General features: G+C 43.5%; 3 protein-coding genes and 1 pseudogene across 7 annotated transcripts; 2 read left to right on the forward strand and 2 right to left on the reverse strand.

The window, feature by feature from the left end:
* Nucleotides 1-1872: 1872 nt before the first annotated feature.
* Nucleotides 1873-7639, reverse strand: ACBD7 (acyl-CoA binding domain containing 7). Its single transcript, XM_044226746.1, has 4 exons — nucleotides 7566-7639; nucleotides 2920-3037; nucleotides 2698-2760; nucleotides 1873-2611 (listed from the first exon to the last, which is right to left on the reverse strand). The coding sequence occupies exons 1-4, from the start codon at nucleotides 7575-7577 to the stop codon at nucleotides 2538-2540; spliced, it is 267 nt and encodes an 88-aa protein (XP_044082681.1). The 5' UTR covers nucleotides 7578-7639; the 3' UTR covers nucleotides 1873-2537.
* Nucleotides 4155-5605, forward strand: LOC122892284 (annotated as a pseudogene).
* A 13929-nt stretch (nucleotides 7640-21568) lies between the features above and the next one.
* RPP38 (ribonuclease P/MRP subunit p38) lies at nucleotides 21569-26271 on the forward strand. Of its 3 annotated transcripts, none has more exons than XM_044228835.1 (3): nucleotides 21569-21660; nucleotides 23899-24023; nucleotides 25325-26271. In XM_044228835.1, the coding sequence occupies exon 3, from the start codon at nucleotides 25339-25341 to the stop codon at nucleotides 26179-26181; it is 843 nt and encodes a 280-aa protein (XP_044084770.1). In that variant the 5' UTR covers nucleotides 21569-21660; nucleotides 23899-24023; nucleotides 25325-25338; the 3' UTR covers nucleotides 26182-26271. The 3 variants fall into 3 exon arrangements, with proteins under 3 accessions (XP_044084770.1, XP_044084771.1, XP_044084772.1); XM_044228836.1 differs by lacking the exon at nucleotides 21569-21660 and adding an exon at nucleotides 21767-22058; XM_044228837.1 differs by lacking the exon at nucleotides 21569-21660 and adding an exon at nucleotides 22207-22225.
* Nucleotides 26272-26711: 440 nt separating this feature from the next.
* Nucleotides 26712-97679, reverse strand: NMT2 (N-myristoyltransferase 2). Of its 3 annotated transcripts, XM_044228833.1 has the most exons (13): nucleotides 97521-97666; nucleotides 60968-61103; nucleotides 60551-60593; nucleotides 56949-57093; nucleotides 53338-53456; nucleotides 53146-53237; nucleotides 52906-53022; nucleotides 51732-51902; nucleotides 50422-50530; nucleotides 41751-41921; nucleotides 31483-31650; nucleotides 29534-29671; nucleotides 28917-29350 (listed from the first exon to the last, which is right to left on the reverse strand). In XM_044228833.1, exons 1-13 carry the CDS (start codon nucleotides 97546-97548, stop codon nucleotides 29330-29332), a joined length of 1458 nt encoding a protein of 485 aa, XP_044084768.1. In that variant the 5' UTR covers nucleotides 97549-97666; the 3' UTR covers nucleotides 28917-29329. The 3 variants fall into 3 exon arrangements, with proteins under 3 accessions (XP_044084767.1, XP_044084768.1, XP_044084769.1); XM_044228832.1 differs by lacking the exon at nucleotides 60551-60593 and having other exon boundaries at nucleotides 26712-29350; nucleotides 97521-97678; XM_044228834.1 differs by lacking the exons at nucleotides 41751-41921; nucleotides 60551-60593 and having other exon boundaries at nucleotides 97521-97679.
* Between the last annotated feature and the right edge of the window lie 24217 nt (nucleotides 97680-121896).

The raw sequence follows: 121896 nt of genomic DNA on the forward strand, positions 1-121896 counted from the left end.
AATTGGGAAAATTTGCCGAGTCCATATAAGGCAAAACATATTTGCCATATAAGGCGAAACACTACAAATGGGATTCACAGTCACTAGTGGATAGGAATGAAGGGGCACTGCCCCCTTGGAGCTGCCTGGCTCCTGCAGTCTCTGGTGAGTTCCAGACTCATCCTGGCTGTTCATTCAGATACGCGGATTTCCTATGTCTCATGGATCTTCACAGTAAATTCCACTACTTGGTATCACTGACGTCTCTTCCTCAAGGCTTAAAGTACTTAACACAGCAATATATATTGTTAAATTTTAAAGCATCCATTTGTTTATGGTCACATAATACGGATTCATGTTTGTGTTAAGATTTTAAAATCATATTCATAGAATCTTAATAAATAAGATTGAGCAAAATGCGTAAGGGAGATGTTTTGCAGAATTTATCATTCCTTTCTAACAAAGGGCAAGTCATAAGAAGAATTCAGTGTGGAAGGGGTTAGGATTCATGCAATTGACTTGGGATATAAATAGGCTGAAGTAAATTATGATACATGTTTAGTACCTGCTATGGCTTACCCTTTGGTGTGACACCATTTCCAGCGCTCCCTTATGGAAAGATTGGCACAAAAATAATTTGATTTTGATTATTCAATTGAAAAGTTTTTAGTTAATATGGTCCACAATGGGAATCACATGATGTAGCCAATGTCAGGCTTTTGGCCTGGGCCTCCTCACCTGCCTCTCTACCTGGTAGAGGTGAGGTCCATGTGGGAAGGGTTCTGAGAGTTTCCAAGCCCTCCATTGGAAGGAGCAGCCCTGTCATTGCTGATGTCTCCTTTTTCTTGCATTTGGATGTTGACTTCATCATGGCAGACTCCGGAAAATCTTCAGGTAAGACTTCATAGATATGAGAACCATCTTTACTTTCTAAAATTTTCCAGAATAGGAATCAAGCTAGATTTGTTTTTCATGAAACTTTTTATTTGGAGATAACTGTAGATTCACATTTTGTTATGAGAAATAATACAGAACTACCCAGTTTCCCCCAATGGTAATTTGTGCAAAAGCCCAGTGTAATGTTACAGCCAGATGTTCCCAGTGACACAGTCAAGCGACAGAACATCCCATCCACACAGGATCCCTCCTGCTACTCTTTCAAGTCACTCCTACCTCCCTATTCTGTCCTCTGTGGTAATCACTATTCTGTTCTCTATGTCTGTAACTTTGCCATTTCAAGAAAGTTACATAAATTACCCTGCACAACGTTTTGGGACTGGCTTTTTTCACACAGAATAATTCCCTGGAAATTCATCTAGATAATTTTTTTAAGTCACATGAAATCAATCTATCCCTCATTGGTCATAGCATACCAAACCCCAACCCTTATCCAGGGAGTAGAAGTACACTGTTTTTTAGGATATTTACCCTATGCGATCTCAAACAGATTTTAGACATGCTAAAACAAGACTATGTTCTTTCAGGGAACCTGTGTGCAGCAAGAAAGACTGAGGACTAGGCCACTATAATATTCCAGACTTGCATTTTCACTCTGATAAAACTGAATGTAAGAGGCACAGTAGTTGAACGTTTTATTGTCATTAGATACTACATTTGATTTTTGTCTTAAATGTAAAAATTTAAAGAAAAATAATGGGTGGATGGCTTTTTTCTTTCTTTGAATAGTCATGGACTCATAAGTTTATTTTTTAAAAATTTTAGTTTATTTGTTGTTAGGTTTTATATAATGTATGCTTTTATTTTATTTTATTTTATTTATTTATTTATTTGACAGAGAGAAATCACAAGTAGATGGAGAGGCAGGCAGAGAGACAGAGAGGGAAGCAGGCTCCCTGCTGAGCAGAGAGCCCGATGCGGGACTCGATCCCAGGACCCTGAGATTATGACCTGAGCCGAAGGCAGCGGCTTAACCCACTGAGCCACCCAGGTGCCCCTATAATGTATGCTTTAAATTGAAGGTAGGATCATTAAAGTTACCTCAATTATCAATTCTCAGTTACCTCAAGAATCATTCAATTCTTACAACCCTGTGAGACTGATTTTTCCCTCTACTCTATAGATGAGGTTTAGCAAGCTTAAGTAATTTGTTTATGGTCACCTAGTAAAGAATTACAGAGTATGGAATGAAACCAGGTATGTTTATGAATTCCAAGTCCCCAATTCAGTGAGAATCCCAGAGCTACATGTACAACAAAGGAAGAAACTTGTTATTGGTTCTTAGTAAACTGTTTTGATCACATACCAGTGATCAAATAATACCTCAGTGTAGGAAAACAGATATGCCAAAAAATATTGTTAATGTTTGTGTGACATACAACCAGAGCAATACTTTTTTTTTAAAGAACTTTTAAAATCATCTGGTTTTAGCAAGTAAAACTTCATTAAGTAGTTTCATCATACCTCTAATAAAGGATTACAATTCATGTTAATAGCAAACATTTTCGTGACATGTAGAGTTAACAGTGCATTTCTTCCCTAGATATAGGATATGATAGCATTATGAAGACCTCAAAAGAACAACTTCTCATAGCTGAATTTTAAATTCCATATTTTTCTATCAGCTCTTTTGCTTTAGATATATAGGCACTCATGGCATCTTCCTTCGACTGCCCTAGAAAGACACAAAACAGATTATCTTATGGACTGATGTACTGGGAAATTAAGAAAGCTTACTTCACTTATTTAAGAATTAACAACCTTTTTGGAGGTTCCACGCTTCCCATTTAGCCTTGCCTTTTAAATCTAACATTCCTGGACACTCTGCCAAAAGAAGAATAGATATATTTTCAAGTTTACTTTTTACTCACTGCTTCTATAAACATTGCTCAAATGAAATGTATTATTTTTTAAAATATGATATATACACACACACATATATACATATATACCCACACATACACACACACACATATACAATACCAATATTAATGTCTCCAACTATAGATTGTTTGTAGAGTCCATAGAGTTCTTTCAGTTCTTCATCATCTGGCCTTGTTTTCAGCTTCCTCACATCTTTTGTGATCCTATCAAAATCAGCCTAGAACACAAAAGGAAGAAAAGGCCAATAGTGCCTTCACTAACTTTCAGCAGGCTTATCTATTTTGCAGGTATTTTACCACCAGACAGTAGGAACTTAAAAAGAAAGAGGAAGGTTTCAAACAGAGCTATTACTGGTCCAGTTCTTCCAGTATTATCCTAATTTATTTTAATTTATGGATCCCTCTCCTGGTACTTACCTGATATTCAGACAAGATATGGAGAGCCAAATAAAACCATTTCTAGTGAAAAATTCCTTTTTTTTTTTTTTTTTAAAGTAGGTTCCATGCTGAGCATGGAGCCCAGTGCAGGGCTTGAACCCACAACCCTGAGATCAAGAACTGGGCTGAGATCAAGAGCTGGATGCTTAACTGACTGAGCCACCCAGGTGCCCTAATATTGAAAATTCTTAATTTTTAAAAAAAATTTTAAATTTTATTTAATAATTTAAATTAAATTAAATTTTAATACAATTTAAATTTTTAAAATTTTTCAGAAAAATTTAAAAACTAAAAAAGACATAAATAAATGAAAAATACTCTATGCTCGTGGACTGGAAGAAATATCATTGTTTAAATGTCAATACTACCAAAAGCAATATACAGAGTCATGGCAATGAATCCTTATCAACATTCCAATGGCATATTTTACAGAAGTCAAGAAAACAACCTTAAAGTTCATACAGAACCACAAAAGACCCTGAACAAACAAAACAGTCTTTTTTTTTTTAAGATTTTATTTATTTATTTGACACAGAGAGAGATCACAAGTACGCAGAGAGGAAGGCAGAGAGAGAAGGGGAAGCAGGCTCCCCACTGAGCAGAGAGCCCAAAGCAGGCCTTGATCCCAGGACCCTGAGATCATGACCTGAGCCGAAGGCAGAAGCTTAACCCACTAAGCTACCCAGGCACCCCCAAACAGAACAATCTTGAGAAAAGATAACAAAGCTGGAGTCATGACATGTCCTGATTTCCAGCTATATTACAAAGCTATAGTAATCAAATGGGTATGGTATTGGCCTAAAAACAAATGGATGAATGAAACAGAATAGAGAGCCCAGAAATAAAAGCATGCATATATGGTGGATTAATTTATGACAAAGGAGCCAAGAACATAGAATGTGGAAAGGTGAGTGTCTTCAACAAATGGTATGTGACAACCTGACAGTCACATACAAAAGACTGAAACTGGACCACTGTCTGACACTGCGCACAAAAACCAACTCAAATGATTTAATGTCAGGTCAAGTAAGACCTTTTGTTTAGATCTTACTTGAATGTAAGACGTAAGTCCACAAAACTCTTCAATATAAAACAGAGGGGGTTGAAAGAAAGAAAGAAAGAAAGAAAGAAAGAAAGAAAGAAAGAAAACAGAGTGGGTAAACTCCTGGACACTGGTCTGAGCAACGATTGTTTGGATCTGACACCAAGAGCAAAGGCAACAAAACAAAAACAAAAATAAAGACGTGAGACTCCATTAAACTAGAAAGCTTCTGTACAGTAAAGAAAACCATCAACAAAATGAAAAGGCAACCTATGGAATGGGAGAAAATATTTGCAAATCATTTATCTTTAAAAAGAAGTGGTTAATATCCTAAATATATAAAGAGCTTACACTACTCAATAGCAAAAAGAAAAATTCAATTAAAAATGGGCAAAGGAACGAAATAGACATTTTCCCAAAGACATACAAATGGAGGTGATCTGATGCTGCATGTGTCATGGTGCAGCTCCAGCCTTGTACATCCCACACCCCTGCATCAATGATGGTGGAGGAGGGCCAGCATGCCTGGGGTGGGGGAGGAAGGCAGAGAACCATAGGGAGGGGAGGGAGGAGGTAGGGGGAGAAGGCAAGGGGAACACCACCTGGGGGAGGTGGAGGGGGCGCAGTGACACCTGTGGGGAGGAGAAGGTGGAAAACTTGCCTGGGTGGGCCTTGCCTGGGCAGGGTGGGGAGGTAAAGGGAGGAGAAGGCAGAGCACCACCTATTGGTCCAGCAGCCTAGTAAAGCCTGTTGGGGAGGAGCTGACTGATCAGCACCCAGGAAGAAGCATAAAGGGGAGGAACAGGTTGGAGATAAAGCACTCCTGAAGAAGATGAGCTGTTTATCCAACAAAAAAACTTCCAGATTAAACTCTTGAGACGTTAACTACAGCTGGACAGACTAACATAAGGCCATCATCAGAAAAGTTGAAAGAAATTCATTTGCAGAAGAAAAACAAAGGATGTGAAAAGGAAGTGATTCCAAGAAAGCTGGAAAAGTACAAAAAGTACAGTCTATGGGCCAGATTAAAAGCCACTTGGCTCTAAGGCTAGAAGATCAAGATTTGAGAGATTCAAGGCAATAAGCAGCAAAAGGCTTTAGAGAGAATTTTTTACATGGTCCCAGAACCAACAAAACTACTATAAATAAGATCCTGTGCCTTGAAAATCTTGAAAATAAGAGGTTACCAGGGAAAAGGGCCACCACCCAGTTTCTGAGTAATCTGTGGGGAGCCAGAAAAAAACAAAACGCCAAGAGGTTTAAAAACAGTGGCTGGTCAGAAACATGAAAACTTCTAAGAAGTAAATCCAAGCTAAATGAAAAATGAAAACATGTATGTTTTCAAACGTGTATGAGCTTATTCAGTATAAAGAATTAGTTTTTCTGAAAAAAATCCAATAAATCATTTATAAATTTAAATTAAATAAATAAATAAATAAAGACATACAAATGCCATGTGATTCAGTAATCCCACCTCTGGGTATATACCCAAAAGAAGCAAAATCCCTATGTCACAGTGATGCTGACCCCCACCCCCCACAACCCCGTGTTCACTGCATCATTGTTTACAACAGTTAAGACATGGACATTACAACCTAAGTGGATGGATGGACGGACGGACACACACACACACACACACACACATAATGGAATATTGTTCAGTCATAAAAATGAAGGTGATCCTGCCATTTGCAGCAACGTGGATGGACCTTGGGAGCACTATGTGAGATGCGTGAGTCACAGAGACAAATACTGTAGGACCTCACTTACATGTGGAATCTTAAATAACTAAACTTAAAAAACAGAGGACAGATTGGCAGTTGCAAGGAGGAGGTGAAGGGTGAGGGAGGTGGGCGAATGTGGTCAAAAGGTGGAGAAAACAAATCTATCAAGAGAAATTTCAATATTTTTTTTTTTAAGATTTATTGACTTATTTGGGAGAGAATACCAAGCAGACACCCCGTGGAGCGTGGAGCCCAACGAGGGGCTGGATCGCACAACCTGGAGATCCCACAACCTGAGCAGAAATCAAGTCAGATGCTCAACTGACTGAGCCACCCAGGCAACCACATCACAGTCTAAAAAGGGGGAAGGTTTGGATTTGAACCTGGCAGACTCTGGAGTATGTGCCTTTAGTCACCATAACATACTTCTTGAAGAATCCTTAAAGGTGGGGGGGGGGGGTTGTCCCTGGGTGACTGAGTGGGTAAAGACTCCAACTTTTGATTTTGGCTCAGGTAGTGATCTCAGGGTCCTGGGACCCAGCCCCATCTGGGGCTTGTGCTGGGTGTAGAGCCTACTTGAAGATTCTCTCTCTCTGTCCCTCCCCCTTCAACTTCTAAAATAAACTTGAATCTTTAAAAAAAAAAAAAAAAAAAGGAAGCCTTATTCCGTGAAATTGTATCCAGATATTTTTTTCAAATTTTATTTTAGAAGATTTAATGATGAAAAAATGTTCCTAATATAGTCACAGGTACAGGAATAAAACTGTATATACATGAGTATAATTTAATCAGTGTGTGTGTACATATACACACATATGCACATGTGTGTACATACGCATGCACATGCAAGTACATACAAGCACACACACACACACACACATTTTTCACAGTACAAGAAAGTAATCCCTCATGTTAGCAGTGGTTATCACCTGCATGAAGGAATTCCTAATAGTTTTCACTTATTTTATATTTGCTCTTTCCCCAAATTTCCCACCCTGAACACGTAATTTTTCGCATATCGGCAGAACTACTAGTTTGTAGTTTTACAGATCTCTGGTGTTCAGAAAAACACTTGGTCTCACCAAGGAGCGAGGGGGCGCGGGTGGGGCCCCAGCCGCCCTCGCTTCCCTTTCGCAGACGGAAGGGGCAGGCGGAGCAGGGCCGCCTGGTCCCCCGGGAGCAAGCCGGCCTCCGCCCTCCCCGGGGCAGCTCTTACTTCGCGAGTAACGGATCCCCGGGGTTAGCAAGTGTTGCCATGGGGAGCCCCAGGTCGCCGTCAACAGATGGCACAGGTGTGGTCCCCACTGCAATGAGCGGGCGCTCGCGATGGGGGTGGGAGTGTCCCCGGGGTCACTCCGTACAACTCCCGGCGGTGGCGGGGGCGGAGGGGACTCGGGGAGCGAGGACCGCGGGCGACAGCTGTCCCAGGCTCCAGTTCTGACTCGCCCGCCACCCATGGGCGTCACGCCTGCCCCATGCCCACTCAGCTCTTCCCTCTGAGGACGAAGCCCGCTCGTGGGGCTTCCGCACCCTTCGACTCACCTGCAAAGACATGGTGACACCCACTCAGCTACTGCCGCACTCCTGAGGCGCGGGTCCCAGAGCTCCTGCAGCGGGCGTCCTTAAATGGAAGCCCGCCTCCGCCCGCCGTCTCCCACTGGCTGCGCTGTGGGCCCAGCTGGCTCCCATTGGCCACCAGTTTTGGGGGGCGGGGATAAGCGGTGAGTGGCACCTGCCCTGCCCCAGCGCCCGCCTGCGTGTCCCAAGCCGCACAGAGGGTTGTCTGCAGCCAGCCCCGCTGCAAGGGGAAAAGCTAGGAGCAGGGAATTTAAATGAGTTCCTCTCTGCTCTTGGCTCGTTCCCCAGTTCTTTCTCAAGAGGTCATTTGCAGGAAATCCACAGAAATCTCCCTAGGGCATGGATCTCAGTGGGGATTCCTTTTCGTATTTATATCCCTCTGCCCTATCCTTGATTCCTAAAAACATGGATGGCAGGTTTTTGAGACCTCTCAAGTCTTCTCTCGTACTTCTAGGCACACTTCATCAGGAGTGAAAAAGGCATCTTCTCTTTAAAAAGCAAAAACACACCCTGGACACGCGCTGCAACCACTCTGACGGGTTCTCGGTTATTGTAAAGACACAGAAGTGCGCACTATTCAATCTGACCCCATTCTCCGGGGCAACAAATCCAGTGTCCCTGAAAGTCTGCTGAAACACAGAAGGGGGTTGTGGTGCACAGTTGATTAAGTTCTCAAAGAACTGGAACAGCATTTTCTGATCAAAGGAGTTCATTTCCGACTCTTTCAAGAAAACTTCTTGGAGCGAAATGACTGGAAGACCTGACAAATTCAGGGTTTAGAGAGTTACTGATCAGAAACGTCTAACATATAACAACGCAAGTGGTGGAGAAGAAAGGCTCCCAAACATTTTAGCTTGTTTTTGCATAGAACTACATTTTAAAAATATTTGCTTGGGGTGCCTGTGTGGCTCAGTTGGCTAAGAATCTGCCTTCAGTTCAGGTCATGATCCCAGAGTCCTGGGATGGAGTCCCACATAGAGGGTCCCTGCTCGGTGGGGAGTCTGCGTCTCCCGGTCCCCCTTGCTTGTGTTCTCTCTTTCTTTCTCTCAGATAAATATATATGAGAGATATATCTTTAAAAAATATATTTAAAAATCTTTAAATCTTTAAAAAATATATTTGCTTTACCTTTTCACGCAAATCCTTTGGTTTTTTTAACTTTCTCCTCCAAAATACTTTCATGGGGTAATCAACGAATTTCCAAGTAAAAGACAGAAAGCAAATGTTAGCAAAACGTACTGGCCAGGATTTTTTGGTTTTTCATTTTTAAATTTGCAGGTGATGGGACAGAAACTGTGGGGGTAGAAAGGCAAACGGTAACTTCAGAACAGGGAGTGCTTTCTCTGCTGAGGAAGCCCTAGCAGTGTTTCAGTAGGGAAATACTGGGAGTGAACTCCAGTATCCTTGTGTGTCTAGAGCTGAGACATCTGGGCCTCATAGTCATTATAAGAAATCAGGAAAAGGGAAAAGGGAAGTCACACTGTGCTCTGTTTTATATTTTTTTTAAGTCTAGAATGTTCTTCTCAGAACTCTTTCAAAGCATGTTCTTCTCTTGAGATGCCCTCCTATGAACAGAAGCTAGACCCATGATGTCTTGTTCTGCAGAACAAAAAGAAAGAAAAGACAATGGAAATATTGATGTCTTCTGCCCAGTGATAGTTTACTAGGTACAGTTCCTTAGGGAGTGAGTCAATGTGGACAATCAAGTTCCTTTTTTTTTCCTTTTTACTATTTATTTAATATTGATTATAATCCAATATACATACATCCATATATATGTAAAATTATAATACTAAAGGGCATGTTTATGAACCTACCACCAGTTTAAGACATAGAACATTACCTTTACCTTTGTGACTCTCCTGGTTTCATCCCATCCTATCTTCCTTATTCATTCTTTCATTCACTGAAATAGTTATTGAGTGCCTAATATGAGCAAGGCACTGCTCATTCTTGAAAAACATTAGGGAACAGAACAAACAAGATCTTTCTCCTCGCATTACATTCTGGTTGGGGATTACAGACAATAACACATATAATAAGCAAATTACATCATCTATTAAAAGATATGCTGTAATAAGTGCTATTTTTAAAAAGAGCAGAGCAAAAGAGGACGTCTTGGATCTGTGGGATGGAAGAGGTGACATGCAATGGTAAATAGGGTAGTCAGGTAGGTGTCTTTGAGATGATGACATTTGATTAAAAGCTTGAAGGAGGGTAAAAGAGCTGACCCTAAGAACTTCCCTTTGAAAGGCAGCCTCTTCTACGAAGGCCCTAAGAATGAGCTTCCACAGCAGATGTGAGGAACAGTAAGGGGCCAGAGTGGCCAGAGCAGAATAGAAGAGGTCAGAGAACAGAAGATGGAGACCAGATTGTATATGGCCTCACACAAAGGCATTTGGTGTTAAGTGGGAGTAAAACAGAACCGTTGAAGAATTTTGAGTAAGATCTGACACGATATGACTTAGTTTTTAAAAGGATCATTCTGGAGAATGCCTGGGTGGCACAGTGGGTTAAGTGACCAACTCTTGGTTTCAGCTCAGGTCATGATCTCCTGCAGTAGGACTGAGCCCCATATCAGGCTCAGTGCCAAGCCTGCTTGAGACTCTCTGCCCCTCTCGCTCTGCCCTCCACCCCTCACTGCACTCTCTCTCTCTCTCAAATAAATAAATAAATAAATAAATCTTTTAAAAAAAATCACTCTTGTTGCTGTGTTGAAAAGAGACTATAGGGGAACAAAGCTGGCAGCAAAATCCTTACTATAATTAGAATCCAGAGAACTTATGGGTGTCTCACACTCAGGGGGTAGTGGGGGAGCGTAGCTAGCGAGAAGTATTTCAGATCCTGGATATATTTTGAAGTTAGAGTCAACGATAGTCTCCAGTAGATTCTACATGGGTGTGAGGGAAAGAGATGAGTCAGGATAATTCCAAGATTGTGGGCCTGAGTAACTGGAAGGCCCACTGGTGGAGGAGGTTTGGTGAGGAGCAAAGATCTGAAGTTTTGTTTTGGACATGTTACTGTTGAGACATCAGACATCTCAGTGCAGATGTCAAATAGGCAGATGGATATCAAGTCTAATCTGGGCTGGGCATCTAGAGGTGGGACTCATGAACACAGAGATAGTATTTAGATCCTTCAGACAGGATGACCCCAGAAACTGAATGGATAAAAAGGAAGAAAGAGAAGAGGACTGAAGACTGATCCATGGGAGTTTGCAACATTGCAACACTTCAAAGAGCTTGTAAAGAAAAGGAAGAACGAGCATATGAGACAGAGAAGAAGTGGTCTTTGGGTGAGAGAAAAACCAAAAGAATATAGTATGCAGAAGTATATCAAATGAGAAAGCATGACAGGTTAGACATGGACAGAATTATCGATTGGATTTTCGTCTTTGTCAAGATCATGGATGACACTGACAGGAGTTCAGTACAATGGTGGGGGGGTCGAAGGCTGATTAGAGTGGGTTTCAGAAAACACGAAGGGCGTCTACGGCCATACCACCCTGAACGCGCCCGATCTCGTCTGATCTCGGAAGCTAAGCAGGGTTGGGCCTGGTTAGTACTTGGATGGGAGAAAACACGAAGGGCAATTTTTGTTTGTTTGTTAAAGATTTTATTTATTTATTTGTCAGAGAGAGCGACAGAGAGAGAGAGAGAGAGAACACAAGCAGGGGGAGCAGCAGAGGGAGAGAGAGAAGCCGACTCCCCACTGAGCAGAGAGCCTGATGCGGGACTCGAACCCAGGACCCTGGATCATGACCTGAGCCTAAGGCAGATACTTAACAACTGAGCCATCCTGGTGTCCCCATGAGCGGCAATTTATAATCATTTTGGGGGGACTCTCCCTTTGTTTACCCCTCCACCTATGTCAAACTGTCTTTATTAATAAATCCTATCTATTTTGTTCATCTTCATGAAGGGTTATTTTGGCACTTTGCTCTTCCCTATAAATTTTAACATTCATGAGTCAAGTTCCACAAAAGAGAATTCTTGAATTTTTCTTGGCATTGCGTTGCAAAGCTATATCAGTTGTGTGTGGGTGGAGAGGCTGATATCTTTGTGACACAGAGATTCACTATTCATGATTCATGTATATTTTTCAATCAATTTCCTTATTTAATGTTTTCAGACAGTTTTCTAATTTTCTCCCTTGAAGATCTTGTACATCTTATGTGGACTAATTTTTTTCATTTTTTAAAAAGACTTACTTATTTAGTTTAGATAGGGGGAGGGGCAGAGGGAGCGCATCTCAAGCAGACTCCCCGTTGAGCATAGAGCCCAATGTGGGGCTTGATCTCATGACCCTGAGATCATGACCTGAGCCAAAATCAAGAGTTGGACACTTAACTGACTGAGCCACCAGGCACTCCATGTGAATTTCTTTTTAAATAACTTTATAAATTTTTATTATGTTAGATGGAGTGTTTTTAAAAATTTCATTGTCCTTTTGTAACTAGTACAGAGAAAGGGAATTCATTCCAACAACTTTGGTAAATCTTTGAAGTTTTAATGATTTTTCAGTAAATTATTTTAGGCTTCCTACTTAGCAAACAATAGTCTATGAATAATGACAGTTTCATTTTGTTCTTTCCAATCCTCAGATCTTTCTTTTCCTTGCCTTTTTGCACTATCCAGGACCTATGTATAATAATGAGTGGAGTAGTAGTATATGGTTTCTTAAAGGTAATGCTTTCGGAGTTTCACCATCAAATGTGGTATGCTCACTGCAGCTGGCTTATTTCAGTGGATATATATATATTTTAGTATGTTAAGGAGGTTTCTTCCTATTTTTAGTTTGGCAAAATTTGTTCCCGTGAATGGATGTAGAATTTTGTCAAAAGCTTTTTTATCCTCTACTGGGATGATCATATTGTTTCTCCTTTAATCTTTTTTGTTTTTTAGATTTTATTTGTTTATTTGAGAGAGGGAGCAACTCAGGCTCTATCCCAGGACATTAGGATCATGACCTGAGCCAAAGGCACTTAACCAACTGAGCCACCCAGGCACCCTTCTCCTTTGATCTTTTAAAGAAATGGCTTACATTAATTCATTTTTCAATTGCTAAACCAACCTTGCATTCCTTATTAATCTCAAGCTTACCTTGAGGAAATGTTTCTCTCTTTTTAAATTACTAGATTGTGGGCTATATTTTGAGAGTGTTTTTCATCCATGTTCACTTTGTAACTTCCCTTCCTTAGACTTTTATATATTTATTTTCTCTGTATCAGCATGATGCCAGTGCAGAAAACAAGTCGGGAGAGCATCCTCCCTTGACTGTATTCTGGAATGGATTGTGTTGAATGGAGAGGATCACAAAAGACAGAAGGTCACACCAGGGCCAGTGACACTTCAGCTGATTTTCCTCTTGCTGCCTCCTCCACTTCCAACCCCTGTGGTTAAGGCCACAGCCAAGCACAGGCGAAGACCAACTACTTTATCGCACCCACTCTCCACTTGGAGTCAGAGTGTCATAGCATTGAGTGTGCGAGCACATGTCGGTAACACCCCACTTTCTTACCATAAACTCCGAACTGTTTTTGGCACTAGATGTAGCTCCAGTGAAGCTCTCAGTGAAAGTCACCCAGGAGATTTTTCCCGAAATTACCTGTTCAGGGCTCCCCTACTTTGCCAAGCTGACTTCTGGAAACACCAACTCCCCTCCCCCACAAGCACCGCAGAACCTTGGGGTCCCCGCGCAAACGCAAAGGAGGCGGTAGGGCTTCTGCAGTCTTGCCAGGGGAGGGGGCGCGGTGGCCTCTTCTCCTTTTGTCTCCCAGGAGGCTCCTGGCCACCAAGTCAAGGTTAAGGGGCCGTGATTTGGGAGGCAGTGGTTTTCAAGGCCACAGGGGCGCAGCTGGCTCTCCACTTAAATGGAACTCCGTTGAGAGTTTGGACCCCCTCTGTCCACTGCGCAAAATCCCCTTGGCCGGCAGACCCAGCACACCCAGCAGCAACACAAATTTCTTGCTCAGCCCATACAGGCTACGGTTTGCTGGCAGCACATGGAGGGCCTCCTGTATCTTCTAACAGGGCTCCATGAAGTTCATGTTTTTAATCCTTCCTGTCAAGTGTAAAGAGCACGACTTGGCCTCCCCACATGTTTCCTTTATCACAGTTTCTGCTCCCATTCTGGGAGGTTTGAGTGTCTCCTGTGTCTGCTCTCAGGTTCCTCTGGCAAACCTGACACACAGATGTCTCAGTACAAACTTTAACCTGAACCTGCTGAAGTTCCCAGGGGCTCCCTGCAGACCCTGACTGTTGTCAGAAGAAGTAGGGGGTGGCTCACCTGTAGGAAGTTGCCGGGTGGAAGGAATTTCCTTTGGACACAGCATGGGGGGGGGGGACTGGTTCCTTCTGTGCCATGGCTTCTGATGTGTGGGTGGAAGAAGGGGCCAGAGGGACATAAGTCTGTGGGAGTCTGTGCTGGGCCGGGGCCCCTTACTGGTCCCCTCTGGGGGCATAGCTCTGAGGCCTGGTTGGGCTGTGGCACGTGGATCCCTGGTGCAGATGGGGTCTTGTTGGGAGATTGGGGTGCAGTGGTGGGGAGTGGAGGAGAGCAGAGGCCGTGGAGGCCCTAGGCTCCAGCAGGGTTAGGCCCTCCAGCTCGGCTCTCTTGTAACTTGGGAGCAAATAGATGGCCATCACTTTGTTGCCCTTACGGCCCATCAGTGAGTCTTGGATCTCTCCCCTGTGTGACACAAAGACACCATCAACCCAGCCCAGCTTCCCTGTAGTCAAGGAGTGGCTCCACATAAGGCTTTAGTCCTTCCCCGTGACACGTATTCACCAATGGATCCTGAGCTCCAAAGTGCTCTCTTGCTGGGACTGGGAAGGAGAAATTTCTTGAGCAGTTTTTCGCCTTCCCTGGAATGTAAAGAGGGATACGGTGTATTCCATAAAGGGGTGCGCTGACTCGTGTCTACACCATGGCCCTCAGATTCCACACCCCCATGCAGGTCCATCTTATTTGGCCCTGGAAGAGTTCCAGGGCAGCATAAGGGGCAGGGGTGGAGGTCTTAGAGACCTCCACGAGCCACTAGGAACTCAAGCACCTCTCTTTCACTGGAGTACTCCACGACAAGGCAGAGGGCTTACTCAGTCCAGATCACTTTAAAATTATTGTTTTGGGATGGTTCAAGGCCTTCTTCATTCTTGTTTCACAGGACAGTCTGTAGTTTGGAAGAGTTCTACTAAGCCTTGTCACTGATCTTTTTTTTTTTTTTTAAGATTTTATTTATTTATTTGACACACACAGAGAGATCACTAGCAGGCAGAGAGGCAGGCAGAGAGAGGGAGGGAAGCTGGCTCCCCACTGAGTAGAGAGCCCAGTGTGGGGCTCAATCCCAGGACCCTGAGATCATGACCCGAGCCGAAGGCAGAGGCTTAACCCACTGAGCCACCCAGGTGCCCCACCTTGTCACTGATCTTAATGACTACTTCTTTCCTAAGGCAGGATGTGCCAAGCCAACTTCAGCTTGGTCAAGTTACACTTGGTGATGACCTTGAGGGCCAGTGACTGCCCACACGATCTCCTCCTCAGCAGAGACAGCTGAGATGCACAACAGCATGGTGGACTTTACTAATGACCTCAGAGTCAAGGCATCCCAAGGTCAACTTAAAATTGGGAGAAGCTGGTGAGAAGCTTGGCCCACAACACCTCAAGAGAAAATAAATTCGAGTCCACCTGATGAACTGATCTTTATAATGGAATCAAAACACAATGCCAGACAAGCATACAAATAAACAAAACCAAATACTAACAAACTAAATAAAAAGGGTGAAAAAATTTTTAAAAGGAAAATGAGGAAAAACAGTAAAGAAGAAATGAAAAGGAGAAGAAAAAAAGAAATTAAAGGAAAAATTGAGTGGCATTAAATACATTTGTAATGCTGTGTAGCCATCACCACCATTTCCAAAATATTTTCATCCTCCTAAATGGAAACTCTGTACTCATTAAAGAATTTCTCATTCCTTTCTCTCCTCAGTCTTAGTAACCTCTATTCTACCTGCTAGCTCTATGAATTTGTGTAGTCTAGGTATTTGTGTAATGTACAATATCTGTCCTTTTGCAACTGGCTTATTTCATTTAGCATAATGTTTTTCAAGTTCATGCATGTTGTAGCAGATGTCGGTCACACTGGCACTCCTGCTGTTTTATTTCTTTTAAAGATTTTACAAATTTGTTTAGAGAAAGAGAACACGTGCATGTGCATGCATGAGTGTGGGGGAAGGGCAGAGGGAGAGGAAGAGGAAGAGAAGCAGACTCCCCACTGAGCACAGAGCCTGACATGGGGTTATCACCACCCAAGCCAAAATCAAGAGTGCTCAAAGGAGCAAACCATCTGTTGTTTTAATAACAGCCATCCTCATGGATGTAAAGTAGTATCGCATCATGGTTTTGATTTGCAATTCCATAATGATTAAGGATGTTGAGCATCTTTTCATGTGCTTATTGGACATTTGCATCTCTTCTTTGGAGAAATGTCTTTTAAAGTCCTTTGCCCATTTTTAAAATTTTTTAAAAAATATTTTATTTATTTGAGGGAGATTGAGTGAGAGAGAGTGAGCCTGAGGGGTGTGGGGGTTGTGAAGAGGGAGAAGCAGAGCAGGGAGCTTGACATGGGCTCTACCCCAGGACCCTGGGACGACAACCTGAGCTGAAGGCAGACGCCCAACTGATGAGCCACCCAGGCACCCCTGAACTGGTTTATTTGGGGGGCTCAAACTCACAACCCCAAGATCAAGAGTTGTATGCTCTACAGACTGATCCATCCAGGTGCCCCATGGGGGTTTTTGTTTGTTTTGCTTTTTCTTGTTGAGTTGTAGTTTTTATATATTCTGAATATTAATCCCTTATCAGGTGTGATTTGCAAATATCTTCTCCCATTCTGCGGGTTTTCTTTCCACTCTCTTGATAGGGTCCTTTGTGATGCACACAAAATTTTATAATTTTTTTTAATTTGGCTCCAAGCCCAGCATTGAGCCCAACATGGGGCTTGAACTGACCACTGTGAGATCAAGGCCTAAGTTGAGATCCAGAGCTGGGCACTCAACCAACTGAACTATCCAGTCACCCCCAAAAGTTTTTAATTTTGATGAGGATCTACTTTATCTATTTTTTCTTTTGCTAGCTGTGCCTTTATGATCATATCCAAGATATCATTACCAAGTGAAATGTCATGAAGATTTTCCCCTATGTTTTAAGAGTTTCATAGTTTTAGCCCTTAAGTTTAGATCTTTTGAGTTAATTTTTTAAAGATTTATTTATTTATTTTGGAGACAGAGAGAGAGAGAGTAATCGAACAAGTGGGAAGGGCAGAGGGAGAGAATCTTAAGCAGATTCCATGCTGAGCGCAGAGCCCAAGGCAGGGCTTGATCTCACAACCCTGAGATCATGAACCTGAGATCACAATTTGAGCAGAAACAGAGTTGGATGCTTCACTGACTGCCACCCCGGTGCCCCACTCTGAGTTAATTTTTGAATGGGATATAATTAACGGTCCAACTTCATTCATATGCATGTGAATATCCAGTTCTCCCAGCACCATTTGTTGAAAAAAAGTTCCTTTCCCATGAAATTGGCTCGACCTGCTTGTCAAGGATTAATTGACCGTATATGTGAGAGTTTATTTCTGGGCTCCCTATTCCACTGTCGGTCTTTATGCCAATACCACCCTGTTTTGATTACTATAGATTTGTAGTAACTGTTTAACATCAGAAAGTGTGAGTCCTCCAATGTTGTTCTACATTTCCAAGATTGTTTTGGCTATTCAGGGGTTCCTTGAGATCCAGTATGAATTTCAGGATGAGTTTTTCTAATTTAACAAAAATAGGATAGGAATTGCATTGAATCTTTTTTCCCACGGTGCTTTTCATCACCTATATACTATATATTTTACTTTCTCTGTTCTATTGTCTGTCTTCTCCATTAGAACTTCGTTTCACTGCTTTATCCTCAACACTTAGAATTCAATAAATCCTGTTATCTGTCGAAAAAAGGAAGGAAGGAAACATTCTTATGTATGTAGCATCTGGCCCATTTCTTGACATATAAAAGATGCTCAGTTAAAACCAGTGAGTAAGATAAAATGCTATTTATATTTTTCACCTAATACATGCTTACAGACATATGTACATTTCTACATTAAAAGTGCTTCTCGGGTGCCTGGGTGGCTCAGTGGGTTGGGCCGCTGCCTTCGGCTCGGGTCATGATCTCGGGGTCCTGGGATCGAGTCCCGCATGGGGCTCTCTGCTCAGCGGGGAGCCTGCTTCCTCCTCTCTCTCTCTCTGCCTGCCTTTCTGCCTACTTGTGATCTCTCTCTGTCAAATAAATAAATAAAATCTTTAAAAAAATAAAATAAAATAAAATAAAAGTGCTTCTCAACTGCTTGTTCTCATATTGCTTCAGAAAGAATTCTGAGATAAATTCATATAAATTTGTATACTTTAAATAATTCTAAAATTATATTTATGTACATGTATGGCATATTTTGAAGTTACCTGCAGCTGATTTTGTATCATATAGACAATTTATTTCCAAAAGTACTGTTGCTGGCTCCTTAGAGCCTATGTAAAATATAAAGCCTAGCATCATATCACATTAGATTTTTTTTTAAGATTTTATTTATTTATTTGACAGAGTGAGAGAGAGCACACAAGTAGAGGGAGCAGCAGGCAGAGGGAGAGGAAGAAGTAGGCTCCCCACTGATCAGGGAGCCCAGTGTGGGACTCAGTCCCAGGACTCTGGAATCATGTCTGAGTTGAAGGCAGCCGCTTAACCAGCTGAGCCACCCAGATGCTTGTCACATTAGGCTTTTGTCTGTAAAAATAAAATAAAACTCTAATAAATAGTCTACTTAAAAAAAGAAAAAAAAAAAAAAAGAACATCCCAAACAACTTTGTGACCATTTGATGTAAGGTCTTTTAAATCCCTCCTTTTTAAAAGAACAACAGTTCTTGCCAAGGCCCCTGACCACCTTGCATGTCTCTACCCAGCCATGTAGGAAAGGCTTGACTGCAGTCTGAGTCATGGCAGAACGCCTGGGAATCTTCCTGGAGCAAGGTCACAATCTTTTTTTGTTGGTTTGAGAGCAAGAGAGAGAGAGAGAGAAAGAGAGAGAGGGAGGTGGTGGGGGAGGTTAGGGAGAGAGAATCTTAAAGAGCAGGGCTCAGTTTCACAACCCTGAGATCATGACCTGAACCAAAATCAAGAGTTGGATGCTTAACTGACTGAGCCACCCAAGTGCCCCAGGTCCTTATCTCTTGGGAAACTTCCACAAAAATGTTTCTCTTCCATTTCTCTAGTTTCGGTGGAGACTAATGCTTTTCATGTTGCCCTCCCCTTTCCCTGCATCCCCTCACCACCTTAGGGTACAGCTGTGGGCTTCTTTTTTTTGACAGAGAGAGAGAGAGACATAGAGAGAGGGAACACAAGCAGGGGGAGTGGAAGAGGGAGAAGCAAGCTTCCACTGAGCTGAAGCGTAAAGTTGATTTGTTAATTCAGAGTCACACATCACTCAGGACATCCATGGTTAATTGATCTCTGGGACTAGGGATGTTGTCCATGGGCATAAGATCCTGCTGATCTTGCTTTTGCTGTCTTCTAAGTAAAATAAATGGTCTAAATCCAAATAGATGCTTTTTCTCCTTACTGACCTTATCTACAGACATGTGGCACTGCCACCAGCTGTGACTTAGCTGCTTGAAACACTTCACATTTACACATTTACATCGTCTCTCATGACATGATTTATCACCAGGTCCCTTAAGCCACTCTTACATCATGACAAGCCTATGAATCTAACAACAGCCCAATTCTAGAGTTAATATAAAAAGAACATTTTATTATTCAAAAACCAAATTGAGGTTTCACAGGGTAAAATAATTGTAGCAGCTGTCATTAGATATTTTATATATATAGGTATCTATATGTGTGTGTGTATATGTGTATATAGGTATATACACATATGAGTTAAAGTGATACCTTGAGGGGCACCTGGGTGGCTCAGTGGGTTAAGCCTCTGCCTTCAGCTCAGGTCATGATCTCAGGGTCCTGGGATCGAGACCCGCATCGGGCTCTCTGCTCAGTGGTGAGCCTGCTTCCTCCTCTCTCTCTGCCTGCTTCTCTGCCTACTTGTGATCTCTCTCTGTCAAATAAATAAATAAAATCTTAAAAAAAAAAAAAGTGATACCTTGAAGACGAAGTGAGACACATTCAAAAGTGATGCATGGGAAGAAAATCACAATATTTAATCTCTGTTATTATTTCACAATTTAAATGCATGTATAAATGTGAAACAAATTACGAGGGAACACAGAAAGGAAATGTGTTTTGAGGTAATCGGACCATGGGATGATTGCTTACTTTTTTCTTGTAAGGTTTGTGCGATCCAAATGAGAGAAATTACCTTTAAAACACCATCATTTTAGCAAAGTTCTTGTGGAGATCATACTGGTAGTCTCAAAACAGGACAAGCACGAAAGTCATAGAGGCTACTGTTTTTATTATCTTCTCATTCATGTTGCCACTAGATTCATCACAGAATTATCAAGCACTTTCTGCAGGCCAGGGACGGTGCTAAGCATCTTACACAGATTACACAGATAAGCACAACAGGTAATATTTTTATCACTTCATGGAGAGGGCTCATTAGCTTGCTTTAGGGGTCACATGCCTAGCCTGAGATGAAGCTAGGATTTCAAGTAGGCAAGCTGACTCCAGAGCTGTGGGATGTAATGGGAGGTAATCTTCATGGAGCGAATGTGAACTGAAATGATGCTGTAAATCTAACTCTACACTCTGGAACCTTAGGGGGACAAAAACTTGTGCACAATTCTTTCTCATAACTTTACCATTTCAATTAGATATGTGTGTCCACATTTCTCTTACAGCTTGAAAGCTAGATCTAAGACTACAGTAAGCTAGATCTGAGACTGGATGTCTGCAGTTTATCATGAGCCAATACGGTTCATTTTACAAAACAAAAGTCCATTGCTACATTCAAACTCGCTGTAACTTCATTCTACTTAATTTTTTAATTATAATTTTTTAAATCACATTTTACTTTAATTCTGTGTAACCTGCAGAAATCTTTGACCAAAAGGAAAACTTTTGGTGGTGGTTGTTGTTGTTGTTGTTGTTGCTTGTTTCCTTTTCTTTATGGTCAGTTAGGTACCATGTAGTGATAAAAACTGAAAATGGAGAAAATAGATTTAAAAATGGAAAACCAAATGAGCAGTGAAGAGATTGAGAAGGGAAAAGTTCTGAGACAAATGGAGACAGGCAAAGTAAGGGGGACTAAGTTAGGCTGGAAAAGAGGAGGACTGGGATGGCGAGGGAGGAGGCTCTTTAGGGTCAGAAGCAACCTACTTTCTTCTAAGTTCTCACCACGGATAAATCAACAGATGCAGATGCCTGACCTTGCAAATGTCCTTCAGCTGTTTACAGTTGTCCGTGATTCCCCAGCGACTCCATTCGTACCTTTAGTTTCCACTGGCCCAAGGAGCTACTGCGGACGTTTTAAGTTTTCAGAGCTGCTGTCGCAGAACACAAAGAAGCCTTCACTCTCCTCTTTCAGCGGCTCAAGATTGCCTACACTGTTGCCTGCAGGCACATTTTTATTTCAAACCACCCCTCATCCCCCAGTCTATCTTGATTTTCTGGTGTCGGAGAGTCGACGGAGATGGATACACCGGACAGGGACTAGGGTTTCGCGTCCCCTTAGGCAAGCCAAATACAGAAAAGCGAGAAGAGAGAGAGCGCTAAGACTGCCAGGCGCTGAAAGGCAGAAATTGGATTAGAATGGAACGGGCAACCTATGAGAGAACCAGCCCTCCGGCGACTACCGGCGGTAGAACAGCCCCCCAAACTAGCAGGGCGGCCTGTGAACCGCGCGTTACCACGGCAACCGTGAGGTCTCGCGAGACCGATGGTGCGCCTGCGCACTGCCGCTGTAGGGCTGGGTCCTGAGCCTCCCTGCCCCATTCCCAGACGCGGGGCTTCTGTAGTTTGGGCCTCGCGGCTCAGTGGGCTGACACTCTCCATTGTGAGTGACAAGGTGAGATGATGAGATGCGAAGCTCTCAGAGCATTTGGAAGGCGGGGCCAGGGAGGGCGAGGGCTCTGCGCACGCGCGTCGCACGTGGCGGTGGTGCGGTTGCCTTCGTGAGTGGGAGCGGGTTGCCAAGGACGTAGGGGGACCGGAGGGGCGCCCCCGGGTGGGGTCCAACCTGGGAGGCGGCGGAGGGCTGCAGGCATGCGAGGTCCGGAGGTCTTGCCCGAGACCCCTCTCTTTCCGGCCGCGCCACCCCCGCGGGAACTGGCGTACTTTCCTGCCTCCGAGCCTTGGTTTACTCTCCTGTCTGGAGTTGAGCATCTGTAGGGTACGGGAGATAGAGAAAGCCCACCCTGGTCCTTCAGTGCGCCACAGCCTAGAACCGGGGACGGACCACAAAAGGTTGGCGAATTTAAGTATTAAGAATGAGGGCTCCAGATAAGGGCGGTAACCACGGGGACTCGGACAGGAATGCAACCAAGGGGAGCTGGGACTGTCCTCCTCTTCGCTACCAGATCTGGAGACCGCAGTCCGTCCTTGCTTTACTCCGGCTGATAGCACCAACCCTGGTAGATTCTACCTCTTAAGTATTTCAGCCCCATCCCCTCTGCGGCGATTCTAGTGCAGGCCACCATCATGCCTACTCTGGGAACCTCTTTGCTCCTTTCACTCTTGGCAAAGGACGCTTCCAGGCTGGGAATCCGCAAAGACCTTGTTGCAATGCCTTTGAAATCACGGCGCGGCACTCTTCTGTTTTATACATTACAATTGCTTCCCATTATAAGCTTTGCAAGGACCTTCACCTCTCGTCCTTGCTTCCTTTCCCTACCTAATACCTCAGCATCTCTGCCCCAGCGACATTGAACTGAACTTCATTTCGTTAATGTTGTTCCCTGGGATACTCTTTCTACTTCTTACTCCCTTTGGCAGGCACTCTTCAGATGTAGGTTAAAACATCACTTTCTCCAGGACCTCTTTTCTGACCCCTTAAGCTAAGTTAGGCTTCTGCTATTTCCTTAGTATTCTGTAGTTCCTGGACTCGACTGTGCACATCTTGTTATTACTGGTGATAAGTCTTTTTCATGGATTCTAAGCACCTTGAGGCCTAGTTAACTGTTTTTACTTTAATACTTTATGGCTTGGTGCGTTGTGGATAATCCAGAAATACTTGCTGAGGAAAAGTGGTTGGAGGGCTGAAGGTGGAAGGGAATAATGTGGATATGGAGGTTAGAAACTGGAGGCCTTGTTCAACAACAGTAGGTGGTTCAGTGGTGATGTAACTACGCATGGTGGGAGAGGCCAGTGTAAGATGAGGGCCTTGTAAGTCACCTTAAAGGGTTTGCCCTTGATCCTGTAGGTAGTGAATGCCTCCAAAACCTAGCTCAAAAGGCACCTCAACAAAGCCTTCCTGTTTTTCTCCTCCAAAACCGTTACCTTCTCATCAATCAGTACTATTTTTGGATATTGTCTAAGATTCTGCTTCTCCAAACCACTTGGCTTGCAGTCCCTCCCCTCCTGATTCTGAAGACAGGAGTTCATGCCTAGCTTGCTCTCCTTCCACAACATACTTAAAAGGATTTCTGTGCTGTTTGAATGCTGAGGCCCATAAGCTGACTTGCAGTTTGGCAAGGGCTCTATTAGATTGTATTTGTCTTGCTCATTTTCCTGACCACCTTCAACCTGATGCCAGCCTTTACCGATCCCAACCAGATTTGGCTGAGCCTACTTCCTGACTCCCTGAGTTGGAGGGGAATGTGGAGATAATGGGGGATGAGGAGGGCTGTGCAGAGGGGCTGGAATGGAGGAAGCAGCATGTATAGCAGGTACCAGCACCACCTGAAGGAGGTTGACCCTGCCCTGAGTTGCTGAGTTTTGGATTTCTGTTAGAACGTGACTTAGGAAGTGCAGTGGAGACCAGTGGAGGTCAGGAGGCCATTTCTCATGGCTGTCCAGGGTCAAGAGGCATCCTGTCCTACCCCACCTGTTGTAATAACCCTGTTCTGGATCAGATTCACCTGGACGGTTTTGTTTTTGTTTTTTACAAATACAGGTGCCCTGGTCCTATTCTCAGGGATTCTAGTTCAGTATATCTGGGATAAGGACCAACCATCTGGATGTTTTAAAAGGTAGCAGGTTATTTTTGAGGTACAGCCAGGATTGAAAAAGCATAAACTTTGGGTTTGGAAAACCAGTTGTGACTTTTAACCTCTTTCCTTCACCCACACATTGGGCAATTCTGTAGGAATTTTGTTGAGAATCAAGTTAATACATGGAGAAATAGAATCAAGAAAGACATGGAGAAAATGCCTTCTAAATTCTGACACACTCCGTGAAGATGCCTGCTCTTTACCATCAGTAGCCAGCCTGGTGAGTGGAAGTTTAATTGTGCATGGGGCATTTGGGGGAAGGCAGGCCTCAGTGGGACAAATGACCACCTGGAATGAGGGACTGTCTGCAGGGAGAAAGTTTGATCACCTGAAAATAGGGACAGTTCCAGATGCCAGACTTCTCAGGGGGCTGGCTCATTTAACTTCCTTCAGTTGTGCTGCGCAGGTCACTGTAGTTCTTAGCTGAGCACCAGGATTCCGTGAGGAATAAAACTGAGGGAAGAAAAACACGCTTGTTCTGGGAAGCAGAGCCAGGATATGTTCCCTACGTCAGTTGTAACCTTTTCCCAAAAAGAATCCTTTTCTTTAACGGATTAGTGTTTTTAAGTCTCATTGCAAAATTTCCCTAGTTTTCATCAAGTTGCCAGCTATAGAAGCTGTGAGCTTCTGTTAAGAAGGGGGAATATACACCTGTGTACATAGGAGATGTTTAAGGAGGGATATACAAGAAGCTTCGAGTCCAGGGAGGGAGGGAGACTTCTAAAAGGGCATAGAACGAAAGTATCACTGGAATTTCTGATCGGGTGCACAGATTACTATTCTGGTTCTTGAACACCCACTCCTGGCTGATGAAGAGCAGAGGCTCCCGGGCCCGCACAGCTCGGGGGCTCCATGCAGGTGGACTTGTTCACTGCTGAACCCTGTAACCAGAATGCCTGCACACGGGAGGCGCTCAAGGGGTCTTTGTGGGATGGAGGCCCAAATGGAGAGCAACTCAGAAAATGGTACCAGGGGGAGCCTGGGTGGCTCAGTGGGTTAAAGCCTCTGCCTTCGGCTCGGGTCATGACCAGGGTCCTGGGATCAAGCTCCACATCGGGCTCTCTGCTCAGCGGAGAGCCTGCTTACCCCCCTCTCTCTGCCTGCCTCTCTGCCTACTTGTGATCTCTGTCAAATAAATAAAATAAAAATCCTTAAAAAAAAAAAGAAAAAGCAAAAGAAAATGGTAACAGATTTATAAGATTAATACTGCACAGTCATTAAAAAAGATAATCATGGACAGGTAGAAACACGGAACATTTTTAATAAAGGAAATCAGTAGAATTTCACTGCGATTGCAGTAATGCAAAATACTTATATATTACCAGTATATGAATAGACAAAGTCATGAATAATGGGGAGAATAAATTCCTTATTCTTAAGAGAGGTTTTTAGCGTATGGTCATGTCATTGGTTCTATAATGTCGGGCTTGCTATAGCCTATCAGGAATCCGAGTACAAATAGGATATTCTTCAACATGCATTGCTAGTGACATGAATTTACTTTGTCCTCTGCTGCTTTAGGAGAGATTTTCAGAATGGCTGCAGCTCCTCAAGCTCCAGGAAGGGGCTCTGTTCGGAAGACAAGACCTTTAACAGTAAAGACATCGTTGAACAACCCATACACTGTCTGCTGGAGCGCGCTAGACAGAGAAGACATGCACTTCATACTACAGACCCTTGAAGACAGATTTAAATCTCTTGGGCTTCAGAAGATGGAGGATAAGAAGAAAAAGAAGAAGCAGTTTTTTAAAAAAAAAAGCCCAGACAAATGTAGCACAGAGGTTGGTATGAGTGAGGATCTGAAGGAGAAACACCCAGAAGATAACGAGCAGGGGTCAGGCTGGACTCCTGTCTCTGTCAGGAAGCAGCTGGCCATTGGCGTTAATGAAGTTACCAGAGCTCTGGAAAGAAACGGGCTGCTGCTGGTGCTCGTGTGTAAGTCAGCCAAGCCTGCGCTCATCACCTCACACCTGATTCAGTTAAGTCTGAGCAGATCTGTTCCTGCTTGTCAGGTTCCCCGTCTCAGCGAGGCACTCGCACCTGTCATTGGCTTAAAATGTGTCCTGGCCCTGGGGTTCAGAAAGGACACCACTGCCTTTATTGATGAAGTCAAAGCCATAATTCCCCGAGTACCCAGTCTACACGTACCATGGCTCCAAGGCAGACCGGAAGAGTCCATGGAAAATTTAGACACTGAATCTTTGGAAAGCCAAGACAAAGAAATTTTGGAGACTTCCTTTGAAGCCCTCTCTAAACATAAAAGGAAGCCTGTTGAAGGTCAGCAGGCTATCGTGTTACAACCCCTCAAAATAAAGAAAGTGATTCCAAACCCCAATAAGATAAGGAAACCACCCAAAGGTAAAAAAACTTCAAAGTAATTTTATCTAAACTTGTCATATCACAGAGCTGTAAAATGACGCTTTGTAAAGAAGCCTTGAAGCGAATAAAATGTGTTATTTTTACATATATTCTTGGGATACTTTTAGTAACATTTCTTTCACATGTTTAAGACTATAAATAGGCTGATGCTTAAAAACAAGTGCAGAACATTTTCAAAAGCATGAATATCAAAACAAAAATTTATTGAAACTAATGTCCATGCTTGTATAAATTCACTTTTTAAAAGGCCGGTACAATGCTTGTAAGCAAGAAATTCTGTATCCTACAACACTTGACCTCTTTCTATCAAACTTGGAAAATGAGCCACAGTAAACAGGTTCTAGTTAGTAATGCAGATGAAACTGGACTGGAGATCGATCCGTTTTAAAGGAAAGATACTAACCACCAAGCAATTGTCTTCAGAAACATCAGAAAAAAAAATTTTTTTTTTTTTACTTCCTGTTGACTTGACTTCGTAGGTAGGCATATGCATGAGCTTCATGTTTGTAGGAAAAAGCCAGATAATGGTATTCTGAATGGTTGAAATTCATCCCTTAACATGGTTAACTTATTTCCTTGGAAATTTAACATGGTAAAAAGTATGCTGATAATTAGGTCAAACGTAGAATTAAAAAATAAAATGAGGAGCCTGAGGTCTCAGAGATGGGTTTGTGCAATGACTGGGGTTCTTCATGTTAGGAAATGGAGTGTCATTAAAGTGTCTGCTATTTGCAGTATGTGTTTGGAAAAGGTCCTTTTGTTATTTAGGAAGGTACTGGACTGCTAAAGTCTACTTTCAGCCTAAATTCTGGCTGACTCTTGGATTATGCCACCTCTGTTCATTTAAATTTTGCTAAATGCCATCCTGGCTGAAAAAAGGGGGAGGGAAGGGAAAGATATCTCATGGAATAGAGCATTTCCACTGTTGACAAAGATGAAGGACAACGCTTTTTTCAATCTGTAAAACACTGTATATTGCAGTGAAATTTAATCCTAATAACTATAAACACAAGCAGTTTTATCATTTTTCAATTTTGAAATGTTCACTGGTAGTCTCTCTAAATTATGACGAGGCCATATAAAGGAAAATATGCTATTAATTGCTGTATTAAAAATGAGTAAAAGCATCTGAATTCCGTAAACAAATAAAGTGCCACAGTTTTATCACAAGGAGAGCTTGTGATATACTGACTGGCAGTTCTGCAATCATCTGAAAACCTACATCATCATTAAGATTGTGCCTTAAAAATGAGTGGAACACAATTCCCCACTAGAGCCTTGACTCCAGATTAAAATCCCTTTTACTTAATTCTTGGTGTTTTGGTGGACTGGTTCAGTTTTGCTTCCGAAGCTACCTTCCTTCTTTTACGAAAGAATGGTAATGCAGTGGAGTCCGAACCGTCCGATATGAGAAGTCTTCTCTGGATCTTCAGAGAGGTATAAACGCTGCTGTCTGAATTCCGCGCTACTGTGTAGTCCCCGAATGCCCTCTAGTGGTAGTCACAACTGTGGGTTTGTCTTTAGGATGATGGTAGGAAGGTGTATAGAGTGGCTTTCAGCTCTAGTGTAAGTCAGGGTCAACAAATCCCCCCCCCACCCCGGAAAGGGCCAGAAGGTAAATGTTTTAGCCTTGTGAACCATACAGTTCCGTCAGAATGACTCAACTCTGCCTTCGCAGCATGCAGCAGCCACAGGAGACAGAAGCAAGTGAGTGTGACTGTGTTCCAATAAAATGTTATGGATGCTGAAATTTGAATGTCCTACATTTTTCACGTCACAAAATGTTATTCCTTTGATTCTCCCCTCCCCGTACCCCCCGCAAACAACCATTCAAAAATGTAAAACCATTCTTAGCTCATGGGCCATCGTTTGCTAGCTCCTACCTGATGTGAGATATGACCGGTTTCATTTGACCACTTAGAACATAAAGGAAAGGCTGTCATGTTATCTAAAATTAAATTTTTCTGGACTGAAGAGCCTAGGCACTGGTATAGTAAAGGCAGGAAGAAGTATCTATTCTGTGTAATAGGAGTTAAGGCCAGTTCTCCGTGGCCTCATTTGGCATATTCTTCCCCCTTAGACTACAGGTAATATATACACATATATGTACACTGCGAAAACCGGGTTTCCAAATTCTAGATAAAAACACCATCAGTAACAAAATTATGAATACTTATTTACATATAAGACATTTTACATTAGCATGACAGCTTTCATGATAAATTAAAGTCAGCATAAAGGAGTATGTGCAATTCTGCATTAAGTAATAAAAACATTCAAGTCCTGATAGCACTAATAAATTCCACTGAGCATTTCTTTTGACATTAGAGCTTTTATTTTCTTTGCCTGACATTGCTTGCTGCCGCTGAGAAGACCCGAGTTTATGTGGTGGCAGCGAAGTCTATGCAGTCACAGGTGTAGACTCTGAACAATGTTTGCACAAAACTCTGCTTTTGATTTGCTTTTGAACCAATCCACTGACCTGCTAGAGATCAAAGTACAGATGTGTGTGTTTATTTATTTGGCAACTCTGCTTCTGGAGAAATAAATGTACCTCCTAGTCCCCGGTACATTTTTATCTCCCTCTATACGTCAACATGCACCCACTCGTCACTGAGTTACGGACGTGCTCATTCCCTAAACGCTCCCCGTGACTCCGTGTAAGGGGACGAAGGCTCATGTTTTCCACATGGGTCCTTCATTCTGTTATACGGACAAACAAACCAACACTTAATAAATAGAAATGCTGCAGTTTATCTCCACACAACAGCCAAGATGTTCTTACACAATTCTGTGACTTCTCTTCAGTTCATAGAAAAACAGTCCCTTTTCTACAGAGTGGAAAAATACCTTCTCTTCATCAAAGAGACAGCCCAAAGTCTGAAAATTAGAGGAATGTGCTCTCTGTGCCCTTTCATCCCTCCTACAAATGGGTAAACAGTGAGAAAAAAGAATGTTAACATTCTAGCTAGAAATATGTACTATTGGTCACATATGGGGTTTTTTTCATTTTTTCTGATTGTTACCGACTACATCGATTTCATTTAAGTTGTGCTTTTATTCTTCTTTGGAATGGCAGTTCCAGGAATCATTAAATAGAATATTAACAAATGATGATGTCAGAGTTCTAGAAATAGAAATATCCAGCTATTGTAATACTAGTCCAACCTAAAAGGAGGGAAGAAACAGAATAGTAAGAACAGGTAAGCGAGAAAAAATGGAACTATAGTACAGTAGCTCTGTATTTTTTAAACGCTACTAAAAAACACCTTAACAGTCCTAAGGGCAGCAAGTATGGGATTTTCTAAGTACATTTAGTAAGTTTATAGAGGGTGTAGCCCCTGCACTTACCTTTTCAGACTCTGTTCCTGGACATCTCCAGTTGTACAGGTAATACTGCAAATTGCCATCTCCTATGCCAAATTTGAGTTTTTCCAAGAAGGTCTTATTTTCCATCAAATCTAGTGCATTGAATACATCAAATCCTTTCTGCCAATGTAAAAAGGATTTCAAATTTTACATATCAAAGGACTACAGAGTGTTTTCTCTATTATGTACATCAGTGTAACATTTTATTTCTCTACTAGCAGCTCGAATATACATTTATTTTTTTTTAAAGATATTATTTATTTATTTGACAGAGAAAGAGAGCAGAGGGAGAGGAAGAAGCAGGCTCCCTGCTGAGCAAAGAGCCTGACATGGGGCTCGACCCCAGGCCCCTGAGACTGTGATCTGAGCCGAAGGCAAAGGTTTAAGCCACTGAGCCCCCAGGGGCCCCTCAAATACACATTTAAAACAAAGTATAATATCTACACTCTATGTGTAGGTTAAGAACTCAGTTCAAACCTGTCTGAGGATATTTTTATTTTTATTTTTTTAAAGATTATTTATTTATTTGACAGAGAGAGAGAGATCACAAGTAGGCAGAGAGGCAGGCAGAGAGAGAGAGGAGGAAGCAGGCTCCCTGCTGAGTAGAGAGCCCGATGCGGGACTCGATCCCAGGACCCTAAGATCATGACCTAAGCCAAGGGCAGTGGCTTAACCCACTGAGCCACCCAGGCGCCCTGTCTGAGGATATTTTTAGAAGGAACATCTGCCCAGATGGCTCCATCTCCAGAGCTGTTAGGGGCCTTTCGAAGTTCTGACTGAGTCTTTAAAGACTTAAACATGTCCTTGCTGGGAAATAAATGTAGTAAAATTTTAGTAGTAAAAATTGTATTTCTTGAAAACGTTAGGTAAAAATACTATCTAAATTTGGTAGAAATTTCTATTTCTCAGGGGTTTTACCTTAAATAATTTATTACTGGCCATTTTTGTGGGGAAGTAGTTGAAAAAGAGCAATAGGATCAAAGAATCATAGGATAATGTTGATTTAGAGATGCAAGAGTACTATGTTAGAAAAATATTTTAGGTTATCAAAGATGACACCTTTGACGTGTTATTCCCAATTTCTCATGAATAGTATTTTCTCATGTCCAGTAATTACACTGAAATAAGTGTCAGCTAATTTCAATTCTTTTGGGGGAAAAAAAAAGTTTATTTGTATCAAGAATTTTAAAACTACCCTAACTACCACACTAAAGAAATAGAAAAATATTGCAAATATAGTACAGCACATTTTGAATTTAATTCCTTTCATTTCAAATGCCTTTCTTTTTAATACTAAACTCCTTAATTTTAAAAATAAAATTCCTTTAATTTTCAAATTCAGAGTTCAAAAAAGGTTCCTGCTGCTGATTAATGCACCACAACACGAACATGTATGTCCCTCCTAAAAAGGTACCATGTATTTTCCCTATATTCCTTGTATTACGGGGTTTTATGCATTCTTCCATAAGGGTTAAGAGTTTCTAATCTGCACAAAATATCTTTTTGGCTAAGCTGCAACAGAATCAATGATGCAAAAAGCCTCTGAAGTTTTAAAAGAAACTCTTATCAAAACTCTTCCTTTGTCAGATGGTCAACAATAACAAGTATCTCAAATTAATTGTACCGGTGCAAAAGGAACTCTAGTAAGAGGTTTTATTTATTTTATTATTATTATTTTTTTAAGTTTATTTGAGAGAGAGGGGGAGAGAGAACACAAGGTGGGGAACAGAGGGGGAAGGAGAAGCAGACTTCCCACTGCACAGGGAGCCCGATGCAGGGCTCAATCCCAAGATCTTGAGATCACAACCTGAACTGAAGACAGATGCCCAACCAACCGAGCCACCCAGGCGCCCCTCTTGTAAGAGGTGTTATATACTCTGAGACACATATTTGGAGAAACACACAAGACACCAAGGGAGGGAGCCGCTTACCAATTTGGCTATAATGAGTGCATCGCTCATGAGGTCCAGCAGGGGCGTCTCCGTGTGAATGTTGTAGAAGGAGTAGGCGGCCTTGAGGCTCTTGTGCGCAGGGTGGTGCGTGACTGTGGAGGGGAGTGTGTAGAAGCTCAGGAAGTCAGTTAGTTTACCACTGGAGTTCTGAAGGACAAAGGTGACGTCAGGTAAATACCTCCCCGAACACAATGCATCCACGCATTTAAGCTCACTTGCTGATTTTTGACACGTACCTTAACTTTGTTAGAACAAAAAGCAACAACTCCCACTACAACTCTCTCAGCAATTCTGTTTGGGGTCCCTGACGGTGGGCCAGGTAGAGCCCGAGAAGAGCAGGGAGTCGTACCTTTCTCAGCCCAGAGCTAGCTGGCTGTTTGCAGAATGTTCCTAAAAGCAGAATGGTTTGAAAGGAAAGTTTCCCCAAGCTTGACTTGTGAGTCTCCCTAGACCTAGGGAAGAGGGATGAAAGTGCATTCATTGTTTTTGCAGAAATAAAAGCTCCAGGGATCAGAAGGCTGCCTTTGCAAACTCAAAGATACTGTATTATACTAACATCTTCTTGGCACAAAGCAAGAATTGTGTCAGCATAAAGTGAAGCTGGATACTCTGGAAGCTGTTTGGGGAAACTTGTGAAAGGCATCAGTACCGCAGTCGAACACGTACCCGTGAATCTGAAGCTACCAAAAATCAAAAGGGACGCAAATGATGGTCTTGGTTTCATCATCACTGGGATACCTTTCAATACAAGAAATGAGCCAGTACTGTTGGCGCTGCTTTAATGAGCTGCGGTGGCCTAGGAGGCTGGCACACAGCTCGAACTATGCTATGCCTGAGTTACATAGCTCGAGAGCCTACACCACATGTATGGTCTTGCTGGTATTTCAGCAGGAAAGAAAATGCCGTAAGGGTGCATTATCTGGTTTTTCAATGCTTCTGATTTACGAAGCCCTTTTGCAGACACTAAGAAATTAAAGACATTTTGCTGAAGTGATTCTGTATGGCTCTATATTAGCAGCTCAGTATTCGTGATGAATTATAGACCTAAACTTCCAGCTTCAGTAAGGATTTTCAACTCAAAAAATCGAAACTGAAAAACAAAATTCTAGCAAATATTTAAGAAGTATTATCACCAAGTCACCTCTGGATGGGCTCAGAGGTGGAGTAGAGATGATGGAGGACAGAAATCATTGCCCTTGGAAGAATTCAGTAGAATTTACCCAGTCTGAACAAAAGAGAAAACAGACTGAAAAAAAAAAATGAGTTAAGTCTCAGGGACCAGTGGGACAGTTAACAAAAGATGGGGCATTTCTATCACTGTTGTCCCAGAAGAGAAAGAGAAACGTGGGACAGCAGACGAAATAATGGGTGAAAGCTTCCCAGATTTGGCAAAACACACACAACAAAATCAAGAAGCTGAGTGAACCTTGACAGGAAAAACCCAAAGAAATCCACTCCAGGAGGCATCCTAATTAGATTTCTGAGAACTACAGACAAAAGCCTTAAAAGTAATCACAGAGAAAAGGCATTACCTACAGTATAATACCAATTCAAATGACAGCGGATTTTTCATCTGAAACCATAGAGGCCAGAAGGCAGTGGAACACTTTTTTTTTTTTTTTAAAGTAGGCTGCATGCCCAGTGTGGAGCCCAGTGTGGGGCTTGAACTCAGGATCCAAACCCCAGGTGAGATCAAGAGCCGGACACTTAAACTGACTGAGGCACCCAGGTGACCCAGTGGCACATTTTAAAAAAACTTATTTATTCATTTGAGAGAGAGAACGCATGAGCGCACAGGAGTCAGGGGAGGAACAGAGGAGGAGGGAGAGAATCTCAAGCACACTCCACGCTGAGTATGGAGCCCCACAGGGGGCTCAATCTCAACCCTGAGATCATGACCTGAATGGAACTTTAACCAACTGTGCCCCCCAGGCACCCCTCAAGGGCACAACATTTTGAAGGGCTGAAAGAAAAGAACGATCAGCCATGAATTCTGCATCTGGTGAAATTATCCTTCAGGAATGAAGGAGAAATAAGGACTCTCAGACAAATGAAAACTAAAAAACTTTGTTGTTAGCAGACATGCTTTTAAGACTGGCAAAAGGAGATTCTCCAAGCAGAAATGCAGTAGTAACAGAAGGAATCTCAGAGCATCAGAAGAAAGAACAACAGAGCAGAAATCTTGGTACGTGCTGTAAACTATGCTTCTCCTCGTGAGTTTTCTAAATCTACTTGTGATTGAAACACAAGTTGTAACACCATCTGATACTCAAGACAGTATTTAAAAAGTCAAGAAGAGAAAGGGATCTGATGGAAGTAGATCACTTGACGTGGTAAAATGTTGATACCAGTCGACTGTGTAAGTCACACATTCCTATATGTAGGAATACTCAGAGCAACCATCATACAAACTACACAAACACATTCAAATGCACCATAATTGCATAAATATTCAAGTGACCTCCAGGAAGGCAAGGTGAGAGGAGCAAGAGGAATAAAAACAAATAAGACATAGGCAGACTTAAGCTCTAGCCTATCAGTAATCAAATATCAGTGGCCTAAATACACCAATCAAAGGAAAGACTGGAAGAGTGGATAAAGAAACACGGTTCAACTACATGCTGTTTATAAGAAACTTGCAGTTCATATAAATATGTAGATAAATACATAGATTTACATAAATACGTACATAAGGTAAAGTAAAACGGCTGTAAGAGACATACCATGCACTACTTTCATCTTAAAGTAGCAGGAATGACCAAGTGCCTGCTGGTTAAGCATCTCCAACTCTTGGTTTTGGCTCAGGTTGTGATCTCAGGGTTGTGAGATCAAGCCCTGTGTTGGGCCCTGTGCTCAGGGCTGAGTCTGCTTAAGTTTCTCTCTCCCTCTCCCCACTGTGCATGTTCTCTCTTTCTCTCAAAAAAATAAATCTTTAAAACAGCAGGAGTGACTGTATTTGTATCCAAAAAGTAGAGTCCACGGCAAAGAAAATTATTAGAGACAAAGAGGGGTGTTACATGCTGCTAAGGTGGATCCTCTGAGAAGACATAAAGGTCCTAAATGTATTAAGTACCAAACAGCACCCTCAAAATACAACAAAAAAACCTGATAGAGGCTGAAGGAGAAACAGGTAATAATTGGGACTTTCACACCCTCTCATCAACTGACAGGCTGCTAGAAAGAAAATCATCAAGGAGGTAGAAAATCTGAACAAAATAGGATCTAAATGACATACATGGAACACTCCACCTAAAAAGAGCAGAATATACATTTCACATGCATTCACCATCTGTGCCTAAAATAACTCTCAACACCTTAAAAGAGCTGAAATCATAGAGAGTTTCTTCTCCAATCATAATGGAATGAAACCAGAAATCAATAGGAAATCTCTGAAAAGTCAAAGTTGAACAACAGAATTCTAAATAATCCAAGGCTCAAAGAGGAAGTTTCAAAATAAATTTTAAAAAAATACAGGGGCAGCTGGGTGGCTTAGTCAGTTAAGCGTCTGCCTTCAGCTTAGGTCATGATCTCGGGGTCCTGGGATTGAGCCCCACATCTGTCTCCCTGATCAGCAGGGAGTCTGCTTCTCCCTCTCCCTCTGCCTCTCCCCCCTGCTTGTGTGCACTCTCTCTCTCTCAAATAAAATCTTTAAAAATACGTAAATACATACATAGAACCAAATGAAAATGAAAAAATGACATACCAAAACATGCAGGATGAAGCCAGAGCAGTACTGGGAGGAACATTTAGAGAACTACATGCTTAAACTGTAACAGGGAAGGGTCTCAATGATCTAAATCTTCCCTCAAGGGACAAGAAAAGGAAGATCAAAAGAAGCCCAAAGCAAGCAGAAGGAAGGAAATAATAAACATAAGATCAGAAATCAGTAACACTGAAAAGAGAGAAAAATCAATAAAACAAAAGCTTTGTTCTTCGGGGGGGGGGGAATTCAATTAAAATTTATTTGATACAACACTAGCAAGACCAATAAACATAAAAAGAGAAAAGATACAAATTGTCAATGTTAGGAATGAAATAAGCATTATCACTATACATCCTTTGGCCAGTAAAAGGACAAGAGAATAATTAAGCAACTTTACTCTTATAAATTTGACAATCTAGAAGAAATGGAGCAATTCCTCAAAAACCACAGCCTATTAAAATGTAATCAAGATAAAACAGATCGTTTGAACAGTCCTGTACCATTAAAGAACTGGAACTTTAACAAAAAAGAATTCTCTAAGGTCAGATGGTGTCAAGTGGAGAATTCTAGCAAATATTTAAGAAGTATTATCACCAAATCTATAGAATCTCTTCTAGAAAAAAGGGGAGGGAACACTTCCCAACTCACTTTTGAGGCTGGTATTATCTTGACACCAAAACCAGACGAAAGCAGTATTAAAAAAGAAGAAGAAACTGCAGACCAGTATCTCTGATGAATTCAACCAACACTCAACAAAATATCAGCAATCCAAATCCAAATCCAACAATGTATATAAAAAAAATTATACACCACAACCAAGTGGGTTTTTTTCTAGGAATGCCAAGAGTAGTCAAACATTGGAAAATCAACCAATGTAATATATCAGATCAACAGACCAAAGAAGAAAAATCACATGATTGTTATCAACTGAAGCAGAAAAAGCAATGAACAAAATCCAACACCCATTCATGATAAGAACTCACCAAGTTAGGAATAGGGGAAATTGGGGCACCTGGGTGGCTCAGTGGGTTGAGCCTCTGCCTTCAGCTCAGGTCATGATCTCATTATCTCAGGGTCCTGGAATCAAGCCCCTCCCCACTGCTCAGTGGGGAGCCTGTTTCCCTGCCTCTCTCTCTCTGCCTACTTGTGATCTCTGTCAAATAAATAAATAAATAATCTTAAAAAAAAAAAAAAGGAATAAGGGAAATTATGTCAAATTGGTAAGAAGCGGGACGCCTGGGTGGCTCAGTTGGTTAAGCAGCTGCCTTCGGCTCAGGTCATGATCCCGGCGTCCTGGGATCGAGTCCCACATCGGGCTCCTTGCTCAGCAGGGAGCCTGCTTCTCCCTCTGGCTCTGCCTGCCTCTCTGTCTGCCTGTGCTCCCTCTCTCTCCCTCTCTCTCTGACAAATAAATAAATAAAATCTTTAAAAAAAAAAATTGTTAAGAAGCATCTACAAAAATCTTCCAGCTAATATCATACCTCATGGTAGAAGACTGAATGCTTTTCCACTAATATCAATAACAAGGCTGTCGACCTTTACCACTCTTATTCAACCGAAGTATGGGAAGATTTAGCTCCTGCAATAAGGCAAGAAGAAGAAATAAAAGGCATGCTGATGGAAAGGAAGAAATAAAACTGTCCCTATTTGCAGATGACATGACTGCCTATGTAGAAATCCTAAGAAATCTACACATAAACTCCTGGACCTAACAAGTGATTTCAGCAAGGATGCAGGATACAAGATCAACACAGAAAAAGCAACTGCACTTCTATCCACTGACAGTGAACGTGCAGAAACCAAAATTAAAGACATAATACTATTTATAATTCCTCTAGTGAAAATCAAGTATGTAAGGTCTACACTTAAGAAAACATCTGTAATATCTGGATGCTGAAAGTTATTAAATGCTGATAAAATTCAAAAGATCTAAATAAATAGAGACATACCATGTTCATGGACTGGGAGACTCGTGAATTCTCCCCAAAATAAGCTACAGATTTAATGTCATTCTTATCAGAATCCCAGCAAGGTACTTCATAGGCAAAAACAAGCTTATTCTAAAATTTATATGGAAAGGTGAAAGAAAGAGATTAAAACAATCTTGACAAAAACAATGAAGGGGGAGGAATCACTCTACCTATCAAGACTTAAATAGAACTATAGTAATAAAGACAGTGTGGTATTGGTGGGGGACACCAGAGATCAATGGAACAGAAGAGAGAACCCAGAAGTAGAGCCCAATATAAATATTAGTATTCCACTAATGGAATTCCACATATTTCCACTAATATGGAAAAACCTTTAGAAACCAAGAAGATTACACTTAAAAAGAAAAAGAGGCAAAGTATATGACCAGCATGCAAATAGCTAACAAATTTATGAGATGTTCAAATTCACTAGTTGTAAGAGCAAATGAATGAAAAACAAGGTATCAGTTGACACCCATCAGACTGGCCAACATTTAAAGTCTGGTAATAACCAAATGTGAGTGAGGATCTGTGGAAACGGGACCTCTCCTATGCTACTAAGAGATACAAGGGTGAGCTGTAGGACCACGGAGCTAGACCTCTGAGTATGCACCCCAGGGCAGCACTTCTCAAAACATGGGGCACCTGGGTGGCTCAGTGGGTTAAAGCCTCTGCCTTTGGCTCAGGTCATGATCCCAGGGTTCTGGGATCGAGCCCTGCGTCGGGCTCTCTGCTCAGCAGGGAGCTTGTTTCCTCCTCTCTCTGCTTGCTCTCTCTGCCTACTTGTGATTTCTGTCAAATAAATAAATAAAATCTTTAAAAAAACAAAACAAAACAAAAAAACGTGGTCTGTGAACCCCTGGAGGGTATCCAAGACTCTTCCAGGAGTCTAAGAAATCAAAACGATTTAATTAACAGCGCCACGAAATCATCTGCCTTGTTCACTGTGTGGACATGGGCACCAAGAAGACAGGAGCGATGGCGGCACCGCCATTCAGGCCTCGGCACGGAACATGGAGCAGCACCAAACCATGCTGGGGAGCTTGTTACTCGTCACCACCACACCCTCAAGTTAAAAAAAAAAAAAAAAGTTTTCACTTAAGCTTGTCCTTGAGTAAGAATGATTAGCTGTATTAACTGTCCACCCTTAACAACTCCTCCTTTTCCCAGCCTGGGTGGTGGCCCAGGAGGGAGCACACACAAAGCACTTCTGTGGCCAACTAAAAGGGCAGTCCTTTTATTTGTCTAGGAAAAGCTCTCATTTTCCAGGAGTTTATTGTCTCAAAGAGAAGCCCAGAGGCCATGGAGCTGTGAGCTGAACTGCCACTTTTTTCATGGAATATCACTTTAAAGGAGGACTAACAAATTATGGTCATTGCGAGATGGGGATTTGGCCCAACTTCAAAAATCAATGATGTGATCCTGTCATGTCAAGGAGAATATTGGTGGGATTTGTTGCCAGCGATAAAATCTGGGCATTCAGGGTGCAACTTTAAGTCTGGAAAAACCTATATCCTCTAACATAAACTATATTATATGCTTTTCTGGTGACAATGTTATTAACAAACTATTAAAATTTGGAAGATCTTTTTTAACGCAGTGAACTGGTATTTTCCAAATGATCAGTATATGATGTTACAAATTCATACACTGGTAAAGGAATGATCAAAGGAGAAGACAGACCAAAGGATTTTAATCAGAGTATGGAAAGTTCATTAATATGCTTTCAAGTAGAGAATTTTCAAAACAATCTGAATAAGCTACTAAAATATTCATTCTTTTCCATATCTTCAATACTTCATGTGAAGGATTTTTTTTCCACATACCTCAGCCAAAATAATTTATCACAATAAATGCAGAAGTAGATACGCAAGCCCAGCTGTCTTCTAGTAAATCAGACATTAAAGAGATTTGCAAAAATATAAAACATACCACTCTTAATTCCATTGCTTTGGAAAACAGTTATTCTTCATAAAAAATACGTTATTTAGGTAACATGTTTCTTACTATTATTAAATAATACATATACTTTCAACTATCCCTTTTTAAAACTAAGATATACCTGACATATAACATATTACTTTCAACTGTACAAAATAATGATTCAATATTTGTATATATCACAAAATGATGACCACAGTAAGTTTAGTTATCATCCATTTTGTTAAAATCACCACATGTAGTTAACAATTTATTTTCTCATGATAAGAACTTTTAAGGTCTGCTCTTTCAGCAACTTTCAAATATGCGACACAGTCTTAACTGTAGTCACCATGCTATACATTACACGCCCATGACTTACTTAATTTATAACTGGAAACTTGTACCTTCTGACCCTTTTCAACCATTTCACCCACCCTTCACCTCTGGCAACCACCAATCTGTTTTCTGCATCTGTGAGTTTTGGATTTTTTTGGATTGTACATACATGTGAGATTGTACAGTAACTGGCTTTCTCTATCTGATTTATAAAATAGTAATATTAAAAATTTTTGTTTCGGTTTCAATGTAGTAAGTATCTGTAAATATCCACAAAAATAAAAGCTCTTTGGGGTTCTCAGTAATTCTTCAGGGACTGAAAGAGTCCTGAAATCAAAAACTTTGAGAACTGCTGTCCTGGAGAAACTAACCACAAGGGCATAAAGATTTATGCCTAAACTTCTGCACAACAAAGGAAACATTCGACAAATCTCCTGACGGAATGGGAGAGAATACGGGTAAATGTCTTACCAGATAAAGGGCTAGTATCCAAATTCTATAAAGAACTTCTCAAACTCAACACCCAAAGAACAAATAATCCAGTCAGGAAATGGGCAGAAGACATGAACAGACATTTCTCTAAAGACGTACAAATGGCCAACAGACACAGGAAAGTGCTCCACATCACTTGATACCAGGAAATACGAATCAGAACTATAATGACAGCACCTCCCACCAGTCAGAATCCCTAAAATTAACAGGTCAGGAAATGACAGTTGTAGTAGTTGTTGGTAAGGATGCAGAGAAAGAGAAACCCTCTTACACTCTTGGTGGGAATGTAAGCTGCTGCAGCCACTCTGGAAAACAGTATGGAGGTTCCTCAAAAAGTTGAAAATAGAGCTACCTTATGACCCAGGAATTGCACTACTGGGTATTCACCCCAAAGATACAGATGTATGATCCAAAGAGGCATGTGCACCTCAGTGTTTATAGCACCAATGTCCACAATAGCCAAACTATGGTAAGAGCCCAGATGTCCATCAGTAGATAAACAGATAAAAAAGATGTGACACATACACACACAATGGAATATTACACAGCCATCAAGAAAACATGAAATCTTGCCATTTGCAACAACATGGATGGAACTAGAGGGTATTACGCTAAGTGAAATAAGTCAATGAGAAAAAGACAATTATCATATGATCTTACTCATATGTGGAATTTAAGAAACAAAACAGGACCACAGTGGGGAGAGGGGGAAAAGTGAAACAGGACAAAACCAGAGAGGGAGACAAACCATAACAGACCCTTAATCACAGGAAACAAACCGAGGGTTGCTAGGAGGGAGTGGGATGGGGCAATGGGGTAACTAACTGGATGATGGGCATTAAGGAGGGCACGTGATGTAATGAGCACTGGGTATTATATGCAACTGATGAATCAATGACCTCTATCTCTGAAACTAGTAATATACTATATGTTAATTAACTGAATGTAAATTAAAAAAAAAAAAAGACTGTGCTTAAAGGTATGCACTCGAGCATTGTTCTAGAAATAAGAGCTTAGAAACAAAGACTGCTCAGCTGTTCTCCAGAAACGCCCTTTGAATTCACCCTGTTTCTACCATTTCTGCCCTATCTTGGCTGCCATCCTACATCTGGACCAATGCCCGACAGTGTTGAAAAAAGACACTTCCAGTCAGTGCTCACACCTCAATGGTAAATGGACTGCTGTTGGGACCTCTACGTGGACTCCACACTCTTTCTCTCCTCCAGGTACATACCAGCTTAAATCTCAACTTCTGAACCCAATCCCACTTCAACTGAAAGAGCCTCTATGGGAAACATCATTTGAACAACAAAGTTCAAGCTTTTTTTTTTTTTCCTTCTAGGAAAAGGGTTAAAAAGCACTAGGTTAAATTCATCCAGTCAAGAATCAGAAAATCTACACTACTACTTTTACTTCCTTCCCTTGAACAAGGGTTAAGTGGCTGAGTGATGCCATCTCAACCGAAAACAGTTCAGTTCAAACCAGTTTTGCAAAAACCAGGGGTATTAAACTTTAGAAAGTATCTACCTCAGAAAAGGCCATTCAAATCAACTTTTTCAAACTGAATAAAGCAATTACTCAAACAGGTACCAAGAGAAACATATCCTGATTTCCCATTAATCACTAGCAAAAATGTGCTCTTATCTAGGAATGGAAACTGTAAGAAGTAATTCTGATTCTATCAGGAGGAACAGAAATCTGGTTTGGAAGCAGTGTCATGGAGAAAGAGGAGAGAGGGGGGCACTCTTTGGTCCTTCCAGAAAACAGACTCAGCTATGTGGTGTTTCCACACTTGTCTGTATTGTCTTATCACCTTAGTTTACCTCCACTACAAACGTGTCAATAATGTGCTCCTGCGGGAGGAACCAGTGAGCTACTTCCTCTTCATCCATCACCGGGGCAAGATGAAACTGCTTCAGGTAAGTGTTGGTCAAGTCTCGCACGGCCCGGATATCTCTGGGTTCCATCGGTCTCAGGCCTGAAGTCTTGGTAGCCTTGTTGTAGTGAAAACAAAACAAAGCCGGCAGCTGAACTATAAGGAGAACGAAGGCCACGTGCATCAGCACCACCTGGGAGCTTGTCTGAACTGCCCAATCCTGGCTCCCCCTCAGACCTGCCAAGTCCGAATCTGCAGTTTGCCCAGATTCCCTGGTGGTCTGTCTACACACGGAAGCACCGAGTCAGGAGACACATTGACAACGTGTTGTACCTTCTATCTGGGCCGGGTCTGGGGTTAGTGCTGCCCAATCAAAGCCAGGGGGACCCCAATCCATGGGCCAAAGCCTAGCATGTTAACAACCACCCCACAGGTGCATGTGTTCTGGAAGGATGTGTCTTACAACTGTCCTGTCTGACGGGCAGAGAATGCAGGTGAAGAGCTCAGTAACTTATTTTAATCAATGGACTATACAGAGGCTGTAAGCTATTTTGTTCCTGTGAGCAACAAAAATGGAAAAAAAAGTAAATCATACTGGTCAGAAGGGGAAGGGCAACCATTTTAACAGCCAAGCAGCCAAGTACCCGCCCTGACTTCCCAGGTTATCTTTTGATTAAATAAGGTGATTAGAACAGGCATTCGAATTCATCATTCTGGATCATCACGATTTCTATAGTGTTCTATTAGGAACAGAATTACCCTCATGTTTAGGCCAGGTCCTCATTTGGATTTGTTCCACTGTGTCCTCAAAAGCTCCAGACATCACTTAGCTCCCTAGGAACTGCCCAGACACCAGGACACTTGAGCTAAGAAGTGAGAAAACCCACCACAAGTGCTTGTTGTACAAAATACTAAAACCTCGGGGCACCTGGGCAGCTCAGTCCGTGAAGCGTCTGCTTTCGGCTCAGGTCACAATCCCTGAGTCCTGGGATTGAGCCCCACGTCAAGCTGGCTCAATAAGGATCGATCTCTCTCTCTCTCAGAGAAATAAATAAAATCTTTAAAAAAAAATACTAAAAACTCAGCAATCCCATTTCATCTTTCCAGTTAGCTTGTTTTTTTCCTAGAAACAGTGGATACATTTTAAGTGATAAGTAGCCTGTATATAAATACTTCTACTCCACCTTTTCTAAGTTATTTTTAAATACTTTAAAATTAAATACAGCCTTTAAAAATAGATCATGACAGCTCCCGCACATCCCCAGAGGCATAGCATAGCAGAAGCCCAAGGTGGTATACAGGTTTCATCCTGTGTGCTGGCTCTGATCCACCTTAGTGGCTGTGCTGAGGTCTCTTGGGGTCCGTGACAAGGAATGCTGACCGATCACTGACCAGGGGACTGGGAGGGGTGCTGAGAGATCTGTTCTTTGTATTTACAAACCCAAATGTCCTTACAATGCGCCATTCTGTTATGGCTCATGTAATCTCTAAAGATGTAATAATGCAGCCAAAATATCGTTTACTAAGTCCACATTGAGAGAAGATAAGCCCTTAACATTTAATAGAGAACTCGTACTTTTAGCCTTTCTGTGGATCACAAAGCCAAAGCAAGAGAAATCTCCATGCCCTGGCTTCCATCCAAGGCCTAACCCTTCAAGCAAGAATGGTAATAACAGCCAAATGAATGAATGAACGAATGAATGAGTTCCTATGTTTCGAACCACATTTACACAGTAAGGTACGGTGAAGACTGCATGCATGGAAAAAAGTCACTGTCAGCTCCGCAAAGTTGACAAATCTTGGGCCTGGCACTTACGTGAGAACCAGGCAAAAATTCTTTTTTTCGTTTCCCCGGGCCAATTTTAGTGTTTGTTAGCACTTCTATACTGGAGATTCATGGCAAGATGGAACCTATGTGATTTCCAAATACTGGAAAATGTAATAAACATACATTTCTAAATGCTAATAGGAAAAACCAAACTACATATACAGAAATAATGTATTTAAAAAGTCATTTACAAAGATGATTTTCTGCCAAAAGGATGACCTCAATAAAGTCTTAAGTAGCCCTTTTCTTTTTTTTTTCTTTTTTTTAAGATTTTATTTATTTATTTGACAGAGAGAGATTACAAGTAGGCAGAGAGGCAGGCAGAGAGAGAGGAGGAAGCAGGCTCCCCGCTGAGCAGAGAGCCCGATGCGGGACTCAATCCCAGGACCCCGAGATCATGATCTGAGCCGAAGGCAGCGGCTTAACCCACTGAGCCACCCAGGCGCCCCATTAAGTAGCCCTTTTCAATAGTAAACTGCTTTTTCTTCTGTTAGCGCGTCTGTGAGGCGGACATTCAGAAAGGAAGAACAAGCTCGCCGATGTCTTTCTAGACCAAAACACTCCTCTTCAGCAATATTCTCCTGAATATTTATTCCACAAAATCACTAAAATCAACATCTTTTGCCCAGCAGACACCCTTAAAGCAGCAGTTTCCAAATATTTTTGTCTGAGACCCCTTTACTTTTTTAAGATTTTATTTATTTATTTGAGAGAAAGAGAGAGAGAGCATGAGATGGGGGAGAGTCGGAGGGAGAAGCAGACTCCCTGCCGAGCAGGGAGCCTGAGGCGGGACTCAACCCTGGGACTCCAAAGGCATTCGCTTAACCAACTGAGCCGCCCAGGCGTCCCCCCACCTGCCCCTTTACCCTCTTCAACACGGAGTAGGCCCAGCGAGTTCTGCGTGTGTGGGTTATATCCACCTGCACCTATCATGCTAGAAATTAAAACTGAGAAAACTTTAAATCCAAAAAACGCACAAGCACACATTCCGTAATGCCTCTGGTAGATGCCACAGTACATCTGTAGGGAAATTAAGTGAAAAATGCATTTTCTGTCTCACTGTTATTATAAAAATAGTGTTGTTGTCACAGGTCCCCCATCCCCTGGATTGGGCTAAACTCGTGGACTGCTCAGGGGTCCCAGGACCAACTCTGAGAACTGCTGTGTCAGGTCTCCAAAGGTCAGAATGATGGGTAGTTGGAAGTGGCAGACAGAAAACTCTGTGAAACATTATGTTTGGGCGAACAGGGAGAGAGAAAGTATATGCGCTGGGCAATTTATAAGCCCTTGAAGTGCTTTTTTACAGAAGCTTTTTTTTTTTTTTTTTTTTAAAGGAGAACATCAGACTGTATCAGCTATAGGGAAAAAAAAAGCCAAAATCCCAAAAACAGGAGAAGAATATTTACTTTTGCCAACTCACAATGGCCATGTCTCTTCAGGGCCTAAATGTGTTTCTTTTTAATATCGTGAAGTAACACACTCTCCAAAAAAAAAAAATCTACAGAAGCAGGAAATACATTTGAAAATATAAAATAAACCCTTCATTTACAGCTGTGGTCTTCAGAAAGAGGTGGGGAGAATGTGAAGCCTAAATTAAAAAAAAAAAAAAATGCTAAGTTTTGGCATAACCCAAAAAAGGAAGGTGGTTTCCAGAGAATTCCAAAAAAAACAAAAAGACATTTCAAGTGACTGGGAAAGCCTCATACTTCACACGCAAACTCTATTATCTCGGGCAGACTCACTCTCCCAGGGTCCAACTAGCAGGCATGACTTGTTGGGACTCTCCGTACATCGGAATATGTGTAAAATCTGCTTATCAGTGCATACAGGAAAAAAGGCTCAGAGGTCTATTAAAAAACAGAAGCCGCGTTGTTCTCTGTCAAACTATGTGGTGTAAATTGTCTCAGAGCCAAGATTCCAGAGCAGAGATGTAAGCAGTGATTATGGGGATTTGATTAAAAAGCAGCAGCAGGACGCTAATCACTAAAAAAAAGCATCTACTGCAACTCACTGTAGGAAGAACTCCATGTGTCTTAGCATGTCTTCACTAGCACGTCCTTCTTGCCACACCACGGAAGGACACCAAGCAATTAATGTGACTCTGGCTATTTGCCTGCTTTAAATTCCTTCAACTTTAAGACCACTGACAAAAAAAAAAATTTCCAACTTTGTTTGAGAATGCTCAGAAGTGGGGCGCCTGGGTGGTTCAGTTGGTTAAGGATCTGCTTTCAGCTCAGGTCATGAGCCCAGGGTTCTGGGATCGAGTCCCATATCAGGCTCCCTGCTAAGTGGGACAGTGGGAACCTGCTTTTTTCCCTCTGCCTCTCTCTCTCTCTGTCTCTCATAAATAAATAAATAAGATCTTTAAAAGGAAGGAAGGAAATGCTCAGAAGTGGGGCTCCTGGGGCGCTCAGTCAGTTAAGTGTCTCCCTTCAGCTCTGGTCATGATCCCAGGGTCCTGGGATAGAGCCCCATGTAGGGCTCTCTGCTCAGTGTGGAGTCTGCTTCTCCATCTGCCTTTGCCCTCCCCTCCCTGTTCATACTATCTCTCAAATAAATAAATAAAATCTCAAAAAAAAAAAGAAAAGAAAATGCTTAACAGCAAATGAAAAACAAACTGATGCTCACAAGGTAAGGAAAGGCATTACTCTTGGGAAGACCTTAGCATTGCAGATAGCAGAGGCTGGGGGCGTGGGCTCTGGGTGGTTCTCTCCTAACTAGAAGATGTCGACTCTGTACAGACCAATTTCACAGGTCTCTTCCGTGAAATGGGGAGAATGCCTTGCCCTCCTAGGACTGTCCTGAATAACAGCTGAGACTACGGATGTCCACTGTCTAGCACAATGGTGTGGCCATAATGATGTTAACTCTTTATATTCAGAAGTCCACAAACAAGACCTAAAGCAGGCACTGTAAGCACAAAGAGGATCAGAAGAGGAGACTGATCCAGAGAGAAAAAGCTGTATGCAGAAGGCTCTTCTTCCTTACTCTGAAGGGTACAAAAATGTTCTTAAATCACACAACTGGGCCCCAATGTGGGGAAGCTGTTGTCCAGTTTTGTTTTGTTTTTGTTTTTCTTTTAACGATTTTATTTTTAAGTAATCTCTACACCCATCACGGGGCTTGAACTCACAGCCCTGAGATCAAGAGTTTCAAGCTCTACTGATTGAGCCAGCCAGGCGCCCCTGCCCTGTCCAGCTTCTAACTCAAAGGGCACACTCCCAGGTGGCTCAGTGGCTGCCTTCCGATTTCCTAATATCTGCACTCTTAACTCTTCTACCCTCTCTTCTGCATTACTTCACTCTTCATTTTTCTCTCCTTCCCCAGGACTTAAAAGCAGGGAAGGAGACTGAATCATGCCAACAGCACTATTCGGACCCTGACAATCATGCTTTCTCGTGCTCACCTCCGCATGGTGAGACACCTGGTGGGACCAGGCCCCGATGCCCCCAGAGGTATTCGAGAGGTGATGGCAGGAGCAAAGGGATCTAACAGGTGAAACCTGACGTCTGGGGCATGCATCCCAAGTCCTGCACTTATTAGTGACAGGCCTGTGCCTAAGTGTCAAACTGCATAAGCCCCAATCTCTTCATCTGCAAAATGCGGACAGGACACACCAGCTTCAAAAGGCTGTTGTAAGAATAACATGAATACAGAGGTGCCTGGGTGGTTCAGTGGGTTAAAGCCTCTGCCTTCGGCTCGGGTCGTGATCTCAGGGTCCTGTGATCGAGCCCTGCATCGGGCTCTCTGCTATGCGGGGAGCCTGCTTCCTCCTCTCTCTCTGCCTGCCTCTCTGCCTGCTGTGGTCTCTGTCTGTCAAAAAAAAAAAAAAAAAAAAGAATAACATGAATACATACACACATGTGGGAGCACTTTGTAAACTTCACGTTACTGGCGCGGGGCAGGGGGTTGGGGCGGAGTGGGGACTACTCCCAATGCCAGATCCGTGATTTATTACCAACTTGTTAACGCTGTTACTTGACTGACTTTTGTGTAAAAACAAAAGATGAGGAACAAAAGTCAAGAAGACTCTCAGCAGCTCAAAGTCTGATCACCCCGAATAAACCAATGACAAGTATTAAAACTCCTCCTTCATCTCATTTTAGGCAGCCTACAAGGAAGTGGGAACTTTCCTTACACACAAGCTGGACGGCTTCAGGCTCAAGAAACTGAACTGGGGAGACCACAGGAGAACAGCGTTAGCCCCTAGTGAAAAAAGTCGGCACACCTGAAGTTTTTAATGTCCACTCCTGGATGGCAAAGTCTTTATAACCGCTGACAAAGAGGCTGCTAAGAACAGAAAGGCCTGCAGGGGGCATGTTTTCACTGTAGCCGTGTCCTGTGCCTCTATATGACCGTCCCCCTTAGGTCACTCTAGGTCTTGCCCCTGGCATCAGAATAATCCTGGCCAGTCAGTATGCAATGTCACGCTGCTAGTGTGACTGTTCTGAATGTCTTCCATGTCCACCTCTCCACACGCCTACCTTCCCTTCTGTCACTCCAGCATGAGGGGCTGGCTCTCCCTCCCCTGGTCCTGTGGACCCGCCTGTCATGTTGCCTGGATTTTTTATTTTCCTTTCTTTCTGGTCTAGGTTTCCTCTCCCTCCTTGGCCTCAGAGGCAGTGGGTTCATTAGTCTGAGCCCCACCATCTGCCAGGACAGTAAGACTGAAGGGAAGAAGAGGCCTTCTGCCAGGTTACAAAGCTCTAGAATGATGGTCCCGATTATCTCCCACATCTGGTTTCCTCACCTCCCCTTTTCTCCTCATGAAATTCTGTGCAAGATCAGAATCAGTTGTTTCCTGTCCGTCGTTAGAAAAAAATACATCAGTTCACGTAGCTATTCACATGAACTCAGTAAACACACTACTGGCCGAAAGACAAAAAGAAGAGGAGTCCACCACACAGAGAAAGGCCACTGCAGGGAAGGCGTCCCCGTGTTCGAGATGAACATGGCGACATTCCACGGGAATCCCTCAAATCAAGTTAAAGTAGTCACAAAACTACCTTCTAACCAGCCCAAGAGAAAGAACAGTTCTGGCAAAATCAAAACTTCGAACGGAAGATCCCATCTGTGGCAGACAAATTCTAAGATGGCCCCCTGGTGATGCCCCCTCCTGGTGCTTATACCCTTGTGCTCCTCCTGAGTGTGGGTGGAAGCCAGGACTTGCTTCTAACCAGTGACATATAGAGCAGCAGTGACTGGATGTCACTTGCAAGCACTGATTACATGAGGTTCTAACTTCTACCTTGCTAGCTGACTATCTCTGTAGACTCACTTCCTCACTGGGTCTGACGGAGCAAGCCGCTATGTTGTCACAGCTGCTACCCTATGGGGACTCTGCCTTGGTGAAGAACTGACGGAGGCCTCAGGCTGACAGTCAGCAAGGAATTCAAGCTCTCAGTCCAAATGCCAGCAAAAATTCAGGCCTGCTAACACCCCTGTGAGTTGGAGGTGAACCCACCCCCAGTCAAGTGTTCAGATGAGACCCAGCCCCAGGGGATACCTTGATGGCAACTTCATGAGAGACCCTGGGGCAGAGGCCCCAGGAAAGCTGGGCTTTGATTCCTGACCCACAGAACCTAGGAGATAATAAATGTGTGTTTTAAACTGCTAAATTTGTGGTAATCTATCACAACAGCGACAGATAACTAACACACCATCCAAGCCTTAAATAAAGGCAACATTGGTAAGCACATGTAACTTTTCCTCTATTAAGAGATAACTTAGCATGTTGGGAACTCGCTGGCTTAAGAAGATTTTTTTTTTTTGAGGGGGCACCTGGGTGGATCATTTGGTTAAGCATTTACCTTCAACTTCGGTCACAATCTCAAGGGCCTGGGATGGAACAGGTCAGGCTCCCTGCTCAGCAGGGAGTCTGCTTTGCACTCTCTCTGCTCTCCCCTCCACTTATGCTTTCTCTCTTAATCTCTCTAATAAATAAATATTAAAAAATATATGTATATATATTTTATACACAATATGGTTATTTATAAAACATTTTTATTATATATATTTTGTTTTTATTTATTTTTAAGATTTTATTTATTTTGTTATTTTATTTATATTATTTGTAGAATTTTATTTTATTTTTTATTTATATTTTATTTATATTATTAGTTATTTGTTGTTTTATATTACTTTATTTATATTATTTATAGAATATATATTTTATATATGTGTGTATATTTTAAAATTTTATTTATTTATTCAAGAGAGGGTGTGGTGGGGGGCAGAGGGAAAATCTTTCAAGCAGACTCCCCAATGAGCACAGAGCAAACTCCAGGCTTGATCCCACCACCCTGAGATCACAACCTGAGCCGAAACCAAGAGTCAGACGCTTAACTAACTGAGCCATCCCAGGTGCCCCTAAAAAGACGGTAATTTAGTGAGACATTATTTCCTTTCCTTGGTCTCTCCACTAAGCCTTATTTCTTAGTTCCTTTTTGTTAAAGCAGCATCAGAAGCCTCAAGTTTTCTTACTTCTTATGTAATAAATGTTATATACTCGAAATTTCAAAACTTACATGTCTTGAGTTCAATCCCATCCAACCATAAACTGAAGACTTAAAAAGCCTTAAAAAAAAAAAAAAATAAAAAAAAAGACAAAACAAAAAACTGGTGTTTTCAGCACGCCTCTTTTTCCTAGCCCAGAGTTCCAAAAAGCTACACATTCACATTTTCAAACACATGAGCTAGTTTTTTAAGACTCTTGGAAATAACTCTTTTCTATGTTAAAAGCTTCAGTTAAGGTCACAGCTTCCAAAAACTGCAGAACATTCTTACTTACATCTGGAAGTCTGTAGAGCTTCATTGTTCTCTGTAAAGTCATATTTCTACTCAAGTGAGAAAACTTCACTTCTACCAGTTTTCTGGGGTTTAGCGATCGATGCCAGTATCTGGAATACAGTAAGGGTTTCAAAATCTGATTGGTTTCTAACCCTACCAGTTGCTTCCTCTTTGTCTCAGCTCAGCTGTTGCAGAAGCATTTAACAAACACTCAAACACTCATGATGTCCCCAGCACAACGCTGGATGCCGGCCCTCCTCTTGTATAATTATTTTATCAGCTGTTTTTTAAAATCTAAAATACGTCCTTGCTTTCCTAGTTATGTTCCTTTGTAGTTTGTGACCTTTCATCTCTTTCAGTAAAGAGCAATCATAAAATTGCAAAATAAAGTTTAAAAAAAATGCCCAGTCTGCAAGTATTTAATGACCAGTGCTGATTCTACAGAAAGCAGACCAAAAAGTTTAAAAACATGAAAACATCCTCCCTAAATTAGTAGCTGTCACTTTTATATAATCCACACCAAGGCAAACAACTTTTTGAGAAACTACCTTGAATTTCTTTAGCGATTCCAGTTTAGGTACTAGATGATTTGTATTAAAACACACCTGCGAGAAGTCTTATATGTTTAGGTTATTTATGAATAATTTAATGGGAGATAGTTGTTACAGTTTTACCTTTTGTACTATGTTTAGCAAAAGTTTCATCTTATTTGAGTCAAAAATAGTCAAGAGATAAAGCCTCAAGGCTTTATGAACAGGTTAGTCCAGGGGCTAATCTGATATACCATTTTCTCCCTGGATTAACCTTTGAAAGTTTGATAAGAACAGAAGAAGTCATAAAAACAGTTGAAGCCTTTTCTTATTCTCAGCAAACAAGTTTGTTTGGGCTTCTCAGCTGGTGTTTATCAAGCATTCGCAACAGTTCCCTGACATCCAGGGCACAGCTTGATATAAACCTGAGTGCCTGGAAGGAAAGAAAATGCTAGCAGGCTGGATGTTTCAAGATCACAATGCCCCGGGTTTTCCCAAGGGAGAGGCAGCGCTGGTCTTTCCAACGGAAGGTACGAAGAAATATAGAACCAGCATCATTAGCCAGAAAATGTTAAAAAGCAGAGATCCCCCCCCCTTTTTTAAATCATGAAGTTATATGGCAAACTGGAAAGAACACTGGTCACGGTGTTTCTTGGGTCTAATTTCCCCTGTGCTACCCAACCAACTACATAATACCAGGTAAGCCCAAATCCACAAATTACACGTGAGAATAAAAACTGGTAGCAACACAGCAGGGGAGCAAGGCTTGAGGTGCTGTTACCTGCAGGTGGCCACCGGCTTAGGAAGAACCACTCCAGCTGTATAGACGGCCTGAAAAATCCCTTCCAGGTTCACTCTTCTGGTTATTTCTCGAATTAACACTGGGGCTACCCGTTTTGATCTCAATTTCTTATGTACACAAAGAAAGTTGATTTCTACCATCTTCTTCACACTAAAAAAGAGAAAGATGTCAAAGACTTGAGGGGACGTACGACAAAAACATTTTTAAAAATAAAACAACACCCATGACATTTAAAGTAAGAAACTGAAAGATCCCCCCTCAACACAATATTTAAGAAAAAGAGCCCATCATTTAGGCATTTCACAAGTTCAGATAAATAAACTAGTCCCCAGATCCCCTGCTAAAATGATTATAACTCTAGGTCATGGAGATCCAAACCCCCCTGTCCTCAATAAATTTAAGACTTTTTGTTTCTAAGTTTTCACTTTGGAAAATAGGTAAGATGTGCCTCAAAGTTTCTACATCTGGGTTTTTTTTGTTTGTTTTTGTTTTTTTTCTTTTCTGTAATGTACGCAATTAGGACACTAACTGGGTCACCCAGCTGCACAATCTGGTAAGATGTTGCTTTGGAGGATAACGAAATTCCTAGGATCCGGAGAGGTGCCCTGATCAGAAGAGAGCTGGTGTTTTTCCGAGCTCCAGTAAACCTTGCAGAGTTTCAAAGCCCATTCCCTGCTCTGGTTCTAGATATGCAGGCATTCCATGTGGCACAGAGACTCCTTGACATCAAATGCTTTTTAGCAGCAAAGAAACTAACCCGATACACAGCCCTACTATGGTAAACAGCCCTGGTATGCATTAGATCTCTGACTTTCTAGGCCAGAGACCCAGAGCAAAAATGCAACATTAGTTATCCTATGGATAAAAAGATTTCTTATAAAATCTCTCTCCTGGGGTGCCTGGGTGGCTCAGTGGGTTTAGCCTCTCTGCCTTTGGCTCAGGTCACGATCTCAGGGTCCTGGAATCAAGCCCTGCATTGGGCTCTCTGCTCAGCAGGGAGCCTGCTCCACCCGCCCACAGCCCCCCCCCCCGCTTCAAACAAACAAACAAACAAATAAATAAATAAATAAAATCTTTTTTTTTAAAAAAAAAAAGCCTATTGTAATGGCAATTCCTGGAAAAGAAACCGACACGGACAAGCTTTAGTAGGTACCTGTCATAAATCCGAATGTTTGCTGGAATGGCACTTATGAACCCTACTAGTTTTTTGTTCGAAGACACTCGGACCCCACAGTGCCACTGCAGGAGCCAGCCGGGGGGACGCAGGGCCCTGAAGTCAAAGCAGATGAGGAAAACTGGCGCCGGTTAGTGTCCAGGAAACCAGGGAGAGACCGAGGCACGCCGCCCCGACTGCCCGCGCCCGGGGCGCCCCCTGGCGGCCGGCCTGACTCACCACAGCAGGAACTCGGGCGAGTAGTCAAACCGGAACACGCTCTCCTCATCTTCCACGTAATTCTCATTTAACAGTGTGTACAGCTCCTTGAGCTACAAGAGCAAGCGAGTGTCCTGTCTATGGTGCTCGGAACCCCCGCCCCCTGAAGCAATGTGTGCGAGGGCAGCTGTTGCGCTCAAGAGCGTCACTCACCACGTCGGCATTACCCAAGTCCAGGGTGTCCCACATAAAACCCTGCGGCAGGGAGTAGGGCTCCTGACGCACGTTGTCTTTGTCTGCTTCAATCGCCCCGTGAGAGGTTATGACTTCATCTGGGGAGGTGCAGAGAAGAAAAGAGACAGACAAAAAGAGAATATTCATGACGAAGTATTCTGATGGTCCAAATGGTCCGTCCCAGAAAACGAAATCATTTCTAAGGGGACTTGGGTTTCATTTCATCAACGAAAATATGCTATTATTTCAGCTACTTCCTGAGTGAGACAGGGTAGCTAGGTAGTGGGGAAGGCTATCTCACCAATTAACAAAAGGAGCAATCGTTTCTCATGCAATGACAAGGTGTATATTATGACATGACTATGACTTCTCAGCCTCAACCCCCAGATGGCAGATCTGCCGCAGTGGGCAGCTTAGGTCCAGTGACAGCCTGAAAATGCTCTCTTTCTACTCTGCATTTCAAAACCCTAGGGTGGGTTGGCGGGAGGGCTACAGTGACCTTTGACCCTTCCCAGCAACACCTACAACTAATTTTGGGACTGCTGACAGTGCAGCTGAAGTCATCCACGTCTCCAGTGACCTCCACAAAGGTGCCCTTTTCCTCCCCCACAGCTTCCCAGTGTGACTGGCATAGCACCCAGGCCCTTGTCTGTGGCTGATCCCACCTGGCCGCCCACCTGGCCTTGCTCTCCAGCTTCATCCATGCTGAATGGGGGGCCAAGGCCAGCTCCAGCTCGTGGCGACTGGGGTTTCCCTCTGCTCTCACAGCCCTTCCCCTGCTCTCCGTGCTTGAGTGTTTGCAGATATAAGCTTATACATCACTTTTGCACAGCGTCTTTCTCTGATTAAACCTTTTCCCTACCTGGAGGCTGCCCTCCCTCCATCCCCACCTGGCCACCATTTTTATCCTACTTTGCCATCACGGTTTCCCTGGCATGTTCCCCAGTGCCTGGCACTGAACAACAGACACTCAACACTGATCTGCTAACTATTACTCAGCCATAAAAAAAGAAGGCGATCTTGCCATTCAATGTTGACCCTGAAGGCATTATGTGAAGTGAATTAGGTCAGAGAGAGAAAGACAAATACTGTATGATTTCACTTATACACAGAATCTAAAAAAAAAAAAACCCAAATTCTGAATTCCTAGACACAGAAAACAGTCTAGTGGTTGGCAAAGGTGGGGTGGGGGAGGGTGTGAAATGGGTGAAGGGGGTCAAAGGACACAAACTTCCAGTTATAAAGCAAGTTAAGTGCTGAGGACATAAAACAAGCATGGTGGTCACACTTAATACCACCATATTGCGTATCTGAAAAGTTGCTAAGACAGTAGATCTTAAAAGTCCTTATTACAAGAAATAGATTCTGTAAGTCGGTGTGGTGAGGGATGGTAACTAGACCTGCGTGGGGGGGGGGGTCATCTCACAGTGTCTCTAAACACGTTTGACACCTGAAGCTGATAAAGTGCTCTATGTCACTGATAACTCAAAGAAGAAATACATGAACAACCAGGAAAAAAATAAAACAAACAAAAAGAAACAGTTATCTGCTAAATAAATGACCCTCAGGTAGAGGTTTTGTCCTCATCTTTTTACAGGTGGAAGCCACAGGGGCTCTACCAGCTCCAAGGGGTCTTGATTTTCATTCTTTCTAGCCCCTGACTTGGTCGGTCACTACTGCTGCACCAGCCCACCCCGTATAATACCTTAGGCTTTGTCAAGTCAGCCAGAGTGGCCAGATTCTCAGCTGCTCCCAGAGAGTCCCTTCAGGATATCTGCCTAGAGCTTGGCTCCCCACTGGACACTGGGGACAACCCCAGGCCCCCGCTAACCTTGCTGCTGCCTGAACTCAGGTGCAAATGGGCATTCAAGGAACTGGGGGAAAACCTGCAGGGATTTAGGGACAGGCCAAAATGTGGTGCACCCCGGCTATCTTCCCAAAGACGTATTCTGATGTTAGGAGGCAGCCTGCCTGGCCCCGGGGCCAGGAACTGAAAGCCAGCAGCAGTTTGCCAAGGAGCATTTGGCTAAACCCAATATATCCAGATCAACAGACTCGTATCCCTTTCGCTAATGGTCACTCAATTCAACGGCATTTAAAATCCTACAAATTCTTTCTAGAGAGCCTTCCTCCAGGACCAAACACATATATTTCTAGAGCCTGAAGGAAAAGACAAGGGAGAATCGCTCTCCTCGATCTTTCACACTCCCGAGCCCGTGCTTTTTCCAGATGCGTGGAGCAGACATGGTTGGGAGAAGAGTGGAACTTCAGAAAGGTTGAAAATCATTATTTGAGGGCACAGACAAGGACTGACCCTGGATTTTTATGCGATAAAACAGATTATTTGTATATAACTGGACTATTAAGAGATCTGGAAGACAATCATTTCTCTTACACGGATTCTGGAACCTGAACACTCAAGAAAGAAGAACAGAGAAATAATTATAATCTATTTTCAAAGGAGGACAATAGAAAACAGCAGGTTTAGCTTTTAATGCCGTCATAAACATTTTTAGTGCATTTATATCACCTTTTCTATTGTGAAAAGAGGAAGAGCTAAATGATGTTTATAGAAACTTAGGAGGCGCAAGTCTGAGTAGAACATGAGGGCCCAGGCTCCATGCTGAGGCAGAGGCCAGCTGCCAAGATCCCCACGTGCCTACGGTGCCCCCAGAGTGCCCATGACGGCCCCGCGGCCCTTACTGCACTGTAGTGGTCTTGCCTGCTAGGAATTCACACTGGCGCTCAGGGAGCAGGATCCTAGCGTCAAGCAGCACGAAATTTTCCATTTCCATTTCTGTGTGTCTAGGAATTCAGAATTTGGGGGTTTTTTTTTAGATTCTGTGTATAAGTGAAATCATACAGTATTTGTTTTTCTCTCTCTGACCTAATTCACTTCACATAATGCCTTCAGGGTCAACATTGAATGGCAAGATCGCCTTCTTTTTTATGGCTGAGTAATAGTTAGCAGATCAGTGTTGAGTGTCTGTTGTTCAGTGCCAGGCACTGGGGAACATGCCAGGGAAACCGTGATGGCAAAGTAGGATAAAAATGGCGGCCAGGTGGGGACGGAGGGAGGGCAGCCTCCAGGAAGGGAAAAGGTTTAATCAGGGAAAGATGCTGTGTGAAAGTGATGTGTAAGCTTGTATTTGCAAACACTCAAGCACATTTTCCATTTCAAGGCCAATATCCTATGTCTTTTAGAGTAAGTGAGATGTGAGACTGCTAAAAATTTATGTATAGGAAAAACAATTCCATGAAGCTCAGGACCAAAAAAGGTACACGAGACTCTCTGTTTTATGCGTATTTTTCATAGACTAAGGTTTCAAGTGAGAGAAGTTGATTTTTTTTTTTAACAGAAAAAGGAATTAGACTCTAAAACTGTGTCTACTGAAAGCCAGTGTCACTACCCAATATTTCTATTTTAAGAAGAAAAATAGGACTTTTGTGTATATTGCTAATCTGTGATAAAACACAGATTATGGAAGTCAATATGGAAGTCCAGTTTCTTTTGTGGGTTTTTTGTTTGTTTGTTGTTGTTAACCCAGCGGTTTTGGAGGTGGGGGGAGAAGAAATGCAGAAAAGCTTACTTAGTTTGGGCACCGGCTGTGTGTCCCAAAACTGGTATCTGTGTTTGGCAGCTTCATCGATGCTCCTGGCAGGGCCCTGGCACACGGACAACAGCTCCATGGCTCTCTGGATGTCCTGCAACTTCTGCATCGGGATGGTGGGATTCTAGAACAGCAAAGACACACAGACACAAAAATGAGGAAGCCGCCACCCACTCCCAAACCTGGGCCAAACACACATGCCATCTGCCCTGGAGACCACAACACCAAAAACCATCCCCCTTCCTCTAAGTCTGGTTGGGGACCGGGCTCAAGGAGGCTAACGTATTAAAATAGAAGCAAACACATTACGTTAAGGGTAACAATAGCACAGGAGTTTTCACGGGGCTCTGGTAGTTTTGGGAAATCTGAAGTAAAGCCAACCACCCCCCCGCTTCAAGGTCCCCCCCATCTGCAGAGGGTCCTCACTCGCACTCATCTGGGTGGAGCAGCAGAAAGGAGGGACATGCACACAAGCCTTATGACCACAGCAGCCCGTCAGGCACACCCTCGGGTTCACAGCTGGGGTTGAGGCCCTCAGCAGCAATGTGGGGCCAAAGGAAATCACGGCTAGAATGGAAACGAGGCAGGCAAGGGAAATTTTAGTTCATTTAAAAAAAAAAAAAAAAAAAAAAAAAGAGGAAGGAAGGAAAAGAAAGAAATGAAAAGGGAAGGGGGGAGGGAGGGGAGGGAAGGAAGAAGGGAAGGGAAAGGAAGAGTAGGAAATGGAAGGGAAGGGAACAGAGAGGAAGAAGGAGGGGAAGGAAAAAGGGAAGGGAAGAGGAAAGGAAAGGTGGAAGGGAAGGGAAGGGAAAACGAAATGGAAGGGAAGAGAGAAAGGAAGAAAGGTAAACTGAGGGCTGAGCTGGGAAGAAGTTAATCCAGAATGGAAACCTCTAAGTGTGCCCCCCACCAGGACCACACCCTGCCTTCTCGCAGCTCCCATGCTCCTCCAGACACAAACCTCCCGACGAGAACAGTTTCTTCTGTGAGTTTAGATCTTTGGCAACCGCAGCCTCTTTTCCCCACGCCAAGTGTTGGAAACTAACCTTTTTTCAGGAAAACATATTCTCAGTCTGGAAAACTGACAATACCTTTCAAATCTCAAGTTCCTTCCTCGAAGCCAATATTTCTCTTATCTCTGAAGATTCCCCAGCTCTTTTTTTGGAAAGTCCCTGAGATAATGTAAACCCACATGGAAAGTGAGCCTATACTTTCCACTTAGGGCTCAATGGGAAAATCAACTTTTTTCAGTGTGTCAAATTATTAGTTTTAGAACTTTGATGTCACACAAAGAATGACCTTCACTGTCATTCAGAAGTGGTTAACAAGACTTTCAGAGCCCTTTGCTATTCCTGTGTGCCAACACACCTGGGGCACCAAAGAAAGCTACCACGAATCCTTGCTGGTTTATTAATAGTTAGCTCTGGACTTCTGGTCAACCTCGAATCTGCCATCTGTGGTCTGGAGCCAATCCTCTAACTTGGGAAGCTTTACCTACACCACACCCTACAAACAAGTTTTACTTAATATACACCTCCCTGTCTTTGCTTTATTATTGGGTTTCCTTGGGATTCTTGCTTGGGTCTCTTCTGAACCTCCCAACATATAGTAACCGATTTCCAGTAAAATGAAATTGACATCCATCTGAACCCCTAACGAGGCAACCTATTAAAAGACCTACAGCTTAAACAGGAACTCTGAGCACAGCATATTTCAAGGAAGAATGCTTGAGCATGTACCCATTTATCTTTAAAAAGGCAAATTTGAACCCACAAAGCCTATAGTAAATTTGTCATGGGGATTTTTCTTTCCTAATTCTGGAGTTAAATTCTTGATCACAAATATACCAAGCTCTAGCTAGTTTGCAGCAAACATGAATCAGCATCTTTGTTCCAAAGGAGCCAATAATATCCCAACTCTGTGAAGACAGACCTCAGAGTGGTTTCAACCCTAATTAGCCTCGGCGGGTTGACTAGCAGTCTTTCCATAAAACGACCATTCATGACATATTTATATCTGAATGCTCACTATTTTAAGTGCTTTCTTAAAGTGGATACAAGTAAGCATAATTTTCAAATCCACAGTGACAAAGCAGCAAGGAAAATTCAGCTACGATACATTCTTAACCCTATCCACTCACTTCCCACCACATTAGCTTCCCACTACCATCTCTAAGACAGGAGCATCTCTTTTCCTCCACAGAATACTATACTCCAATGGTACTCTGTACCCTTTCCTTTCTAAAATGTAGTATCTTGGAAAAATGTCCAAGTCCTCCACTGCTAAGGAGCCTATCATCTTATTCTGGTTCTTGGGTGCAGAATGGAATATTTTCTACACACAATCCAAAGTACTTTATACTGTTATTTAGAGCTAGCGTTTTGTGTAAGGGAAAGAAACTCCAGTTTCAAAAAATGCAACGGAGAAGGGCCCACATTAACACAATCCTGATTTATTCTTAATTGTAAAAGAAAATAACGTCTCCACCAGACAATGCTAGCCGCTCCTCCTGCCTTGGCTAGCTCTAGCTTCTTATAAGCGACCAGAAGTAAGGGAAGGGCTCAAAGTGGCTGGGGGTGCAGCGAGGGGTGCAAGCTGATGGTAATGGTAGAAGCAATACGGAGGGCCAGAACGCATATATGCGACACCGCATTTATCCAAGGAAGCAACACTGAGAAATGGGAAAAATGTCTTGTGAGTTGATGGCATACCTTATACAAGTGACCTTGGGAAGGAGGGCCAGTGGAGAAGAGTATTTATTACCTGAGAGACGAGCTGAAAAGCGAGGGTACAACACCCCATTTTCTTCTCACCCCACAAGGCAGTCAGGGAAAACTGGGCAAAGTAAGTATCCTCTCAGTGACTCCTGGTCCTTACGTGTAAAACAGTTAACAACGAAAACTGCCTGCAAGACCCACTTGGCACGATACAGTGTCAACTGTGTGCAAGAAAGAAAGAATTCCAACCCTGCACAAGTTGTATAATATTAGGTAACAGCTGCCATATCGACAATGCTTTCAGATCATTTAACAGAAAGGCCCTAACTGTAACCTCCTCGCAGCCCCGTGAGCTGGGGCCAGAAGGCACGACTCCCACCCGGCAGATGCGGAAACTGGCTCATGGAGGGTGGCACCCACACAGCTCGCGAGCTACAGGGCCGGGACCGAGCCCGTGTTTCCCAGTGTGCTCCCGAGCCCCTCGGCCACACCACGACCCCCAGGACAATGGACGTGGCATGGCAAACATCAGGATCATCCGTGTGCTTCACCACACTTCTAACACCAACCCCGTGCCCTGTAAGCTTCCTGCACGGAGAGGGCCCTGTGCACCCACAAGGCCTGTATTCCCAGCCAGGGTGACCAGGGTCGGCCCCAAGGTGGGGGCACCTGCCATCCACTCCACCAGAACCTCGCAAGACCGGCCAGCCGCCCACCCTGAACTTAGCGACAACTGCTGGCTGGGTCTCAGGTGGGTGTTTCTCTGGCGGGAACTGTCAGGAGCTTCGTCCCACCCTCAGCAATGGGATGTAATAAGCATGGCCGCTCAAGCCTACTGGTCGGATTCAAGGTCGTAAGACTTACCTGTGGCTGCTCCTGTGGGAATCTGCTGCCAGATCGTGGGGTGCTATTCAGGTAATTAGACAGATACCCAGAAAAATTAAAATGTGAATATCTTCTGAACTGAAAGTAACGAAATATTAAGCTTAACTTCAAAACAACAACACACACCTAAGAAGCTCACGCTGAGACGGATTTCTATCACTATAGTCTATGTACTAATTTGCTCTGAGAAAAAGGAAAAATGCAGCCTGTATCCCCATACACACAAAAACACAGTCTGTACCTCTTATTTAGGTACCAACATCAGCAGCAGGAAGGCTGTAAAGCCCTCCAGGGACCAGCGCCACCCAGCACAAGGTCACGGCAAAACCCCAGGTACACCTCCGGCTCGCACATGCAGGAGGAACCACAGAGGCTAAAATAAAACTGGGGTCTCACTTTGGAAGGCTGCTGGATTTTAATCTCCTGGGAATCAGAGGCCGAGTCTGACTTGGTGCCTCCGGAGTTCGGTTTCTCTTTCTTTCTCTTCTGTTTCTTCTTTTTCTTTTTGGCACCCAAATCTCCTCCAGGACTTCTGTTAAGGAAAATGACAGAGGATAAAACAAGAACAAAAAAATCATTATAGAATATTAATCACTGAGGGACTTCTGGGTGGCTCAGTTGGTTGAGCAGCTGCCTTCGGCTCGGGTCATGATCCCAGTGTCCTGGGATCGAGTCCCACATCGGGCTCCTTGCTCAGCAGGGAGCCTGCTTCTCCCTCTGCCTCTGCCTGCCATTCTGTCTGCCTGTGCTCTATCTCCCTCTCTGACAAATAAATAAAAAATCTTTAAAAAAAAAAAAAAAAGAATATTAATCATTGAGAAGAATGCAAACTATACCCAGGAGTTTAAAAAAAGAAAACTAGGTTAGGAAGCTTCATATTGTAATTTATAAGGAACATATGTATCTGATCATTCAGATGACCTAATACATGGCTCTCGTACATATTTCCTAAGTGAAAAGAGGTTAAAAATGTGTTATGTTGGGGCGCCTGGGTGGCTCAGTGGGTTAAGCCGCTGCCTTCGGCTCAGGTCATGATCTCAGGGTCCTGGGATCGAGTCCAGCATCGGGCTCTCTGCTCAGCAGGGAGCCTGCTTCCTCCTCTCTCTCTCTGCCTGCCTCTCTGCCTACTTGTGATCTGTCTTGTCAAATAAATAAATAAAATCTTTAAAAAAAAAAATGTGTTATGTTAATAAGGTGACTTGTGGAAAGTGCCTAAGGGTGGGAGTTGGTGGCCAGTGGTGCCAGCCCTGTGATCAGAGGGCTACAAAATCCCTGGAAAACAGCATTTCCCTCATACAAACTCGGGAAAAGTGGGGCATGGAAGCTCGGTGCCCTTTTCCCATACCTGGCCCTATGCATCTCTTCCACTTGGCCATTCCCTTTTATGATAAACCAGTCATCTAGTAAAGAAAATGTTTCTATTACTCCCATGAGCTATTCCAGCAAATCAAAATCAAATCTGAGCAAGGGACCGTGGGACCCTCCGATATATGCTGGTGGGTCACGAGGACAGGGGATCGCTTGGGCTTGCTTGCAACTGGCCTCTGAAGTAGGGGTTGGTATGTGGTGGGAGCAGTCCTGTGGGACTGAACCTTTGCCCTGGGCAGACTGAATCAGAACGTATCAGAACAGCATTAAATGAAAATTCTGCCAGGGTCTTGTGAGAAGCCTGCCACCTACATGCACATGATAGGGTTAGATCCAGAAACTCAAAATGGGATGTAAAGTGGAAAATGAAATTTAGACAGATGAGAAGTTAACAGGACAAAGAACTCAGAAGAATTATTAGTCTACACGCAGTCACACTGCAGGTTCTCAGATAGCATTCGAGCAGGAAAACTGTAGCTAGAAACCGTATTTTATGATGAAAGTCAAGTAGCTTTCCTGCTGAACCACGGATCTGCTAACCAACTTTTTAGGTAGCCTTTTAAGGGAGAGATACGTGTTGTAAAAAAAAATTCCATTACAAACTTCTCTTGGGCACAACAAATCACAAAGCTCAACACAACCGAACCAAGGAAACCGCTTCTTTGCAGAAGGGGAAATTTTCCTTGATAAATCATTTAACAAGAAGAATTAACAATAAAAAAAACTCTATGTGGAAAAAAATGTTCACTGGTAAAACATTTGTCTGGAACTCTTTTGTCATCTTATGGCTGTCACCCCCTGAAAGACCGGAAGAGACCCCAGGAGATGTGCAATTTCCAGTTACTTGGGTCTACACTACCACAGTATTCCCAGGAGGGAAGTTGAAATTCAGAGACTGTTACTACATTATTGCCTGGATGTAGGGAAAAGTGATGTAAACATACCATTCCACTGTACTGCCCTCAATAAACTGTATCTGCTGTTGCCTACTTTCGCTCTTGCCCAATTATCAAGTATCTATGCATGACGCAAGACACAAATGTCACTGATATCTATGTATTAACAGCCCTGTAACACGGTCCTCAGAGGCAACCCATGGTTTTTCTCGTACATATTCTTCCAAATTTCTCCTTCTTCTCTAAGCACCCCTTCATTTTCACTGTGAATAAGTTTTAAATAAAAATTGAATCTTAAACATACCATTTGCCAACTTGCTATTTACCTCCTTCCACTTAACAATGTGTCTTAGATTCCTTCCCATGTCAGGATATAGTGAGCGACTTCATTTCTTTTAAGCAGCTAGAGAGCATTCCGTTGTGTAAACACATCATATTTAACCATTCCTACATTAAAAAATGCTGCTGTAGGGGCGCCTGGGTGGCTCTGCCAATTAAGCATCTGCCTTTGAATTAGGTGACCATCTGGGGTCCTGGGATCAAGCCCCAGGGCAGCTCCCTGCTCAGCAGGGAGTCTGTTTCTCTCACCCACTCCACCCCCTGCTTGTACTCTTTCTCTCAAATAAATAAAATCTTTTTTTTTTTAATGCTGTAAGAAAAAAAAAATCTGATATTTACATCTTTATGCATTCGTGCCAGTAATGTCCAAAGGTGGAAATACTAGGTCATGCACGTTTTTACTTTCAGTAGCTAATTAAGATTGCTTTACCAAATACTGTGCCAATACCCAATCCACCAACCTGGGTCCACACATACGGAGCTTTGAAATCACCACTCCATCTTAACAGACTGAAAACCCAACAACTCCTCTTGGATTCATGGGAAAGGCAAGGACACAGGACTAAGACTGGCCCCAAGACCGGCCAGACAGGTATGAACACAGGGCATTGCAGCTTCCTCCAGCAAAGCCTCAGGAATGCAAACCCCCACAGCAGCTGTACTCAGGTAAGAAAACAGGAGGTGTGACTGCCCAGTGCGGGGGCCTGTGTCTGAACCAGGGGGACCCAGTCCCAGGGGTCTCCCAGACTTTCGTGAGTTTTCCCAGAACAAACAGCAGACAAAAGTCACCTCATGCTTCCAGCAGTGGGAGGGAACAGGGACCCTTCTGAAATAAGCCAGAGCATTTTGTTCTCAATAAGCCCTGCCCCTAGAAGGAACTGGTCGACCAGAGCCTAACTGACATGGGGAAATAAACAAACCCAGTCCACACAAGAGAAGAGGAGGATACAGAGGAAACATGAGCAGGTTCAGAGCCCAGAGGCCCAGGCTCGGTAAGGGCTGGGAGGGGCCGCAGTGCAGGACCGCAGAACCCCCATGTCCTCCCCTCTCACCACCACACCACTGAAGCGCCAGCAGCAGCTCCTCTTACCTGGTACCTCATGTCTGGCTATCTGGAAAAAATTATAAGGCATACTGAGAGGCCAAAAACAAACCGGGAAAAAAAACCAAGCACCAGAATCGGACAGGGCAGGGATGCTACAACTGTCAGAACAGGAATTCAAAACTGACAGATTAATATCCTATGGTTTCAAAGGAACAAAACAGACAGCATGAAAGGGCAGACAACGTTAACAGAGAGACAGAAAACCCAAGAAAGAGCCAGAAAGAAATGACAGAAATAAAAGACACTTTAAGAGCAATGCAAAGGTCCTTTGATGGGCTTATTAGCAGACTGGACACAGCTGAGGAAAGAATCTCTGAGCTTGAAGATACAGCAACGGAAACCACCAGAAGTGGGACACCTAGATGGCTCAGTCAGTTATGTGTCTGTCTCTTGATTTCTGGCTCACGTCATGATCTCAGCATTGTGGGATCAAACCCCACACGGGGCTCCCCCCATCCCACCCTTTGCACGCAAGCACACATTCTCTCAAAAAAGAACAAAAACAAAACACAACAATAGAAGAAATCTCCAAAAGTGAAAATCTAAGAGAACAGTGATGAAACAGGACAGAATATCCAAAGGCGATGGGACAACTACACAAGGTATAACACATGCGTGATGGGAATACCAGAAGGCATAGGAGGAACATAAAAAATATCTGAAATCACGACTGAGAATTTCCCCCAATGAAAGTCAGACACCACACCACAGATCCAGGAAGCTCAGAGAACACCAAGCAGGATGCACGCCAAGAAACACTATGCCTCAGCACAGGCATATCCTTTTCAAGCTACAGAATATCAAAGATTTAAAGAAAAAAAAAATGCTGAAAGAAGCCAGGGGCAAAATATGCTTTTCCTATAAAGGAACAGTAAGTCAATGGGAATGTCAATTTCCCAACTTCTCTGCCAATACTAAAATATCAACATTTTTTTCATCTTGGACAGTCTTTTTCTTTTTTTTTTTTTTTTAAGATTTTATCTACTTGAGAGAGAGAACATGCACACAAGCAGAGAGGAGTGGCAGAAGCAAACTCCCTGCTAAGGAGGGAGCCCGATGATGCAGGGCTTGACCCTAGCACCCAGAGGTCATGCCCTGAGATAAAGGCAGACGCTTAACCACTGAGCCACCCAACTGCCCCTCCATCTCTGACAGACTTATAGGTAGAAAACCCTTACTGCAGATTTAATTTTTCTTTATTTAATCAGGAGCAAGGCTATACATATCTTTCCATATGTTCAATGACCATTTATATTTTTTCCATGAACTGCTCATTCATATCCTTTTTCTGTTACCCATCTCTTTAAAAAATTGACTTGTCAGTGGCCTTTATAAAAGCATGGGTAGAATCTACCAGTTGTTACGTATTTTTACTTTGGCTATTTTCATTTCATTTAATCCTTGCAACAGCTCTGTGAGATACTACTTTATGTCTGTAGTACATTGCCTAGGCTGTTGTCTGTTACTCAGATTGCAAATACTTTATCTGGTTTATTTTTTATGGTATCTTTTCCTACACAGCCATTTAAAATTTTGGTGGAGTCTAACATTTAAGAAATTTTCCCTTGTGGCTTTTGGGCTTTTAAATCTTGGTTAGAAAGACATTCCCTATTGCAAAACCACATAAACATCTTTTTATGTTTTTCCTCTACTAACTTTGTGACTTTTGGAAAATAGTATTTAGCTTTCTGACTTGTTCAGAATAAAAGGTATACAGTGTGAAATGCCCATGCCTCTACTTTTCAGAAACACAGTAAATACAAGCACTACCGTCACTTGTTAATACCGGGGTCACACTGCAGCACCCAAAGACTGATAAGCAAATTTTATAAGAGAGGGAGATCTGCCTGATTACTGGTTACAATCACATAATGAGGTTCCCTTGTTGCCGGACACTGTTCCAGGTGCAAGCAGTATCAAAAACACATCTGAAAATTCTTGGATACTTCTCTCAACAAGAGGTTCATCCCCTCTGCATGAATCTGGGCTGGCTTGTCATCTGCTCTTTGTGCAGCAGAACTGACCCCATGGGATTCTGGGGGCTCGGTCACAAAAGGCCATGCCTTTTCTACCTGGCTCCCTCAGGATGCTCATTCTGGGGGCAGCCAGGAGCCGTGGAAGAGGCCCAAGGGCCTGGAGACTGCCGGGCCAGCACCTAATATCCCCAGCAGGACCAGCTAGGGCCGAGGGAGGGAGCTCAGCCAGACCACCAGCCCCGTGGAGCGTGCACCTACCCAAGAGGCCTGAAGGGAGAACCTGCCTTTCCAACTTCCTACCCACAGAATCTGCCAAGTGTAACAAAGTGGCCGCTCTTTTATTTAGGTCACTAGCTCTGGCATGACCTATTACAGAGCAACAGAGAGCAGATCATAAATTGGGGGCCTGACAATGGAGGGCCACTCTAAGAAAACCCGAAAACACAAGGCAACTGCTCCAAGGCCAGGTGACAAGGCCGGGAGGAGACTCAAACAGACAGAGTTTCATGGAATGATTATTTCAGTAAGTGTGTTTATAAAGCTGTCGCCAGCAATAATGTGGAAACCAGAAAATGTACCTAATGAGCTGATGATGATCTAACTGAGAAGATCGCTGGGGAGAGGGCTGAAGCTGCTGGCTTCGTCTATAATGAGACAAGAGAGAGATCAACTCCAGAATAAGCTAGTTTCTGAGTAGAAATAAGAGAACAGATACACTCAGCTAGTAATTTGTAGGTTAAAAAATAACTGTTTCTCATCCTGGAGTCTCCAGAAGGCAAAGATTTGCCTATGAAGAAACGGCCTCAGGTGGTGATCTCACCAGCCGTGGGACTGAGCCCGCCTCGGGGTTCTAGCTCAGGGGGCGTCTGATTCTCTCTCCCTCTCCCCCTGTCCCACCCCCCAACTCTCTATCAAATAGTGAATAAATAAATCTTAGGGCGCCTGGGTGGCTCAGTGGGTTAAGCCACTGCCTTCGGCTCAGGTCATGATCTCAGGGTCCTGGGATCGAGTCCCGCATCGGGTTCTTTGCTCAGCAGGGAGCCTGCTTCCCTCTACCTCTCTCTCTGCCTGCCTCTCTGTCTACTTGTGATCTCTCTCTGTCAAATTTTAAAAAATAAATAAATAAATAAATAAATCTTAAAAAGAAAAAATAAATGACCTAAGAACAGAAAGTCACAGCAAGGGTGGAGCGGTAAGCCCTTTGTTAGGATGTTAGGAAGACGGAAAATGGGGCCTCTGGACCCTTCCAAACAGACAAAGGCCTCAGGTTCTGAAGGATGGGCCTCATCTATCCTCTGGATACAGCAGAGCTTCTAAGAACCTTTGTCCCACAGCACCTTCACCAGGCGCCTGACAGAAAAGATTATCTGACAGAAAAGAGTTCAGGGTAACTTTTGTCGAACAGAGTGGATTATAAATGGACACAGAGGAAAGCCCGTGACATTTCTAAAAGCAGCACAGCAGCCTGAAAGGCAGAACAAAGTGAAGAGAGGCCTTTGGACCCGCAGCCTTTTACAGGGAGGAAACAGACAAAAAAGGTTACTCACTAAGGCACGAAGTTATCTTTTGGAAGGATGACTGGAACGCCAGAACCAAGAGCCCCAAGGGCAGAGCCCAGAGCCACAGATGATAGCTCCCAAGAAGAAGGACTGACCACAAATCCAGGAGTTGACAACACGTTCCTGGTTGGATTTCAGAACTGCTATGGACCACTGACTGTGTTTTGCACTCTACTTCCTCCCTTTAGGGCTCTCCTCCATCTGTCCACCATTCCACGAGGATGTGTGGAAAGCAGACACGATACATTCTCGGTTCATGGTGTTCAGCAGACCCTAAGAGCCCTCAGCCAGACCTAGACTTTATTTACATGAGATCCCAGACTTCAAGCCTGAACCTAATATCTAAGCCAAAACACAACATGATTTTGGGAAGGGCTTCAGGGAGGGTAAATGTGAGAGAATGTAAATAATTTTTGGCCAGAAGATGGGCTGTGGTAGTTTTCAACATGTCCTCAATATTTTTAAGAAAAATGAAAGATGGAAGATGCATGTGACAGATAGTTCACAAGTGGTTACTACTTAGTTTTCAATGGAGACTAAGGTTTCTAAAAGTAAAAATCGTGATAAATATAATTGATATTTCTAAGAAATGACAAGGAAAGCAACTCTGTATGCAGGGAAACTAAGATGTGTTTGGTTTGTTTGTTTGTTTTGGGAGAAAGAAAGCTCATGCCAGTGGTGGGGGGAGAGGGAGAGAATCTTTAGCAGGCTCCACACTCAGTGTGGGGCCAATGCAGGGCTCGATCCCAGGACCCTGAGATCATGACCTGAGCTGAAATCAAGAGTCAGATGCTTAACAGGCTGAGCCATCCAGGTGTCCCAAGATGTGTTTTGATAAGAAAGATATGAGGAGGGGCACCTGGATGGCTCAGTTGGTTAAGTGTCTGCCTTTAGCTCTGGCCCTGATCCCTGAGTCCTGGGATTGAGTCCTGTAATCCAGCTCCTTGCTTGGTGGGGAGTCTGCTTCTCCCTCTCCCTGTTGCTTCCCCCGCTTGTGTTCTCTCTCTCTCTCTGACAAATAAATAAAATCTTAAAAAAAAAAAAAAAGAAAGAAAGAAAGAAAGGAAAGTACGAGGAGGGGGAATACATTTTTGTTGAGGGAAAAGCTAGTAATTTTGTCCTAAAATGAGACTGGTTACTTAGAGAAGGAAAGCTTAAGACAAAATTTGAATGTAAAAAGAAAGTTGTAGCAGGTTTGTGAAGGGAATCTTTGAAAAAGAATTTTATGTGTGGTCAGGACTCAGCCTGGAATGAATGAATTTTTTTTTTTTTTTTTTAAGATTTTACTTATTTGACAGAGAGACACAGCAAGAGAGGGAACACAAACAGGAGTAAAGGGGGTGGGGAGAAGCAGGCTTCCCGCTGAGCAGAGAGCACAATGTTGGGCTCTATCCTAGGGTCCTGGCATCATGACCTGAGCTGACAGATGCTTAACAACTGACCCATCCAGGCGGCCCAGGAATGAAATGAATTTTAAAAGTATACCTATGTAGGCACGCCTGGATGGCTCAGTTGGTTAAGCAGCTGCCTTCGGCTCGGGTCATGGTCCCAGGGTCCTGGGATCGAGTCCCACATCGGGCTCCTTGCTCAGCAGGGAGCCTGCTTCCCCCTCTGCCTCTGCCTGCCATTCTGTCTGCCTGTGCTCACTATCTCTCCCTCTCTCTCTCTCTGATAAATAAATAAAATCTTTAAAAAAAAAAAGTATACCTATGTAAGACTGAAATTTGGCTCTTCTCTGTTAAAAACGCGCAGTTTTCTTGGATTGTTGGTTTGCTCTTGATAAGAAACTGAAAATGAAGCTTTTTTTATTCATCTGTCCAGAAAACCAAAGTTTCTAGCTTTGTCATTCTCAGGTCTTTGATTACTTAAGAGAACTGAAACATCTCAATATGAAAGGAGCTAAGTTTTGCCCATAAGTAGGCTTCTACAGAATCAACTACTGCCACCTTGGTTAAATGGGTGATTAAATATTAAGTTTTTTTTAAAAATATTTTTATTTATTTATTTGACAGACAGAGATCACAATTAGGCAGAGAGGCAGGCAGAGAGAGAGGAAGGGAAGCAGGCTCCCTGCTGAGCAGAGAGCCCCGATGTGGGGGTTCGATCCCAGAACCCTGGGATCATGACCTGAGCCGAAGGCAGAGGCTTCCCAGGTGGCCCAAATATTAAGTTTTGTAATAATCTATAATCCTATTTGGTAAGTGCTTCAAAACCTTCTGAGGTTTTTAGCAAAAGTTCCCAAATACTCAAATCTACATGAATTGTTTGTGACTAGATTAGGTTTATTTGGTACGTTCAGTTACTTGGGAACACTATCAAGCAAACGATCATAAACCTTTTAGGGTATGCTGTATGGGTAAAATGCTCTATCACTGTTGTAGACATTATATGAACTCTCTTAAATTTTAGTAAGTCTTGGTGTAAGGTCATCACTTGACATTCTAATCACTGAAAAAACTAGATTTCCTTGTTAACTGCATGATAATGAACTCTCACCAGATCTTTAAACATGGGCATTTTTGAGTCATTGGTAATTACTGTGCTGATGATCTTACAAAATCTGTTTCATCTTTAAGGATTTTCACTGAAAGGACTTTTGACAAATACAGGTTTCTGAGATCTTTAAGATCGTAAAATTAAACTGGGTAAGAATTTCTAGAACTAAAGGAAAAGCTGCATTCAAACAGAACAAGAATTAGTAACATGGGACTGAGTGAACTGAGGAAGATGATTATAGTTTTCGTGACTCTTGCTTGAAACCTTGCTGGTTCTCCAATGTTTGCTCTTCCAGATTTAAGGAATCAGTTTCTCCTAGGATATCTGTGACTTACACAAACATGGTAAAATATTCCTTTGTGAACAAACTGAAGCATTTATTTTTTTCTCCCTTCCCAAACCCTCTAGAATTCAGAAACTCTCAATGAGTTTTCTTTCTTTGGTGGCAATTATAATTATTTGCATAAGTTCAATAACTATGTGGTCTTAACAGGACACTACTGAAACACAAGTTATGTTACCGAGGTTTTGACTGGAATGTCATTACTAGAGAGACACACATAGACTCAGATGAGACCAGAGGGCTTTAAGGAACTATTAAAGTTGACTTCATGGTGCCAACAGAGCCCCTTGGAAATGTTGGCCTGATACTTAACTTATAGTTATAGCTTATAGTTCCCATCAGCCTTACGAGGGTGAGTAAAGACTGTCACTTTCTGGCAGGTGCAGGAAACTTCAGGATATTCTGGGGACCTGAAGTGGAACTCACCCAAACCTACAGGCACTGCAGGCAAATCTGACAGCAAGTATTTGGCTTGGTTTCTGGCCTTAAGAGGCTATTAAGTTCAATCTGAAATACCTCATAAAAAGTTCCAGCAAAGCAGATTTATAAGAACTTATAATGTCAATCAGTATTCTTGCTGTGCTTATGTAAATAATCAGGCCAACTCTGTTAAAACCAGACTTATTTTATAAACAAATTAGTCTTTGTTTGGCTACCTCTGATGGAAATGAAGATGATTTTATTTTATTTTTAAGATTTTTCTTAATTATTTCACAGAAACACAGCGAGAGAGGGGAACACAAGCAGGGGGCATGGGAGAGGGAGAAGCAGGCTTCCCCGCTGAGCAGGGAGCCTGATGCGGTGCTTGATCCCAGGACCTTCGGCGAAGGCAGAGGCTTAACAACTGAGCCATCCAGGTGCCCCAAGGGAGATTTTAGAGAGAAAAATTATATTTCAATAACATACCTTTGGAGAGGTTAAAGTCTACCTCTGATTGTCTTTAAATGTTTGCCTAACCTAGACAACTTGAGGTAAACTTCAGAGAAATTGCCACAAGAGCTTGTGTATAGACATTCTTCTTACCTATTTCTCTGTGGGGATAACAGGACTCCATGGGCATGTGATTATTTTAATAGATGGACAACAGGATGGACTCCCCAGCTGTGTAACTCAACTATCACCTTGACTGATTCTATGTTCCGTTCCTCAAAAGCTGGAGCAGCCCTTGGGGCTCCTGGGTGGCTCAGTGGGTTAAAGGCTCTGTCTTTGGCTCAGGTCATGATCCCAGGGCCCTGGGATCGAGCCCCGCATCGGGCTCTGCTAAGCAGTGAGCTTGCTTCCCTTCCTCTCTCTCTGCCTACTTGTGATCTCTGTCAAATGACTAAATAAAATCTTAAAAAAAAAAAAAGAAAAAAGCCAGAGCAGACCCTGCTCCATGGGTTAGCTTATAGACTTACGGAGAGAGGGACGGCCCAATGTTCCTCATGAGTAAAATCGATGATGCAGTTGGGGATGTCCATATCTCCCAAGAGGAGCGCCTCCCACCTGCCAGCGATTCCTTTTAAGTAGGACATTGTTAAAGCCAGATATCAGGCAAGGTGTTTTCTTGATAGTTTTATCCCTTAATCGTATTTGTCCCAGGAGCTGCCTCTAACAATGTAGAATTACAAGTAGAGGCTTTTACCTAAGCATACAGCGGCCATCTTTAATTAAACCTGGAACCCACTCACCCTCCTAAATGACGAAACCACATAAATTTGAGAAATAGTCCTTCAAAACTGGATGGCCCTTGATATTTTGAGAGCAGCCCAAAGATGAACCCATGCTTTCATTAGAACAGAATGTTGTGTCTGTATTTCAAATTACTCAAAAAATGTAACTGAAGCCACAGAAGATTTAAACAAACACATCACTGCTTTAAATGCTCTAGCTCTAGATCCTTTTAGCAGGATCTAAATTTGATTCCTTCCAAATAGAAATATGCCCTGCTAAGCATTGCTATTACTTCTTGTTCTTTTAGGTTGCTGTTTGACTTTCTGGATTCGTCAAACAGGAGCCTGTGTTATTCACACATGCCGGCAGATGCCTTTGCTGTCTAGTTCAGGAGGAACTCGAGAAATGAAGTTCTCCTACCCTGTCGAAGTCTTCCATTCCAAAAACCCTCCATCATCCCTGGTCAGCAGGAAGTAACTACCTAAGAAATGGCTGTGGTCCCTTCTCCTTCCACAGAAATGGAATGGTGTTTTGACAGTGGGGATTTGTTTTTTTATGTTTTAAGATTTTATTTATTTATTTGACAGGCAGAAATCACAAGTAAGCAGAGAGGCAGGCAGAGAGACAGGAAGGGAAGCAGGCTTCTTGCTCAGCAGAGAGCCCAATGTGGGGCTCGATCCCAGGACCCTGGGATCATGACCTGAGCCAAAGGCAGTGGCTTTAACCCACTGAGCCACCCAGGCGCCCCGACAGTGGGGATTTGTAAGAGGACTCCAACTACCTTCCTTTTTACCTCAGTCTTTACTTTCTAACTAATTAAGTTCTTCTTCCCAACTTACCTCTTAACCCAGGCAGAAGACCTTCCACACAAAGCATCCCATGACAGGACCCAAAACTACTTCCTCAAGCAATAGGGAACCCCCAGACCCCAGCAAGACCCGCAAGGCAATGATCAACCTGAACTTGACTGCCCCTCTCCTGTACCCACCAACCTCTGTCCACATTTTGCTTATATAAACCTGGGAGTATTTTCAGAACTTTGGAAACAGTCTTTTGAGACACTAGTCTGCTGACTTTCTGGTACTGGCCTCACAGAAATAATTTCTTTTCCTGTTTCACCACCATTCATCTCTCTACCTTTGGATGTTGTCAGCGATGAGCACCTGACCCTAGTCTGGTTGAGACCCCCGAAACCTGGTGCTTTTGCACCTCTGTGCCCTGGTTATAGCTCCCTTCCCCTGGATGTATGCACTTACAGTTTTGTGACTCACTTACAACTAATCATTCACAACAAATGTGTCAGTATGTGACTTCCATGTCTAGTGAGGAAAGCAAGCAGCTCCCACGCACTACTTGTGAAATGTTTTCTCCAGACGACCTTGAGACCTGCCCTGCTGGTGAGGCCGCAGGTAGACGCACTGAGTGAAAAGCAAGCTGAGCTGCCACCTGAGTGAGCCACCTGGGGGTCGGGTCTAGTGGAGCCCTGGGTTTACTGCAGTTCCAGCTGAGATCTGCATGCGACCACCTGAGAGACCCCCCAGTGAGAAGCTTCTCCAACTGGGCCGTTTCCAAATTCCTAACCACAGGCTCTGTGAGCCTAATAAAACGGGCGCTGTTTTTTTTTTTACAGAGCAACAGTTACTGGAACATAAACACTTAACAACAAACAAAGCAAAGTCTTGTTTTGTGACACATGTATTTCTAATGAAATAGATAATACACAGATGGCAGGCCCATTTGTGGGTCTTAGAGACAGGGTCTCTAAGCGTGTAGCCTAGTGGCTTGCACAAAGAAAGCCAGTCAATAAGTAGTAGGTACTATTATTATATAGCGAAGCATGTTGTTTCCCCTGCCAGGACATCCTTCCCTCCTTCACTGCCTGGCAAACTGCTTGTCACTCAAGATTCAGGCCAAGAATCACTTTCTTGGAGAAAGCTTCTGGTTCCTCCCCAAATCTGAATCAGGGGCCGCCAAATCAAAGACTGCCCTGCTATCTGAGCTTCGTCTCTTCAGCACACTCTAACCTGGTGTTCTTATCTACTTTTCCCACTACAGTGGAAGCCCCTTAGGAACAAAATGACTCTCATTTTTCTGAAAAATGTACAAAATAGTAGAAAAATATGTATCAGTCTCTGATCATCAGGAAGACCAAGCCACGATTAGAAGTTTGGAATTTTCGATAGAGGGGAGAGGGGCTGGAAATGGAGTCAATGATGGATCATGCCTACTCATGAAGGCTTCACTAAAATCCCAAATGTCCAGGGTTCAGAGAGCTTCCAGGTTGATGAGTATGTGGGGGTGCTGGGAAGGTGGCGCATGGGGTGGCGGGGACAAGGAAGCTCTGTGCCTCCTCCCACATACCTTGCTCTATGCATTTCTTCCATCTGAATGTGTATCTGTATCCTTTATCCCATTTTTTTTTTTTTTTTAGATTTTATTTATTTGACAGACGGAGCTCACAGAGAAGCAGGCAGAGCTAGAGGAGGAAATAGGCTCCCCGCCGAGCAGAGAGCCCAATGCGGGGCTCCATCCCAGGACCCTGGGATCATGACCTGAGCCGAAGGTAGAGGCTTTAACCCACTGAGCCACCCAGGCGCCTCCCTTTATCCCATTTTTAAATAATAAGCTGGTAAACACCTATTTCCCTGAGTTTGGGGAATTCAAATTAATCAAAGCCGAGGAGGCAGTCATGGTAACCTCCCAATATATAGGCACTCGGTCAGAAGCAGGGGTGACGACGGGTGCTCAGGACCGGCACTTGCCGCAGGGGCAGTAGGACTACCCCAGGAAGGTGGTCTGGGAAGCGAGTTAATGCAGAGGACACCCAGCTGGTGTGGCAGAACTGCCTGGTATGGATGCCCCCAACCCCGGTATCCCAGTGCTGTGACAGGGCAGCAGCGTGACGGTGAAGGAGAAACACAGTGGGAAAGCTGGGTTTTTCCTACTCAAATGCGTAGTAAACGTTATTCATGCTCACTAGTATTTCGGAATCTCCTCTCCTGTGGGTGCTGGAAAGTATGAGGCATAAACATCCCCCGCCCCTTGGAAGTGAGGCGTGGGCAGGCAGTCTGCTTAGCCAGTGGGAGATGAGGACACGTAACAGGTGTCGCTCCCAGGTGGCAACTTGAGAGCCATTCCACCTTCCTCTTTGCTGACTGTCCTCCCAGCCAATCCCTGCAGCCCTGAGGCAAGATGATGGCCATCAGGAGAGGATGGAGCCTCCCGCCTAGCTGGGGCCCCGCGTACCTCGAAGGAGTGGAGGCCCTTGGCTGCACCCACACAGTGTGTGTGGGAGACTGACTTACACAACAGAACTGAGAGGCTTTTTGTTTGGTTAAGCTCAGGATTACTTAAAGTCTACTACCTGATACAAAGCATTAGCCTCTCACTCAATCCCAAGGCCATAAAGGGACTCCTCTTTCTGTCGGTTAGTAGGTACTAAAATCAGAAACTTCTCAATTCTAAAATGGACAAATCATTCCTCTGTAAAGTCAAAATATGTAAGGTAACTTCCATAGTGAGAAAAACTGTCAAAGAACAGTCCTTCAGACAGAGACTCATAGTTCCCTAGTCCTGGTCCTAAAACAGAAAGTAGTGTACATTTTTGGAGACACATGGAGACCCTGCCAAATGGTACCCCAGTGGTCTAAAAACAGTAATGTGTTCCCACCCCAAAATGAGTGGTTTATTTTCATCAGATCTGAGCAGAATCAAATTTGGACTATTGTGATGTTTACATTTAAAACCATGTGTGGCTAAAGACAACCATAAATATGCGACTAGCAACTGGGCTTAAACAAACACATGAGAGCCACACAGCAGAGCTGGAAATATGCCGTGGGCAAGTATGGTTTCGTGAATTCTCTGATTCGGGAGGGCAAGTGTTTCAGGCTTTCCTCCCTCAACGCTCCCATGGCTGGCACACTGTGCAACCGTGAGCTTGCTGAACTGTGGTGGTGGGGCTTATGCCTGTGTGGTGTCAGTGTTGGGGGGGGGGACAGACAAAAGCTATTCACATTTGCACCCCCAAGGTTTGTAGTACTTTAATGCCTGACACTAGCAAAATTTTATTTCAAATGCTTGTTGAATGAATGAGTGAATAATTCTCTTGAGATCGCTGGCTCTTGAGATAACTCCAGTCACCTATTGCCAGGTGGCAGACCACTTCTGAAAGCTACATTCTCCCTATGTGCAGGGTAAACTTACTACAGCCTAGTATCATGTTTTTACTGTGCATCTACTATGTGCTCAATAGTGTGTTGGGCATAGGGGTGAGTTGGGGGAGGGGAGTGCTGGTAACTAAAGTCATCAGGGACATGCCCTAGGCTTCATAACCCATACCCCTGTCCTGCCTCATTCTTTTACTGCCGCTGGTTATGGCTTTTCTAGAAACCACTGGGAGCCCAGGATTTTACAGCTCTTCCATCCAATACACCTAGTTTAAAATATCTTCAAATTTCCAAGAAGCTTTCATCCAGAGGGATACAAACTGGTAATTTATGACTGGCATGGATGCCTACCCAATGGACAGAAAGGAAGAATCAGGACCAACAAAGAATCCAGATATTTTGGTTCTGTGTCTATCAATGATTTTTTTTTTCTAAAAAAGATAAACAAACTCGGGGCACCTGGGTGGCTCAGTGGGTTAAAGCCTCTGCCTTCGGCTCAGATCATGATCCCAGAATCCTGGGATCGAGTCCCACATAGGGCTCTCTGGTCAGCAGGGAGCCTGCTTCCTCCTCTCTCTCTGCCTACCTGTGATCTCTGTCAAATAAATAAATAAATAAAGTCTTAAAAAAAAAAAAAAGATAAACAAACTCATGGAAACTGAAGTTGATACAGAGACAAAAAGTAAATAAAAACAGATTATTTCACCAAAATTTCCTTAAATATGCCTACATCATGGATTCCATAACTTCTCAGACACTTACACGATGAAGTTTTCTGTTAATTTGTATTTTGGGGTCTGGTATTACACACCACAACTTCCTCCACTTCCCAATACCATCTTGTTAAAATTATACTATCTTATTTGGTTATGATGGAGAAGCTGTTAACTCTAGTGCTCAAGGGTTTTGTTGTTGTTGTTGTTTTTCTCCCTTTGCTCTCATGGGCACTAAATTAGCCATCCCCTCCCTCCAAACTCCCAGACATACCTGATAGTATTTCCACATTGAAAGCAGAAATCCCCCACCCCGAATGAGGACTGAATGAGGCTTCTCCCAGAAGCCTCCAGTGTACCACTTGGTACATGAGATAACGGTAAATGAGAACACATGGTAAATGAGAACTGACAGGTGGACTTCACACTTGTGGGGATAAGAGTAATCACAAAAGGTAATAAAAGTGTTGGCAAGCATGTAGAGAAATCATACCCCTCGTACACTGCCAGCAGAAACGCAAAATAGTGTAGGTGCTTTGGAAAACAGTTGGGCAGCTCCTCAAAATGCTAACCATTAAAGCTACCATGCCACTCAGGAATTCCACTCCGAGGTATATACCCAGGAGAAGCAAATACATAGATCCATCTAGAAGCCTGCACACACAGGTTCCCAGAGGCATCATTTTATAACAGCCAAAAAAGCAGAAGTCACCCAAATGCCCACCAACGGATATGCAAATAAAGAAGATGTGTCATATCTGTACCATGGTGTAGGATTAAGCAACAAAAGATCAAGTCCTGACCCACGCTACAACATGGATGAACCCTGAAACCATCAGGCGAAATAAAAGAACCCAATCACTAAAGACCATATACTATAGGATTCCCTTTACACAAAATGTCCAGAGCAGGGAAGTCACAGAGACAGAAAATAAACTAGTGTTTGTCAGGTGCTGGGAAAATGAAGAGCACTGAAGGGGGGGGTGGGTGACAGCTAAGGGACCCAGGGTTTCCTTTGGGGGTGATGAAATGTCCTAAAATTGATTGTGGGTGTTTGTACAACTCTGTGAAAATACTACATGCCACAAAATCGCACACATTAAATGGGTGAATTGTAGGGTATGTGAACTGTAGGTCAAAAAAGCTATTAAAACACTGGCAAGTCCAACTCCTGTCCCTGGGGGTGGTAGGATGATGTCCAGGCCTTTGCAGACCAAGAGTTGGTGATGGTGGCCTGCCTCCTGCAGATAAGGAGGAGTGGATGACACACAGAGATGTCACAGCCCCCAGGTAATACAGATGCTGTTGGGCCTTGGGATAATAAAGAAAAATCCCTGCTCTTGAAGACTGTTCTTGAAAATCCAATGAAGAATAACTGATTCAGACCCTTGGGACTCAAAAGTAAATCCTGAACCACAGGTTAGCCATGGAACTCACACAGCCCTCTTTATAAAGATCTCTTGGTTCTTAAAGAACAGAAGTTGCACTTCCTACTTCCCCCCAGAATTTCATACGAAAGATTCATAGCAGAAAGCCACTCAGTTTTCCTACCCCAGGAAGGACAGGTAATTCTGTCTGTGCCCACCGAGAATCTCTAATGTATTCAAACCCCATTTATCTTAGAAGGTTAACCAATAAACTCCTTCTCAGCCATGGAAATGGCAAATATTTAATATATACATCCAGCAACTCTGTTCAAAGACATATTCCAAGATTCTATAGACGGGACTATAGCCAAGCAAACATTCTGCAGATGCTCCAGGAGAAACAAGTGGGGTAGAGATTGCTAGCTGACTACAAAATCCATCTTCCCTTTCTTTCCAGGCTCACAACCAGCCTACGTTTTCCAGCTCACTCACCATCAGATATGGCCATGTGGCTAAGGTCTAGCCAGTGGATGGGCGTGGGAGTGAGGTCTGCCACTTTCTGCCCGCCCAGAGACTCTCTTGGGTGTTCTCCCCACTCCTTCCCACGTGATGGGATGCAGACATAGGATGAGACAACAGAGAATGGGAGAGCCACATGATGGGAGACGACTAGGCTCTGACTGATAGAATGAAGGAAAAGCCTTCTTGCACCCATCCAAACACCTTCATGTGGCTGTTATATGTGACATAAGAAGGAAGTTTTCATTCCATTGAGCAAACTGCACATTAGAGCCTACCTGATACAGCAGTTTACCCTATCGTAACTAATACATTAATATTAAGGACATCAAAATAATTCAATTTAGGGTATGTGAATCCCCAAAAAAACTATTTTGGATTTCACCAGAGATTACTTAGTTCCTCCCCACAAAAACTCTTAATGGTTTGATGTTTCAATTATTTTATAAATTTTTTCCCCTTGATTTACTATTTCTGCATAGAAAATAATGGGATTATAGATAAGGTTTGTTTTATTTTCACGTATTTTCTAAAGTGTCTATAATAATTACAGTGCCTAAAATGGTTAAGAACAAAGACTCCAGGGGCGCCTGGGTGGCTCGGTGGGTTAAGCCTCTGCCTTCGGCTAGACTCAAGATCTCAGGGTTCTGGGATCAAGGCCCACATAGGGCTCTTTGCTCAGCGGGGAGCCTGCTTCCCCCCCACCTCTCTCTCTGTCTGCCGTTCTGCCTATTTGTGATCTCTCTCTGTCAAATAAATAAATAAAATCTTAAAAAAAGAAAGAAAGAAAAGAGACTCCAGAAGAAGGTTTAAGACGGCGGCATAAAAAGATACTGAGCTCACCTCCTCCCACAAAGACAACACATCTACACCTATATACAGAAAGGGACCTAGAAACCAGATGAACAGAGCACCACAACAGGAATGCCACCACTCCTGGGTAGACAGAAGAGGTAGAGATATGGTCTCACTGAGGGGAGAAAAAACCACTACCATACCCCAGCCATGGAATTCCAATCAGGAAGGGCCCTAGCTATAAGAAAATTTTCCCGGGCGCCTGGGTGGCTCAGTGGGTTAAGCCGCTGCCTTCGGCTCAGGTCATGATCTCAGGGTCCTGGGATCGAGGCCCGCATCGGGCTCTCTGCTCAGCAGGGAGCCTGCTTCCTCCTCTCTCTCTGCCTGCCTCTCTGCCTGCTTGTGATCTCTCTCTGTCAAATAAATAAATAAAATCTTTAAAAAAAAAAAAAAAGAAAAGAAAATTTTCCCTAAGGAGCAAGAGATTGAAGCTCCAAACCAGGCAAGCCAATACTTAGATCCTGCGTAGGAGAGATGCGCCCCTAAAACACCTGGCTTTGAAAACCAATAGGGAGTACATTCAAGAAAACTACAGAGTTGTAGGGAAAGGAAAAAGCCCCTCCTAAAGGGCTTGCACACAGACTCCCTAGACCTGGAAATGAGTGCAAAGCTCCAGATAGAAAAGTACATAGGTTATAGGTAAAGGAGACCCATTTACTAATCTGGAGTGCCTCCCAGATAGGCAGGAGGCACCTGGGCCTCTCTCCAAGGACTGAGACACTGGGGTCAGCAATTTCTGCACTTATTTGGCCATGCTGATCCTGGCACTAGCAGGTGCCATTTTGGAATTGTTCCTCTAGACTGCTAAAGCCAGGAGGCATGTTCTGCTAAGAGTTTGGCACAACCCTGTTCCTCCTTTAACCCCAGAGCAGACAGGCTGATAACCCTGCCAACTAGCGCATCCACAGCAGTCTGGGCAGGGCCTCACAGCCCACCAGGCTGGGGATGAGCCTTGCTCAGCAGCAAGTCCTTACCAGTGGAATCCCAGCCACAATATAGGGGTGATGCCCAGTGGTCTTGAGAGAAAACTGGGTGAATACAGTGAGAACTTCAGCAAAGAGACATATAACAAAATTAAAAAACAACAGTCAGAGTGGAAGACTACAGTTAACTGAAACGAAAAATACACCAGAGGGAATCAACAGCAGGTGAGAGGCTGCAGAACAGATCTGCGAACTGGAAGACAGGGTAGTGGAAATCACCCAAACTGAACAGCAAGAAGAAAAAAGAATTTTGAAAAAGGAAGATAGTTTAAGGGACCTCTAGGACAACATCAGGCATACTAACATTTACATTATAGAGGTCCCAGAAGAGGGTGGAGGGAAAGCGACAAAATACTTATATGAAAAGTAACAGCTGAAAAGTAACAACTTATATGAAAAGTAACAACTTCCCTAATCTGCAAATGGAAACAGATACTGAGGTCCAGGAAGCACAGAGAGTTCCAAAAAAAGATAATCCCAAGGAGATCCACAATAAGACACATTATATTTAACATGTCAAAAATTAAAGAGAGAATCTTAAAAGCAACAGACACAAATCAACTAGTCACATAGAGTCCCATAAGACTGTTAACTCATTTTTTGACAAGCTTTGCAGACCAGAGGGAGTGGCACAATATTTAAAGTGCTGAAAGGAAAAAACTTAACAACCAAGAATACTCTACTCAGCAAGATTATTATTCAGAATTAAAGGGAAGATAAAGGGTTTTCCAGAGAAGGAAAAGCTAAAGGGGTTCATCACCACAGCTTTGTAAGAAATATTAAAGGGGGGCGCCTGGGTGGCTCAGTGGGTTAAAGCCTCTGCCTTCGGCTCAGGTCATGATCTCAGGGTCCTGGGATCAAGCACTGTGTCAGGCTCTGTGTTCAGCAGGGAGCCTGCTTCCCTTCCCCTCTCTCTGCCTACTTGTGATCTCTGTCCATCAAATGAATAAACAAAATCTTTAAAAAAAATAAAAAAGAAATATTAAAGGGACTTCTTAAAGGAAAAAAAAAAGCCAAAACTATAAATAGAAAAATATGTGATAGAAAAAAAATCTCACTGGTAAAGACATGCATATACAGAACCCAGAAAGTAGTGGATCAATAACTTACAAAGCTAGTCTGAAGATTAAAAGACAAAAGCCGTAAAATTAATTATATCTACAATGATTAGTTAAGAAATTCACAAAATTAAAAGATGCAAATATGATATCAAAAACATAAAATAACCACAAACCAAAACCTATCTAATAAAAATGCAAAAAATAAAGAGAAAGGAATCCAACTACAAAAGAAAAATCACAAAGAAGAGAGCAAGAAAAGAAACAAATAAGAACTACAAAAACAACCAGAAAACAGTAAACAAAACAGCAATAGATACATACCTATTGATAATTACTTGAGATGTAAATGGTCTAAATGCTACAGGAAAAAAGGCACAAGGTGACAGAAGAGGGGAAAAAAAAAAAAAAAAACCATCTGCATGCTCCCTAAAAGAGACTTACTTACTTACAGACTGAAAGTGAAGGGATGGGAAAAGATAGTCCATGCAAACAAAAATGAAAATAAAGCTGGGCTAGCAACACTGATATCAGACAAAATATACTTTAAATCAAAGTCTGCCACACGAGACAAAGAAGGCCATTACATAATGATAAAAGGATCAATCCAACAAAAAGATGTAACACTTCTAAATACCTATGCACCCAATACTGGAGCACCTAAATACACAAAGTAAGTATTAACAGGCATAAAGGGAGAATTGTCAGTAATACAGTAATAGTAGGGAACTTTAACACTCCACTTAGATCACCCAGACACAAAACTAAAAAGGACAGTGGCCTTAAACCACACGCTAGACCAGAGGGACTTAATGGATATATACAGAACATTCCATCCAAAAACAGAATACACATTCTTCCAGGGGTGTAAAACCTCTAGCTTTGTTTTTGCTCAAGACTGCTTTGAATATCTGGGGTCTTTTGTGGTCCATATAAATTTTAGGACTATTTGTTCTAGTTCTGTGAAAAATATCACTGGAGGGTAAAAATGCCATTGATATTTTGATAGGGATTGTGTTGAATCTGTAGATTGCTTTGGGCAATACGGACATTTTAACAATATTAATTCTTCCAATCCATGAGCATGGTGTATCTTTTTATTTATTTGTGTCCTCTTCCATCTTCTTCATTCAGGTCTTACAGTTTTCAGAGTATAGATCTTTCGCCTTCTTGGCTAAACTTACTCCTAGGTATCTTGTTCTTTCTCTATGGAATATTACTCGGACATAAAAAATAATGAAATTCGTGCCATTTGTGACAACATAGATAGACCTGGAGGGTATATGTTAAGTGAAATTAGTCAGACAAAGACAAGTACTGTATGCTTTATATCCTTTAATGCCTAAAAAACAAAACAAATGGGGCACCTGGATGGTTCAGTGGGTTAAAGCCTTTGGCTCAGGTCATGATGCCGGGGTCCTGGGATCGAGCCCCGCATCGGGCTCTCTGCTCAGTGGGGAGACGGCTTCTTCCTCTCTCTATCTGCCTGCCTCTCTGCCTACTTGTGATCTCTGTCAAATAAATTAATAAAATCTTTAAACAACAACAACAACAAAAATCAAACAAACAAAATACAGAGAGAATAAGCTCATGGTTACAGGGTGGGGGGGGATGGACAATCTTCCAGTTATAAATAAGGCACAAGGATATAAGGTACAGCACAGAGAACACAGCCAATTATATCATAACAACTTTGTATGGTAACAAATGGCAACTATATTTATTGTGGTGACCATTTTTTGTTGTTTTTTTTTTTTAAGATATTTTATTTATTTATTTGTGAGAGAGAGAGACTAAGCAAGAGAGAGCATGAGCAAAAGCAGAGGGAATGGCAGAGAGAGGGAGAAGCAGCCACCCTCCTGAACAAGAAGCCCAATACAAGACTCAAACCCTGGACCCTGGGATCAAGACCTGAGAAGAAGGCAGATGCTTAACTGAGTTACCCAGGCGTCCCACAGTGACCATTTTGTAATATATTTAAATACGGAATCATTATGTTGTATGTGAACTCATCTTCAATTTAAAAAAAAAAAGGAATAAATAGGGGCGACCTCAAAAGTACAACTATAAATAAAAAGCAGTAACTTGACTATATCAAAGTTAAAGATTTTGTGGCAAGCTGATTATAAATATTTTAAACTACAGAATGAGGCAAGATATTCATAAAACACATGATAAAATACTATTAATAGTCAGAATACACAAAAAACTTGTTCCCCCTTTGCACTGTATCTCCAATACAGGATAGGGAGATAACACAACACCCTGGCCAGGAATGCAGGCATTAGCCAGGGTCTGGTTTTGACTCTGGCTCCACTACTTCCTAGCTGTGTGACTTGGAATGTATTATTTTAACCTGTCTTTGTTTCAGTTTCCACAGCTGTAAAAGGATCGAGTTTTCAGTAGAAACTATTAGAAAAATTGTGAGGACAAAACCAGTTACTACACGTAAGAACTTAGTACAGTAGCTAGCACATAGAAATCACTCAATCCATGTTAGCTATTAACGTGATTGCCCTGCCTCGCCTTTTCTCTTAACCTACTGGTAGCTAAAATTGTGTTAGGTATTTATTTCTCTTCCTCTAGTCAGGGCCTCAGGTCCATAAAACAGCATTTCCCTTTGTATTCTTAGCATTTAAAACAGTGTCTGCTATACCAAAGGTCCTCAATAAATATTTGCTGGGTGAATGTGAAATCAATAAAACAAATCAATACGAAAAAGACAAAAGACTGACAGAAGAATGGGCGGCGAATGAGTGCCGCTCGAAAGCATAATCTCTAACAGCTAAGAGAGTCTTAACAAGATGCTCTACCTCATGGCTGTACGGGATCTGAAAAGAAAACCGCCTCGGATTCTACTCTTAATCGGCTGATCTGTCGAACATCTGTAAGTCTGATGAAATCGGAAGTGTGGGAGGGAAAGGAACTCCCGGACGCCTGACCAGGCCGCTGGGGAGAACAATCAGGAAGGAGCCGCCATCACCGCCCGCGTGGCAGCAAGGTGGCGCCCTGAACGCACTAGGTGCTGTGCCAACCAAGCACTTCACACAGGTCAGCCCTGGAAGGCAGGTGCTATAGGGGCTGTTGTTGTCATTTTACCGAAGAGAAAACGGAAATACAGAGCGGTTCTGGCCCTGGCTGGGAGCTACCGGTAAGGAGTGGCCAAGCCAGGACTCGGGCCGTGGCTACACAAGATGGCCTCTTGTCAGCGCCTCTCCACAGACCAGACGTCTTCTGAGATATATGCTGGCAATATTTGGCTCCTCTTGGGTCATCTGCCTATTCATGATCTCCGGACAGGTTTCATCAGCCTAACTGTTTTTGAACGAGTGTGGTATGATGGGATGCCACATCCCTTTACGAGATGGAACGGCACTACAAGGGACAAACTCTGTGCCGAGGTTTTGACACAGTTTACGAACAACAGGAAGAAAGGGGACGTAAAGATGCTTCACACTGCCCTGCAGACAGGAGACGATTCACACTGGCAGCTGCAGAAGTCGGCCATGGCAGAGGCAGGTGCTCCGGGGGCGTGGGCCGGGCGCATCTCTCCTCATGCTGGATCCGGGCCAGCGTTCACAAGGTGATCACGTGGCCGCCCAGTTCAATCACGGATTTGACCTACACTTCAGGTTCGAGAGGCAGTCTATTGTCAGTAGCTCAGTCAGTGCAATTCCAGCAATGACTTCTTCACCCATTTTCTCCCCAAGTGGAACCTTCAGTCCAGAGCGGGAAGCCACCCTTCCAGATGTCATCATCTAGCTCTGTGATGGCCCGACCTAAAGTAAGATTTCAGCCACCTCACCAGTTGGGTGGCTTCATCCCTTTCCCAGCACATTCCTCACCTTAGAGGGTTAACACAGGAAATCCAAGTCCGGGGTTCTCCAGATGATCTCTGACCAAGCATAAGTCATGGACAAGCCTTTGAAAAGCTCAGAGTTCAAAGATGCTCCCAAGTTTATGACCAGTGAAGGTCAGAGATCATTATAAAGGTCAGCCAAGGAGGCTGGCAGCTGCAGTGATTGAGATCATAATGCTGGGCGGAGGTCATGGTGGGCCCGGCCAACAATTTCAGTATTTACACCGGTGTTAGAGGCAGAGGGTGGCTAGCTCTGGGCAGTAGTTTCTGCAAGCCCTAGATTCAACCCAGGCCTAGCTGGACTAGAAGAACCTGGATGACTCCCTTTGCTAGGTTCTGATCAACCAAACCCCCTTTTTCAGATACTTGGTTGCTTGCAAGTTCTCAGTAGTTTCAACTCTTACCATAAAGTCAATGTGGGAAACTGTGTCCTACCTCTTCAGCCTTCTATTTCCATAATCATTTCAGTATTATCAAACACTTTCAGAGTATACTTCCCATAAAACCCAATTCTGATAGGAGTTAATGTTAATTACAATAAAATTTTATCAATATGCTTCGGCTAGAAACTAGCTTAGCATGAATTACAGTTTGTGAAATTAAGATTTGTCTTTGCAGATAGTCCATGATCAGAATAAAGGAGGAAATGTTTAAAATGTAAATGAAAATTTTAAATGCATCTTTAAGTTCACGATATATAATTAAAAGACAAAGTACAAGTTGTTCAGATATTCAACGAACAAGTTTCTTAAAGGGTTACTTCTTTGCCTGTTAGGCAAAACTGTTCCTGAAGATGAAATGATGAATACAACAAGTAGAAAAAAAAAATTTTTAAAGGCTTGAGGGAGTTGGCAGAGTATACCCTTCAAGAGAGTCCAAATTAGAGAAAAATCGCCTATTTCCTATAGTTTTCTCTCACCCGTGCCCACAATGTTTTTCTGACTGAAATACACTAGCTCCTACTCACACAACTTTTCTCATTTCTGGGCCTTTGAGAGGCAAATAGTAGTTAACAAGTCAAAAATAAATCTTTTGTCTGGCTGAGATTCACTTCAATAATGGATTCTCATTGCTAGAGTCAACCAAGAATCAACATGCTTTTCAAATGATATTCCTATTTCTAAATTTCCTTACATAATCAAAGTTTCATTTTCTACTTCTCCTTTTCTATATCCCAATGCTGATCATGCACCAAGTCAAATCTCCCATTACAGGAACATTCCATAAGTACGTGAAATCCTTCTGGTGACAGAGTGTGGCAAAATATTATGTTCTTCTCCTTCAGAAAAATCCCATGAAGAAGTGAGGGGCAACATCTGTATGGTATGGGGGAAACACCACCACTGTTGGAGTGATGAGGCTGCCAAAGCAAAGGTCATCAGTCATCACCTGGAATACCAAACGTGAACTTGGAGAGAAGGACATGACCTCAAACACAGAAGGATGGAGGGTAGCTAAACAGTCCACTTTGGGATGGTAGAGGAAAGAAATAAGGAATTTTTTTAAAAACACAGAAACCACCCCAGAGCTCAGAGAAATTAAACTGAGGGTGAGTGATGGAAGTTTCTTGATCCCTGGTTTAATACTGATTTCAATACACTGCACAGCCTCCCTAAAACTTATTAGCATAACAAGATTCTAAAATATTTGTTATGAAATATTTTAGAGAAGTGATATACACACAAGTATATTAATTTCAGCACTGTTTACTAGCACAGAATAGGGGACAGGTTATTAAAGAAAAAAATGGTACAGCCAGTCAATGAAATAACATATAGTCTTTTAGAAAATGAGGTTGGTCTAGGGGCATCTGGGTGGCCCAGTCACTTAAGCATCCGCCTTTGGCTCAGGTCATGATCCCAGGGCCCTACCAAGGAGCACCGCATCGTGCTCCCCGCTCAGCAAGGAGTCTGCCTCTCCCTCTGCCTGCCTCTCCTGCTCTTTTACTTTCTCTCTCTCTCAAATAAATAAATAAAATCTTTTTTAAAAATGAGTTTGATCTTTAAAAAAAGGGGGGGGGAGGGGCACCTGGGTGGCTCAGTGGGTTAGGCCGCTGCCTTCAGCTCGGGTCATGATCTCAGGGTCCTGGGATCGAGTCCCACATCGGGCTCTCTGCTCAGCAGGGAGCCTGCTTCCCTCTCTCTCTCTCTGCCTGCCTCTCCGTCTACTTGTGATTTCTCTCTGTCAAATAAATAAATAAAATCTTTAAAAAAAAAAATGAGTTTGGTCTATGTGGCCTGATATACTTACTGATTTCAGTACCAGCACAGGCACACGCAAGGGGGGCATGCATACATGTGCATACCATATCCTCCACTGCTGGAAGGACAGGCCACCACCTGGCAACAGTGGCTGCTCCTGAAGAGGGGTAAGTAGTAAGAGAGAGAGAAAGTGTCAATTCTCACTGGATACCCCTTTGTGCCTTCTGAATTTTGCAACCTTATGCTCATTCTACCGACTCAAAATATTTTTTAAATCTAAAAAACTAAGGTGGATACAGAGCCAAAGCTAAGATACAGAGGTTGTATTAGTTAGCATACAGGTCAGGCTGCCCCGGGGAGTGGGAGTGTTATGTCCCAAATAACAGAGCATCCGACATAGGAGCTCACTTCGCTCTCCTGAATCTCTGCTTGCCCCCAAAAGTAAGTTCCAGAAGACGGGCCAGGCTCTCTACCTTGCTCACTGCCATCCCCAGGATGTCTGCTGGGTTCAGCTGGTCCAAGGCAATTTTTCTACCACATGCATATCCTGGCCAGTGGAGGGGGGAGGGAAACACAAGGTGGCAGGAAAGGACGGCGTTGCTCTGGATGATGGGGCCCACCTGCAGCCTCAGCACGAGAGCCCAACGGCAGACGGCATAGATAATGAGTCTCCACAGAGCCTTGGGATGGTCTCAGGGAGGGCTAGGATGTTCATGGCACATCAAATGACAGGAATTTCCAGGACAACGGAAAGAGTATATTTGCTTTTTGTAAATACATGTGAATAGGAAAATGTATATATGTACACATGAATTATATATATGAAATACATGTATATATGAATACACCAAGGCACTGCTTGATGATACATTCTGACATTCTACATTAAAAATGATGTGCTGGGGCACCTGGGTGGCTCAGTCGTTAAGCGTCTGCCTTCGGCTCAGGTCATGATCGCAGGGTCCGGGGATCAAGCCCGGCATCAGGCTCCCTGCTCAGCAGGAAGCTGGCTTCTCCCTGTGCCACTCTCCCTGCTTGTGTTCCCTCTCTCAAGGTATCTCTCTCTGTCAAATAAGTAAATAAAATCTTTAAAGAAATAAAATAAAAATGATGTGCTTTTGCAAAAAAATGTTTTAAAAAACTTCATTTGGAAAAACAAAAAAGAACTCTTTCATTGGTTCTTTCTTCAGTTTCTATAAAATGTTAATAAACACCCAAAGAATAGTAATGAACAAGTATCCCTACATTCCCCCCCCCAAAAAAAACCCGAAATGAAGAGACTATGGAAAATTATAATATTAACTGAATCACCATCTTTCTCAGGAACGTACTACATGAACTTGAACACTGAATGAACTCAGCCGTGGGAAGAAAGGAGCTCGTATTTCCCTGGTGTGTGTGTGTGTTTGTTGAAGCCAGTTAACAGAAAGGCAATGTACTAACAAAAGAGAAACTGTAAAGTTCAAATCTCAGCTTGGTTTGGGACACCCCCTGCCAGGTGATCTGTGCAGTGGATTTTCTCCTGCCTCTTGGGGAGCTTGATGGGCCCTGACTTATAGGAATTCAAAACACCCACAAAAGCACAACCCAGGGACGCCTGGGTGGCTCGGTGGGTTAAAGCCTCTGCCTTCGGCTCAGGTCATGATCCCAGGGTTCTGGGTTCGAGCCCCACGTCGGGCTCTCTGCTCCGCAGGGAACCTGCTTTCTCCCCTCTCTCTCTCTGCCTGCCTCTCTGCCTACTTGTGATTTCTCTCTGTCAAATAAATAAAATCTTAAAAAAAAAAAAAAAAAAAGCACAACCCACTCCAGCGCCAGAGGCTGGCTGTGGAGCTGGGGAACCAGAAGGCTCACGTGAATTCCTCCAGCAGCGCTATCCTCCTGAAATGCTCAATACTGGATTCCTGAGCCCATTTTGCTTCCAAATGGCCAAAAGCCCATGAAGACTTGACTGACCGCAGTCCTGGGAGGTGGAGGGCACCAGGGGAAGGAGGCCACACTGGGGCCGCTGTAGAACTTGGTCTAGAACAGGGACTAGACTGCCAAGAAATAGGCTTGGAAGGAAAAAGATCTCACTGCAAAATAGTGATGCTATCATTAAAATTAGTCCTTGGGGCGCCTGGGTGGCTCAGTGGGTTAAGCCGCTGCCTTCGGCTCGGGTCATGATCTCAGGGTCCTGGGATCGAGTCCCGCGTCTGGCTCTCTGCTTGGCAGGGAGCCTGCTTCCCTCTCTCTCTCTGCCTGCCTCTCTGCCTGCCTCTCTGTCTACTGTGATCTCTCTCTGTCAAATAAATAAATAAAATCTTTAAAAAAAAAAAAAAGAAAAAAAAATAAAATTAGTCCTTGAACAGACCTGAAGAGAAATTCAAGAGTGCTCTCTGTAATCAAGTTGCAGTATTTTTTTAAACAAGGAAATGTATTCGTTTCTTTTTAAATCCACTGACATTTCCTGCACTCATTACACTGGTGAATTCTGACTCTAGAGGTACTCAAGTTGGTCATCTCTGACTTAAAAGGAGAGGAGCTTGAAACACTATCAGACAAATCACTTTTTCCTGATTTATGGTTCCCGCAGTTGAGTGCAGGGCTGAGCGTTTACAGTCAGGTGGCAAGAGGCCCACGATCTAAGTAAGTGTGAATCTGAGATGAGGCCTGGACAAGTTTGTAAAGCTTGGAAAAGCACACATCTCCTTATCTGTAGTTGCAAAGGTTCAATGAGGAAAACGTACGTATGAAGTAGGAAGAGCATGCTGAAAGTTCAGAAAATTAGCAATTACTTGACCACGCTGGGGTCTAGACAGCATAGAAACAAAGTGCGAATCTATAGTCCAAGTCCCTTCAGTTAGAATTAGGGGGAAAAAAAAAACATCCTTCACATAGCCCTCCTGCACATAGGGGTAAATTTTTTAAATCAGAAATTATGTCAGTGGAGATTCAGAGCCACTGAGACCACTGAACAAATCTTTTGTTAAGCCACCACCAGATACGGCAAAGACAGAGCCCGCAAGCACCGTCTCCACGCTCAGTCTGCCTGGAAGCAGACAGGGAGACACACGTCCGTGTCCTGCAAATATGTTTTGAGGTGCTGGCCTTGTCTACTAGCTCCTTCCCTGAAGAAGACCACAGCTCTCCCTGTGGCAGTGAGAGTGATAGGGCCTTTCACAGGGCTCATCACCTCCGACGGAAGCCTTTCTGAAAAAATGACACCGGAACCTCTCACCTTGAACTTGGAGGGTGGTGGAGGTGGGAAGATGCAGAGAACACCCTACGAGAGAGAACTCCCAAGTACACATGGGAAGCTGTGGCCTATGGAGGGGCACGGACACTAACTAAATCCCTTTGCTGAGCAGTGATGTCTGACGTTGACCTGGAAGTTGTCTTCTGCCTTTATGCAATAATCCAGCCTCTCCCCTCATTATTCACAAAACCCTCAGTTGGTGGTGTGCACAGCAGCCTGATATGAGTGGCTTTTGGGGGGCAGGGGATAACAAACAAAATGATCCAGTGCCAAAGGTCTGATGAGAAAGAGTTAAGGAGTCAAAAGCCAAAAGCGTTCAGAACAGGTGATGGGGAAGCTGGAGGCAACAGGGGCAGCAGGGGACGGTGAAAGCTGGAAGCCTCAGTCCCCAAGAAATCTCCATCCCTCCGTCTCAGCTTGAGTACTCTGGTTAGGTATTAAAGAAAAGTATGATTGTAGAATGTAAAAGGATGTGGAAACCCTCAGGCTATAGAAAGACCAGGAGAAAGTCCTAGAAACTTCTAGACTAAAAACAAGTCAAAACACAAAAAAAGACTGAGGTTTCCTGTATAACAAAGAGAAGCAGATTGGCAGAGAGACAGCATCTGCGCCACTAAATGCTGGATGATAACAAAGCATTTGTGGAGTTTGGAGAAAAATGATTATTACAGAATTACCCACATGCCCAGACTATAGTTTATGCACAAGGACAAAAGAATGGCATCTTCTGATACACAAGAATTCAGAATCATCTGCATATGTTAATTTAAAAATTATGTGAGAAAGTCCTCAAAAAAGAAGGTATGGTTTACAAGGAATAGTGATAAGCAACAAAAACAGGGGAGTCTAATTAGTTTTCAACAATATGGTTATGAATATAATGTAACAGTTAAGAAGAAAGTTTTAATGGGATACAAGGCCAAAAATAAAAGAAGCCACATGGAATTAAAATTCCAGACTATTCCAACAAAACCCAGGGCACGTAAAGGAAGGAGAAGTTAAAACATCCTACACGTTTTGTTTTGTTCAATGGTAGAGTATTTTGAATAATGGTTAATTTTTAACATTGACAGAAATACAGATAAAAACATGCTTGCTCAAAATTTAAAGATCATTCCCAGAGGGGGAGGGTGTAGAACTTCTAAACTGCTAGAGGGAAGAAATGAAAAATATTCTGCAAAGACAAGAGAACAATAAAGAGGTATTTTGAGAACCACAAAAGCTTCTAAAAGTCAAAAACAGGGTATGATCTGAGCTGTCCAATCTGATACACACTACCCAGAAAGCACTGGTTACATTTAAATTAATTATAATTAAATAAAATTTAAAATTCAGTTCCTTAGTAACCACCTTTCATGTAGCTAGTGACCTCTGTCTTGGACATTTCCATCACTGCAGAAAGTTCTAGCAGACAACACAAACAGTGAAAAATACAGAATAACAAATGAGTCCATGTGAAGTTTGATCTTATTAACGCTAAATATGCACTTTTTTATATATATATTAAAATGTTAGTTGATTAAACTGTCAGTAGTGGTTTCTCTAGCAAATAATATGACCAAGGGCCTTCTGCTGCTTACACACTTTATTGTCTGAATTTTTAATAAATCATATTTTACTCTTAAAACGAGTAAAAGTCAGAAATAGATCTTCAAATATGGTAACAAAAAAAACTAATCAACTAACCTTTTTCTAGAACTTGGTACAGAATTTGGTTCCAATCCCTGAGTTAACTGAGCAACTGACTCTGACTCATACATATTTACTGTGGACACTTGTGTTAATAAACAATTTCAACACAACAAAGAGTGTGTCCTATACCTAGAAATTTTCCAGAGTTTAGCTAAGTTTCTGGAAAAAAGTCTGTCTGGGGCCCAAGGGTAGTATCACATTTCAGATGCAAGTCTGAGCAGACATTTGATGATTTCAAACTGTATTTCTTGAACTGAGGGATTTCCTTGGCCATAAGCTGTTAACATACCTTTCTATTTCGATTTACAGAGTTGATAACAGATCAAATTTCAGAAAGTACAGCTCTGAATAATCCTCGGGAAAAATTCCCACCGCTGGTCTCAACGATACATAGAAAGAAATAACAATACACTACATGGAGAATAACTTCAATTTCCCCCCATACTGGGTGCGGGAGAAGAGAAATGTTCTTTGTTGTAGGAATTCCAAAATTTTAATCTTTACCAAACACCAGATCTTTAATTTTTCTAAGGAAAGAAATGCTTTAAAATGTCTCAGAATAACCCTCAAATACTAAAACTATTTCATATCTACCCCAGGGAATAATTTGGTCATTTATCTGCCAATAACAGCATATTCATATATGCTTATTTTACTCCCTAAGTAAATATTCTTGGTAGCTGCCTCCTATTCCATCACAGTGAATACTGAGGAAAAAGCTCTTAGTGGGAAGGAGATGAAAAACATCAATCTGTCTAGGAATTTTTTTTTTCTTTTTTCCTTTTTTTTTTTTTTTGTAAAGCCAGAAAAGAGATGATTTGGTTTTGTGCCAACCTGAACACTAATTGTATTTGGAGCCAATCGTGTGACCCTGCTTCTAACACTGAACAGTAAGAATGCTCCATGTGGAGTGGTCGGCTGAATTCGAGGTAATTACCACTTACCCACTGTTACTTTTCAAACGGAGAAACGAGGAACAAAACAGGGGCTAGAATGAGAAGATAGTGAGCTGCGAAGATCCTTCAACAATATGCCCCATTCTCAATGGTTACCCAAATCCCTTCCTAAGAAAGAAACAGAAGCCACCCATGTATCAAACTGAGATAAGTATTAAAGATCCTTGAGTATTTATCTAACCTCGAACCCACCTGGGAAAGCTTCAGGGGAAGACACCCTATAGGTAACCACAGCCACCCCCACCAGAACAGAAATCTTCAGCAATCTGGACTATTTCAAATAATTCACACAGAAAGCTATTTTTATCTATGTAGAAAGTCTTGTTAAAAATAAGAGTTGAAAACTGATTACCTTAGAACTCTGAATTTGCTTGAAAGTTTTCAGGTTCCCTCTAAGCCCTCTACAAGGACCTGGTTACTTCCCCTAATTGTAAGTCACGCATTAAAGGGAGTTATTTAAACAATCCTTCTAGGTAATGGTCTATTACTCTTCTCATTAAGCATAAAACATATGTCATTCATGGACTTGAAGCATTATCCACAAAAATGAATTAGACCATAAGAAAAATTCTACAAAAATGAAAAAAAAAAAAAAAGCATATTATGTAATAATGTTTACATTTTGGTGCAAAATAATCTAATTTTGGTATCTTCCTTTTATCTGAGGTTTTAGTTGCAACTTAGTACGTCTAAAATGAGTAGTAAATACATGACAGTTGACCCTTGAACAGGTATTAGGAATTTTGACAGAACAGGAAATCAGAAATCTTTGTGTAACTTTTGACTTCCCCAAAGCTTAACTACTAACAGCATAGTGTTGACCAGAAGCCTTACCAATAACATAAACAGATGATTAACACATACTGTGTATGTTACACATATTATATACTGTATTCTTATAATAAAGTAAGCTAGAGAAAGGAAAATGTTATTTTTTTTTAAAGATTTTATTTATTTATTTGACAGACAGAAATCACGAGTAGGCAGAGAGGCAGGCAGAGAGGGAGCAGGAGGCAGAGGGAGAGGGGGAGGCAGGCTTCCCGCTGAGCAGAGAGCCCTATGTGGGGCCTGATCCCAGGACCCTGAGATCATAACCCGAGCCGAAAGCAGAGGCTCAACCCACTGAGCCACCCAGGCGCCCCAAGAAAGGAAAATGTTATTAAGAAAATCATAAGGAAAATACATTTATAGAACTGTGCTGCATTATCTGTGGAGAAAATAATCGCATATAATTGGACCCATGCAGTTCAAGCCAGTGTTGTTCAAGGGTCATCTGCATACTCAGTTGTGGGGGTAAATTAATTCCTTCAGGCCACAAGGGTACTATTTGGTAAATTACTGCTTTGTGCCCTTACCTATACCAAGTGGCCTCAAAGCGGTAATTCATCATTAAAAGGTAAAGTGTTTACCTATGCATTCCTCCAAAGGCTCTTTATTCATCACTTAATTTAAACCAGTAGAGAATGAAAAGGCCGAGGTCAGAAAAGAGGAGACTTTGAACATCAACAAACTGGAGACACACGAGAAAAAAATCCGGGTTTCTACTGAGCCACATCATCATCAGTACAGAAGCCAAAATAGAACACAATTATCCACAAACTTGGCACATGCCATCTAAATTCAAATCCAAAAAAGCAGTCCAACAAGTGCAACTCGAATTTTTACTGATCTCCTCCTAACACACTACAAAGAAATCCATTCTAGTACTCTCTCCCCACTAGAAGTTTTTATATTATTTGCTCTTGGTTAAAACCCTCAGTCTAACGGTCATCTCTAAATGGTGAGTAACCATGCTAACATACAATATGTGAATGTGTAACACTGAAAATCTCTGTGGAGATGCCTCTCGGTCTTCTGGAACTTCAAGCAGCCTATGCATGGCAAGGCTTCCTGGGCCAGGCCCCAGTTCAATGGAAACACGGTAAGTATTTCTCTGTAACATGAATATTCTGGATTGTGTAAGCAAGGAGATACAAACCAAGCCTTCAAAAGAATGAATAATAAACATAAATTACAGTGGAGAAGACAGAAGTCCGGAGTCTCGCCAGAAAGATAATGGGCAGTTATTTGGGAAGTTATCTGAGTAATCCATCACATTTCACCTGGGCCCATTCTAGCACTAATGCGATTGTCTCGAAAGCATACTTATATGTAGTTAGCTATCGCAGGCAAATTTCTATCCTTGCATAGACAGAATTCAGGCTTAGATTTCTGTCGAATTTCGTTTCCTCTTTAAAAAAAAAAAATTCTAGACTTGAATTGTAACATTCGGTACTTGCAGCTGCCACCGAAGTATTATTCACTGCAAAAATATAAAAAGCAACTTGCCAATGGGAGAAACATTTAGTCAGCTTTTCCTTTTCTTGATCTCTTTTAATATTTTATAACACATGAAAGCTCAGTAAAAGTTCCTTTCTTAAACAAATCTTCAAGCAGACGTTAAATAGAATGCAAATGCTTTACACTTTAAATCATCAATCATTTAAAGAATCCTCTCCATGAACTGAATAAATAAGCCATCTGTGACTAAGGGCTCCCTATCATGTTTTCAAGCTGACCCACTTCTTCACCAGTCACCATGGTTTGCAAAAATCTCACATCTAAGGGGCAGCAATAAGTGCTCCGTGCCAGCGCATAGTTTGAATCCAACGGGGGAAAAGGGTAATGCAAACACCACCTTTAAGGACACCAGTCTTATTTAAAATGACCACCCCCGCCCCCTGCACTCTAAAAACAGCACTTCAGTACCCTTAACCGGAAGCAATCTTTTCTCCAAAGGGAAAGCAAATCAAGTCTGCCAGGGGAGAAAAGGGAGCCAGTGAAAAGGGTAAGAAGAAACCTGATCAGGTGCTAAAACGCTTGGTGCATCTGGCTTTGGAGATCAAACACCCGCTTTGCAAGCAAGATCTGTTCAGATCCCCTAAGCCTGAGCCCAAATCAGCGGACCCGTCCTGCTTCAGAGAGCTCTGCAAGCACGCGGGGCAGTGACAAACCCGCGCGTCCCCAGGAGCGGCGGGCCCCAGGACCCCCGGCGACCCCAGCCTCGCTCCGCGCGGGCAAGCACAACTTTCCGCAGTTCCCCGCCAACAGCGCAAAAGACCCCGCGCCAATCTAAAACCACTCCCCCCATCAGCTCCTCTTTTTTCTGGAGGTGGTAGCGGCTGGGGGAGGGGTGGGAGGGTCTGGAAGGACTTAAGGAGAGGATGACAAGGAGCGAAGGACGACGACTTCCCATAAACCGGGCCGCCACAAAGGGACGGGGACCGCCTCCCCATCGGTCCCTCCGAGTCGCAAGCCGGCCAGGACGGCGCGTCGCACCCGCCGGCCGAGGCGGAGGCGGGGACGAGCAGGGGCCGGCCGGCCGCGCGGCAGGTGACATCGGCGTCGCCGGTCCTCCCACCGGGGCCCCGCGCCCCGCCGCCCACCCGGGGCCTCGCCTCCGCCGCGCCGCGCGGGAGCCGCGGGAGCCAGACCTCAGCAGGTTGGGGGCCGCCCGCCCCTTCAGAGCTGCCCCGGCCCCGCCCGCGCCCCCGGACCCGGCGTCCGAGCGCAACCCGAGCGGCGCGCTGTCCCCGTGCCCCGAGCCTCCCGCGCCCCGCGCGCCTACCCTTTGGCGTGCTCCGTCTCCTCCTCATTGTCCCCGTCTATCCCGCACGTGTCCTGGTCGTCCAGCTCCAGGCTCTGCTGGCTGGCCGCAGACTCGCTGTCCTCCGCCATCGCGGCGGCGCGGGCTGGGGAGGCGGCGCTCGGGACCGCGGGCGTGGGGGACCCGCGCGGCGGCGGCGCGAGCAGCTCCCCCTAGTGCCGCCCGCAGTCTCCTCAGAGCCAGCAGCCCGGGCGCCGCGCCCGCCCGCCCCGCCCGGCCTGGGCCCGCCCACCGCGGCGGGGGCGGGGGCGGGGAGGGGTGGGCGCGACTCGCGGAGCCTGAGGGTGGGGGGAAGGGAGGGGAGGGCGAGGGGCGGTGCGGGGTGGTCGCTAGCAGGGGGGCGGGCGCTGGCGCGGCGCCCTGCCACCGGAGCTTGCACCGCGCTTCGGCCGGGTGTCGGTCTCTGAATGAGGCCACAGACAATCTCCAAACCTTGGAGTCTTCATTTTGAAACGCAGGGCCGGCGATTTTACACCTCTACAGGTTAGGAAGCAATTTTAACCATTGCAGGGATCTTTTACTCGAGTAGGCGTGCCAAGGCCCATGATTTCTTAGAAGCCTCCCACACATACACATACTCTCCAAAAATTCCATTGCTTGTATTTATCTTTCCAACGCACTGTAAAACCAAAGTCAAAGTCAAAACAGAGTGCTTCCCACCTCCCCACCTCCCCATTCCAACCAGACTGGCACCCCGAAAACTCTTAAACAGAGAAAAAATCTGAGTTGTTCTGTTCCCGTGGACACAACAGATAGCCAGCTCCGAGCAGAACAATCATCTTAGGTGAATTGGGGTAATGTCCCATGACGCTGGGGGATCGGACAGTGTCAGCTAGGACACTTTGGTTCGCTCCGTGAAAGTCATAACCTACACCTTCAAGCCAAAGTAGATGGTCCTCTGGCTGAAACCCTCTGTGTCGACCCGTGAATGCAGGAGGGACAGGTCTCGCTGCTACACGGATTGCCAGATAAAAAGGACGGTCAAGTTCAGCCTCTTCTTTGCTGTTGCATTCTGTACACAGCTTTCCTGTGACGGTTGGTGTTCAAAAGTCCTGCTGGACCACGGGAAGGTTTACAAAGACAGCGGAAAGACAGTTACCAGAAACTGCTCAAGGAGCAAAATTGGATTTTAAAAGCCACCTGAAATTTTTGGTGTGGGTTCATTTTCTGCAGAAAATATTAGGAGCATTTTGTGCCCCCCCCCCAACACCAAGGGGAGACTATGCCCTTAAAATGCAATGAGGTGGAGTATATAAAGACAAAAATTGCAAAGCGATTTCAAAGCCCATCAGCCTTTTATGGCTGATGGTGTCGAGCCTGCTAAGGTTCAGTAAGAAGTGCAAAATGGGGCCAAAACATGAAGGAAATACAATACTATCTTTCACAATTGCAACTATTTCGGAGGCAGAAAGTCCCTTGTGGCCTCTGGCTTCAAACTTTAGAATAAAGGCAAATATAGATCAGAGAGTTTCCTGCAGCTCTTGTCTATGAACATGAATAGTCAGATAACTGTAACCTAGTTGGGTAACCAGCAGGATCATGGCCAGGAGCAAGTCTATCTGCCCAGTCACTCACCGATCAGAAGGGTTCTTGAAAAGATTTTAAAAATACAAAGCAAAGGAAACTTACTTGTTTGAATTTGCAAGAAGCTTTGACTAAAAACCCCGCAAAAAAAGAAAAAAAAGAAAAGACAATCCTGGAGAAATAAAATGAGGGCATCAAAAATCAGTTTAACGCTGGAAAACAATGACAAACAGGGAACATCTGTTCCCAGAATGGAAAGAAGTTGGTGCAGACGTCTGTTCAGTACAAGATTGAGTTTTTATATAATACAGTGTTTGTCATTGTTAATCAGTTGAAGGAGGGCAAGGTTTGCAGATGACCCTGGAGATTCCCAAATCCTATTGTCATGTATGGAGATTGACTATTTCTAAAAATGTTTGCTTCTTTCCCTGATCTAATCCCAGAGTTTGGGGAATTGGAACCAAGCAGCATCTTCTAGAATCTCAGATCCAAGATTGACGTGGGGAAAAAGAGTACTGTCGATTAGCCCCTAGTGTGTTAAAGAGGCCCTGGAAAATTTTCTATCCTGCTAACTCATCTCCTATTATAGGTGTAAGACCATAATAGTATAATTGGTCTTATTTTATTTAAACTACTGTAAATTTTTGGTTTTTAAAAATTGTGGTAAAATACACATAATAATAAATAGATCATCTTAGCCATGACTAAGTGTATAGTTCCATCGTGTTAAGTATAATCATATCATTGTACAACCAATCTCCAGAGCTCTTTCAACCTGCAAAATTGAAATGGTATGCATTAAACAACTCCCCATTTCTGGGGTGCCAGGATGGCTTGGTGGGTGAAGCGTCCAACTCTTCATTTCAGGTCAAGTCATGCTCTTGGGGTCCTGAGATGGAACCGGAGAATCAGGCTCTGCGCTCAGTGGGGAGTCTGCTTGAGATTCTCTCCCTCTCTCTCTGTTCCTCTCCTTCTGTTCACACAAGTGCCTGGGCGCTTATGCACATAAACTCTCTCTGACTCAAATGAATAAATCTTAAAAAAAAAAAAAAGAAAGAAAACAGAAAACTCCACCACTACCCTCCTCAGACAGCTAGTATTCTGCTTTCTGTCCCTATGAATTTGGCTACTCCGGATACCTCATACAAGTGGAATCATACACTATTTGTCTTTTGGGGCATGGCTTCACTTGGCTTCACTTAGCATAATGTCTTCAGGGTTCATCTATGTTGTAGCATGGGTCAGAATTTCCTTTTTAAGGCTGAATAATATCCCATTATATGGATATAAACATTTTGTTTATCCCTTTATCCTTCTATAGACACTTGGGTGGGTTCCACTTCTTCCTGTTGTGAATAATGCTGCTATGAATGTGGATGAAAAATATCATTTTGAATCCATGCTTTCAGTTCTTTTGGATGTATACCCAAATGTAGAATTACTGAGTCATATGGTAATTCCATTTTTAATTTTTTTTTTTTTGAGGAACTGTCATAGTGTAATCCATTGCAACTGTGCCATTTTACATTCCTACCAACAGTGCACAAGGTTGGGATTTCTCTTCATCCTCACCAACACTTGCTATTTTCTGGGTTTTGATGCAAGCCATCTGATGGGTGTGAGGTGCTGTAACTTCTTGATATAGACAGAGATTTATATATAATCCTTGTTTCTGCCTATAAAGCACATTTTTAAAGACCAACACAATAATAAAAAATTTTAAAGTCACATCTAATACAAGGAAGGATAGACCCCATGTAGCAATTGTTGTCCATTAGGTAACATGAGGTGATAACCATAGACGGGCCTTAATTATAGTGAAAAAATTCTTACATAAGTCAATTGTTGGAAGAATATTACACATTAGCTCTAAAGTAATACTACGTAGTACTTAACCTCAAGATCAATTTGAATATTGTCTCTTATTTTCATCTCTAAATACTATAATATGAAGAAAACGTGGGGAGGGGGGTGATAAGATTACAGAAAGAGGTAATTAAGAGAATTTGACAATAGGATTCTAAAGGAAAAGTCCAAGAAGATCATGTTATTTATAGTCAAAATCTAGGGGCAACTGGGTGGTTCAGTTGGTTAAGGATCCAACTCTTGATTTCAGCTCAGGTCATGGTCTCAGGGTTGGACAATCAAGCTCTGATTTGGGCTTTGTATTTAGTATGGAGTCTGCTTAAGATTCTCTCTCTTCCTGTCACTTTGACCCCCCCTACTCTCTTTCTCTCTCTAAAATTAAAAAAAAAATTAATTTTTATACTCAAAATCTAAAGGTTCATTTTGGAAGGGTAATACAAGGAGGACCCAACCTACAGTTTTCCATTTCTTCAGAGGATAGTGAATTATTGATACAACTGAAAAGAGATTTAATGAATAGGAAGATAGACCTGAGGAATAACCCAGAAAGCAGTTCAGAGAAACAAAAAGATGAAAAATTTAAAGACATTAAAAAACGTAGGTGATAGAATGAAAAGGTTTAGGGTTCATCTGACAAAAGTTTCAGAAGGAAAGAATGAGTGTCAGAGGGAGAAAATGGGGAACACTATATTTGAGAAGGTAATGTAAGTCTATTTTCCATGATTAAAGAAAAACATGAACCATTGGATTTATGTATACCCAGTTACTGGCAAGATTTTTTTTTTTTTTAAATGTAGGCACATCGTCTTAGATTGGTTAAGAAAATGACCCAAGAGGCGCCTGGGTGGCACAGCGGGTTAAGTGTCTGACTCTTGGTTTGGGATCAGGTCATGATCTCTGGGTCATGGAATTGAGCCCTGCCTTGGATTCCGTGCTTGGCAGGGAGGCTGCTTGGGTTTCTCTCTCCCTCTCCCTCTCCCTCTCCCTCTGCCCCTCCCCCTGTGCATGCCTTCTCTCTCAAATAAATAAATAAATCTTCAAATAAAAAAAGAAAATAAAAGAAAAAAGAAAGTGGACCCAATTCTTTTTTTTTCTTAAGATTTTTATTTATTTATTTATTTGATAGACAGAGAGAGATCACAAGTAGGCAGAAGGCAGGCAGAGAGAGAGGGGGAAGCAGGCTCCCCACCGAGCAGAGAGCCTGCTTTGGGGCTTGATCCCAGGACCCCGAGATCATGACCTGAGCTGAAGGCAGAGGCTTAAACCACTGAGCCACCCAGGTGCCCCGAAAGTGGACCCAATTCTTAAACTCTCCCTGTATCCGTATTGTTTATAATCTGACTTTGTCTTTCTTTCCCCAATAGTGCTTGAGTTTAGGTTGGCTTTTTAACCTGTTTTAGCCATTCAAATGTGTTGAAAGTGATAGTGTTTCAGATCCAAGACCAGCCTCAAAAGGCTTCGTGTGATTCCCCTCTCTCTCTCAATCTTTCCCGCAGAATCCTGCCTCTGCAACAAAGATGAGCCTAGATGACCTCCTAGAAGGATAAGAGACTCTAGGGTTCTTCCAGACAAGGCCAACCTAGGACCAGCCAACCTCCAGCTCACTTGCCCTCTGACTGGAGATACATTCATGATCACAACAAAAATCAGCTGAGCTCAGCCTAAACGAGCAGAGTCACCCAGCAGACCTGTAGATTTGTGAGAAATAATAAGTGAGATTGTCTCCAGATGCTAAATTTTGTATGTTTTGTTATGGAACCATTGGTAACTAATACAGAAATTGGAATGTAAACACAGGATGTTACCACGCAAAATGTATGCTATTGGCTTTACAATTGGGCAGCAGGCAGAGATTGGAAAAGTGGTAATGAAACCATAAAAGGCTAAAAAATATGGTGTCCCATGTTATGTAGCATCCAAACATTTGGGTAAAATTCTTGTCCTTAGCAACTTACGAGATAGAAAATATATCTAATATACCTTAGATTCAAGAAAGATCATTTCGGGTCACCTGGGTGGCTCAGTGGGTTAAAGCCTCTGCCTTTGGCTCAGGTCATGATCCCAGCATCCTGAGACTGAGCCCCGCATGGGGCTCTCTGCTCAGCAGGGAACCTGCTTCCTCCTCTCTCTCTGCCTGCCGCTCTGCCTACTTGTGATCTTTGTCTGTCAAATAAATAAAATCTTAAAAAAAAAAAAAAGAAGAAAGATCATTTCAAGGTGGAATATTCAAACTGTCAGTTGGTTACTCCTAACTGCATATGATGGGGTTCAGCAAGAAAGAGATGAGCCAAGGAAAGAAGTGGAGCATTTGCAAGCAGAATTGGAAAGAACATACATGGACAAGCACTTGCAATCTTTTTTTTAAAAAAGATTTTACTTGAGAGAGAGAGAGAGCACATAAGTGTGGGGGGGAAAGGGCAGTGAGAGAGGGAGAAGCAGGCTCCCCGCTGAGCAGGGATCCCAAATGTGGGACTCGATCCCAGGACCCTGGGATCATGACCTGAGTGGAAGGCATAACCGACTGAGCCATCCAGGAGACCCCAGGACTTGAAATCTTTTTTTTTTTTAATTTATTTTTTCTAAAGATTTTTATTTATTTATTTGACAGAGAGAGATCACAAGTAGGCAGAGAGGCAGGCAGAGAGAGAGGAGGAAGCAGGCTCCCTGCTGAGCAGAGAGCCCGATGCAGGACTCGATCCCAGGACCCTGAGATCACGACCTGAGCTGAAGGCAGACGCTCAACCCACTGAGCCACCCAGGCGCCCCAGGACTTGAAATCTTAAGGACCGACTCATTCCTTCTAATCAGTTGTGGTTACTGTGTGTATATCAAGTTATATTTGAAAAAGACTCTTGCCAGATCAGCAGTTTACACTTTCCACTCTATGTGCCCCAAGCCCTGCCCATCATGTCTGCGTTGTGCTGTCTGTTCCCAATAGCTGATCTGCTTCAGACTCCTGTTTGACTTCATCTTTTTTTTGAAAGTGACTCCATTACTAATTGTGTAGGAACCTATGAATGTGCTGTACCTTTGGAAACTGCATTTGAGAAGCACTTCTGATGGGCAACTCTGCGTGTGAACATTGCATACTCCAGCAGCTTAGTGTTTTGCTGGGGAATTTTCATATTTGTTCAAGCCAGTAGGGCAGGACTACAGAGAATCCTGCATATGGGCTGTGTTATGGAACTTCACAGCTGCTGAGTGTGTCTTGCCCCTGGAGGACGAGGTGGGATCTAAGGGCAGGGAGAGTCCCAGAGGATGTGAGATGGGGCCACAGCCCGAGGTGCAAGGTGCCCAAGCTCTTCAATCCATGCTGTTTGCCAAATTCCTTGAATATACCCAAGCTTTTTTCCACCAGCACATCACTGGATTGTGCACGGCCAAAGTTCATTTTTCTTTCATTAATAAAGATGATACATTTTTGTGTTCATATTTTAGAAAGCATATGTCAAAACAGACAATGCCTTTCTCAGGAAATGTATATAAGGTGACAATTGAGGGCACGAGTCGACGGTTGATTCTGGCCTAGAGCTGTCACTCTCTACCATGCAGCCTCTGGACTTGATATATATCGTGATAATCACACTTCATTATTGTCCCACGTCTGCGTCTCCCCTGGACAATGGGCTTCTTGAGAATAAGCTCCATTGTCAGCGTCTTATAGGGGGCCTGGCAGACAAGCAGGCACATAATGAAATTTTGCTGAGTTGAATTTAGCTTTAGCTTCCTTCCACCACTATGGTCTTTTCCAGGAATCATGGGCACAATTTTCTGAGAGCTGTGTGCAAGGACTAGGGAGCAGAATGTTCCAGAGCTGGAGCATGGGCTTTGAGGCTCAGCACACTTGGTTTTATGTCCACTCGATAACAGTGATGGACATGCAACAGTATGTGTCCAGTACTGTGAGCCATCTGTGAAATTCCCAGGCTTGCAAGCTAACAAGTATGCTTGTTAGTGTTTTATTGCTACTGGAAGACACGAGCTTCCTAGTTCAGAGACAAAGGATTTTGTCTCAAGGCATGGTAAGAAGCAGGAGATGAGTATATCTGTGTCAGTCTCCCTTGACCCTGAGTCCCACAGGGGCAATGCAAGCAAATGGCTACATTCTCAGGAGTAGACAGACTTCTCAGGTGACGAAGCTCGACCTCAGGGAACTGATTGTCTTTCTATTTTTTTTTTTATTAAAAAGTTGTTAACTGTGGTAAAAAATGTACATAATGTAAAATTTGCCCCTAAACCTGTGACTGTACCCTTATTTGGAAAATGGATCTTTGCAGATGTAATTAATTTATGGATCTCAAGATGAGATCACCCCAGATTACCCAGGTGGGCTCTAAGTCTGGTGACAGGTCCTTCTGAGGGTGAAGTGGAGGGAGATTCGACAGAAGAAGGAGGACATGGGTGCACAGGAGGGAAGATGGGGACAGAGACTGGATCATACCGTCCCACGCCAATGAATACCACGGCGCGGAAACACCGGAAGCGCGAAGAGGCTGAAGGATTCTCCCCTACAGTCTTCAGAAAGAGTGTGGCTCTGATTGACACACTGTTGAGAGAATAAACTGGTTCTGTTCTAAGCCACCGAAGTAAGTTTGTAGGCAATTGTTATGGCATTTCTAAGAAACAAATATGACATCACACTTAGCAGGTACAAGTTTCCCAGAGGAGAAGGGCTTTGGGGTGATGGGGGGGCAACAGAGAGAGAGAGGAAGCAGAGTCCCCACTGAGTGTAGACGCCAAGGCGCAGCTTGGTCTCACCCCCCTGACACCATGACCTGAGCCAAAATCAAGAGCTGAATACTTAACCGACTGTGCCACGCAGGCACCCCGAGATGAATTTTGAATAAAAGGAAGAATGCTTGAATCTTGGGTAGACAGCAGGAGCCTCTGATGACATGTTGAAAGGGAAAGAAGGAAACCACATGCCTTTTGCATAATTGGCAGGGAAAGAATCTGGGAAGTGATATAATTAGGATAATTTGATAAAGAGTCTTGAAATCAAATGTGAATAAATTGAATCTGCTGCAGAAGCATCCACCGATTATGTTGTCAAAGATACAGGTGGGAGAAATGGCTTTAACCACGGTGTCGTGAACCTCTTGGAAGGAGCAGCATCTGGAGGTAAACAGCTGGTTACTCTGACTTATTTCAGATGAGAAGCAACCCCAGTCTGTCCCAGAGATTCTAGAGCAGACAGAAAAAACCCCATACTAAACATACACAAAATTTCAAACCACCACCAACAAAAATCCCCCAACACCTCAGCCATGAGCCAATTGCGGGAAGGAATGGAAGCTTATTCAGAGGTTCGGTACCCAAGGCAGAGGAACAATGGGTAATCAGATGATCTAGGGGGAAATGTATTAGATGCTTAAACGCAGTTCCTGAGCTTTCTGGTAAATCCAAGGAGGCACGTTTGCATTTGAAATTAATTCCTAGCATGCCCGCCTTTGCATTTTTTTGATGTTTACTTTTACTTTGCGCGTCAAATTGATTTTTTTTTTTTTTAAACAACAAATAGCCAACAAAATTCAAGAGGATAATGTTCCAGGTTAGCGGTGCTGTATCTGGTTAACCAGTATTTCCGGAATATTTCTGCTGTCGGTGACAGGGAAGGCGAAGCCAATGGGGATTTGCTGCATGCCAGGGATAGAAGCAGCGCCTCTCTTACATGTGACAGTGATGGGAATTATTTCCCATTAATCTCTACAACAGCTTCGTGCTGTGGATATTATTCTCGTTTCCCATTTAGGAATCCGAGCCTCAAAGAGGTTATGTAACTTATCCAAAATAGTGTCTTAGCAAATTCTCCTCGCACTTACAGCCCTGTCGCAGTTGCCTGTTTCCTTGTGAGAGCAGACACTTGCCTACGCAATGTGCCACCCTCTACATGTCGTCGGCATCTACCAGCCCCTGTCGACGACGCGGTAAATGACAGATGCTCCGCTTGCTGCCTCTCTGGACGCCAGAGGTGGCGCTATGACCCCCTTTGTCAGGGAGACGTAAAGATGCCCCCTGGGCGCCCCTGGGGGATCTTAACGTGTCCTGTATTCATTGAACTGATTCGACTGCTGGCCAGACACCTGGTGGAGGGGAAAGATGTGAAGAGTCTGGTCCTCCGTGGGGTCAGCGAGCCTCTGAGGTCTAGGACCACCAGCGGAAGGCTTCTGGTTAGGGGAGAAAAATAATCTCTTAGTGTTCAGGTTCCTCGTATTTGGACATTCTGTGACTCGCAGCTGAGAGCATCCCAACCCATATAGGCAGGGCAGGCTCGCCCCCACACGCCGGGGACGCTCACCACCCGCTTTGTGGGAGAGGGCCGCGCCCACCGGTCACGGCCAGGGAGACCAGAGCCGCCTGCCTGCCGTAGGCAGGACCATCAAGGCACCCTCTATTAGAGCATCCTTCAAAAGGGGGTTTGAAAATCAAAGATTCTCTCTTTTGGGAATTTGAACTGGAGATTTAGGAAAATGGTTTTTCATTTAGCAGAGGGTGGAGAATTAAAAGAAAAAAAAGAAAGAAAGAAAGAAAAGGAAACAAAACAAAACAAAACAAAACAAAACCTGGAGGCCAAGAGCAATGCTGAGTCACATCGAGGTGGGGCAGTACAGTCCGTGAACACCCACCCATAAATTCCCGATGCCTCGCAGAGGGTAGGGTAGCCAGAGGGGAGAAGCCATGGCAGGCCAGTTGTCCTTGTTGACTCCATGTTCTAGAGAATCAGCTTGAGGCCTCAGGCTTGCCTCAGCTAATGCTACTGCTTCATCATCTATTGTCCTCCATTTCATTTTTAGTTTCTGGGGAGAAACTAAAAATGGTGGTGGTGGTGGGGTTGCTACCAGGGCTTATACTAAGAGTACTGTTTACATAGGTTAGCTCTGCTGTTCACTCCCTAAGCACTAACGAGTTTAGGAAAGCAGACCTTGGATTCTAGGAAAACCCCTGAGATCCGCTTGGTGCTGAGGTCTTCACCATCCCTGGTCAGGGACTCGGGGACCTCAGAGCAGCCCCCGCCTTTCCCTCCAGCAACAGGACCACGCCCTTTCCTCACCACACCCTTAAGACTTCCTTTAACCTTGATTACTTCTGTAGAGCCCCCACCTCCAAATATAGCTGTATGGGACATTAAGGCTTCGGCATATGAATTTGGTGGTGGTGGGGGGAGGACACACCTCAGTCCTGAGGGCCTTGAAAGTGGTAGCCATGCCCCATGCAGCTTTCCATTGCCCAGCAGAACACAGTGCTGACAAAGCACAAGGTCAGGAACTGCTAGTCTAGGATTTGGACAGGGCTGGGATTTCTTTTTTTTTTTTTTTTTTTTTAGGGCTGGGATTTCAACTCAGGCCTTCTCTCTCAGCACCAGATCAAATTCTGGGCTTCATACCTGGACATCCATGGGGCATTAAAGGAAAAATAAGACTTGGCTGGCCCTCTAAGCTTAATCTCGTCATGGCGGCAAGCCATACAACAGAAGTAAATGATAGGGTGGGGCACCATGTCACGGTGGGTGGGCTGGTTGGGAGGTATGGAAGGGAAAGAACACGAGTTGTCCTAAGAGGCTGATCTGCTTGGGGACTTTGGGGAGTAGAAGGCAGGCAAGGAAAGGGTTCTCCAGCCGGAAAATTTTGGCCTCTGAGATCCGAGATCGAGGTCTAAGAGTCATTAGGATGGTCCAGGATGTAGTGAGTGCGGAGACCAGTTAGGTTTGAATAAAAGTGCAGGAAAGACCAGATGGCAGGATGAAATCTGGAGAGCTCTGGAAGGTCTGAAGGACAGGATGACATCCCAAAGTCTAAAGTAACCTCTTCACTTAGAACATCAGTTCAGACATTTTAACCAAGCATTTGAAAGTTACTAGAAAGGGCACCCAGTTGGCTTAGTCTATAAAGCATGTTACTCTTGATCTCAGGGTTGTGAGTTTGAGCCCCACATTAGGTATGGAGATTACCTAAAAATGGAATCTTTAAAAAAATTAAGGTTACTGGAAAATGTAACCCTTTCCTCAGCAAAAGGAATTATTTTATGACTATAACTAATGGTGAACAGTTCAGGAAATATATTTTTTTCTATAGGAATTATTGATGTCGTGTGCAGGAGGTACCATTTTAAAGTTAAAAGCACATCCAATATTCATGATAAAATTTTAAGTGAATTCTGGGACGTGTGGGTGCCTCAGTTCATTAAGCGTCTGCCTTCAGCTCAGGTCATGATCCCAGGGTCCTGGGATCGAGTCCCACATCAAGCTCCCTGCTCGGTGGGGAGCCTGCTTCTCCTTCTGCCTGCTGCTCCCCCATTTGTGCTCTCTCTCTCTGACAAATAAAATGAATAAAATCTTCAAAAAAAATTTTTAAGTGAATTCTTTATCCAACTAAGTGTATCTTTTCGTATTTTTTTTCAACTAGTATATCAGATTGTGTAACACCTGCAAGGCATGCTTCATGCTTTAACTTGTACTTCATTTCTCTAAAATTATTTATTGTCTGGTATAAGCAAACTCATGGAAATCTTTTGGAGATCAAGCCCAAAACCAGAATTTTCGTATATTTATTTTTCAGAGTTTTGGGAAGAAAACTCTATTAAATAGTCTCTATTTTCCAAAACAGAATAGCACGCCAGGTTGCATGTTCAACTACACGTAACTCCATAGCAATTGAAAACCACACCAACTCTTGGGAAAATACTCAGATAGTGTGATAAAATGAACTGCTCTCTAAATGTTAAGTTATTCAAAGCTTGAAGGCCGCAACACTCCCATCCTTCACTATCTACAATGTGTCACCATATCTGTCCTCAGACACCCCTTCTTGGGTCAGTCTACGCAGACAGTGATGTTTGAAAATGATCGTGGAGACATTTAGAGTCTTTGATACAAATTTAAGGAAGCTGGAAGCTTTGGAAATTGTGGCCATTTGAGAAAGCTCCTTCCTATATGGGTATGTGTATGTCTGTGACCTTTTCAGTGGCATAACATTAAGAGAAGTCAGCTTTTTAATTTTATGTTGCTTTAAGATCATCCCTCTGGACGATGTCACATCACTTTCCATATTTCACGAATTGGTAGATAGATTAATTCTTCTATTTATTCTTTCAACATTTGAATGCACACCATTCCCCCTCCCCCCATTTTATGTGAGACTATTTGGGGCTTAGGAGAATAACTATTGAGACCATGAGAGTCAAGTTACCTCCCCCTCAATGTTAAGTCTAATAGTCAATTTTGGATCGAATGTTCTACATCCCACTATTTTATTTACATAAAGCCCTTTTTGGCTTTCGCTCTTCTGCAAATCAGCATCTAGCTGCCTTGCTGGCCTCTGCCCTTAGCTTCTTCCATGGGTAAAGTAAGAAGAAAAGATGACAGGTGTCATTCTACTTTGGAGATTTTTCAGGAACCAAACTTCTCCAGAGGGCAAAGATGGTATAAGAGAAAGGAAAGGTCAAGTTGACTGTGGTGAAGCTCAGCCTTTTGTTTGGCTCTCCCGTGGTTCTCCAGCTGTGGCCTGTAGAGGCTCCGGCTTCTAGCAGAGGAGGAACAGGATGGGACGTCCAAGCCTGATGGAAGGGACGAAGCAGGGCATGTGTGGGTTTCAGGACAGTGGAATTTCTAGTTCCCTTTCAAACTTCGGGTTACGCCATGCTTCATTCTGGGATGAGTAAGCATAAGGATCCTGAGCAGGTGACGGGAGATGGAAGAACCAGCTCCCGTGGGGCCCCTGCCCTCCTCGAGTCCTTCCTGAGCCGTCGTGCTTCCTCACCCGGGCCTGCCTCTGACTGGACACCTTCCATCTGGACTGGAAAGTCAGGTGCATTTAATTCCTGGCTCTGAACGCCTGGCTTCTTGGTTTATCCTTGCCGGGGGTCTTGTATCTGGCTTTGATCCTGGATTTTAACACCTGCCCCTGCATCCTCGTGCCTGCTCTTCTGGCCTTAATGTATTCCTCACCCTGTTCTGCCTTCTCCACGCGGGTTTTGGACAGGGTGGGGCTGGGCAACGGGGCTGCGTCCTCAGCTTGCTGAGTAACCAGCTCTGGGCACGTCTCAGCAAACACGGTTCCGCTCTTAGCTGCCCGTCTCCTTGGGTCCTCCATGTGAGTCACCCCATGAATGGCTGCGCTGGGTCACGGTCTATACCTATGAGGTCTCAAAGGAGCCCTTGGTGGGGACTTACTTAATTTTTATTTTGTTTTATTTATTTATTTATTTATTTTTACATTTTAATGATTTTAAGTAATCTCCACACACAGTGTGGGGTTCAAATTTGCAACCTTGACATTAAGAGATGCATGCTTCCCTGACTAAGCCAGCGGGGCGCCCCACCTTGGTGGGGATTTAAAGGCCCAGCATTATCTGTAGAAGCCTGCGCAGAGGGCAAGGGTCAAGGAGATGGTAGGATGACCACAGTTTGCCTGGTGGCATCAGCTGTGGAGGCCGTGTTTTCTGCTTCTAGGTTGGCATCAAGCGTTGTAAACAATAGCTCTCCTTGCTTGTGCCCTTGCTCTTACATTTATGTGAAGAAGGGACAGCCCACCCCCCCCCAACCCCCACCCCGAACCTGACTTGTCTCCTTCCCACCCTTAGCATCTTAGATTTCCATCTCTGGGTTCCATCAAAGACAGTATAGACAGGATGCCTCCTCCCCCCCACCCCCACCTCCGCCAATCTCCCATCCAAGTACTAACCAGGCCCGACCCTGCTTAGCTTCCGAGATCAGACGAGATTGGGCGCGTTCAGGGTGGTATGGCCATAGACCCCCGCGCCAATCTCAAGAGCCCAAGAAGCTATTTATTTCAGCTCAGATTTACAAATATTGCCCTTCCTCTGCCCGGGGTCCCCTCAGTCCAGCTCCACCCCATGTGGCATGATAAGCAGGACAAAGTCTAACCTGTCCAGAACGCTAAGTCCTTCTGTGATTCACTGTAGCTGGGAATGTCAGGGTCTGACTGGCCTGCCCCCCATCATGCCTAAGGGGTGTTCAAAGATGGAGCTGGAGAACATTTCAACCCCTCCTGGAAGTTGGTTACTTTAGAACAGGCCTCCCTGCTCCCACTGCTGCTGCGGACAGGAAGGTCTACACCCGGGATTCTCTCAGTCAACCCCTCTCCTGGGAGGTCAGCCTAGAAGAGGTTCTGCCTGCTTGTGGACACAACCATTCTTGTCTCGATGTCCCCCCACACCCCGGACTCAGAGCAGTGTCCTACTCGCCGGTCTTTCTCTTTCAATCTTCATAGTCATTTTATTTCAGGGATCTCCTAGATCTTTAGTGCTATGTGGTGTTTTTTTTTTTTTCTCCATAGCTAACAGAGCCCTCTGCCGGTTTCCCTAACTTGAAATACTGCAGAGAAGGGATTGAGATGCGAGTCTTCCCTCCCAAATAGCCGTAGCACCTTAAATAGACAGAACCATTCCCTGGGGAGACAATGTTGCCAAGACAAAGATGCAAGGTCCTACTAGATCTTTCTCCCAAGTCAGTGGATGCAGTTTGCCTTACACTGATGCAATTTACATGATTCTTCTAGGAATTAAAAAAACATCTAGCTGAGGATGCCTGGATCACTCAGTTGGTTAAGCATCTGCCTTCCTCTCAGGTCATGATCCCAGGGTCCTGGGATCAAGTCCCACGCCAGGCTCCTTGCTCAGCAGGGAGTCTGCTTCTCCTTCTCCCACTGTCCCTGCTTGCACATGCTCTCTTTCTTTCTGTCTCAAAGAAATGAATAAAATCTTAAAAACAGACAAACATCTAGCCAGGTCTCTACCTTGACTCACTGCAGATAAGCAGGCAGGTAAGTGGTTCTGCCTCTGGGCACATGGGTCGGTAGTGCCTTTCCTTCTGCCATTACCAGGCAAGGGCTGTCAGTCTCCTCCCTAGAGTCCACGAGCTCTGTATTCTTACATCTTATTTTCAATTCCTCTCTCTTTTACGAGCTACAGAGTCATCCTCACGTCTGCCTCTGAGAATAAATCCTTTGGGCGGTGGGTAGAGAGGAGGGAAGAAGGTCTTCTGTCCTTAGAATGTTCTGGATTACCTGTGGGACAGACAGCTTCCAGTTCAGCAGCTACGACCGCATGACCCCGGTGTCGCACACTCCGCATGCCTCTACCATGCGTCTCTCAGACTCTCGATGCATCGGGGCGGGGGGGACCTGGGGGCTCACGTGAGTCACCGTCGGACAGCCGACTTCAGCTCTCCCTCACACACCAAGCGACCGAGTCAAATGAAGCATCCTTCAGCACCAGGCTTTAGAAACACGAAAACCCTATTTATGCACTTATGAACAAAAGGGCAAGACAAAGATCGCAAATGAAAACATGGGCCCAATTCCAAGTTCATGACCCCTGGTCCCATGGTAGGATGTTCTCAAAGGCTGGACATTGGTCCTGAGAAGAGATTTGGCAAGAAGGGGATGCAGATACCCCAATGATTCTTCTGCCAGGACTTGGCTGGTCCTGAGCTCCCACTCAGTGGCATTTTTTTTGTTCTTATGGAAGGTCTGGTTCACCCTGCAGCAGCCCCTGCATGTGTGCTCAGCCCTCTTCCAGAGGGACTTGAGACATGACGCTAACTATTGAAGGACATCCTGTGAAGTGAGCCATGATCACAACCATTAGAGTCTTTCCTCCACTATTTCAGCCTTCCAGGATGTCATATATGCAAGAGGAATCATTAGAAAAACTAGAAAGGTAAAATGGGCTAACTCTGAAGCAACAGGAGAGTATGGCTTAAAGGAATTCATCCACCTTTCCCAATAAAGCAAGGAACGGGTAGTGGTTCATGCAAATTCACTTTAAAAATAGCGATGAGTAATTCATGCATAGATATTTTTCAGCCATCACTCCCCCAAATATCTGTGCAGCTGAATGCTTCAGCTAGGTGGTGCTTGGGGAATCCACACGCAAGGCAGAGAGCACGGGAAAAACGCACCAGTTAGACCAAGTTCCTGACATGTTGTCTTTGAAGGTTGTCAAATAATTCTCTCTTTAGAGCGGGATAGCCATGTGTAAAGGGCCAGCTGGCCACCGCCTCCTTTCACAGCTGCAGGTGGCCTGTGCCTGGACATTGAAATCTCCCTTAGTTCAGTCTTTTATTCAATCTGCAAATGAGAAGACTGGACCATGTGACCTTAGAGGGACTTTTGCTACTTGTTCTGTGATGATATCAAACCATCTGATGAGCTCCGGAAACAGCCACCCTCTCTCTCTCTGCATGTTTTTCTCCTATTGAGGTTACATCGTTGAGGTCAGCTGTGAGTTAACTCTTTAAATCCCTTAAATGGCTCGGTTTTAGCCATTCCTGTTCTCCTTAATCCTTTCCTTGAGAGCCAGTGTAGACATCTTGCTGCTACCTCAGAAGACACAGGGTACACGACTTGCTTCTAGGTGTGAGCCCCCCTCTGCATGCAGGGATACACCCTCCTCTGTTTTGATGCCCCCACTTCCTCCTTCCACCCATTTCTCTCCTTCTGTTATTTGTTATGTATTTTTAAAGCTTAACAGCACAATTACTAGCTAAGAACAGATCCTTTTGGCCAGTGCCTAGGACAACAGTCCTCAAACATTATTATTACTATTATATTATTTAAGTGAAATCATCTTTGGACACCTGGGTGGCTCAGTTGGTTAAGTGTTTGCCTTCAGCTTAGGTCATGATCCCAGAGTCCTAGGACCGAGCCTCACACCCGGCTCACTGCTCAGCGGGGTGTCTGCTTCTCCCCCCATGCTCTCTCTCTTTCTTGCAAAAATAGATAAATAAATATATAAAATCTTTTTTTTAAAAAGTGAAATAATCGGGGCACCTGAGTGGCTCAGTGGGTTAAAGCCTCTGCTTTCAGTTCAGGTCATGATCCCATGATTCTGGGATCGAGCCCCGCATCAGGCTCTCTGCTCGGCAGGGAGCCTGCTTCCTCCTCTCTCTCTCTGCCTGCCTCTCTCCTACTTGTGATCTCTGTCTGTCAAATAAATAAATAAAATCTTTTTTTTTAAAAAGTGAAATCATCTTAGAACAAATAATCACATAGCTTCTTGATCTTTTGGCTATGATCAAATGTAGAAAAAGTAATTACACTGGACCCACAGTATATAAATCAGCAAAGGTTGGAGGAGCCTGTCATGGCTTCCTACCTCACATAGCCCTGGTATACTTTAGAATGACCTAAAAACTGCAGCCACTGTGGAAAACAGCATGGAGGTTCCTCAGGAAGTTGAAAGTAGAGCTACCCTATGACCCAGCAATTGCACTACTAGGTATTTACCCAAAGGATACAAACATAGTGATTTGAAGGGGCACGTGCACCCCAATGTTTATAGCAGCAATGTCTATAATAGCCAAACTATGGAAAGAGCCTAGATGTCCATCAACAGATGAATGGATAAAGAAGATGTGTGATATTACTCAGCCATCAAAAAAATGAAATCTTCTCATTAGCAATGACATGGATGGAACTAGAGGGTATTATGCTAAGTGAAATAAGTCAATCAGAGAAAGACAATTATCATATGATTACACTCATATGTGGAATTTAAGAATCAAAACGGAGGATCATAGGGGAAGAGAGTGAAAAATAAAAGAAGACAAAATCAGACAAGGAGACAAACCATAAAAGACTCTTAACTCTAGGGTGCCTGGGTGGCTCAGTGGGTTAAGCCGCTGCCTTCGGCTCAGGTCATGATCTCGGGGTCCTGGGATCGAGTCCCGCGTTGGGCTCTCTGCTCAGCGGGGAGCCTGCTTTCTCCTCTTTCTCTGCCTGCCTCTCTGCCTACTTGTGATCTCTCTCTGTCAAATAAATAAATAAAATCTTTAAAAAAAAAAAGACTCTTAACTCTAGGGAACAAACTGAGGGTTGCTGGAGGGGAGGTAGGTGTGGGGATGGGGTAACTGGGTGCTGGGCATCAAGGAGGGCACATGATGTATTGGGCACTGGGTGTTATATGCAATTGATGAATCACTAAACTCTACTTCTGAAATTAATTGTACACTATATCTTTATTAATTGAATGTAAATAAAAATATTTTAAATAAGAAAAATAGAAATTCTCTTCACATCACTATATGAAACAATAAGTTAATTCTACTGAAGTGAAAAAAATGCAATTGTTTAGAATACCAAAGAAACCATAATTATGGGAAAAAATAATCATCAGTAAAAACACTCCACCTGCTTCCTTAGCTGTTACAACTATACAGCGAAAAGAAATAAGACCAACTTTTAAGAGAGTTTTTTTGGGGGGATTTTCCATTTTCCCATTCATATTAAGGGACATTATGACCTGGGTCAACCAAATAAAGAAAAAAATATATTGGGATTGGGAAGCCAAAGGCTGTGAGTCACACAGAACTGTCTCTTTACCAGAACTAGAGCCAATTTAAAGAAAGATGAACAGGAAATGTTCCACATCATAGCACGAGGTTGCAGTTAGAGAAACTCTATTTAAGTAAAATAAGAATATAGTCAACGTCATGGGCTTGTAACCAAAGCCAGATAGCCTTTAGATCTGGAGCTGTCTTTGCTCTCTCTACTTTACCCATTCTTAGACTTTGGTTAACGACCCAGCTCTGTCTAGATTTCTTTCACCCCAGGAAAATTCAGAATAATGACTTAGGATGGGGAGGGACCATTTCTCTGTTTCTGCTGCTCTGGTGCAACCATCTGTGCAATTACAGTCACTATCTCTGTGTTCGGTGGAGAGAGTCATGCCTCTCTCAAACCCTGCTCATTTCCCCTGCAAGATTTTCTTCTGATGACTTGAAGAGTTTGGCTTTTTCAACCATATCAGACTCCAGATCTTGATACCCTCAGATGTCTTGAATCACAGGCTCTGCTAAGATATGTGCTAAAATCATATTTTAGCAAAATAATGTGTTCTTTCTCTAAAGCCTAAGCTATTTCTTGTGGAATCTTCTGGAAAGCTGCAATAAGCAATCAATACACTCCAAAATCTTGAATGTTTCTACCAAATCTCATGTTAAGATCGTGGTAGGCACATCTTCTGAATCCCAATTTATCATTCCCACTACATAAAATCGAGTTGTTTCACTATTTTCCACATCCTTCACTTAGTCAATTTCACGTTTTAGGGTCTGTTACTTGTAATTCCGCTCTCGATGGAACCAAACTTTACATATCAGGATTCAGCAGAAAACACAATATTTTTAAAAAGATTTTATTTATTTATTTGACAGAGAGAGAGATCACAAGTAGGCAGAGAGAGAGAGGAGGGAGCAGGCTCCCCGCTGAGCAGAGAGCCCGATGTGGGACTCGATCCCAGGACCCCGAGATCATGACCTGAGCCGAAGGCAGCGGCTTAAACCACTGAGCCACCCAGGCACCCAGAAAACACAATTTAAATGGACTTAAATAATGAAGTGGATTTATTAAATCGTATTTCAAATGCCCAAAGGCATTGCAGGCTTCAGGTTTGCTTTGATCAGGGCTTCCATTCAATTTCTCTGTGATTCTTTTGGTTTGCTTTCCTGATTTCTATCAGTTGCATCCATTGAGTTCCTCAGAGCAGATGGACTCTAGTAGTTTCAGCTTTCACTGTACAGAGAGTGTTTCTTTTTCATCCAATGGGTGAACAAAAGCATCTCCAATTTCACATTAGTTAGACCAACTTAGACTATGTGCTCACTCCTCAACCAATCACGGGGCAAGGAGGATGTGTTTATGCTCACCATCTTGGCCAAATCAGGGCTCATGTCCACAGTAAATGCTACCGAAGTTGTACAGCTTCTGTGTGATGGCTACGTGATAGTGTCAAGGAGGAGTGGGAGTTCAAAGGCCACTAACCATGGGCACCATACCCTTTGGAGAACCTGTGAATTAATCAACTGCAGGAATAGTTGTGTTCTGGAAACATGTCTGCCAGTAGCCCACTCCTGCAGCCTATCAACTGAGTGGAATGGGAGGGCAGTTTCTAGAAGGGGTTTCTGGCAGGCAAAGCCAGGGGTGTCCACCACACCAAGAAAATAACCATAATTCTCCTAATAATAATTTTTCCTAAAATACACCTTAAAAATGCCTTGGCTGCCAACTCACTTAAGTACTTATTACTACCGCAGAAAAATACTTTCTGGGAAGAAAACATCTGTTAAATAGTGCAAAAAACTAAATCTTGGAATTTGGGAAATCCTAAATTGGTGAAAATGTCAGTCTGTAGCCTGACAGCTGATTATTTCTTTGGTTGCTCACACATCTTTTAAAGATTTTTTTTTTTTTTTGACAGAGGGAGATCACAAGTAGGCAGAGACGCAGGCAGAGAGAGAGGAGGAAGCAGGCTCCCCACTGAGCAGAGAGCCCGATGCGGAACTCGATCCCAGGACCCCGAGATCATGACCCAAGCCGAAGGCAGCGGCTTAACCCACTGAGCCACCCAGGCGCCCGGTTGCTCCCACATCTTAATGACAACTATTTCCTTTCTATTGCGATGGGTGTGGATCTCCGGCTACAAACTTGTAGAAGGAACATCCATTTCTTTATTTTTGAGACCTGAGTCTGAGACACCAGGCACCTGGATCAGTGGGAACTTCAGTCTTGGGCATTACTGGACCATCTCGCCTCCCTCAAGATTGTACAAAGATGTCCAGGGGTCGTACTGGTACCAGTGTACTTGTACATGTCTTTCCTTGTGGCTTCTGCCAGACAACTGTGATCCAGGTCTGTATGGCTCTCCTCTGTCCAGTGGCTTTACTGCCCCTGAGTCTTGCCAGGGTAGCGGCATCTTGGGCAAGACTGGCTATTTGATGCCCAGGGCCCAGCATCTTTCCACATCCCACCAGCCATCCCTGCCTCACTACGCATTTTCGGCCTCCTTCAGCCATTCTCTCTACTGTCGATCTTTGAGCTCCTGAAAATATAATTCTTCCTCCTTATAATTGCCAAAAGCACTCTAAACACAATCTCCTTAAATATTTATTTATTTTGGCAGGAGAAGGGGCGGGAGGAGAGGGATAGAAAGGGAATCCTCAAGCCGACTCAGGGCTGAGGGCAGAGCCCAATGTGGGGGTCGATCCCACAACCCTGAGATCAGGACCTGAGCCAAAATCAACCGCCTGGGCCATGCAGGTGCCCCTTCACACAATCTTTTTAAATGAGCTGATGCTTTTACATGAGATGTGAAGCCGGAAACAGATTCTGCTACATGCTTAGAGGAGAGTGGAGGAGAAAATACAGGAGAAAACCAAATTTAAGTTAAACTTGTTATATAATCAAACACAACTTAACCTGGTTTTCTCTCCCACTGCCCTTTGATGGGAGCAGGGGGATGCTTCCTCTGTCCATTTAAAACTGTAAAGTTGAAGGGTGCCTGAGTGGCCCAGTCAGTTAAGCGTCTGCCTTCAGCTCAGGCCATGATCCAGGGTCCTGGGATAGAGCCTCAGGGTCAGGCTTCCTGCTCAGCGGGGAGCCTGCTTCTCCCTCTGCCATTCCCCTTGCTCAAGCTGTCTCTCTCTCTCAAATAAAGAAAATCTTAAAAACAAAAACAAAAACAAAAACCCTATCAAACTGACGACATTTCTGGTCACTCTCGAGGAACAACAGTCTTACCACTGAATGACCAAATGTGTCTCAATTTTTTCATCAGAGTGCTCCGTCCTGTAAATAAGCAAGCATCTGCTAGTTTGGCGTTCAGTCTTGTCTTGCCCTCCCCGATGGGGCTGGCTGTAAGGCAGACACGTGGCCAGGGGGAGAGAGGAGACTTGTGGGCAGCACCCCTCCTTCTGTGACTCCAGTCTCTTTGCCCACGGAGGTCTCTGCTCCCTCCCTGGGGTCTGGCCCTGTGCCTGGAGTTCACAGCCCTGTTTTGTCTAAAGGAGTCTTCCCAATTGCTCTCACTCTTTTTCTCTGACCCTTTTGTAAGTGGGCTAAGTGTCGTGGAACCAGTTCCCAAACATTTCCTTTGTAAGATCTGCCCGTGACGCTCGGCTACCCCAGTACTAACTTCCGGCGATGTCCTTTCTCTTACTGACCATTCAAGGCATTCTTTGCAAGAGGAACTCATTCTTCAAAAGGAACCCTGAACTTGGTGGCGTAAGTGTGCCTGACCTCTCTGCAGTCTGCACTCTGCCATGTGTGGCTACGACACCATTTAGCAAAAGGGGTCCCTACTCTCTGCTGTGTGGTCACCTCCACATGGGAGCAGCTGATGTTTCACTTCAAAGAATTCCACAGGCCTCATTTTCTCTGTCAGAACTCGTCTTTCAAAGATGCTGACAGAATATCTGTGTGCCTCTGTTGGTTAAGCAAGCGTCTGCCTTTGGCTCAGGCCATAGCCCCAGGTTTCCTGGGTCCTGCGTGGAACCCATATGACTCCTTCCTTTCCTTTTCCTGGGTGAATAAGCCTAACTCAGCCATTCTTCAGGTGGGACAGTTTCCCACATAGATATCGAAGTCTTAAATCCCGTCTACTTGGACTGTTAATTTCTCAAGTTAGGTGTTTTTCTTTCCTTGGCAAAATTGTAAGTGTGTAAGGAGGAGCAAGGGTGACAGCCCCATACTCCGCGGGGAAGTGGGAAGGAGCCCGCTCCCTCCGGATCACGGCAGTGGGACAGATGAAGTGGTTGGAGCCCCTTCCCTGGAAGCAAGCCTTGAGCTATGGGGCTTGGGGTCCTCAGAAGGCTCAGGGGTTCCACAACTGAAGCAAAAATGTGAATTTCCTTTTCATACCCATTTTAAACACTCAAAGAATTTACACTGCAGCTGCTTACACTTGGAAGGAGTGAGTCAGGTAGAGGTGCCTCCCCGTTATTATCTGGGTGATCGGCAGGCTTGGCTAGGAATGTGGACAACAGAAGTGTAATGGCTTTATCAGCAGATCCACACATTGGAACAACTGGTCAGGACTTTCTCAAAGAGAAGAGATAACGGATAATCACACGGGTGAGTCATCTCCTAGACCACGTGCTGACTTCATTCACCAAGGGTTTCTGGAATCCAGAATTCCTAGGGCAGGTCAGGGTTACAGGCCTCAGAGGACACAGGGAGGCACACAAAGGCATTTTTCTAATTATCCCAAAGGTTATTCTAAAATGAAAAAAAGAAAAAAGAAAAAAAAAAGAAGAAGAAGAAGAACACTGTTACTATGGTATTTCAGAAAACCAAGAGATTCTGACTCACCATAGAGGCCATCATCTGACAGCTAATGTCCTCAAAGATAAAGTTAAAGAAATATTTTCATGAAGGGATTCCTACCATTTGCTTAATTAACACATCCATCACATCCCATGGTTGGTTATCTCTTTGTGTATGAGAACATTTGGGCTCCACTCTGTTAGCAAATTTCAATTCTATAACACAGTGCTGTCCACTATAGTCACCCTGTGTTATGGAAGAGCCTCCGACCTTATTCATCTTTTAGCTGACAGCCTGTATTCCTTTACCACCCTCTCCCATGTCCCCCCACGCCCCCTCCCTGGTCCCTGGGGTTCCAACCCCATTTTTACTCTCTGTTTTTATTCATTTGACATTCTTAAAAATTAGATTCCACATATCAGTGATGCCAGGCAGCATTTGTCTCTGCCTGGGTCCTTCACTTAGCCTAATGCCCTCAAGGTCCATCTGTACAGCTGCAAATAGGGGATTAAAAAATTTGTTTTTTCAGTTCAAATAAATAATTGAGCTACCCTTGAAAAAAATCAAGATGTTGGGGTAGTCCGTTCAGCTCTCCATCTTCTGGTTACGACCATTTTGGCACAAAGAATAAACACGCAGAGAAATGTAGCTTGGGAACTGGAGAGCCAAGTTCTGGTAAATAAGACTATAAACTGACCTCCCCCTACGCTTGGTTCCTACTGCCTCCTCTCCTCCTTTCTTGGAAGACTCTCTCGCTTGACTCTCTAAATTGCACGCGAACCTCACCTTCTCCTTGGACCTTACCAGGCTAGCCCTCCAGGCTCTCTGTATCATCTTAACCTTTACCTATTTTACCTTTGAATTTTGGTTGTCATTCTGGGCTTGTT

The sequence above is a fragment of the Neovison vison genome, chromosome 12 (assembly GCF_020171115.1).
Source record: "Neovison vison isolate M4711 chromosome 12, ASM_NN_V1, whole genome shotgun sequence".
NCBI lineage: Eukaryota > Metazoa > Chordata > Mammalia > Carnivora > Mustelidae > Neogale > Neogale vison.

Coding starts and splice junctions, on each gene's coding strand:
- ACBD7 (XM_044226746.1), bottom strand. Junction 2,761..2,919: donor AGTTGGAGACATTAATATTG/GTATTGTATATG, acceptor TTCTTTTGGCAG/AGTGTCCAGGAATGTTAGAT. Junction 2,612..2,697: donor AGCGTGGAACCTCCAAAAAG/GTTGTTAATTCT, acceptor GTGTCTTTCTAG/GGCAGTCGAAGGAAGATGCC.
- RPP38 (XM_044228835.1), top strand. CDS start 25,339: ATGGCTGCAGCTCCTCAAGCTCCAGGAAGGGGCTCTGTTCGGAAGACA.
- NMT2 (XM_044228832.1), bottom strand. CDS start 97,630: ATGGCGGAGGACAGCGAGTCTGCGGCCAGCCAGCAGAGCCTGGAGCTG. Junction 57,094..60,967: donor AAATCCAGCAGCCTTCCAAA/GTGAGACCCCAG, acceptor TTGCTGTTCTAG/AATCCCACCATCCCGATGCA. Junction 29,351..29,533: donor CAGGAACAGAGTCTGAAAAG/GTAAGTGCAGGG, acceptor CCCTCCTTTTAG/GTTGGACTAGTATTACAATA.